Source organism: Misgurnus anguillicaudatus, chromosome 20 (assembly GCF_027580225.2).
Source record: "Misgurnus anguillicaudatus chromosome 20, ASM2758022v2, whole genome shotgun sequence".
Lineage (NCBI taxonomy): Eukaryota > Metazoa > Chordata > Actinopteri > Cypriniformes > Cobitidae > Misgurnus > Misgurnus anguillicaudatus.
The window spans coordinates 19669750-19809316 of record NC_073356.2 but is presented as its reverse complement, the minus strand read 5'-3'; the positions used below and the strand labels follow the sequence as shown (position 1 = coordinate 19809316).

At 37.8% G+C, this 139567-nt stretch overlaps 1 protein-coding gene across 3 annotated transcripts; it reads right to left on the bottom strand.

Annotated features, from left to right (window-relative positions):
* Nucleotides 1-29409: 29409 nt before the first annotated feature.
* phf14 (PHD finger protein 14) lies at nt 29410-123573 on the bottom strand. Of its 3 annotated transcripts, none has more exons than XM_055219605.2 (18): nt 123437-123573; nt 122454-122564; nt 120607-121280; nt 119694-119835; nt 108228-108387; nt 107124-107235; nt 105545-105682; nt 99623-99769; nt 99144-99414; nt 97014-97120; nt 92682-92777; nt 85663-85769; nt 83670-83801; nt 81338-81500; nt 68614-68670; nt 68307-68431; nt 53087-53204; nt 29410-30426 (listed from the first exon to the last, which is right to left on the bottom strand). In XM_055219605.2, coding segments are annotated over exons 1-18 (2736 nt in total). In that variant the 5' UTR covers nt 123438-123573; the 3' UTR covers nt 29410-30351. The 3 variants fall into 3 exon arrangements, 2 of the variants coding, with proteins under 2 accessions (XP_055075580.2, XP_055075581.2); XR_008648159.2 differs by lacking the exon at nt 29410-30426 and adding an exon at nt 67499-67710; XM_055219606.2 differs by lacking the exons at nt 29410-30426; nt 53087-53204 and adding an exon at nt 65835-67710.
* Between the last annotated feature and the right edge of the window lie 15994 nt (nt 123574-139567).

Sequence of the window (139567 nt, the reverse complement as noted above, 5' to 3'; positions counted from 1 at the left end):
GTAACAGAAAATGATAATTGACCAAATGTGCTTTTCCTAAATGGGATTAAAAGATCACCTCGTGTAGTGCTTCTGGTGATCTGACTGCTATTTTTACGTTGGATTATAAATGAATTAAGAGGAGTAGGAGCCTTATTATGCAGAATTTTATAAACCAGACAGATATTTTTGTATTTAATTACATCTTCCCAGCTTAACAGTTTATGGTCATCAAGAATGATACAATGATGTGAACTGTTAGGCTTCTGGGCCAATACTTTAAGAGTTTTTTTATAGAGAATTGCTATTGGCTTTAGTGATAAGCTATTTATTTGTCCCCAGCTTGTCAGACAATATGTCAGATGTGACACAATCATGGCATCCATAAATAATTTAGCAGCATTAAAAGTAAGTGCATTTCTAATATATCTAAAATTTGCTAATGTAAACTTAACCCTATTGCACACTTTCTTAATATGAGGTTTAAAAGAAAGATTAGAATCAATAATAACACCCAAATACTTAAATTGTGGCACAATACTGATGTTTTGACCTGAGATCATTATATTTGACACAATATTACTTTGTCTCTTTGTGAAAAACATTCCCACTGTTTTATTTACATTTAGTTGAAGACACGAACGATTTAGCCAATTAGTAATGTGATCCATAGCTATGGTCAGTTTGGCAGCAGCCAGATGTTCTGTCTTGGCATGCACATATATTACAGTATCGTCCGCATACATTAATGTACTGATATCTGGACAGACTGATGGCAGATCATTAATATATAAACTAAACAAAAGCGGGCCAAGTATCGAACCTTGTGGTACCCCTGTAGATAGATTAAGAACTGATGAACGATAATTATTAATGGAAACGTATTGAGTTCTACCAGTTAAATATGACTCAATCCATTTGATTGCAGAAGGGGAAAAATTAAAAGTAGATAATTTGGCAATAAGTACCTGATGGTTAACTGTGTCAAAAGCTTTACGCAGATCTAAAAACACAGCACCAACAACACCTCCCTTGTCAACCATTGCTCGGACAGTTTCTACAAAGAAACAATTGGCAGTTTCTGCAGAGTGATGGGCCCTGAAGCCAAACTGCATCGGATGAAGAGTAAATGGACTATTATTAAGAAAAGAAACAAGTTGCTCTGATACACATTTTTCAGCAACCTTGGAGACCACAGGTAAAATACTGATTGGGCGGTAATTAGATAAAATTAGAGGGTCATTTGACTTAAATATAGGAGATACAATTGCAGTCTTCCAAATAGTTGGGAATATCCCCTGTGATACTGACTGGTTAACAATATGTGTGATAGGGTAGGCTAGATGTTCATTCAGGGATTTAAGCATTTTAGAATCCATTCCATAAATATCTTTTGCTGTTGAGTTTTTAAAAGAATTAATAATTGCCTGAGTTTTAATTTCAGAAATAGGTTGAATGATAAAAGATGGCTTACTTTTATCTATTTCAACAATATCTCCATTTATTGGAGGAAAATTCACTGCAATTTCATTCACAGAATTAATAAAATATTCATTAAAAGCTATAGCTATTTCAGATGGATCTTGTATCAATTTACCATTCAAATTCAGTTCTACCCGGTTTCTAAGCCTATGGCTAATTCCCATCACATTCTTAATCTGTTCCCAGATCAGCTTTGTATTACCCTTTCCCTCATTAATAATTTTTATAAAAAAGTTAGCTTTAGCTTTTCTAATTACTTTGACTACTTGATTACGTAGTGAGGTGAACCTATACCTATCACTATTTAACTTTGTTTTTAATGATCTTTTTAAAGCAAAATCCCTTTCTTTCATCAGATTAAAAATGTCATTATTAAGCCAGGGGAGTGCATTTGTTTTTTTCTTTCCTTTTACCTTTCTAGTAAACTCCTTAACTAAACTTTGTAGCTTGGTTGCAAACATCTTGCTGACTTCGTCTATATTGATCCCGGTAAGAATATCTGACCATTTAGTCTGCTGTACTGCCCTTTGAAAATTATCCATTTCATTCTTTGGGATCCTAAGTTGCTCCACAGATTTATTAGAATGATGAAAACGCTTTTTTGTAAGTTTTCTTGACAGTAATGTCAGATTATGGTCAGACAGTCCAGTAATAAAATTAAACGTTTTTACAATTCGCTCGGGCTTATTACTGAATATTAAATCTATCTGTGTTTGCGATGATGTGGTTATTCTAGTTGGACCTTCCAACAATTGGGTAAAATCTAGACTGTCTGTGATCTGCTTAAGGGGTTTCCTATTAGTCTTATTTAGCCAATTACAATTTAGATCTCCAAGTAATATTACCTCCGTTTTAAAATCACACGCTTGAAGTAGCTTTTTAAAAGTAATATAAAAATCATTATTATTGGAGGGAGGGCGGTATACAACAATGAGCACAAAGGACATTTCAGATGAGAGCACAATATTCAACCCAATACACTCCAAATCATGATCAAAAGGCCAACATATTTGATGACAGTTAATGTGGTCTTTTATATAAATCATAACCCCTCCCCCTCTTCCCTCAGATCTGTCCCGTCTAAAGATATTATACCCGGGTACATGTAATGCGCCCGATGGAGAGTTGTTATGTAACCACGATTCTGACAGGCCTAAAAAGTCTAAAGTAGAGTTAGTGAGAAGATGATGTATTTGTTCAGACTTTGGGGTGAGGCTACGAATGTTCATATGCCCTCCAAAAAGACCCCTAGGTTTAAGTTGTTGATCCCAGATCAGTCGAGAATGATTGACAGTTTTAAAAAAGTTCAGTTTGCGATGTTTTATCAGGGCAGGATTTATGATGCTTTTAAATGCATTGTGAGCTGTGCCGTGCAGATTTTCACGCTTACCTTGAGCGCAATGACCAGTTACCGTAACATCATTAGGATCAGAAACGTAGGGCAAGGAAATAGATGTTTGCTCCTTAACGGTGATAGCTCCATTGTTGACAGTACACGTGCCAACAGACGGCCAACCCAGGCTTTCGGCGCTCACCAAGCCCGGCGTCTCAGCCCTCTTTAACTGAGGTCTCAGCTGCCCGCCACCGATAGATCCACCTCCCGGTCGATGTCGGATAAGCCCTAGCCCCCGAGAAGCAGGGATTATACTCCCTGCGTTCTTGCAGCTGGCACCACGGGAAGCTGGACCTGGGCACGGGTGCACATCTCCGGACAGCAACAGGTAAAGTATGATAATAATCCCACTGTCATCCTGGCGTTTGCCCCGGACCACATGACCTCGCTTGTATTGGTCCCGGCCGGCCGCAGTGTTTACAAACGCTTGCATTAAAATATGCTTTCCGTAACCGAAATGCTTTATTGGCGTTGTTTTTCTGAAAACGGTTATATCTTGGGTAACTCGCTTTGAGTTTACAGACTCACCCGAATCCGTTAGATTTAAGATAACTCCAAAAACTAAAAGTGCCAGGAGAGCTCCTGACGCACCTGACGCACCTGTCCCGCTTGCTCTCGCCATCTTTTTTGCAAAGTGTAATCCTCATTGCAAACACCTCTCATCTGTATACACAATACTACTGATGTCAATGATTTGTATTACATCCCCAATCCACCTTTAAAGCAAACCAACCAGAATCTTTTAAAGGGGACATTTTACAAGACTTTTTGAAGATGTAAAATAAATCTTTGGTCCCCAGAGTACACATGTGAAGTTCTAGCTCAAAATATCATATAGATAATTTATTATAGCATGTTAAAATTGACACTTTGTAGGTGTGAGCAGGGGCGTCGGACTGGGGTTAAAACCAGTACTGGCCCCAAAGGAAGAGAGGGCCCTTGAAAGTCTGAAATATATTATGGAGTGCAGGCTTGTGCACAATTCAGAATTGAATTGAGAATGACTCCTGAATTCCAATTCAATTCTTGATTTTGAATTGAATTTGAATTGATGTCAAAAACAGGATCTAGAATTAAAAATCGAATTTGAATTAAAGGTAGCAGAATTGCAATTCAATAGAAATTCTAAGAAATTAATATACATATTAAACAGTAAGTAAAGTGTTAAAAATGAAGCTTTCAGTATATGTCAGATATGATTGCATTACATATTCTAAAAATTATATTAGTTTGAATTACTTGTACAGATTACATTAACAGGAAATGTTTTCCCCCAGCAATTAATGTTAAAAACTCTAGTCATAAAAAATAATTAAGTTAGATTTTTTGTAATTGTAATTTTGTGGAACACGATGGAACATGACTTCATTTCCCAGAATGTTTTACTTTAACCAAGTATTTAAAATGGTTTCCAAACAATTTTCCAAAGTAACTTTCCTAACACTGAATGTATGTCAGATTCTTTCTGTTTTGTTTGTGGAATTTCTTTGAATTGCCATGAATTTAATTCCACTTCCTGTCATTCCAATTCCAATTCAAATTCAACTTCCTGTAGGGCGGACTCAATTCAATTCAAATTCCAATTCATGAATTGAATGGAGGCCAATTCTGAAATTCTGAATTGTGCACAAGCCTGATGGAGTGAGGCATGGGGGCCCATCAGGGCTGCCTATGCATAGGGCCCGAGATCTTGTGCAACGCCCCTGAAAAAAATTGCCGTTTTTGGGTATGTCCTTTAAAATGCAAATGAGCTGATCTCTGCACTAAATGGCAGTGTTGTGGTTGGATAGTGCAGATTAAGGGGCGGTATTATCCCCTTCTGACACCACAAGGGGAGCCAAATTATAAATGACCTATTTTTTTCACATGCTTATAGAGAATGGTTTACCAAAACTAAGTTACTGGGTTGATCTTTTTCACATTTTCTAGATTAATAAGTGCATTGCGGACCCAATTATAGCACTTAAAGATGGAAAAAGTCAGATTTCCATTTTATGTCCCCTTTTATGTTTGTATTTAGTTTCACTGGATGTTGACTGCAATACATTTGTTTCTTGTCAATACATGTAAGTGTATTACAATAAGCAGAACAACATAAACTATTACATATAACACAAAGCAAATTATTGTCCAGCAACCAAATTTATTGCTATTGTCTGATTGTGACAGACATCCCATATTCAAAATCGGACGCAGCCATTCAAACAAACAGACAGTCTTGACAGGCTCATAGCTCTCTGAGTTCATGTGTGTCCCATGGGTGTACTGTCAGGCCTGGCTGCACAGATCTCACCGGTTTTGTTACTGTATGCATGTCAGCGCTTGGGATCCTCTGGGAAAGCTCATTGTTTCCCTTCCGTTGCAATCGGTTGCTCTGAATGGTACAATGATCAAGCAAAATAATCAACTGGCCTTTGTTTCAGACAGCCCACTTCAATGGGAGAAAATAAACGTATGGTAATGAAGCCTTATCGTGGGCAATTCAGATGCGAGTGTGATGGGCTTTGCGTGCCAATCAAGAATCGTCCGGCACAAGACTCACCATTGCAATGTGGAGATGACAGCCAGTTGTCAGAGCTCCAATGGATTCTAAAGGTTTGGGTTTCAATGCTTCAACCAACCCCCCAAACACCAGACTGGGGTACTCATTGCTGTATTAATACAAAACATTGCTTGCGTGTAAGGGCACGTCATTGGCAACGCAGTATATTAATCAGCTGAAGGGGGCGCCATTGTGCCACAAATTCAGTCCAAAACTGTGGCTTTGATTGATATCTCTAAAAAGGATTTATTTAAAAATGTTGTTGGCGTATGGGTAACTTGTTAAATGGAGTGAAGTCTGCTGTTACATTATGGAAATGTTTTGAGTATGTTTCCTTTAAAAAAAAAATTATAATCTCAATACATTATTTGTAGCACAAGTCCATAGTACTACAGTATTTAGAAAAAATGCTGTTACTTTCTGAAGCAAAACTATATTCTGCAGTTTTTATTTAAAGTGGTGAAGTCCTAGAATGTCTCTATTGTGTCTGACTATACAAAAGAAGGGTGATGAACTTAAAAAGGACTATGCAAATAAAACAGCAAAAGATAATATATGATTCCAACATTTACATTTATGCATTTGACAGATGCTTTTATTCAAAGTGACATTCAAGCTATATTTTATTAGTATGTGGGAATTGAACCCACAAACCTTGACAATTGTCAATTGCTGTGCTTTGGGCTTTAGCCTAAGCTTAAAACTGCATACATCTGTGACCCTGCCTGTGAAATTCATAATCTAATTGTGAGCTTCAAAGTTTGATTTCAATCACTGACATGACCTTACTTTTCAGAGAATGTTCTTTACAATAAGATGATTGCATGTAAAACAGTGAATCACGCACACACAAAAAAGCCTTGAGCTTGGTTTTAACAGACTGGGTCACATTCAAGAGAAAGCATAAAGCGATACTCCAGCCAATTATCAAAACTACCCCATGATTTACTCACCCTCAAGCAATCCGGGATACACATGTCCATCATCTTTCAGACAAACACATTCAGAGTTATTTTAGTAAATGCCTTGCACTTAGAAAACGGATCAGGAAACAATTTCTGAGTTTAACTCCCCAAAAAGTGCATTCATTCTTCGCAGAGGTAATCCACACGGCTCCAATGGGCAATTAAAGGTCTTCTGCGGGTAATCAATGCGATTTTGTACAAAAAAATCCATATTTCAAACTTTATAAAGAGCCTTGGACTTAGACATCTTGGAAATGTGTTTGTCTGAAAGATGATGGACAAATGTATCTCGATTGCTTGAGTAAATCATGGGGTAATTTTGATATTTGGCTGGAGTATTCCTTTAAAAAGAAGACTTTTACATTTATTAACAAAAATGTCAACTAGTTTAACTAAGTTTTTCGGTAACAGTTTACTTAAAGGGGTGTACTGTGCATAAGACTGACATGACATAATCATGATATAACACCTGTCATGAACAGGAGATGAGGATGTGGAGATTTCTTATGCACATTTATGACATCTGTCATTAAGTGTCATTTGTTCAATTATGTCATGTTTTTGAGATATCTTAGTTATGACAACTTGACATAAACCAATACATCATAACTTGTCATAAATCTGTCATAAACATGACATAGCAGAATAATTATCAAACTTAAGAAACTACCTAACTTCATGGGTTAACATTACATTAAACTGTCATTTAAATGTCATTAAAGGGGACAGAGAATGAAAAACCATTTTTACCTTGTCTTTGTTGAATAATGGTAGTCTACCCACATTCAAAAACATACAAAAAGTGCTAAACATGCTAAACATCTCAGTCTCATAGAAATTCCTCTTTTAGAAATGTCAGCCAGAAAACAGCCCAATCTGAAACACTGATGCTTATGACATCACAGGCATCTAACTGCCCATCCACTTTAAAATAATTGGCTACATTTTTTGAGTGGCAGCAAAGTCAGCCAATCAGTAGTGAGATTGCAAGTTAAGCCAGTAGGGGGAGCCAAATAGGTGCAAAACCTCTTGTTTGAAATCCCCCACCCTAATAGAGCTATCTGAGAGAGGTTTTTAGGAAGCTTCTAAGGCATTACAGACCCAAACAAATTTTTTTTTGTCTACATGTCACATCACAGAACAAGGATAAATACTCCGTTCAACCATTCTATGTCACCTTTAAGTGTTAATACTATGTCAAATAATTTTAAATACCTTAACAAAATGCAACAGACATGTCATTATATTATACTTTATGTATGTGCACAATACATAAAAGATGACAACTAACATAACTTGTTCTTCCTCACACAGAGCGTTCTAAAATTTTCTGAAATATTAGAGGGAAAAAACAAACAAAACATTTAATCAATAATTTAATGTAATTAACTTTGCAGCGATATGGACCCAACACTGCATGGCTTAACCATTATTGTACTGTTTTCATTTAAATTTAGGTGAATTTGTCTCCCAATGAAATAAAACATAATTTTATCAATTTTAATTATTGTTATTATTATTATTGGATGATTGATTTTATTTCTCTAACACCTGGAGGAAATTGAAGAAAAAAAAACTGAAGAATGAACTGAAGAATATTCACGACACTGTTATAAAACTATTTGACAGAGTATTAACACTTATTGACATTATAATGACAAATTATATTTGTACTACTGTAGTTGAGGTCAAGAAAAATATTCATGACGCTGTTATAAAACTTTATGACAGAGTATTAACACTTAATGACATTATAATGACAAATTCAATTTGTATCACTGGTAAAAAAGTGGTCAGTCTTGGTAATGTCAACTTGTCATGACAAGTTATGATGTATTGGTTACCGTCAGGCTGTCATAACAATGTCATCTTTGCATAAAAATGACATAATTGAACCAATATTTAACATACATAAAATCTTCTTCATGTTCATGGCACGTGTCATGTCATGATTATGAAGGTGTTATGTCAGTCTTATGAACACCCCTTCAAGTAAAGTGTTACCAATTTTTTGGAGCGTTGTGGTAGCGTTGCTGGTTTCTGAATTAAATAGCTTTTCAGTAACGAAGCTCTTTTTTTGACAAAGTAGTGCGGTAGCTTTCACACAAGCTACATTTTCCCAAGCATTTCTGAAGTCGTCCTGGATTTGAGAATATTTTTGAATCAATACTGGATGGCGTTTATCCCGTATTTTCAAATTGTGCAGCATTCATTCATGCAAACCATTCCCACCCACATTCTGTAAAGACTCATGCTATTCTATCTCTAATTGGGTAATGCTCACTACATCATCAGTTTATTTAATGCAATCAGGATCAGGTCAGGACCAATCAGGGTCAAAGGGAGGGCGGGTCTCGTTGCTCTGTCTGGAGTCAATTTTAAACGATGGCTGAGGTAGCTCCACCTCCGCAAGTTTCAGAGCTGATATGAAGCTAATGCAAAAGTACAGACAAGATTAAACCAACTGCACTATTTGTCTTCGAGTACAGAGGACCTCGCTGATTTGTCAGATATGCGACAGCGATCACATTATGCATCGGGAGAGCAAAATTCCCGCAATGCTTTTACAGAAATCAGAGCACCGTAACAATTCAAACATCTCCAGAGGTAGATAACAATGTAATAACAGTTTTCTCCTTTACACATCAGTACTTTTCTGTTTGTTTACATTACATTTCAAATGCTATCTATTTGTTAAAAATAATGTTAAATAAATCACATCCCCATGTTTTGATATCTCTTTATAAAGGCTAAGATGTAGTCAGACACATAAGCATTAATTTAATAAGAGTTAATAGAGCATTAATTCTGATTTAATAAAATCTAGAGGCGGTTTGCCATAATAGGTTTAAATGAATCCAGGACTAGGCATTTGATATATTAGATAATGTAAGTAATTTACAAACATATCTCACAAAAATAAATACAATACTGGTGTGCACCTTGACAAAAAACAATGGCACTGATATATGGTAAGATATGTCAATGCAAGGTGTTTTTATATATATATATATATATATATATGCTTTAATTGCCTATAATTACCAAAATGCTACATAGAAACTGAAAAAAAAATTACAGAATAAAACTATTACATTTTTTAAAAAAAGCTTTGATGTAGCAAGCTACTATTGCTGTAGCGCTTGCAACATTTCCCAGGGGGGTAGCTTCATTTAATGTGGAGTAACTGGTAGCTTAGCTAACTACTTTTTCCAAGTAGCTTGCCCAACACTGTATACATGCTTGTCAATGTAAAGTGTGTCCTATAAGAATAGGATGTTATGGATGGTTACCACGGTGTAGTTACTAGCTATGTAGTTGCTAATGTTTTTTTTTTGTCATTTTGGGCTGCAGGTGTAGGCCATTACTAGAAGCTTGCTGACTAGTCTTACTTAAAGCCAAAAGATCCCACCCTCAAATCTCATCACACATCACATTCTGGTCTGTGGATGTGACTGTTTGCTGTAATGTCCACGCTCTGAGGTCCCTCTAATATGATCCCCTTACATGCAGAAGTGTCTCTGGAGTCGTCCAACTAGCTCTACCTGTTTCGGTTAAGAGCACCTCAGTAGAGCCGTCACACTCCTGGTAATTCCTTGATGAATCGGAGCAATTGTGGATTTTACGGCCATTGGAATGAGCTCTGCGCACGAGCGGGACAGGAGGGGGTCAACCAACTACTCATAAACAAGCCTCTCGCTGACAAGTCGGCCAATTCACTCACGCAGCGGCACCATTAACGGCTCTTGTAAAACCATCGGTGACCTTTAAATATATTTTCATGCTGAAGATACGGCCACCATCTGTACAGACGATTATTATAGATGCTACAGGATTCTTTTAAAGAGACTGCCACTTTCTGCTTTATCTCTCGCCGTGAAAAAACTGCACGGTTCCCGCTTTAAGCTTCTGCCATTTTACAAAGAAGGTGAATGTGTTATTAAGATAAAGAGAAAATGTTAGAGTATTTATATGTTGTGTCTCTGTAAAATATATTGTTGTGCAATTTCTCGGATGGGGCATTTAGTTTTATCGGTTTCATTTCTCTGGAACTGGATGCAGGATGGAGGCATAGATCACAATGTGAGAATACATTTGTTATTTTTTCTTTTCTTTTCTATTTGTAACCACACTAAACCATGTCCTCAACTTATATATACTGTACATAAAGAAATAAATAGTGTCTAAATGTTTGGGATTCATGATCTAATTTAAAACTGAAAAAGTTTTAGGATTTTTAAAAGGAAAAATTTTGCTGTAAAGACACTGCAGTATTTATAGTTTAACTAGCTAGATATCAATATTTCTTGTTTAACCTTAAGCATTATGCAGCTTTATTACTGACAACAGCTTCACATCAGTAAGACGATCATTTGGTTTTGATAGTCTTGTGATTAGTCTTGTGTCACGTCATGACAAAACACGCAGTCACGCAGAGACACGAAAGAGCATGCTGCGTCCGAAACTGCCTACTTTCATAGTATACAGTCACCTAAAGGATTATTAGGAACACCTGTTCAATTTCTCATTAATGCAATTATCTTATCAACCAATCACATGACAGTTGCTTCAATGCATTTAGGGGTGTGGTCCTGGTCAAGACAATCTCCTGAACTCCAAACTGAATGTCAGAATAGGAAAGAAAGGTGATTTAAGCAACTTTGAGCATGGCATGGTTGTTGGTGCCAGACGGACCGGTCTGAGTTTTTTCACAATCTGCTCAGTTACTGGGATTTTCACGCACAACTATTTCTAGGGTTTACAAAGAATAGTGTGAAAAGGGAAAAACATCCAGTATGCATCAGTCCTGTGGGTGAAAATGGCTTGTTGATGCTAGAGGTCAGAGGAGAATGGGCAGACTGATTCAAGCTGATAGAAGAGCAACTTGACTGAAATAACCACTCGTTACAACCGAGGTATGCAGCAAAGCATTTGTGAAGCCACAACACGCACAACTTGAGGTGGATGGGCTACAACAGCAGAAGACCCCACTGGGTACCACTCATCTCCACTACAAATAGGAAAAAGAGGCTACAATTTGCACAAGCTCACCAAAATTGGAAGACTGGAAAAATGTTGCCTGGTCTGATGAGTCTCAAGACATTCAGATGGTAGATTCAGAATTTGCTGTGAACCGAATGAGAACATGAATCCATCATGCCTTGTTACCACTGTGAAGGCTGGTGGTGGTGGTGTAAGGGTGTGGGGGATGTTTTCTCGGCACACTTTAGGCCCCTTTGTGCCAATTGGGCATCGTTTAAATGCCACGGCCTACCTGAGCATTGTTTCTGACCATGTCCATCCCTTTATGACCACCATGTACCCATCCTCTGATGGCTACTTCCAGCAGGATAATGCGCCATGTCACAAAGCTCGAAATATTTCAAATTGGTTTGTTGAACATGACAATGAGTTCAGTGTACTAAAATGGCCCCCACAGTCACCAGATCTCAACCCAATAGAGCATCTTTGGTATGTTGTGGAACGCGAGCTTTGTGCCCTGGATGTGCATCCCACAAATCTCCATCAAATGCAAGATGCTATCCTATCAATATGGGCCAACATTTTTAAAGAATGTTTTTAGCACCTTGTTGAATCAATGCCACGTAGAGTTGAGGCAGTTCTGAAGGCGAAAGGGGATCAAACACAGTATTAGTATGGTGTTCATGATAATCAATTAGGTGAGTGTATAGTAGGCGAAAAGCAGTAGGCGATGCGAGTAGTATGTCCGAATTTATAGTATTCCAAAAACAGTAGGCGAAAAGTACATGGATGACCTACTACTTCCGATTAGATTTTGAAGTGTGCATACGACAGACACTTCACTATGATGCCCCGGGACAGAAGTTATCCAATGAAGAAGAGGCGTCGTCATATTAGGAAATGGCAGAAAGCGGCTATGCGGCTGTATTCGCGGTGGTATGACATGACGTGATGACGATGTATGTGGCGGATGAAGTATGTCCGAATCTCATTCATACGATCAGGGTTCATACTATACAGTACTGTTTTAACGGTCAGTAAGTAGGTACTTCCTCTAATTCATACGTACTGTCACAGTTTCGTACTGCGGTTTCAGACGCAGCCACAGTGATCATCTTATGTACTAATGTGGAGCTGATGTGTTACCATTTTATATCTACATGTGTTTACAATCAAAAATGAATGAAGTATTGATTTCTTTTATTCTCGCAAAAATATTATTTTGATTCAGAAGAAATATATTAACCCATAAGAATCACACTAATTCCTTTTCCTTTTCTGGTTTTAAAAAAATCAGGTGCTAGTCAATGCCATTACAAAGTTAGGCAGAGCCATATTATACTGTACCACGGCCCTGTTAAATGCTTTATTGTGATTGGTTGAGAAATGTGGGTATGCCTTATTTTTCAATAAACACACACCTGACCAGTCAAATGTCTTGAAATAAAAACCACAGCAATGTCTTATTAATGTTTGTGGTAACTATAAGCGGAAAAATGGACTTTGATCCTTTGAATTATTTGCATTATTTTCTAATAATTCAATGCCCCGTCATCAATTATTCCAAATGTGTTTGGCTGAAGAAAGGAAGTCATATTCACCTACAGTAAATTATGGGGCAATTATTATTGTCTGGTAATTGTATTTGCCTTAGACTCAAAGTATAATTTGCACTTTAAAAAGTTTTGAATTTAAAAAAGTGGCAAAACATTTTTAACAGTGGCCCCAGAAATTGTGACCTCGTAGATAACGTTGCCATATCCACAGATATTTTATGCAATGGCAGCTGGTGACTGCTCATCCGAGGGGCGCAAATTCAAAATATGTGTTCGGAGTGTCATGTGTGTTGCTTGTGCTTTCAGAATATGCGTTTGTTGCGTCATGTGAACACGTGTTTTTTTCAAAATAAGTGGCTGCTGCACACGCGTCAAAACCGTTTATGATAAAAGAGACGCTCACGTTCACAAAATACACTCCCTTAACAGTAATCTCTAATAACGCATGAGATTTAGGAGTATCTGGCAAACTCGAGCGTCTCTTTTATCATAAGCCCTTTAGACACGTCTGCAGCAGGCACTTGTTTTGACAAGACACGTGATGCACATAGGATAACTCGATGCGCAGAACACATTTTAAAATTACGAACCACACACATGACGGGCTACATACATGTTGTGACAAACTTCGCATCGAGCGCCCTTGAAAAAAGAAGTCACCGGCCACCACTGATTTTGTGAATGTTTATTGTAATACTGAACATAGTTAGACTTTTGGAAAATGAGAAGACGACTGCAGTGGTCTCTCTTCCCCCATAAACGCCAGTGTGGTTTGAGCCATTACCGCATAGCAGGACAGAATCACAGTATCTGAATCACCCTCCGCATTTCTGCTCTCTCTTACATTTTAGCAGAGCCCATAAAGTCAAACACAAAGAGACACAGAAGCAGCACTTCTGTCTCTCCATATCACTAAACTGGCAAATCACAGTGACAGAGGTGGAAAGAAGGCAGGATAAGCCAATTACAGGTGGCTGGCAAACCCACCCGAGAGACGATTGTGGATAAAAAAGCCAACTGTCTCATAGCAATGTCCTTTTTATCTCTGTTTCTCGTTTTATCTTTCTTTCTCATTCGATTGCAAACATCCAATTCATTCAGGATAACAAAATTAGTAAAATGATTCAGATGGAGAGGCTACAATGACATCGGTCCTGTGCCAAAGTTATCCATCAAATCTAGAAGCATTTTGGGGTGTTGTAGGCACTTTTCCCTTCGGCAGCCAATCAGAAAGTCTATTTTTAGCGAGCGCTAACACAGCGGCCCTCTAAGTGGCAGATGGTATTTGGGGGGAGCGGGGTGCATTTTACAGTAAACAGATTCTTTATCCGTGGCAGGTCATGGGGAGCATCAGAACACCACGGCCATTTTAAAATGAAGCGTTCCAGCAAATATAGGCTTGGGGAGTCTTGGGAAACATTTAAAGATCTCACAGCTCACATTATCCACAATTGTAAGCGTAATGCATTTCACCTAGGTGGAACATTTTTGCCAAAGAGCCAATTAGTGATGAATGTAGCCAGAAGCATCATGACTATTCAAAGTGATGTTTGAGCAAAGTGGATTTAAATGCATTTTAATAAAAACAAATCTAGGTTGTTGTAATCTAAGAAGTTTTTTTTTATGAAAATGGCTGCAGTGTAAGCCATAAAAACCCCACCCTCTCCATGTAAACAAACAGGACGTGAACCAAACTTAAAAATCAAATTACACATGAAATATTTTTGTAATGCTTTCTGTTATTTCTTATGATGTTGGAGTACTTTAAAATGTTTTTCTAATAAGTTTGGTTTAAGTTAGTTATCAGCTGATATTAAAAAGGGGTGTGATGACTGGATTTGTATGTTTGTGATTGAGTCTTTAGTCTTGATGCCGTGGCTCCATCTTACGTTCACTACTGCACAGACTTTGGCTACAAATGATGTCATCGGTGCAACATGTCACCGGCCATTTTTGAGAAAGGCTTCATTTCTTTTATACAATGGAAGTCTATGGAGATGTGTTGTACATATTTTTTACCGCCTATGGTTTAAAAGCAGTTTTATTAATTAATTTATTTGGTCACATACTATCTCGCCAAAGACAACAAGTGAACCAGGACCATAAGTGGTTTCAGTTTTACAATCTAGAATAAAACAAAAAAACTATTTCACCATCTCTGTTTGTAATATTTATTATCAGATATGATGTCAACATATACTTTGTCCAACATATTTTATCAAAAAGTGATAAAACAGCTTAATGGGTGGCAAGGAGGAAGATGAGAAGAAACTAATATTGCTTCCTATGCAGCACAGATGCAGAATGCATTAGGTCTGGCATTTGCAACACATTGTGAGCTCAGCAGGATAGCATCTCTGCATAGCACGAGAGCCTCTCAGCTTAAATATAAGCAGCAGAATACAGCAATTTGTAATTTGATGATTTGCATGTTTCAATTGACTAAGATTGTGATTTTGCACAAAATAAATTTGCAATGCAAATCCGGTTTTAAAAATAATTTGAAAATAAACAAATCTGAATTAAAATTATTTCACAAATGTAAAACTTTAAGACTGTCCTCCAGAAAAATCAACCTCATTGGTCGTTTGTGCAAGCACCTTATTACGACGTAAAGTGACGTATTGAGGGATTAGTGTCCTCTAAAGGCAGTAGATTATACAACCTGTTGTTATGTTTTAAGGTTTTTGCCTTATACATCAGATTAGATGCATTTAATTTTATGAATTTGTAAATGTAGAAAAGTTTCATAAACATTTATGGTTTTAAAGATATTTTGGAGCATCTATCCCCACCCTCACCCTTTCCCTAACCAAACCACTTCTCAACCATATAAAACACAACATGCAAGTAAAAGTACAGTCACAGGTATTTATAATAATAATAATAATAATACTAATAATAATAATAATGCATTTTATTTAAGGTGCCTTTCAAACCACTCAAGGTCACCGTACAACAAGAAGCAACAGTAACAATAATATCAGAAGTAACAACAAACAAAAGTATCAATAAAAAAACAAATAAAAAACTACTAGACTTGAGTGTACAAAGTAATCGAGAAAGATAAGCAATTCTAAATAAATGAGTTTTAAGTTTGACTTTGAATTGGTGTAATGAATCTGATATACGGATGTTAGCTGGGAGAGAATTCCATAGACAAGGAGAAACACGGCTAAAGGCCCTATGGCCCATGGTGGTTAGGCGAGCAGAAGCTGTATGAAGAAGACCCAATGAAGAGGAGCGAAGAGTTCGGGAGGGGGTGTGGGGCTGTTAAAGGTCGGAAAGGTAAGGTGGAGCGGGGCTATGAAGAGATTTGTATGTGAGGAGGAGAATTTTAAATTAAATTCGGGATTTGATTGGAAGCCAGTGTAGTTGTTGAAGTGAATGTAATATGTTGAGTAAGTGAGGTCCGGGTTATAATGCAAGCTGCGGAATTCTGAATCAACTGAAGTTTACGAAGAGATTTGTGTGGTAAGCCAAATAATAAAGAATTACTGTAAACAATACGGGATGTTACAAGCGAATGAACAAGAATAGAAGAGTTATGTGAAGTGAGAAATGGCCGGAGACGAGTGATATTGTGGAGATGGAAATAACAAGACCTGGTTATATTATTAATATGCGCTTCAAATGAAAGGGTGCTGTCAAAGATAACCCCCAAGTTCCTAATCTGGTGAGAAGGAGAAATAGAGGAACAGTCAATAGGTAAAGAAAAACTGCTTGACTTGGAGAGAGTAGAATTAGTGCCAATGAGAAGGACTTCAGTCTTACTGCCATTAAGTTTGAGGAAATTTGCAGAAAACCAGACATTTATTTCATGAAGGCAGTTGGTAAGACAGGGAGGGGGAAGGATGGAGTCAGGGTTGGTGGATATATAAAGCTGCGTATCATCAGTGTAACAGTGGAATTTAATTCCGAATTTTGAAAAGATATTGCCGAGTGGGAGAAGGTAAATTAGGAACAATAGGGGTCCTAGGACAGAGCCTTGGGGAACACCACAGCTAACAGGAGAAGGTTGGGAGTTAAATTTTTTCAGTTGTACGAACTGTGTGCGATCAGAAAGGTATGATAAAAACCACGCATAAGGAACACCAGTGATACCAATGTCAGTTAAACGGTTTAAAAGAATACTATGTGAAATTGTGTCGAAAGCTGCACTCACGTCAAGTAAAACAAGAACAGATAATACTATTCTTGCATAAAACAGTATAAAAGTATTACAAACCATTCGCTTTGCAAACCTTCCGAACTGAAGCCATACGATTACTTTATAGACGGTTTCAGCAGTAACAACATAAAAAAGCGGCTTTCGTGGAAAACACGTAACTTCCGGTAAACTCAGCTAAGAATCAACAACAATAAAGTACTTTAAACATAGTTTATTTATAGAACAAGCAAAATAAACAACACGTAGATTACCTATAGGAAACCAAAACATTTGTTATTTTCGACAAGGTATTTGTTCAAGAGTTCAGTTTAGCAACTAGTCAGACCATTAAAAAAACTGAAACCGGAAGTAAAGTTCGGACCAGACGCGTACTGTGTCATCACACGTGTGTCCGATGAAACCGTCCGAAGAACTCTGTGATCAAAACGCACAGTCAGATCTCATTCAAACATAAACCAGCATGACGTAGTCGGTCACAAGAGCCAATAGCGCTTCACATTCTTAGCTAACGTAATGATGCAATCGGTGACGAGACACGCGAGCCAATGCCTTTTCACAATCATAGATGACGTATCATCGCTTCTTCTGGCGGCAGTTTTTGAATCAGTGTACACCAGATCAGATATTTAAAGCAGATTGTCGTCACTTTTGCATCTTTTCTTTAAATAAATCGATTGCTTGACCTCTGTACACTTGGAATATTTAAATACATTTTTAAAAAGTTGTGACTGTTTTGTATGTTGTGTTTATATCATATAACAAATATACAGGTCCGTTATTTGCCATAAATGCCTGTAGTGTAATGTGTAATAAAATACAATTAATCCTGGAGGTTTAAATTGAAAATCTTATCCCAGTACATGTCATCATAGCAAAATTATACCCCAAAATATAATTTTATACCCTAATATATTAAGTTTCACCTGCTACCGGTAGAGGCGCTAATTAAGCAAATGCATCTATTGGTCGTATTTGGTGAAATGGACAAATGACCAAAGCAATCGTATGGGTTGGAGAATAGGTTGAAAACGTTTTACCTCTATACAGTAGTACATATGCCCTGTTTGGCACGGTGACACCGATACCCAGAACATACAGAATAAGGGCTTTTGAGTTAAAGGGGCACTGGCATGAAAATCTGACTTTTTCCATGTTTAAGTGCTATGATTGGGTCCCCAGTGCTTCTATCAACCCAGTAAACCATTTTTGCACACACCTACAAAGTGTCAATTTTAACATGCTATAATAAATTATCTATATGGTATTTCTGGGGACACCAAAGATTTATTTGACATCTTAAAAAAATTATTGTGCCATGGCCCCTTTAATACACCAAGTATTTTATCATTGTGTAGCACAGTTTTTGGAGAAAATGGACTTTGTTATTGTGATAGTCTGATAGGATGGTACGGTTGTTGTATGAGCTACACTGTCAGAAATACATTGCATTTGGAAGATAGGAAGTTATTTAAATGACATGAAGGTGGGTAAATTATGAGAATTTTCAATTTTTGGTGAACTATTCCACAGTTAAGCACACGTTTCGAATAGCCCTCCAAAGGTGAGTTCATATCTGTGCAGTACTATCGAAAAGTAAAAAAAAAATCTTCCTCAATTTCTTCTTCAACAGGATCCTGGTTCGCAATGATATGAGGGTGGGGAAATAATGACAGATAATTTAGAAAATACTTTTTAGTTTTTTTTTTTAGTCCTTGTATCTCCACCCCTAAGAAATAATGACTTGACACATACTGTCCTATAACTGGTGTGTACTGTCATAAGAGCTAATGCATTGGAGCTCAGCAGTCTATAAAGGCAGCATTGAGGACTAGAAGGGGCAAAGGGAGTTATAGGAAACCATGCTGGGTCCATCTAAATTACACAGTCCATAAAACTGTAATAGGGAGACGATCAGTAGCTTATATCAGTAAGACTTCTCAGGGTATTTACCTTTTTATATGGGCGTAAATTTTACAGCAACCAAGGGCAGTGGAAAATGCTTTGACTGAGAACCTTGCAGGAAAGTCAGAAATAGAGCCAGGGTCACAAGCACATCATTTGATATACTGATATACAGAAATGGAAAACAGGAGAGACTTTTTAAAGATGTCAAATAAATCTTTGGTGTCCCCAGAGTACGTATGTGAAGTTCTAGCTCAAAATATCATATAGATTATTTATTATAACATGTTAAAATTGCCACTTTGTAGGTGTGTGCAAAATGCGTCGTTTTTGGGTGTGTCCTTTAATATGCAAATGAGCTGATCTCTGCACTAAATGGCAGAGTTGTGGTTGGATAGTGCAGATTACATGGCAGTATTATCCACTTCTGACATCACAAGGGGAGCCAAATTCCAATGACCTATTTTTTCACATGCTTGCAAAAGCACTGTACCCCTGTTCTTTACACAGTACAATCTAAAAAATGCTGGGTTATTTTCAAACCAGCATTGGATCAAAAAGGGATGAACCTAGCTTTAGGGTTAATGAAAAAATAACCCAGCATTTTTTAGAGTGTATGCTTTAATAGTAATAATTTTAATGAGAAGCTTAGATGCAAAACCCTTTATGTTAAATGCCTCTTGTGATTTTATGTTAACATTAATATTGTATTTTTGAAAAATAGTAGCAATTTAATTTAGGTCTTAGGAACCTCTGCATCAGCAAATGAGATATTTCATGAATTTGTCAATGACCACAAAATTATCAGTACTGGTTATGACCTTGTCAGTGACCTCATTGATTACCTATCTGTGCCTTTTTACAGCACCAATATATTTTATATGCATTCAGTAGGTATATGCAAATATACACCTACCTGATGCATTCTGTGTTATCACTCAAGAGGAAGTCGAACATGCTATTTCCAAGCATTGACATTTTAGTGGGTCCAGGTTCAGGCCAGGCATCTTGATGCAACAAATACCAAAGGAAATTTTCTGGTCAAAGGCGAAACAGCATGTGTCTAAAAGCACATAACATTCCCTTGATGACGCCACCTACAAATAACTAAAGGCAAGAAGAACTGAAATGAGTCGTGCTGATCTTCGACAGCCTGCAGATACTGTGAATATTGGGCTTTCACGATAATTGTTATGATCCAATAAATGCCAATGACTGATCTGTTTCTGCAGAATAAATCTGGTTCAATTTAAAGTTTAGTTTGACTAAGATAGGAAAAATCTCTGTGACTGATATGTAATGTGATCAATCACTTGGTTCTGTTATTGTGCGTTGTTTAGGGGTACGATTTTGTGAAGTGCAGTTGAAAACACCTCAAATTAGATACGCAAAATAACAGACTGGCTTTGAAAAAAATGTATAATTGTATTTTTGCAAACATTTGTGACAGATGTAAAGAAAAACATGCTATAAAACACCTTATAAACCGTTAAATACTGTATCTTTCACTGATTTGATGCTATACTAACATGTAGGCTACTTTGATAAATCAGATGTTTGTTTCTTACTTAAAAGCAGTCATTGCATAAACCTAGTACTTTGTAAATGTGACTTTATTGACTGTGGGAGGATTGTGGAAAGGCTATAATAAAAATATAGTATAGCAACTTTATAAAGTGCATTAAGAAAAGGTAAAGCAGCTGCAGTAGCATTATTCATGGATTTTCTCTCTTTATACGAAGATACAATAATGCCCACTGGATGGTGAAGAGTCACATAGATGAAAGGATCTACATTTAATACACCTATGTAGGCAACAAATAGTTAATGCATTAGCTAACATAAAGTAACAATGAGCAATACTTCCACAGCATTTAGAAGTTCATGCTCATTTCAGCATTTATAACATAAAAAATTGTAATGCAGGTCTCACACAGGATGCGGTGTGCACTGCGCTTGCCGCTGAGTTCAGCCCAACCAAGTGATTTGCGAGTTGAAGTGAGTTTTCAAAACTTTCAGGGGGATTACTATAAATTACTTAAGAAGAAGGAATATGTTGCCCGTCTCCATTTCACGTAACTTAAAGGACAAGTTCGGTATTTTACACTTAAAGCCCTGTTTTCAGATTGTTTATGATGAAATAGAACGGTTTTGACCGAAATTTAGACATATGCTGGCCCGAGAATTTTTAGTCTACATCTTTTGCAGCCTGACCGAACTGCTACTTATTTCGTTACAATGACACTAACATTGTGATTATACTGAGTTAGCGAACGTACATCAACACCTACTATGTTTACAACATTTCATGTATATCACAACATTAAGTCATACAGTAAGACTATCTCTTACCATTTGTACATTAGTTGAATTTCATCCACGACGATACCCATTACGTTTGCTTGAAAAATATCGGAGCCTAGCATGTCCCTCCACTTATTCAGCAGCCACGATTCTGGGGTTCCGAAAATAAGCTCACAACGACTGCTAATTATATCCATCTCGTCGTGCACGCCAAGTTGCATCACCATGATACCCATTTGCCGAATCCCGTAGAAAGGACGGCAAAAACATCTTTCCGATCAACAAATGCCTTGCTCACGTTTCTCTGTTCTTCTTTTAAAATCAATGCTCTGTCGATATCTTTTAGGACAGACTCAATGTCAGAATCCACATACACATTAAAATTCTACAGCGACAGCCATTTCGTTGTAAACAGATTCAAGACTTGAGCTCTTTGGTGACGTGGTTGATTACGTTACTGTTGATCATCTGTCCATCATCATAAAAAGCCCGCCCTGACAATTTGATTGGTCGACCAGCTTTGAGTCTCGCATAGAAGCTCCTCAACGGAGAAACCCCAGACCGATCTTCCCGTCTTTTAAAATGTTGTCGGCGCGGCTAAGATCGGCTGGCACCCAGGCTAGGAGCGTAAACTTGTATTATACAACTCCGGGAATTCCTACACACAGTACAAGCTTTTTTGCCATATTGCTTTTTGTACATGTTTGGATGCTGTGTTTCTATTGGCCGTGCGGGTAATCGTCACAGAGCGCAGCGCAAAAGTTAGACAAATTTTCCGCAGGGGCGCCGTTAGGGGGGGTTCAGAGTATGCCAGGCATATGGGCCCATGAGTACGCTAGGGGGCCCCACCGTCAGCACTTTTCCGTTTTTTTTTTTAATTGTACATGTTTAGTTATTAACACTGTAGTAAAATGTAAAGTAAATTAATATAAAACTACTGTAAATGCCTTTGTGTTAAGTACAATTGAGACACTTTTAAAAAACAGCGTGCAAACATGACCTAGTAGATGCAATTACATATTTGGCGGTTCTGGTGGTTTTTAATTTGATTGTGCGGGTATGGATTTGGGTGGGTAGGCAACATTTTGGTTTGGGATCAGTTTGGTGGGTTTGCTATGCAAAGTTACCACAAATAATCGACAGCACTACAGTTTGCCATTTCAAGGTAAGATCTCACATGCCACTAAAAAGCGTTCATGCTGATCCTCAAACTGTATGTTTTATGAAAAATTAAAAATATTTGTGTTAATACAAAAGGACAGCAAGGGCTTTAGTTAAGGAAATATTAGCATAGCGACCGCTAACAACTATTGCATTTCTAAGACGGACAATAACTTAATAGGCGTAGTTAAAAATATTATTTTCTAAATAAACATGAAATAGGAGAATTGTCTAAGCCATAATTGAGTTAAATTTTAAATCACTAAGAGCTGGATTTAATGTGACAGCGCATCATTTTCAAAGTGAAAGTGATTTATTTTTATTCAGGTTTGCAACGGAGGTTTTGCCCAAAATAGTAAACTTAGTGCAGCTATTATAAACGCTATATCAGATTGTTTTTAACATGTATCCTAATAGAGAATGTCTGTTTTATATTTATGTTTGAGTATTGTTGTGCTTAAATATTGTTGTAATGTTCTTAATTGTTTCAATTTAATTAGATTAGACTGTAATTTTAAACGCCATATATTGTAATGGATTGAAGGCTAATATGACGGTACAAATGGAGTGAGTCATAAGACATCATTTTCGAGTTTAAATTAAGTTTTGTTGGCTTCAAATGTTTGGTTAAAATGAATTTCGTTTAATATAATTTGTCTCTTAATTTTAATCAATGTTTTGTTGATAAGTGTTGTGAATATTAAAGAAAAAGAACATTAAAAAAGAACACCGTGCATCTCATTACGTAACAAATATATACTGCAATATGCTACCAAATGTCAAAACATGCAGTATTATCTTTGTAATGATATAGCTGTTGTTGGATGTGCAAAATCATATTATGAAGTATATCACTTTAATCGCTTTTCAAAAAACAGCCTTCAGTGCACAGAAATTAAATTTGCATGTCCATGTTCATCAGCAGCACATTTGATTGCCGCATGCTTTTGACTTTTAAAAATCAACGTTATATTTAAAACTTTAGCCGATTGTGCTTTTTGCAATTTCTGTGTCACTGTGAAGGGCGTGTGCGGGAGAAGCGCACACTAAAGATCAACGTAATATTAATTTTTTAATACTTTTGCCGGCCGCCCTTTTTGTCATGAGCGGAGGACGGAACACATACCACACACACAGAGAACAGCGACATAAAGATAGTGTTTTTCTGACGAATACAGTCAGTTCCTATAAGAACATTTTTAAATGGACTATGAGATCATCAATATGAACCCTGAAGAATGAACTATTTTAGGCTAAACCTAATTGTACACATTTCGCTTCTAAAACTGCGCAGAAAACTCGACTGCCGCGACTTTCAAAGCGCCGTCCATAGATTTCCATAGGTTCAGAAATGCATCTCCATGCATTATTATTCTTTTAGTGATCTATTTAAAATCAGTTACGTGAATGTTTTCTGCCTTTCCAGATTAAAATGGTAGGCTATTCGTTTTTCGAATAAATTTATTTATTTTTTGCTTCATGGATTTACTTTTAGTTGCAAATGCGACCTGTAAAATTAAATAAACGCACTCAACTGAGTAATTTTATATAGCTACACATTATGGTTTGAAGATCAAACAATCATCTAAGGGAAGGGGCCCAAAATTCTGTCTTGCATACCCCCCTTGAAACTGTTCATTGCGCCCCTGTCCGCTATGCGTCGACGCAACAACAAACCGTCCAGCACAAGCCATTAAAATGAATGCGTTTCATGCAGCGCACCGCGTCCTGTGTGAAAACGTCATAACAAGGAACTAACAATTGTATAGACATGAACTAACATTAATTAATGCAGAAAAACATATATTGTTCATTTTTAATTTATGTAATGCATAATTGCATTATAACCTTTTAAGTGTTACTGATTTTTTATAGTTTAGTTAAACATTTTGAAGACCATTAAACAAAAATGTATTATGTTATTTAGGTTTAATTAATTAATTTGGTTTAAAACTTATTTGAAATTTAAGAAAAACTTTACACTAAACTGTCACGGTTAATCACCGTGATCTGCTTTGGTGTGTTTGTTACTTTGATTGTTGTCACCTGGACATTTCATTAATTATCATCATCATCAACACCTGTTTTAGTCTGTATATATATGCCTGTCTGTTGTCTGAGCTGATGTGTTAGCATTGTCATTGAGTCTAGTGTTTTCATATACGTTCTTGTCTAACTGCCTTCTTGTTTGTTTTATTTGTTTAGTGTTATTTGAAAATAATTATATGTTTTTGGTAACTTGCGTCTGCATCCTCTTACCTGTTCTATGTATCGTGACAAATACAACAGTTACATCTGTTAACATTAGATAACTACATTAGTTAACATGATTTAACAATGAATTAAACAGCCTTTATTCATCTTACTATGTTCATTTCAACAGTTACTAATACATATTTGAAAAAATTTGTTCACTGTATATAATTCAACCTAACACAAATGAACAATAAACAACTGTATAAAATATGCACATTTTAACATTGACCTTTGTTTTTATTGAGGCACACAAAAGGCTTTAGGAATATTTTCAAATCATTCGGGTATGACATGGATAATGAGGAGTTAAGTCTGTGCCACCTTAAATGCATCTAATACACAAAATGATGTTCTCCCTGTGTTAGCGTGAGTTTACTCCGGTTTCCTCCCACAGGCCAAAAACATGCAAGTTAGACAAATTGGAGATGCAAAATTGTCCCTCACCCAACCTGTGTATGGATCAACTTGTCTGAATAAAACTTGTGTATGGATTAACTGGTTCTCACCATGAATATAGCCGTAGATGCAGGAGTGGCATAAAGAAATAAAGGAAGAAGAACAACACACAAAATTGATAATCTGAAAGAGATTCTGAAATTTTGTTTTATATTCAACTTTTATTCAAATTTATATGATGATATAATTTATAAGAAAATAATAGATTAGAAATATGAAGCATTTTATGACTGGTCTCTTCATTGCATATGCAAAAATCGAATACATTTTTAATCAAACTGATTTGAACGCACCCTCAGAATAAAAGGTACAAAAAATGTCACTAGGGCAATACTTTTTTTAAAAGTACACTTGTGTACCTAAAGAGTGTATATGGGTACCTCAAATGTACATATCTGTACCAAAGTGGTACATATTAGGGCCTTTAAAAAAAAAAAAAAAACGTCCCAGTGACAACTTTTGTACCTTTCTTATGAGAATGTAGTAATCATTTTATAAAAAACATTTTCTAACAAGGCAGCAATTACATAATAGCTCAAAAAAAAAAAAAAAACATCCACTGCTGTCATGTCTACTAACTGTCTAATTCCTGACAGATGCTGTAAGATTGAATATAGACCCTCCATAAACCTTAAAGAACAGAAAATCACATTACATATTACACTGTCATCTTTGATACAGTATTTCAGACAGTTTGAAATGAAAGTTATTAACATGTCTAACTGCAGCATGTCAGGAACCCTTTTAAGACCCCCCTTCTCCTAATGACTGCACATGGAACGAGGTGTTGAAAGGTAAAGATTAGCACCCTGTGAGTGTTCCCCTCCAATAGAGTACTCTGTGAGCACATTAAAAGCTGGAAAATGACTATGTCACAGCACTGCACAGTCGAGAAAAGGTCATCCACACAACTCTAAGATACCAAGGTAGTGTTCTTTTTAAGCATTATCCAGAGCAATTAAACCCCGCGGACAAAAGAAGTGAGAGAGACGAAAACATTGTGTTGCTTTATGTCTTAATTTTCTCTGCAAACACAAAGCGATATGGGACAGGACTGGAGGGGTGGCCTGCTGATTCAAAAACTTCCTGTTAGTGAAGAAAATCAGATTTTTGTTTGGTAAATCTGTTTGCTTTTAAATGTTAAATTATTTTGCACAGTATATAGAATCTGCCAGATTTTACTTCACTGCAAGTTGTATGTAACTATAACTATATACTTATACACAGTGTTGGGGAAAGTTACTTTTAAAAGTAATGCATTACAATATTAAGTTACTACCCAAAAAAGTAACTTAATTTTGTTACTTTCATGGAAACTAATAGTTTAACTTTTTTTATTTTAATCAAATTAATTAAACTGAAAAGGGTCTTGCACGACTTTTTTAACTCAAATATTAATGTGTGCATTTATAAAGCAATGCGTTATACATCTCGTTACTTCAGAAAAGTAATATTATTACGTAATGCATTGTGACTTGCAAAGCGTTACGCCCAACACTGCTTATACATACTTAAATAACTATTGTATGATGTGTGTTATAAATAAAATTATGAATATTTTGTCAAGTGTTTTCAAATAAAATGATTTATAATTACAGAAATGTTATTAGCAGGATGCAAGCCTCGGTCTTAATTTTGAATTATCGTCACAAAAACCCACTCAATGTGATAATACTACAATAGGTATCTACAGGACCTTTTCGCACCTGCAGGAGATTTCAGGACAACTTTTTTCGTCCTTTTCCCGTGCGTCTGACATGTTTTTTTTTTGTCTGCACTATAAGACTCTTTATGGATTCCGACAGTATTTCTGAAGGACTTCAAGTGAAAGTATTTGATGAACATATAATTCGTTTCCCATCCTTAAACCAAGGTATATGACTATCCAGCCTGATCTCACGAGAAATCGTACATATTTTACGAGTTGGCTAATTCATATCAACTCACGAAGTTAATCATGCAAAATCGTATGATTCTCATGAAAAGAAAAACTAGGAAACAGAACCCCTAACCCTGCTCCTAACCCCAACGCCACAGGGGTCAAGGCAAATCGTACCAAAACTTACAAATGTGGTTTTCCAAAACATCTGCTGAGCTAAGCTCTCCTGCACCACCTGAATTCACATCTGAGAAGTTTTTGTTATGCAGAGGTTGCAATCAGATTGTGAAAAGGGGCGTGGGTTGGTGGTGGTGGTGGGGTCTTAAACGAGTAGGCCACTCTGACATAAGCACACCCGCTGCCTTTATTACAATCCTAATGACATACTTCGCATGCTGCATGCTGGGAGCTCGACTTCAGGGGGTCCATCTCAAACGGCTGCAGGAACCAGCGATGTGTCATCAATGTGCATCAATCGCCGGCGCAACACGAAATCCTTTCCCTAAAAAAAAGAGAGGAGACGAAAGAAAGAAACAGAGCCCTTCGGATAATGTCTTTCATGGTTCATTGGCCTTACAGGGGTTCCTCCCGCATGGCCCAGAAATGGGCAAATTAATAGTTGCTTTGGAACAAATTGGAATTACACCCCTCGATGCATTAATGTCAGAATGCAGGCCAGATTTCCTGACAGGGTGAGGAGAAGACAAGCATCGGGAGACGATGAGATACTAAGATATAACGGCATTTACAGTCTTTTTCTCACCCCTGTGGTGTGTGAGAACGGTTAAACGACATGTGCGCTGTGAGTAAAGGACACAGCGGAGCTGAATCTAGACAGTGTGTTGTGTTGGTGTGCCCACCGGCAAGCTCTGCTGAAGTCATGAGAATCACATCTACAATGCATCTATCATCCGAGCGATGTCTGTAATGTTTTCATTATCAAATCATTATGCTCGGTAACATTTTAAAACAATGGCTCATTGAGGTCTTTAAAGGGATAGTTCACTCAAAAATGAAAATTCATTTATACTCACCATGGGTCCTTCTCAGTTTCACCGTATAGAAGAGTACATTCTGCTAGTGAAATATCTTGTTTAAATACCGTATTTTTTGGACTATAAGTCGCACTTTTTTCATAGTTTGGCTGGTCCTGCGACTTCTAGTCAGGTGCGACTTGTAAGTCAGTATGAAGTAATTTTGACATATATGAAACCATTACCGTCTACAGCCGCGAGAGTCCGCTATATGCTGCTTCTGTATTTATGTAATTCAATGAATTCAGTGATGTGGAATGACGAGCCTGCGAACTTGATGCGCGATGGCTTGTTCTATTCATTTAGCCTATTCAACCTTCCAGGTATGTTCAGTATGCTATTGGGGTATTCTCGCGAAATTAGATTTATGAGGTGTCATGAAACATTTTGATAAAAAAGTAAATGCAAAGTAAGAGTATCAAAATAAGAAGCATACAGTTACAAACATCTCTTCGTGTACTATTATGCACATGATTTTTAATGGCATCATACAAACCAATTTTTTCACATTTAAGGGGAACATTTTCATTACCGTGTCCATGATTGGATTTGGGTTCTTTGACATGGAAAATTTATAATTAAAAAATCTAAAAAAGAAAAAGCTTCAGTGCATGTTATACTATAAACATTTACAGTAATGAAACATGTGGTATTTGGTGATCATTGGTAAATGTAGAGACAATAATAAGGAATATAAATGTGTCCAATACCTATTTTCTCATCCTCCGCAACAATTTTCAATCATTGTTTAAGCCCTCAAGGAACTAACATTTAAAAAGTTGAAATTTTGTTTGTCATAGTCTCTGACAACTTAGTTTTCATTACCGAAACATGAGTTTGTAAAAGCATATATTTAATGTAATATCATGTTGCGGTAATGCTAATTTTTGATAATGATAATCTAAAAAATTTAAATAATTTTATAGGAAATATTTTAAAAATACTCTAAAAATAATGGTTATAGTAAGTTCAGACTTTATTCTTATATGTGCAAAAAAAAAGGCTTCAAGGGCTTCTTACAAAAATCTAAAGCTGGACACCTTCTTAGTCTGGATTTCGTGAAAATCGCCGTGTTGTGTAAATAACTGATAATGTTAGGTTAACGTACAGACACCTATTCAGCCTGCGGTTCTGTGTGCTATTATTTAGTTGAAAAATTTGCCTTTCCAGATTAAATGTCTGTTCTTCGGCTTGGATTTTAGAAAAAAATGCGTTGTGTAGTCCATTGCAACTTGTATATGTTTTTTTGTCTCATAACACATTTTTGATTGACGCGACTTACACTCTGGAGCGACTTATAGTCCGGAAAATACGGTAGGTACCGTTGTATTTAGCATCAATAACAAAAAAATTCACAAGTAATGTTTATTACGAATGTCATGTTTATAAAGTACCTAAATACACTCTCCTTGAATTGATACAGAGGCGGATGAATTGTTCCAAGTACATCTTCACATTAAAATAATGCTTAAGACACGTAACGGCCTCAACAAAATGGGCGGGTAATAACACCGTCAGTTATAAAGGTGGGGTTGAATTATATCATATTCATATAAAAATGAGATTTGTAACAATAATAAAATAGACTTTGCTCTTACCATCAATAAGTAATGATTTCTCAACATAACAAAAGCCAGCACTTAATGTCAGTTACGCTGTCAGTACAAGTTTGTGAATAATACATGGGTGTTAAAGTAAATCACATGTTTATGTGAGAAGATAGACAACAGTACAGTACAATTTCTGTTTATAAAAATATGACGCGAGCCATTGCATAAAATGAAAAGTTCTGGACAAACAATGCCAGTATGATTTCATAGCACTAAGGATATTCACATTAAGGATGAGCGATGGAAAACGTCAATTAATGTGTGTGTGTGTGGGGAGGGGGGGCTTTGACTGGACACGAATTACAAAACCAAAGAAATCATATAATGAAGGAAAAAACAGGCTCGTATGCAGATCAAGGAACAGATGCGTTTTCAGGTAATCCTGCTGTGTCAGCATCACCACTGAGATCTTTCAATACTGTACACAATTCCCTTGGTTGAGCTCCGAAATCCAGAATTCACAGATGGTCGATTTAAGCATACGCTGAGTCTATACAATTTCCTATTTATTTGTTAAACAGAGATCACAGGGCTGATGGCTTTAGAGGTTAGAGGACAGATTCAGACTGATAAAGCAGTGGCGATGAACGTCTGCATCCTGCTATTCAGCGGTAAATGAGGTGATGTGACTGTTGAGACAAGACTATGTGCGACACGTGAGGTAACGTTGAGAATTATTCAGTATGGGATCTCTTGCTCTGTCAATTCCTCTTTCACATGCTCTGCCTCGACATCTCGTGGCTCTTCCTCCTCCTGTAACATAAAGGGGTATTACTAAATCAAAAGCATATTTCCGGAATATTACACATACCCTCTTAATAGGCTTATAAATGAATCATTTGCATTTATGCATGCGGCAGACGCTTTTATCCAAAGCGACGCATTTGTTCAGTATGTGTGCCAACTGAGCTATATGAACATCTTAAGTCAAGGGCAGAAGTAATGAGCGGAAGTAATGCAAAAATGATATGTTGTGAGAATAATTATATATGTGACCCTGGCTAAAGTCTCAATCTAATTATGAGAGCATCAAAAATTTATTTTAATAATTGATTTTACTTTAATATCAATCTTTGACCTTACTCAGTCAATATTAAAGATATCAAGGTTATAATTTCACAGAATGTTCTTATGGCACATTACGTAGGATGATTTTATATATATGGAGAGTTTCGTTGCAAAACGAGATAACTCCGTTTCAAAAATTTTTGTCAAAACATGTTTATTATTATGTTATCATGTTATTATTTTGTTTTATAAAACGGTTAGTTCCAACCTTGATTCTGATTGGTCAATAGGTGTGCTTTATTCCTGATAAAACACTGCTGTGACCGCTTCACCCAACGGTTCTATTTAATATCACTGCGCCCTTAGCAACACCCTTAGCAACACATAAACATATAATGAGACAAAGTCTGAGAACAGTTTGTTGTTTTTATTTGAGCTTTCATGTTATTGTTCACAGTCAGGGACTATTTTTTCTAGCGGAAGGAATGCTTTTATTGATTTAACTTCATGAAAGTTGCACTAATATTTTTTTTACTTTAATATTGTGTGGCAACCATTTTATAAAAGCGGTAGGGTACTCGAGGCAAGTGCTGTGTCGTGAATAAGTAACGGCTGAAGGGCGTTGTTAGGCACGACGCGAAGCACCATAAGTAAGCCTCTCATACCTTTTTGCTTACTTATGGTGCTACTTAGCTGTATTTTTAAGTTATGAAGGTTTAAATCAAAACAAACCAACTGCAGTTGAATTGATATTGATTGGAATGCACAACCAAAAAACAAGATTTCTGAATGATTAAAAAAAAAAACGAAGTTATCTCGTTTTGCAACTAAACTCTTCATGTACAGTGTTGGGGGTAACGCATTACAAGTAATGTGCATTACGTAATAATATTACTTTTCTGAAGTAACGAGTAAAGTAACGCATTACTTTTTAAATGTACACATTAATATTAAAGTTAATATTAATATTAAAATTAATATTAAAGTAAATATAAAGTTACTTTTTCAAAAAAGTAATGCAAGTTACTTTTTTAGTTTAATTAATTTGATAAAAAAAAATATGTACTGAATTACACTAAACGTAGTCACATTATGCACTCTATGCGTACACGCTTGTGTGGGAACTGTTTGAGTCAGAAACTCAGATGGCAGACCAGTGCTCGACATTTTTGTGATGAAATATGCAATTTCTGAATGCAGAACTTTTCAGTCATAAAAACACCTGCGAGGCCTAAAAGAGATCAAGCCTCAGCCAAGAAAAGTAACGCAAAAGTAACTAAAAAGTAATGTAAGCATTACTTTCCATGAAAAGTAACCAAGTAACGCAATTAGTTACTTTTTTTTGGCCATTTTTGTCTTTATTAACAGTGAATGAGGAGAAGACAAGAAAGAACAGGGAGGAGAGAGGGGTATGGATCGGCAAATGACCACGAGCCAGGAATCGAACTCGGGTCGCCAAAAGTATGAAAGCACCACATGTCGGAGTGTTGCCCACTACACCATCGGCTCCGACACATTAGTTACTTTTTTTGGGAGTAACTTAACATTGCAATGCATTACTTTTAAAAGTAACTTTCCCCAACACTGTATATATGTATTTATTTATATATGTATATACACATATGTAAAATCTCAAGTCCTTGACGGGTTAGAATCATCATATTATTTTTGTAAATAAAAACCTCAAGATGAATATTGTGTTTAAAACAAGTTACTTTTTGCATGGCCACTGCGGAGACTAGAGAGCAAGCATCACGCCAGAGTCACTTACAGAAGCAGCAGATTTAGAGAGGACGACAAACAGGAAATGACGGCCATCTCAGCTTTTAAGTGAGTCTGACAGATGCAATTATCCCCTCCTCCAAAGGTTAATAAACACATCTATGCACGGCAATGTGTGGTGGCAGAGTCCTGACCACACACTACACTCAAAACAGCTGAGGAACACATGATGATTCATGCCTTTATACTTACAAACCACTTCAGGAGCACAAACACACACACATACACCCAGAAATCTCATTAAAGCATCTATTGTTTCTTTATTCAAAGCTCTTCACGGATTTAAAAAAACTAATTGCATTAAAAAGTAATAAATTAGTAGTTACATAGTAATTACACAGTAATAAAGTATGACTGAAACCTTAACATACAGGAAACTTACTTTTTTTAAAGAAGAAATTTTAACTTTAGACTTGCGAAACACAAGCGGCAAATGTTGGTTTCAGCAGCTGTCTCAGCAGTTAATCTGAAGAGACAGCTTTGCCTTATTCAGCAATGTCTCTCCCATATGGGTCTTGTCTCTGTCTGCGGATGACTTTTGATATGCAGCCAGGCCTTTATGAAAAATGAGTTACTTTTTCCTGAACTCTGAATACTTTGCCGGTGCCGGCCTGTGGGGGGATATAAATCTCGCGGTGGGACGACACCTCATGAACCTCGCTGCCGGATCGTCCTATGACACCCACCAAATCTCTCTGACAAGCCAGCCAATTTTCCAATTATTTTTGGTACCATACATTATCATCAGGCCAGTCGGCACTTAAACGGGATGCTAACAATATCTCGTAGGGCCTCGATTGAGCTTTTTCACACTCTCACAGACACACACGGACACAACTTGGAAGTCATTGCGGTCTTGATTAATAGTGTTTATCCCCGAGGACAAGGTGCGGGACATGGTGTGTTATGACCAGAGGACTACTGCATAAACTTAAATCCTGAAGTACCGCTAACATGATGCACTGCAGCTTCACGGAAAGCTTAGTATTATATATAATGCATGACCTTTGGGGTCACAAACCGTATGGGGTATGTTGTCACAATGTGAAAATGGCACAAAGCCATTAATAAAAGCAAACTTCTTAAAATTTCACACATATTCAAATTATTCATTTCAAGTAATGAAAATTGTACAGAAATTATAATTGATAATTGTATACAATTACAACATGTATAACACATCCAACAACCACTGACATTAAAAATAAACACTTATCGCACGGTTTTTTTTTTAAATTAACCCTTAAAATACTTGTTTAGCCAACAGCTATTACTGAAAAAACATATAACATATTAGGGTAATATTTGGTCAGAGAATTTAATAAATATGATTATAATTTAGGATTAGATTTGAAAACAAGTAATTGAACTTGACTCAATCCCTTAGATTCAATTATAGTATAGCCCACTTGACAACAAGCCCCGGTCTCCCGTATCCATTCCCCTGTTTAGCCAAAACGGACTCAACAGGGAATAAAAAAAACAGGATGTCCACAATATGCCAATCCCCAGTCAGATGAAATGCTTTCCTGAAAAAAGGTGATATATATTTGTCAAAATAAGAATAACTCCAAAATCCGAGGTTCCTTTTTATTCTGTAGAGCTCCTATTTCTGGGCCCTCGTTTTGCTGACAGTGTGACATTTGCTTTGTGAGGCGGAGACATCGTGGAGACGCTGGCCCTCTGAGGGCCCGATCACGCTGACAGGCAGCAGCTTTGTGGGATATCTCCATCACTCTCCTCTGGGAAAAGCTGGAGCCTTCATTTCTGCCATTCACTCTCCATGCAGCAGCCAGCCCTCTGGCTACAACTTATACACGTATGATAATGAAATGCCACAATCTTCATTCTAATTGCATTTTAGATTTAAAAGGGCAAAAAAAGCCTTTGCTCAAGCGGAGAGTTTAAGCCAGCAAGGAGGTAAAAAAAGCAAACGCGTGGTCTGGACCCTAGGTGGCAACAAAGGCATGTGGTGTGTTAATGCATTCGAGTCAAAGACCCCTGCCGCCTTACAGCGACACAATCAAGCCCCCCTTTCTTTTCGTCGTGCCACCCACACAACATGCAGCAAACTTTATAAAGTGGGATTAAAATTAAGCTGCGTTAAAAATATATAAAGAATAAAAAATGTATGACGCTGCTTTTAATAAGCTTTAGCATCCTTTATCAAGCTGGCACAGTCGTCAAAGAATTAGCGGGCTAATTAGTATGACGACTTTTTTTATCATGTTTTCTGCTTTCATTGTATTTATTTGTGCATGTCTAAAATGCGCAGGCCGTGACTTTTATGCGTCGGGGGGAACGAAACGGCTTTTCGGTCTCTCCCGCCTGATAGGTGCTGGCGTGGGGCTGCAATCCCACTTGCTCCACGGAAGATGGATTGATGTCCCACAACGATGATGAAAACACGCAGCATGCACGGAAACATGAGCAACATCTACAGAAAATGAAGCGATTTGACTTAAACCAATGGGTGTCTTTAGGCTGTGGAGGGAAGGGGAGGGATGGAAGAGAGAAGGAGCGCGCTATCAGACCCTGGATTATTCATGACCCTGTTATAACCATCTCTCTTAATAGAGATGAAGGAAAAATATGTACTATTCGAAGATGGAAAAAATATGGAAACTTTTTCTTGATAAATAGAGTAAGGTCCAAAAGTTTGAGACTACACTAAAAACATATAAGATTTAAGGACAACTACTAAGAGAAATGTATGATTATGCACTTTGCTATAAATAAGCAATTATATGACATTGACCAAATACTCCTTTTTGTTTCAAATAGAAGAAAGTAAACTTGACCTTTGTGCATGTAATGTTTTTAAAGTATGATGGGATAACATACTGTAGTTTATCAAAGTTTACACACTGCCAGCTACACTAAAAATACTGGCATGTTTTAACCTATGGTTAGGTAAAATGTGACCCTGCCTGTAAAACCCAGCTAAAAGTCATTTTTTAATGATTTATTATTTCCAACAAAAAATCATCTGTGAAAATATAACCTTGATATCTTTAATATTGACGGTGTAAAAGCATGCACTGAAAAAATGCTTTATTCAATTTACTCAATTTTTTTAAGGTAAGTGGTTGCAATAAATTGATTTAAGCTACATTTAAACAATAAAGATTAATAAAGAAAAATAAAAAAAACTTTTGTTTAAATGTAGCTTAAATAAATTGATTGCAACCACTTACCTTAAAAAATTGAGTAAATTGAATGATTCATTTTTTTCAGTGTGTCAGAGATTGATATTAAAATAAAATGATCCTCCAAAAATCATTAGATTATTAGATTAAACTTACAAATTCCTTGTTGCACTTAACTTTTCAATCAATTTGAAATTACAACTAATTTGAACTTGAGTACACTGAAAAAAAGATAAATTAAATTTACTCATTTTTTTAAGGTGAGTGGTCTTAATCAATTTATTTAAGCTACATTTAAACAAAATAAAAAAAAAAATGTTTAAATGTATCTTAAATAAATTGATTGGAACCACTTACCTCAAAAAAATTGAGTAACTGAATGAATCATTTTTTTTAGTGTAGTGAGTAGTTGCTGAAAAATTTATATAGGATAGTTCAAATAACTTAAGCTAATTCAACTCAATTTTATACTTTATAGCAATTCCTTACTAGTCAAGAAAGTTGAAATAAATTGTAAATTCAAGTTAATTAAACTTAAAAATGTAAGTACAACAATAATTTTTTTTACAGGGTCAAACATACAGTATTGACTTTCTTATAGATTAGTTTAAACCAGAGGCTGGTTTGGAACAAATTTTACCCAACCATGGGTTGAAACATCCCAGCATATTTTTAGATTGTAGTGTGCACATACCTGTCAAGCCTCCCGTTTTAGCTGGGATTCTCCCGTATTTTACCATTCTTTACCGCCATCATCCCATTTAAATAATTTTCCATATTTTTTGTCTATCTATAAAAAATTCCACTGGCTGTATTTGATTTTTGCTACATTCACCTTCGGTAAAGCAGGCGGCAGTATATCTGTAACATATGACTCAAACAACACCGCCAATGAAACAACAAGAAAAAAAGCTTTCTTGAACGAGTGTTTAAGAAAAAAGTAAACTATTTCAAGATTTTTTTCTTACCCCATTGGCATTTTTTTCTTGTTTTAAGCACAAATTCACTTAAATTTGATATTTTTTTGTCTAAAAACTATATTTTTTAAGGTAATTTTGCTCATCAAGAAAATATATCTTGATTAAAGGACAAGTTGGGTATTTTACACTTAAAGCCCCAGATTGTTTATGATGAAATGGAACGGTTTTTACTGAAATGTCGACATATGCGGCTGCCCCGAGAATTTTGGGTGATCGTTGTTTCACCTCCCACCTTTACAATGTGTCTATAGGTGCACAGGAACAATCCTTCCTAAAATGCATTAAACTTTCGTTTACAAAGACGTGAAACTCACTGAGTGGTCAGGGGTGTTCACTGATATGCTCACACAAAAATCGCTGCAGAAGATGCTTTCCAACAGGTCTTTTACCGTTCATTGTAAACTAGTGGACCTATTTTTCCAAACGCCTCACACCTATACATTCTTCCGTTGAGAGCTTGAATAACAGACACTCCAGCCCAGTTGGTGGCGATAATCTGCCTTTGCCAATTGCAAGAATACAAAAAAGTCCCGGCGCGGAGTAATACCGTACTTCACAGCACATCTAATACAAGTCAATGGAGTTTGACAAAACTACAATAAAACCTGTTGGAATGCGTCTTTTGCAGCGATTTTTGTGTGAGCATATCAGTGAACACCCCTGACCACTCGGTGAGTTTCACGTCTTTGTAAATGAAAGTTTAATGCAGTTTATGAAGGATTGTTCCTGTGTACCTATAAACCCATTCTAGAGGTGGGAGGCGACACAAGAAACACGCGAAAATTCTCGAGCCAGCACCACACGTCCAAATTTCAGTCAAAACCGTTCTATTTCATCATAAACAATCTGAAAACAGGCCTTTAAGTGTAAAATACCAAACTTGTCCTTTAAGAGTTGTTAGATAGTTCGATCTGAAAACAAGGCAACAATGTAAGAAAGAAATTTTTTGCAATGTACCCATCCATTCCTTTGCAGAGTAATGAAGATGGGGTGTTGATGGGGGGTTCTGGCAATTTCCCTTATTTTCAAATCCCAATGTTGACAGGCATGAGTGTGCATGTTTATGTATCCTAAAGGGGCGGTCACACACTTTTCGTTTCATTGACTTCCATTCATATGCATGCGAATTCATCAGACCAAAAGCACAAGCTCATGCAAAGATATTTCCCTGCGTACCAAAGTGAACTCTGGCCTGTGAATTCCTATAACGTGGAGATATGTGTTTACCAGCAGAAAAATTATACGTCACGGCGTTACCTTTTTCTCAACTAAAAAGCAAAGATGGACGAAGCCAAAAACTTATACATTCGCAGTAAATTCCCACAAACCTTTATACTAAAAATATCACTGTAATAACAAAAGCATTTTTACGAGTGGTCTCAGACTTCTTGATCCGAATGTATACACTGCAAAAAATGATTTAAGAAAAAATTCTTAGTATTTTTGTCTTGTTTTCAGTAAAAATATCTAAAAACAAAACGACCTGAGAAATAAGTCTAGTTTTTAAACCAAAAATATCAAATATAAGTATATTTTTCCTGAATTTAGTGTTTAAGTAAAATGTTTAAGATTTTTTTGCTTACCCCATTGGCAGATTTTTTTGCTTGTTTTATGCACAAAATCACTTAAATTTGATATTTTTGGTCTAAAAACTAGACTTATTTTTTTAGGTCGTTTTGCTCATCAAGAAAAAGCATTTTAATTTAAGAATTTTTAGATATTTTTACTGAAAACAAGACAAAAATATTAAAAAGTTTTTTTCTTGAAAATCATTTTTTGCAGTGTATGAGCGATTCCAGTGTTATGGATGCGACATTTGCAGTTAAAACTTGAAATACAATTCTCAGTGAATGCATTTATTACCAATGCACTAAACCATCTGTTAACCCCTGATGAATATCAGTCTATTTTTCTATTATCAGTCTATTTTTAATTTATTTTCAATTTCATATAGATGAGGGAAATGCATGCGTTATGGAATTCTGGGTAAAATTTGACTTTTTATGGAAAATTTGACATTTGCATGGAATTCCCATACAAATCAGTCTTGAAGAACTGACTCTACAGGAGTAAACTTCAGTATGGTGATCTCCAGGCACATTTCAAAGGTGTATGTTTGTGTACGCGTTTCACTGTAGTGGATGCGCACAGTCGCATTCAGTCATAAACATTCGCTTCATTAGGCAGCTGAGGCTGTGTGTTACACGCTACATTGGATCACCTCTGGCCCCGTCGTCTCGGTCTCTCACCCCCCCATCTCCCAGCGAAACCCAATCACCAGAAAGCACAATTAAATTTCATGACTATGCATATTTGCGCTTCCCATTTTCATTTATTACAAAGGGCATTCATTAATCTACCTTTTTCCCAGAGAATGGATTTTCATTTTAGTGAGGTGTGACAGATATTGAGGTGAACTCACCAAGAGTTGGCTAATTAAATGAGCAGTAAAATGCACAAGCCTGAGATTTTGCCTTTCTTATTTTTTATCCACATCTGATAAAAGCCGGTTTCTGGAAAAGAAGGCGCTTTCTCTCCATTTCCAATTTCGGCTGTTTCAGGTAAAATATTAAATCGCAAATAAATGTAAGTGCTCAAACTCAGTGAGAAAATTGGCTGCCATAAATGGAGGCTCTCAGCAAATGGACGGATAGCAGACGAAAAACTAAACAACATCTACCATAAAAGCAGATGCAATAAAGAGGCCGCTAATAAAGTAGTACTAAAAAACGGACTCACAGCAAAAACAAATGAGGCGCATCTGCGACTAGAGACAGCGCGGTGAGTAATGTTAAGCACGCATGGTGCACCCTGTGCCACACATGCACCTGAATTTTAAGAGTTGGGGGACCTTTAAAATCCGGTAATAATTAAGGAGAGGGAAAACATGAAAACAGTCTAAACCAGTCCATGTGTTTAAAAGCAAGCAAAATTGCTGCTACACATCAGTGGATGACCGATTTGGTTATATTTTATTGTGTGACTTCTTTGAGCACTTTGGGTCGAGGTGAAGCGCACAGACATCTGTGTATATGAGAGAACAGAAAGCACCAAAGCATCGTACAGTGCATTCAATCTATACATTTTCAACAGTGTGTATGTCGTACCTTTGACCTTTGTGTACTGTAGCTAGCACAATGCTCTACCAATTAAGCTACAAATAGCAACACAATGGATTGACAAGGCTTTATTTCTTTAGCTGCCATTTCGGACCTAATAACCCCTACCTATACCAGCACGTACGCGGGTAACTGAGCCGACCAAAGTGCCCTACTGGCAAGGAAATGCTTTTTAAACCAGTCAGGGAAGAATGGAGAGCTCAAGAGGGGACGGACTATGTGTGTGTGGCCTTACTGTTATGAACAGCGTGAAGTTTGCTGATCCCCATTAATGTGATTTATAGCATCGAAGGGTAACGTTCCTCTAAGGCTGCATTGGTTAAAGAGTGCGCAGGTCTGTACGCGTGCATATGGTAGTGTGAGAGAATCGATTTTTGAACAGATTTGTTAGTGTACGTGCAGGTGTGAAGACATTCCCATAGCTGCAACAAACAGCAGATTTTGGGGGCATCCTATCAAATAAAGCAGAATTGAATAATGAGCTGCATGCGTTGTCACACTTTAAAATTCAAAGCAGCACTCAGGTCAGAGGTTTACAGACTATTTTCATGTTCAATGTCATCTTTAAGGAGTGGTATTATGAGGTAATTCCTGGTTCATTTTTAATAATGCATGCGGTGGTGATAGCCTCTCACCCGTCTCACTACGCTATCATTGTGGCCTGGTGGGATGACAATCTCTACTTCACGTCACCTGCTTATTGTTGCTATTTATATTGAGTTACTAATTTTGATGAACTATATATTTAAGGGACAGCACCCCAAAGTTAAACAATTGATTTTTAACATTTTGGAATCCATTCAGCCGATCTCCGGGTCTGGCGCTAGCACTTTTAGCATAGCTTAGCAAAATCCATTGAATCTGATTAGACCATTAGCATCGTGCTAAAAAATGATCAAAGAGTTTCAATAATTTTTCTATTTAAAACTTGACTCTTCTGTAGTGTCACCGATATGTCTAGGAACTATACTCTCAATTTGGCGTAATAATCAAGGACTTCGCTGCCGTGCCATGGCTGCAGTAGGCGCAATGATATTACGCAGTGTCCGAAAATAGTCCTCTTGGTAACTTTCAATAGCAGGGGACTATTTTCAGGCACTTTTTTTTAAAGTGGAGTGTCCCTTCAAAGACAGGATTGTACATCTGTGGTTTGTACAAAGCTACACTATGGGAAATCATCCTACAGTGTATAAATGGCTTATTTTAAGTTGAAATCACCAATGAACAAGGCTGCACTCTTGCTTCAAATGCTGGAGATCTGAAAGACAATGTGGGGAATTTGATAATTTTTATCATAACATAAAGCCTGAAGTGTTAACCGGTCCACGCTGTTACCAGGTTATGCCATAAAGGCACTGTAGGTGAGTTATTAAAAGCCAATAAGTGCTGAGAAAGTGACCGACGGGACAGCTCGAATTTGCCATGCCATCTCCAGGGTCCTGTTTACTCAGTAAATTGGCCACTGAGAGGGCAGGAGATGTCCGGCTTTCCTAGTTAAAGTGATGGACGTGACTCTGCTTCATTGATTTTCCCTATGTCTATACACTTTCTCCTTTCAACCCACCAGCGAGCAAGAATAAATGTAGGTTGACTTCTCTCAGGACCATGCCGGCTTTGTTTGAACCTTCAACTCTGTGTCTATAGCAGTCTACACACAACTACAGTATCTAAAACTGACCTCAGCTTTCAGATGTTCATTTAACAAAATCAGAGCGTTTGAGGAAGGCAGGGATATCTGGAGCAACAAAAATGTACGGTATGTAGAAAATAATGCGTTTTTTAAACCATGCAAACCCATTATATTATACCAAATACACAAAATAAGTCCTAAATTGAGATACTTTTATGTATCTTTGAGGTACAAATAAGCACTCCATACTGTAGGTGCAAAGCTGCACTTTTTGAAAGGGTCCCGCCCCAAATGACATGTGGGGTACATACAGTATTTTGACCATTTTGTCTGACAGTGTGAAGGAGATCTGCTACAAACTTCTATAAGACTTGTAAGACACGTAACTGCTAACGTTTTTGCCCTTGATACTGCCAGGTGGCAATCAAATGCCATCCAGTCGGATGAGTGATGATCTCTATTCTCCCTTACAAATTTTATGCCATGGTAAAGTCGGCAGAGCGGAGACTTCATTAAGTTAATTAGTCAAAGTTAATTAGAGCTGTTTAGCGGGTCGGTCTGTCAAGGCGTTGACTGATGACTGTGCTTGTAAATGTAATCGTCCCCGGTACCCGAGCTTAACAAATCAAATATTAACAACTGCCCCACAAATAATTGCATAGTAGGCTACTTTACAACTTGTCTATAGGACGCTTTGCAAAAAAATCGTAAAAGGTCTCCATAAATTAAAATGGTTTAGAAGTAAACCTCAAGGTCAAAAAGTTACTTGGTTTTTGTGCTCGTAGCCCACTAGCACATCTTGGGGCGATAAAAACTCATTTCTCTGAAGTGTTATATAATTGCTTCAGTAACACTGTATTTGACCCAAAGTCTGGATAGTAAATGAATTAACAACTTACAAATGCTGTCCTTAGGGCATTTTGCATCACCGCCCGAGCAGTGTGCGCCCCGTGGCATTTCAAACAAATCTGCCGGGACGTTTTATCATGAGGGTGAGCCGTGGTGACACACTGGTGTAAATAAAGCTCAAACAAGCCCCTCTCCACCACCTAACAGGCTCTCGAACTAAAGGCCATCCGTATATTATGGCAGGACTGTCATTTTATTACCCGAATCAATTCGGCAGTGCTTTGAGGTGACAGCGGAGGGATGTGGCCTTCGCTGGCCGAGGGTTATCTAACGTGAGCAGGCAGGAAAATACGCAGTGCGCGTAATGAACTCAACTCTAGCTAATAAAGACTTTATTGCTGGGCTACGTATGAACTGATAGTAGCACTGGCCCTGTATGCGTGCACGCTCATAAACGAATGAACATGAGATTTTTCTCTCCGCCCCTTTTTTGGGGTAGGAGGTGGGACGAGAAATGTAATTAAGTGATTTAATAACAAAGACGTCTTGACGCGACAAATCATCCACCAGGAAACAAGTTGAAATTTTTTTATTAATCAAGACCTCAGAAGCAAAAACCCATTTATGCTGACCTTTAAAAAGGCAACGAATGCGAGAATTTCACAGAGAGACAGATAACCACATGGCAAGCTCAAGAGTATCTCGCACCCTCCAATCAACAACCGCGACACCCGTGGATCGGCTTTACGTATAACAGTCTGAAGTATACAGTAAATTGAGAACCTGTCTGTTTTGATTGAGAGGCTGAATAGGAAGATGGATCAAAGAGGTTGAAACCTCACACTTCTGTCTCTCTCCCAGTATCGTTCACATCTAGAAGTCAAGGCTGGAAGGGATAACAAATCGTCTCTTCATTCGCTCGCATCCGAACCGCTACTCATTTACTCCGTGGTGGCAAACCAAAGCTCTGTAATCTTGGCAAGGAGAAAATTTGCAGCTGAAGCTAGATGCATGTTAATATGGAATAAAACAAATCAAGACCAACTAACAGTTAAGAGGTCTGGGCAGCAGACTACTGAACTTAAAGTACTTAAACACAGTGCTCATCACTAAAGTGCTATTTGGTTCCCATAATGGAATCAATTATGTTTCAAATGGCAGCCACAGTCAAAGTCATTGGCACATTTGCCGCAATTGGTCAGATGTGTCTGTATTTACAGCATGATGATTGTTTGCCGATGACGTTGAAATGTAATGTTGCAGCATGAAGAATTTGCACATAATGAAGTGAATCGTACAAAAATGTATGATTATCATAAAAAAACTATGTGAAACCCCACCCCTAACCCCAACATAACACGGGCGAAAGCAAATCATAGAAAATGTATGAATGTGGTCGTACGAATTAATACAAATTAGCCAACTTGTAAAATACATACGAATTTCCACGAGATAGCGTTGTGGTAATCTAGTGCTGATCAAACTAAAGATCCTCGTTTAAATATTCACTCTATCACTAAATGAATATAAATAAATATGTAGAGTAACACAGATCTGCCTTGTGTGCTCTTGTGGCCCACTCAGTATACAGGGTGCTAGAAATGCCAAATTCCTCGGTTACATTTCCAGAGAAAATGTTTTCTGGAAAAAGTATAACATTTTATAAAATAATAATTTCAGATAACTTCTTATATAAAGTAGAGATGCACTGATATATAAGCCAATAATCCGCGTTAGTGGAGAAAGCAATTTTTCACACGTCAGGCTGATACTTAATAAAAAAACAGCTAATAGTCATGGCCGATATATCCTGTCAATTAAAAGGGAAAAGCAAAATGTAATGACTTTGACCTCTGTAAATAGAAAATGTAAAGAAACATTGTTGAATGTTCAATATTAATGATTATTATATGAATGAACAAAATAAAAAAACGTAATCTTCAGAATTTAGTTAAAGAGCACCTATTACATTGCTAAAAAACAACATTACTTTGTGTATTTGGTATAATACAATGTGTTCACGTGGTTTATGGCTAAAAAACACATTGTTCTTGAACAGAACTGTCCCTGATTGGCCAGCTAACCTGTACGATATGATTGGCTTGAATACATCTGAAGTCAACCGGAAATGTTGACGCCCTTATCATGTTTGAAAGATTCGCTCACAGTGCAATGCTAACAGGAGTTAACTTACAGGCTGTGAGTCCAAGCGGGAGGAATTATGATAATGTCGGTCTCGTCTACATCACCAATCCCAGGAAGTAAACTGTTGCCTACAATCCATGTGTTTGTTGTAGTCCAAAAAAAAGAGATTTACGTTGGAAATGATAACTCGCATCATCGTTTACTTTGGGGTGTGTACCTTTTGCATATTGTTAACATGTATTAATACTAGGGCTGCAACGATTAATTGTGCAAATGTACGTTTTCTCAATCAATGAAAATCCCGGCACATCCCAAAGCCAGGGGGCGCTCCCGTGCAGAAACTCCCTTTGTGCCACAGAAGATGTAGCATTACAAACGCTATTCTAGGAAATGTCTACAGGAATATTTATATCACTGTTCTTCAAATAGTTTCAGGTATTTTCATGATAATAAAGAATATTTTGAATGATTTTGTTTAACGAGTGTTGCTTTTTTAAGTGCATGTTATAAACGACTTCGACTTGGTGCTCTTTAATGCAAGTTAACATTTCCCCGCCATTGGCGAGTTATCTTGTCAATTAAGAGAAAACATTTGCATTAGAAAGTGTTCCTAATTAATTTTCATGTTAATTTGCAATACCGCGATTATCCACATATGGTGCACTTACCCATTTTATAAAAAAACTAAAAGCCAAAACGTTATTTACTAATTTTAAACTCTGTGTATGTTTTTATAATCGTTCTGAATCAGATCTCTAACAAAATTCCTTCACAAAAATGAAATTTTTGGCTAAAAATGTGTATTTTTAAAGAAAAAAATATTTAAACATATTTAAAGGCGGAGTCCACGATGTTTGAAAGCCAACGCTGATATTTGAAATCACCCAAACAAACACGCCCCTACCCCAATGGAATCTGGACCTTCTGTTGATAGACCCGCCCCACACATACGCAACCCGGCATTTGATTTGATTTGATTGGCTATAAGTGTGTTTTGGTAGTCGGCCCGTCTCCTTTTCCAAAGCGTTTTTCAAACATCGTGGACTCCGCCTTTAAGAGTTTATAATCAGAGAAAAAATATAGATAGGATGAAACGTTTTTCTCCCAGCTTTGTTTATTTGAAAGCAGAGGGTCTGTTCTTTTATTTGATTTGGTTTATATATTTTAGAAGAAAATTTTCCTGGAAGGAATTTTGTGAAACTTTTGTGAAAATCACAAAAAATGCTGGTCTGCAACTTAAAAAAAAATGGCTGGCGGGGAATGAGTTAACGTAACCACCAAACTATCAGTATCAGCAGATATCAGTCTAAAATAATCAGCTATGGGTAGAGCAAATTTATATAATTGAATCTCTATTATAAAGTATACTTTCGATGCAGTTTAGGATTGCTTTGAATGAAAACACCTGCCAAAACTCAACCCATAAACTAAATGCATAAAAGATTCATGAAAAAGATTAAATACATACAGTCTTGTTCAAAATAATAGCAGTACAATGTGACTAACCAGAATAATCAAGGTTTTTAGTATATTTTTTATTGCTACGTGGCAAACAAGTTACCAGTAGGTTCAGTAGATTCTCAGAAAACAAATGAGACCCAGCATTCATGATATGCACGCTCTTAAGGCTGTGCAATTGGGCAATTAGTTGAATTAGTGGAAGGGGTGTGTTCAAAAAAATAGCAGTGTGGCATTCAATCACTGAGGTCATCAATTTTGTGAAGAAACAGGTGTGAATCAGGTGGCCCCGATTTAAGGATGAAGCCAACACTTGTTGAACATGCATTTGAAAGCTGAGAAAATGGGTCGTTCAAGAATAACAGCGTACTTTGATTAAAAAGTTGATTGGAGAGGGGAAAACCTATAAAGAGGTGCAAAAATGATAGGCTGTTCAGCTAAAATGCCTTAAAATGGAGAGCAAAACCAGAGAGACGTGGAAGAAAACGGAAGACAATCATCAAAATGGATAGAAGAATAACCAGAATGGCAAAGGCTCAGCCAATGATCACCTCCAGGATGATCAAAGACAGTCTGGAGTTACATGTAAGTACTGTGACAGTTAGAAGACGTCTGTGTGAAGCTAATCTATTTTCAAGAATCCCCCGCAAAGTCCCTCTGTTAAAAAAAAGGCATGTGCAGAAGAGGTTACAATTTGCCAAAGAACACATCAACTGGCCTAAAGAGAAATGGAGGAACATTTTGTGGACTGATGAGAGTAAAATTGTTCTTTTTGGGTCCAAGGGCCACAGGCAGTTTGTGAGACGACCCCCAAACTCTGAATTCAAGCCACAGTACACAGTGAAGACAGTGAAGCATGGAGGTGCAAGCATCATGATATGGGCATGTTTCTCCTACTATGGTGTTGGGCCTATTTATCGCATACCAGGGATCATGGATCAGTTTGCATATGTTAAAATACTTGAAGAGGTCATGTTGCCCTATGCCGAAGAGGACATGCCCTTGAAATCTTAGTTTCAACAAGACAATGACCCAAAACACACTAGTAAATGGTCAAAGTCTTGGTTCCAAACCTAAAAAAATAATGTTATGGAGTGGCCAGCCCAATCTCCAGACCTTAATCCAATTGAGAACTTGTGGGGTGATATCAAAAATGCTGTTTCTGAAGCAAAACCAAGAAATGTGAATGAATTGTGGAATGTTGTTAAAGAATCATGGAGTGGAATAACAGCTGAGAGGTGCCACAAGTTGGTTGACTCCATTCAACACAGATGTAAAGCAGTTTTAAAAAACTGTGGTCATACAAATAAATATTAGTTTTGTGATTCACAGGATTGCTAAATCCCAGAAAAAAAATGTTTGTACAAAATAGTTTTGAGTCTGTACAGTCAAAGGTAGACACTGCTATTTTTTTGAACACACCCCTTTCAACTACTTGCCCAATTGCACAGCCTTAAGAGCGTGCATATCATGAATGCTGGGTCTTGTTTGTTTTCTGAGAATCTACTGAACCTACAGGTAACTTGTTTGCCACGTAGCAATAAAAAATATACTAAAAACCTTGATTATTCTGGTTAGTCACATTGTACTGCTATTATTTTGAACAAGACTGTATATGTTGTCTGTGACTATCTTTAGTTTTAAATCTGTGTTGCAATGTTTTATCTGCAACCAGCTTCTGATAGGGTAAAATAAAACCGATGTAAAAAAGTAGAAATTGTTCTGTTTGCATCCTGTTATCACCGCTGTACTGTTTAGTTTTTAAAAGAACATCAAATGATGGCATTAGAAGAAGCGAGAAAATCAAAGGAAGACGGCAGTGAGAATGATAAGACAACAGGTCCTACTAAAATCACACACAGCACATGTTAGAGAAAAAGAGAGATGTGTAGCCTGTATTTTATAGTGAATGTGTGTGCGTGTTTCTGTGATTAAACAGGATTGTGTCTGGTCTCTGAAAGTCCCTGGAGAGAAGCTGGTCTCACGGCTGGCTGTCACTAAACGCATTTTAAAGGCAAAGACTTGTTTAATCCCTGTGGCCCTGGTGCACCTCCCACTGTCTAAAGCTCTTTTCTCCGTCACCACTCGCTTTCCTTCCATTGCTTTTGTTCTGAACAGCAAAGCTCTCATTTTATAGCAGCAGGTTACCGATCTGCAGCTTTTCTTCTACGCCTTTGACTTACAATATCCCTATTTACAAGAGATACACACCACGCACAAAGGAGGTCTTGCTGCCAGAACATAATTCTTCATCAGTCGATTTTATGAGCGAGAGATTAGGCAGTTTTAAATGTATTTGAAACAAATGCGTCCTGCGTCAAAAGACTGTGAGCACTTAAATCTGTGAAACTTTAGAACAGACTAAAATGTCTGTTTAATGAATATTTTAGAAAACATATGTGTCTCAATACTTGATTAATATAAAAGCCTGCAGTATCGCTTAGGGGAGATTGTAATGGAGTTCTCTGTAAAGTTTCACTGAACCATCTCAAACAAGAGAGCTGCCAACTGTATGTAATTTAACAGCATATAAGGATGAATTCATATTAAAATCATTATTAATACTGACTTTTAGACTTACAGCAGCAGGGGATCTTAAGTGAAAGCACGGAGAAACAACCGAGACAGACATTCCTTTTATAGCAAAAGTTTCACTTATTAAATTAAAGTCAAGAGAGTTACCAAGTCTTTCACGCATGAACTAAGATACTGTAGTTCCTGTTGATGTTAACAATAAGCCTAAGATGCAGATACTAAGATCTAGTAACCATCTGGCAGTGTGTTTATGTTTCATTCAATCAAGCTCTCTGCTTTAACCTTTTAATTTTTCCTGAGCAATAATTTCAGTTTCCGCTATGCAGTCAGACCCCCATAATTTTTCATCTTTTATTTTCTCTTCGGCAAACATCAATTAACCTCCATTTTCCATGCTGCTAACGTCTGGCTAGCTGGACTGCCCGTTTAAAGATAAACTGAAAATCAAATGCATTTATTATCTTAATTAGGTTTCCAAGAAGACACATAGTGCCTTTGATTGCTCTGTAATTCAATAAGACACAGAAATTAATGCTTGGGAGAATGCAAATGCACTTGCTATTTCCGAAAGATAATAGTAAAATATCTAACAAGGGGGAAGTTTATATCAACTGTGAGGTGAACTGTGAGTTTTAGGTAAAGTGACTGTGGCAGATTGAGAGGTTTTTAATGCTGAGGGGGCAAAGTTTAATAAGGAAGGTCTCTGGAAAAGAAAACCATCTGAACGAAGCCTTGAATTATTATTTTGCTCACTGCACTTTGCAATGCATTCTGGGGTAGGCCTTGAAATGAAGCGCTTAACGCCACAATGTGTGGATCTCTTGATAGAAATGCAATATAATATATACTAGTCAACACTTGAAGTGGATCAAAAAAGTTCATCAAAGTTGCCCCAAAACAAAAACACGTATTGTGTATTGGTTTTTAAGGCAAATGTATTAATTGTTTTGAGCCACTTCAAATGTTGACCAGTGTACATAACTATATTATTAGTGGTCTTACAAAATGAACTGTATTGTTTTTATTACCGTAGAATGAGACATTTTTATCTACACACACCGCAGGTTTCCTTACATGGATGTCACTGCTATGCTTCTACAGTAGCCCTAAATGGACAAACTGTCCTACAGAGCGCGTTTCATCCCTGTGTTGTCTCAGATGACAACACGTTTGTCCAGTAGCAGCAACAGTAGGTTCTGCATGCGTTTCGAAATTGAGAGATGAGCTGAGGACTGAGATGTTGGATGCAATACGCGATCTCACTGCTATATGCCGCTAAAAACCCACACTGTACCTTTAACTTGATGCAATGCTGTCATTTTTACAAAAATTCGAAGTTAAAGGCAGGATAGGCAGGGATTATCTAAAAAACTTTTTTACAAATTTGTTTAAACTGTCTTTATATAGCAATACATAAGTAAAATGTAAGTACTGAAAAAGAGAATATAAAAATCGAGTGTCTGTAGACCTCTCACCACTGTTTTAAACACAGTTCATTTTTCCATTCACTCCACCCCCTCCCTTCTGGGTTTCTTCTAAAGCCACGCCCCCAAAACCCATTAACACGCCACGCCGACTGCTCTGCTGGAAGAAGCAATCGCCTCAGACGAGCGAAGAGGAAGGAGCGCGGTGCATGTAGTAACATCATGTCACAATCGCATGTAATAATACACCTAACTTTATCACTAGGAATATAAACAAATAGGATGGCTTTTAGTACTCACTATTAAGCCAGTGTTTTGCATGGAAGAGTTTCCGTGATGAAAGCATTGTTGACTCTGATGAGGACTACACTCCAGAGACAATACCGCTACCGCATCGTCAACTCGAGGAAAAGCCACGCGATATTTACTCTCGTTTGATTGCTTCGTTTATTCCTTTGTTTGCCTTCGCTGACTGCATATGCAGGTACTGTGAGTTCTGAATGCACTTTCTCTGACACACTTTTGCTCTTCCTAGAGTGCCTCGTGCACGTTCAAATCAATCGGGTGTGCGCATGTGTGGGCAGATCCCATAGCAACAGGGGTGGTGCCATGGTCGCGAGAGAGAGTGATAGTCGCGTAAGCCCATCATTTGTTTCGTCCCGGATGGAAATAATTAACTGTGTTTAAAACAGCTGTGAGAGGTCCACAGCCAGAGGCGTCATGCCCATTCAAACTAAGGGGGCACGTGCCCCCTTGGTTTTTTTTGAGCCAATGGATTTTGCATCCAACCTCAAAATCAAATAAGCGTCCATTAATCTGTTATTTGACTTTTAATCTATTTAATATGAACACTATTATACATTCTGTGCTGCATCCTTGTCACTTTTCGGAGATTTTCGACGTTTTGATAGTGTTTTGATCATGTTACATTAATTTTATTATGGCGGCAGCTCGTGCTGCAGTCAGCACAGTCGCAGACGTCATTAGCGTCTGGGCGCGCTCACGAGCTCTCTCCTGTTGCTGGCTTGCTGCTGCATTTGGCTATCTGAGGAATTAAAACGTGTTAGAAACGCTCACAACATTTCCAAACCCCAGTACGGTAATGTGCAGTTAACCTCCTCTGTGTAGAAAATGTATGGTTATAAATGTGACCGTCTCAACGTTATATTAGTAGAGATTCATCTTCTTGGCACAAAGCCAAAGTTCGCCAGAGTTCACGCGGACGCGGAATCTCACATGCTCACATATGAGGTAAAATTTAATGCAAAAATCCGTTCCTCTAATAATTTTATCGAAACATATTTTTTAAAATCATTATTGAACATTAAAATCAATCACTTGGCTATAGCTTATGTCATTTTTGTTGTTTATATACTTTATGGATTTAAAATTACATTAATTTTATATGATAATGCAGTTGTTGTGCAAAATGCATTAATGACACAATTAAACAAGCCATTAAGACTTAAATAAATAAAACATGCCGTTTCAGATGTAAATATGATGCAAATGTGTCATTATTCCGATTGAATAGTATTTGATATTAAAGTTAGTCATCACTTTTATTTTGGAGGTTTTTGCATGAAAGCAGGGGTTTTCAGATTGTTAGAAATGTAAGTGCCATGGAAAAGACTGAAAGCTCTATAATATTTCGTTTGATGTCTGTGTATGCACAAATTTCTGTGAGCTGTTGACACTGTGCCCCCTTAAAAAAAATTGGTGCATGACGCCACTGTCTACAGACACTCTAGTTTTATACTCTCTTCATCAGAGTACTTACATTTTAATTATGTGTTTGTATATAAAGACAGTTTAAACAAATTTGTAAAAACATTTTTTAGATAATTTCTGCCTATCCTGCCTTTAAGGCAGGACAAATTAAGTGGCTCCTCCCCTGTTTAAAATAGCCAGTTGCGTTTAGTTTACCTCACAGCCTGGAACCCGATGAAAAGCTTAAGCCCGGTACACACCATTTTTCCCCTTACAACAATCCTAGGTAAATATAAAAAGTCCTAGGTTTCCTGTGGTGCGCGGTGTGTTAAGACCATCTTAATCTGCTCAGAATCATGTCGAAGTCGCTAAAAACGCTAAACGTAAATATTCAACATGTAAAGCCGCTGGCTCTTTGATCGCCCCCTGGTGGCTGGCTGCAGTACAAGTCATAAACCCCCCTTCATGCAAACAAACGGGACTTGACTATAAATAAAAAATTATTTAAACTTCCAATTACAATTTTCATAAAGATGGTTTTGGTCCTTTAAGGTAGTTGTTGTCACGCTAATATAGTTTCAATTGTTCATTTTTGTGATAAGTTTCATTTTAGCAATTAATTTAATGCCATAGAAATGAGGCGTGACGTTATGATTGGTGTGGTTGAATTGGGCGCGCAAGTGTTTGGCCGGAAGTTTGATACCACAGCTCCGACTCTGGCTCCACGGACGATTCCTTCTCTGCATGCCCTGGCTCCAAACCGACGTTTTTACGTAACATGGAAACGCCCATGGTCGGACATTTTTTGCTTAAATTCATTACAATGGAAGGAAGCAACGTCGTGTCGTCCATCTTTTTTTACAGTCTTTGGGAACCTCAAGGACAAGCACACACACGCTGTAGATTGTCACATGGAATAAAACGATACCCAATTAGAAAGCAAGCTGATATAAAAGGAAACATAACAATTACAGTCATGGCGCAGCGGGCACAGTCCAAACTGAGTTGGACATCAGAGATGTAAAAAAGCAGTCCATTGCATTAATGCCATTTTTATGCCGGTTGTTCGCCATGTTTGTTTACTGTGAAGTCACATTTGGCCGCAAGAGACACTGCAAGATCTTCGCAAGATTTTCTGTGTTTTCAGCTGAGGGTTGTTTGTGAAGTTAATCTGTGTGTTGTGCTGTCATGACCACATAGCAGTTCTCCACACACTATAGCCCTAGCTTTAAGTGCAGAATGATAAAAAAGTGCATAAAAATTATTGATCCACCCTGGCAGAAGCGAGAAACTCTATGTTTTAAATGCTTATATCTTTAAAATGATAGCACTTTATAGATATATCCTTAAGGAAAACATATTCCTACAAAAACTTTAACTTTTGAAACAGCCTTTATGTCACGTGTTTGTCTGCGATGCCCTAAAATGCTATTTATGTATGCAGCTCTCTAGGATTCAAAACAGCGCTATTATTTCAAAGCTCAAAAATAGATTTTTATTTCTACTACACTACCACAGTTTAATCCATACATATAATGGAATGGTGGAAGAACATGAGATTATGTCTGTAGTGGAGAGGGAATTCTTGCAGCACTCTCCTGTCAACAAAACTGTTGACTCTCACCTTCGATGAAGAGGTGTCACATTCCTGACAGATCCATCCGTAACCCGTTTGTTTGGGTGACTTTTTCAGGGGAGGGTCCAGACAGCCGAAGTGGTAACATAGCAGACACTCGTCACACCTACATGGAAAAAACAGTCAACGTATTAGTAGCGAGAATACATTCAAATGCAGCTGCAGTGCAATCACGCACACACAAACCTCTTATATTCTGCCAAGAGGCCAGTATGGCCCTAACCAGGCCGGTATGATAGATGGTGACAGAGCCATTTGCTGTCAGGTAACAGATGCTTAATAGATTCAAAACACACGGGCACACAACCTCTCACACGGCCTTGTACAGCCACCATAAAACACGCTGCTCGATTGGTCCTGCTGAAATGAGTTTCAGCTCATCTTGTCGATAAATCTCTATAGGATTTTTATTCCAGAGTCACCGTGTCGAGAAAGAAACCGAAGTAGTGTCTTTAGTTATAGGTCTGCTCAACCACCAATCTCCAGCCATACCCAATTTTACGTAAATTGAAAAAAAAACAGTTATCTCACTTGTTGTCCAAGTGCTGTTTAAAGCACAAATGTAATTTCTTTCTCAGTTTTTGTGATAACCAAATAAAACTATTTCAACTATTGCACGAAAAGTAGTTAGTTCTAAACAAAATAAGTTTGTGCACTTATACAAAAATATTTGACCCTGTCTGTGAAATCAAGGTTAAAGTCCCATAATCTAATAATTAGATTAGAAGCATTAAAGATGGATTCAATGTTTGACAGCAGTCATATTAAAGATATTAAAATTATAATTTCAGAAAATGTTTTATATATATATTAAATATATATTTAAAGGGATAGTTTGGCCAAAAATGATATTAAACCCATGACTTACCCTGAAGCCGTCCGAGATGCATTTTTCAAACAAACACATTTTCAGTTATTTTAGAAAATGTTTTAGATCTTTCAGTTAATAAAATGTAAAGTTACGGGGTCCACTCCTTCAATTTTCAAAAAATGTGCATCCATCCTTCACAAAATAAATCCAAACAGCTCCACAATGATAAACAATGGCCTTCTCAGGGTAATCTGCACCGTTTTGTTGTAGAAATATCCACATTTAAAACTGTAAACGAAAATAACTAGCTTCCGGAAACGCTGCCATCTTAGTTGCGTCCGCATTCAAGATGAGAGTGTACGCAGTGGAACTACTGGAAGCTACATTTTTTAGTTTATAAAGTTTTAAATATGGATATTTCTACAACAACACCGTACGGATTGCCCCGAGTAGACCTTTGTTTATTATCCTGGAGCCGTTTGGATTTCTTTGGGAAGGATATATGCACATTTTTTGGACTTGAAGAAGCTGGACCCCGTAACTTTACTGTTTAGCAGCTGGAAGATACAAGAAATTTTCTAAAATAACTGAAAATGTGTTTGCCTGAAAAATGCATCTCGGACGGCTTCGGGAAGAGTAAATCATGGGTTTAATATCATTTTTGGCCGAACTATCCCTTTAATATTGGCACCTGAACTGGAATGCTAATGTCTAACGTTTAATGCATGAAAATGACAAAAATAACAAATCAGTGTTGTAAACTAAAATTACCAACCACATAAAATGTGCAGAATATAAAACTCACAACATTCATCTTGCTCATCTTGATCCCGAAGGTTAGGCACTTCCTTTCACTGACCATTTTGTTCCAAAGAAAAATTATATTTATTAAAAAAAAAAATTATTTAACAGATTATTGCGAGGAACACAAAATGCATGGAGTTTAGCTCTTATTTAACATTCATAAGGTGCGATTGCTGAAGATCAACATGCCCTTCACCCTGCAGTCCATCTCCTCTCTCCTTCCTGTCCATAATTAACTAATTATGTTGTAATCAATAGAGTAGATTCTGATTTGGCAACGTGAATCAGATAAAGCCGATAAGAGCCGGGGAGGTCAATAGGCTCCATCCCCGTCCTCATCTCCATTACTGGAAGAAGCAGCACGGTGGCCTTATCAGTAAGTCCCCAGAATGGGTGGAGAGAGAGAGGGAAACAGGTGCCACTTTTTGGTGACCAGGTAGATGAGAAAGCCCATCAAGAGAGACTTTAGCAGAGCAGAGGTTTGGATTTTTGTGATGTCAGTGAACCCAGCGCCCCGTGACGTGAAAGCCCTTTTCAAACTCAGCATTTGAAATCCGTGATGTGCCTAATTAAAGAACTTGCTGGGATATGGCTCGGTGCTAATGAGCATAGAGTCGTGTGCTTAAGACACCTGTACACCTTCTGTCAACGTCGAACCGCCACGATGCAGAAATAAGTTAACCCGATCGCGTTAATAAGGTTTTCTGGACAATAATGCTGCTTTTCATTGACACAGTGCAATGAGGGCAAACACAGTCCTGTTTTCTGCCTTATTACTTGAATTTAATAAGGCAAAATATAACTAATGCAAAATTGGTCTGTAGACTGACAGATTTTCAAGAAGTTGACTGAAGATCGAAAGCAATAATGCTGGTCCCGATGTTAAGCTGCTGAACATATACTTTACATTGTTTCTGACCAAGCAACCAGATAAACTTTTGAAGGCTTATGGTAAACACTTCAAGGTGCCTTTGAAGAAAGGGAATGAGTCGACTCTCACCTGTAGTTACCATGCCAACCTATTATTTCCCCTGAGCTAGACAAACTCCAACAGGGCAGTCAAAGAGAAACGCTTCCAAGAATTCCCAACAGATCAAAACTATGAAACCTACTAAGATGTAAAGACTCCATCACTTAGTATAATAAACCGGTGACCATGGCTACTCACAATTTAACCTGCCATTGTGTGCCAGACTGTGGATAAAGATAAGTCTAGAGCACAAGGTGGACAGAAAAATGAGCTCTGGAGTCCTATAACATCTTTAAATGAGATGCATGATGGAAACATGATGGAAAACAACCATTGTGATGTGGTCACAATTATAGCAGAGCTTCAGCTAACTAACTACACCTTACAAATACACATTACTTTGCAAATAAATAAATAAATACATATGTAATGAACTATTTTGTATTTAGCTCCTCTTTACAAATAGATAATTCAGGCTTTGTTTATTTAGCTTGTGCACTCATGCAGTACAAAAAAGCCAATACTGCTATGACATACATAACCATAAGTAAATTAGCATACGACTGTCCATGATAAAGAAAAGCGCTATATAAATGTAACAAATTATTATTATATAAACAACAGATCAGGACTAAGACTAATGTAAAAAATGTTTAAAATCTATAGTGACAAAATATTCTTTAATTACATGGGAGAAACCTTAAAGGGATAGTTCATCAAAAAATGAAAATTCTGTCATCATTTATCCACTCTTATGTGGGGTTCATACCAGACGCGTTTGAGGCGTCAAATTCACATCTACTGCGCATAGTTGGACGCTTGAACATTTTGAGTGTACTCGCTTCATTCACATGAAATTCTAGTCATCGAGACATTCACGCGGAAAGTCGGGTCATGGGAGGTGCTTCTGCGCTCGCTTCCTGTAATCACGTCACTACTAGAGCAAGTTCCTGATTGGTTAATGCGGCGTGTTTTTCCACCAAAGTTCACATTTTTCAACTCGCACATTTCCCATTCATGCGGATGAGGCGGAATTGCGTCTACCGTGCTGCGCTATACGCCTCATTCACGCCGCAAGATCTTCAGACGTGCGTCTTCATGCTGAGTTTACACTAACCGCGTTTCAGGCGCCAAAATCGTGGAAAAGCAAGCATTTGACGCGCGTCAGAGGGAAAATCCGCTTCTTGTGGGAGGGGCAAGTGCTATGCGGTTGTCTGTTTGCAAGATGACTGATGTTGATTGTGCATTTATCGAGAGAGTTACCGGTTTGTATTTGGTAACCTTACTATAAGGGGAAAATAAACGGCGCGGGTCGATAAACGTCACATGGATCAAAAGTGAAATGTGTATTACAACTTACCAGGTTGCCCGATGTCCTCACTGACACTCTTCCAAGCGAGGTCCTTTTTATTCCCGTCTCTATAGAAATAAGAACTTGTGTCGTATAGCACCGGGTGACTGCTCACGGACAATATCAAGCAGTCATTCATGTTGAATGAGTGACTCCGGGCGGGGCTGCCACCACAGCAGCAAGCAAGCTCCTGATTGGTTAACGCGGCGCGAAATTCTGCCAAAGTTAAAATTTTTCAACTTGGGCGTCAGCCGACAATTCTCGTCAAACACAAAATGCACAAAAAGCACCATTCGCGCGTACCGTACACAATGCTCAATTCGCGCCTTTCACGTGAGCTAGACGTGCAAATGAGGCGGAAACGCGTCTTCCGCGCCACGCTAGACAAATCATTTGCGCCACGGGACCTCAAGACGCGCGTCAACGCGTCTTCACATTGACTTAACATTGAAATCACTCGCGCTTCACGCCTCTACCGCGACTGGTGTAAACGCAGCATTATGTTGTTACAAAACTGTATACATACTGTATACATTTCTTTATTCTGATCAACATGAAGATATTTTGAGGAATGTTTGAAACCAAACTGGCACCATTGACCTCCATAGCAGGATAAAGAATACTATGAAAGTCGTTTTGGTTTAAAAAAATATAAAGAAATATATGTACAGGTTTGTAACAACATGAGAGTAAATGATGACAGAATTTTCATTTTTGGTTGAAGTATCACTTTGTTAGCAATCAAATTCGCGTCTACCGTGCATAGTTGGACGCTTGAACATTTTGAGTGTACTCACTTCATTCTCGAGTGAAATTCTAGTTATTGAGACATTCACGCAGAAATTCGCGTCATGGGAGGGGCTTCTGCTGCTTCGCTAGCTCCCTGTAATTATTTCCCTACTAGACCAAGTTCCTGATTGGTTTTCCGCCAAGTTCAAACCGCGCCATTTGCGCAGGTTTGTAACAACATGAGAGTAAATGATGACAGAATTTTCATTTTTGGTTGAAGTATCCCTTTGTTAGCCATCAAATACCTCTATCCATTATGATATTCTAGCGGCACTTATTTCACAAGCTCAATATAAACGGTAGATACTGCTTGTGCCTAGGCATGCAGGGTTCCTGTTTCTAATCCATATATTTATTGTGACAGAGCAATGTGAAAATGGCTCGCCCTCGGCGACAGTCTGTCAACTCGAAGCTGCTTCCATTACATGATCCCCCTCGGAAGACACACAGAGAAAGAGCGCTACAGAAAGATACCCAGCAGTATCCTTACATCCCATTATACCTCGCAATAAAAGCTGTCTTTTACTTGTTAGTGTTATTTAACAAGACTTAATGCACTTCTCTTTCATTATTTTGTACATAAAATAACTGTTAAGTAAGCCCACATGTCAGCTAGCCGCACATGAGATAATATTACAGTATGGGAATGGTGGCTTTCTTTTAATTTCAGTTTAAAGGAAAAACAAGAACTGATAATTACCTCAGGCAAAAGCAAGATGACAAACACAATTACAAATCTAACCACAAATGCTATTTTTTAGCAGACGTGTGGGCAGGTTACAAATACAAATGCACACAAAGACACATGCCAGCAGTGTGAAACACACACACACACATATACAGGGGCTGAGCAGGCATATCTGTGCAAGAAAGGGGAATTTAAATCACCCCACGGTTTCCTTGTGAAAACAAGACAAATGACCAGGAGTATGTGTGTGCTGCGCTAATGAGCACACTGCTATTGTTGCACACAGTTGCCGATTGATTTCATATGAATCTCCCACTCTAGCAAATAAAGAAAGAGTATGAGACTCCCTGGCTTCCTGCGGCGGGAAAGTTTAGGACCTCCGGCAGCCACGGGAGGCTTGCGTTTTATTAGTGGAGTGCGCCCCGATGCGCCATTTGCTTCTTTAATTACTTTGCCTTAATGAACCTTTTGTAACATTTGTTGTGTATCACGGTTTAACATCTTCGAATTAAAACACTGCTCAGTGATGCAGACCCAGGCAGAGAGACAGGCAGATGATTATGCTTAATTGGAATTTAAATTGACAATACCCAATCATCATAGGAGGTTCGACAGGAAGTAACCTTTCAAAATGATTTTTAAATTACTCTCTTTCATGTACAGAAGACTAAAGAGAAAGATGAGAGAGAAAACTAACTAGTACAAATTTGGCCCATTGCTTGTTATATGTAACGATGGCAAATCAAATTGTTTTATGCTAAATCATGCTAGCTGCGTGCTAAATCATCTTAGCATCATGCTAATTTCATGCTAACATCATGTTAAATTAAGTAGGCTGCAGGGTTTCTGTATATGCGTAGATCAGTGGTTCTTAATACCATTCCTTGGGCCCCCCTTCCAGATGTTTTAGATGTCCCCCATATGAAACACCTGAAGGGGGTCGCACACCGGACGAGAAGCGCAACGCCAATCCATGAATCTAACAGAACACATTATTTTATATGAATGTACTCACACCAGTGGTGCCTGGGAATGTCTGTCCGCTGTGGCTCTGGACACTGCTCAAATCCCTTTTGCGCCACTAACATAGTTTAACAATAAATAACATCATATTTGTCCCAAATCGTTAGCGATTGGCTGCTAATGTACAGTTGTGTTCAAAATTATTAAACCCCCCAATGCTGTTAAGGGTTTTAGGGAATTTAGTGTACATTTGTAATTGTATTCAGAATGAAATCCTACAATGACTTCTTAAAGAACCATATGCAACTAAAATGACATCAATTGGTTTTGTAATATAGTAGTAAATGTTTCTTTTGTGAATTCTTCATTGACACAATTATTCAACCCCTTAAAGAACTACCACTCTGAAGAACAGAGGTTCATTGAAGTGTTTTCAATCAGGTATTGAAAACACCTGTGGATGTCAGGGAACAGCAATAAAGCCTAATAAGCACCAATTAGGCAGCTTTAAAATGACTGTGATACTCAACTCCTTCTAAACATTTACTGGTGTGGTTACAAACATGGTGAAGTCAAAAGAATGGTCCAGGAAGACAAGAGAAGAGGTGATTAATCTTCACAGGAAGGGCAATGGCTATAAGAAGATTGCAAAGATGTTAAACATACCAAGAGACACCATAGGAAGCATCATTCGCAAATTCAAGGCAAAGGGCATTGTTGAAACGCTTCCTGATCGTGGCAGAAAAAACATGCTAACTGCGACTGCTGTGCGCTATCTGAAGCGTAGAGTGGAAAAAAGTCCCCGTGTGACTGCTGAGGAACTGAGAAAAGATTTGTCAGATGTGGGTACTGAAGTTTCTGCTCAGACAATACGGCGCACCCTGCGTACTGAAGGCCTCCATGCCAGAACTCCCAGGCGCACCCCCTTGCTGTCTCCAAAGAATAAGAAGAGTCGACTGCAGTATGCCAAAAGTCATGTGGACAAACCACAGAAGTTTTGGGATAGTGTTCTGTGGACTGATGAAACAAAATTAGAACTGTTTGGGCCCATGGATCAACGCTATGTTTGGAGGAGGAAAAACAAGGCCTATGAAGAAAAGAACACCTTGCCTACTGTGAAGCATGGTGGGGGGTCAATCATGCTTTGGGGCTGTTTTGCTTCTGCAGGTACAGGGAAACTTCAGCGTGTGCAAGGTACCATGAATTCTCTTCAGTACCAGGAGATATTGGATGACAATGTGTTGCAGTCCGTCACAAACCTGAGGCTTGGGAGACGTTGGACCTTTCAACAGGACAATGATCCCAAGCATACATCCAAATCCACTGGAACATTTTGAAGTGGCCATCGCAGTCACCAGACTTAAATCCGATTGAGAACCTCTGGTGGGACTTAAAGAAAGCAGTTGCAGTGCGCAAGCCTAAGAATGTGACTGAAGTGGAGGCTTTTGCCCATGATGAATGGGCGAAGATACCCGTAGATCGCTGCAAGACACTTGTGTCAAGCTATGCTTCACGTTTAAAAGCTGTTTTAACTGTAAAAGGATGTTGTACTAAGTACTAAGATTGAATGTCACTTGGGGGTTGAATAAAACTGATAATGATGTGAGCACAGAAAAGACATTTGTGGTTATTTCATTATAAATGTTATGTTATATTTGTCTGACCTACACATGCCTCTTTGATGTAATTGTAAGCAGGATGACTGAATGATCAAAATCAATGTCAAACCGGCCAAAACAATCAATTTCAGTTGGGGTTGAATAATTTTGAACACAACTGTATATTTGCATTTTGAATCACTTGGTAAACTAACAACAACAACAACAACAAAGCAAATACCCAACCACACAGAGGTGCTTTAGATCTTCCACGTCATAAGTTGGCAAGTCACCCCATTCCTCCACGGTTCTTGCAGCACGCAGGCATCGACTTCTATCTGCTCTGCACAGTGCCCTTACAGACCCCGTCACAAAGTCCTTGATGTTATCAAAGCAATTTGGGTCCGCTTTAATCATTGGGAAAATTGAGCTGCTCGTTTCTCTCCACCCCTCCAACTCTCTCCTCCGATCTCGGACGGAATCCAATCACTCATAAGAGTGTCTATTGATTGATGTAATCTTATTGGGATGTGAGGTGAGGGGAAAAACACGATTGATTGCTTTTGTCTGTGACACATGTTGCTCTGGGCTAGCGATGCGTATCTCCTTTCATCTACTGTTTAATCTCTAAGAGGAGTTCTTAGAGACCCCCTGGCAAGCTCGGGCTCCCTCCCCATCGTCTCTCTGGTTTCTCTACGCAGGGTAAAAGCCCGGTGGCTCTGTTGCTTGATCTCTTCTTATCCTTCCACTTAGAACTCTATTTCAGCCCGTCGCTCCTTTAAAAGCCTGAGAAAGTCAGTCGGGTTCAGGGCAGAGGGCCTTCATCTACGCAGTCGTTGATTAGAGAGATAACGCGTGACAGCTCTGTTTAATCAAAAGATGTTTTAATACCACAACGTATGACTCTAGATCCGACTGGATAAAAGTGAAGAGGATAGATTTAAGTAAAACAGGCTCCTGGCTGGTGTGCGTGGAGTTTTACGGATCATTATTGCAGCAATCATCTTGTATTTTAATGAGACACAGACAATCACCAACATCACACGGATTCCTAGAACATTTAAGCCTGAATTTCTTAGGGAGATAGCAAACGGCAAACAGTACAATCACTATTGTGATTTATATCAGTTCTAATTAAATTTATATTGGCTTTTTATGAAGACAGGTCTACACTGATCTCACCAGGCAGATCTCACGAGAATTCGTACATATTTTACGATGTGGCTTATTCGTTTCAATTCAAAGTAAATCATACAAAAAAGTATGATTATTATAAAAAACAATAACGAATCCAACACGGAAGTGACTTAAACTGCGATTTATTGACTGGCCGCTAGAGACAGGTTCCAAAAGTGAGTCAATTTAATACCCCCCCCAAAAAAAAATGTTTACAGCCTGGTGCAAGAAGTGTTCTAGTCTATTTATAGCTGTTTTTGCCATTCATGACAACTGTGAGGGGGTGAATTCTTTGTAACTCATCTGTTTAAAATATTTTAAGCCTTAAAGTCTGCATAATTAAGGGTGTGGACACGTTGAGTGACAGGTGGATTGCTGCTGGTGTCACTATACTATTGAGCTAGGCCGGGGTGTGGTTTTAGCAACCAGGCACCTCAGCTCCACTCACATTCCACCTCTTTGGCCATTTTCGGTTATGTGGAAGGGACGAGCAGTGACGTGCTGCCAAGATGGCGGTGGCCGGCTCAGCCCATTTTGGGATTAAAAAAAGGCTCTTTAGTAACCTATGGGTGACATCACCGACACCTACATCCAATGTTTTATACAGTCTATGCAACAAACAACTTATGGTACATGCTATATCATCTTGGCATTAAACATGTCACAATGTTCTACACTATGACAAGAAGTGTAACCACATAGAAGAGTGATCCAAGTGAAAAAAAGCCCATCTACAAGTATTTATGTCATTCTGGCCACAAAATTTGGCTTGGGTCCTTGGGGTATTGGATTTAACGGAATGGGATCACCTGCCGGAGAAAAAAAATAGTTTGATGGCTTAGCGAAATAACAGCACAGCTCCCCATAACAACCCACACAATTCATTGATGTCTGTGACACAACTAGTGTGGACGATTACTGTCAAAGATTCAGATTTAGGGTATATGGGATGCTCACATGTATGCAATATAGCCTTGGGAACTTATTATGAACACTGTGAGGATGTAATGAAATATCTCCCATGTCATTCAAGCACATAGAACTAGTTGACAAAACAAGTACAAAACAAGGAAACACTGCTATACTTTCGATAAAATATAGCTAAAATAATCTTTCAATGCCAAAATAAAGACAGGATTATTTTGTAAATGTTTGAACATGTAATTAAAGGATGTGATAAGGGATTACACTGCATGGCAATTTTAACTGGCTCTTTTGTGGATTAACGTCCTGTGAGTAAGAGCAATTTTCACAGTGACCTTAAGAAACTCTTCGGTTGTAGAACCTAAATCTCTTGAATAATACTGATAACTATGTTTAATAGCTAGCTATGCTGCTGCACAGAGATGCATAGTAGAGTTTAACATTATATTGAGTTTTAAACCAAAATAATGTTTTAAACTATGTTGTGAAAGATGTTTTAGTTTTGCATTCCTTTTTACCTTCGAGTATGTTAAGTTTTGGCGACTACACACAAAGTCACCAACATCCACAAGGCATTTGAACCATTCAACCTGATGTGTAGTCTTCTCCAAGCAGACCATAAAATAAATGCCTCATTCTTGTGCCGTTGTACCAAAACCATTGTACTACATTTACCTGGATTATGAAACGGTTGGGTATACAGGTGTTGCAAAATGAGATACTGACTTTAGAGACTCTTTAGATCTTTGGCCCCGAGCTCTCACCCATATGGACAGTACAAACACAGCAAATTTATCACTTGGGTCCAGTGCAATTACTTGGGGAGCCACCACGTGACAGGGATCAATAAGGCACAAGGCACTCGGCCATTGACTGCCGACCATGACAAATTGCCCCCGTGGCTTTTTGTGAATCCCTTCTATTGAGAAAGTGGATTATCAGCCTTTGTGAGCCTCCCTATTTTTGATTTACTGTTGAGGTGGGAATGGTATTATTAAGAGGCCTTTGTTTTACAAGGAGGAGCGGGCCCAAATCTAAAGTTGGAGCGGCAGATTAATGCCGTGATAGAGTAACTCCTCTTTATTATCTCATTACCAAACGGCTCACTCATTCATTTACTCTTTCTTACTTAACGGCAGGTGGGGACACCAACTTTCAGCAGTGCTGGCCAGCACTTTCAGACTTTCTCAACGTAGTCAGTAGGGGGCCACAGTGTGTCAACTTCTCTGCAAAATTCCTGCACTTCTATACGGCTGACTGAGGGTCACTTGTGTGGTTTGCCCAAAGCTGGTTGAGGTTAAACCATTTGGGACAGAGCTGATTTCAGATCAGCTGTTAAATGCAAATTTCACAGTTTGATCACAGTGTCCTAGAGTTAGCTCAGCTTTTGGACCCAATCCAGATATAGTCTGCTTTGGCACCGGCATATGCAGTCTACAGTCTTCTACCAAGCTTTTGTTAATTAGTTAGGCACCTCTGGGCTGTGCAAGCCCTCTACCAAATGCATACAGAAGCGCAAAAATGCAGAAACGAAAGGCACGCACATATTTTTTTGTTGGGACATGCTGCAGTAAACTAGGTAGGATAAGACACTGTAGAAGCTGTACCGTAATAGATTTTAGCTGCTTCGCTAGTCTTCCCACACGCTGCAGCCCTAGCTCTTGGATTTTCTCTTTTAATGGTGATGGGGAGTTTGAACATTGGACAAAAGGGGCGAAGTCAGCAAAAACAAAATGCCACCATTAAATCATCTCTGTGGATCCCGTGTCAGGACTGTAATAGGAAAGCCGCTCATCATCGGAAAGGTTACTGCTCTTCCAGAATGTCCTCCTCCCCTTCCATCTATTCCCCGGGTTCAGACAGAAACGTGGGCAGCACTGCTAGTCCCGCAAGACCCCTCGTACCAGACCACTGGACTGAGTATGAGGGATTGGGGTGCTCAGATCTTGGTCATGCCAAGTGATTCCATCTTTGTGGTTTGTGCTAAGAACAATAAGAGGCTCAGAGATTCGGTGGGCCATAGAGATGTAGCTTGTTCTCACCACCGTTGTCGTTGTATAAGCACAAATGCTATTACTAGCAAACACACAGGGCTTTTTGTTATGCTGTTAACTAGATTTCACCATGAAAGCCTCCCCTCCCTCGCTTTGGAGAGCCGGGCTTGGCACAAGCAAAGGGAGCGGGCTGGTGGGGAAGACAGGAAGAGTAAGCGTGTGAGAGCAGATTAGATGAGTTAATGGTGAGAGAGAAGAATGGAGAAAGATGAAAAACAGATTGTCATCTTTTGTCTGTCAGTCAGTAAAATGTGGGCTGATTCAGAGAGAAAATCATGTTAACACATTAATTAAAGGATACAATAAATTATCTTTATGTTAGATACAAGGTTGATAAAAAACATTTTTGAACATACTGGATATGCCAAGGTTAAACAGTCTTTTAAGTGTCCATTCTACTCAGAATCAGCGGCACAGTAGACCAGACTGCACGCCAGTGGTCATAAGTCTGGCTCTGCAAGACTGGGCCCTGGCTGATTCTGGCTGGCAGAACCGGACACTGATGCATCCCTAATGATAAACAAGAGACAACATAGCTGCTGGATTCAAACACCAACCTGCACAACCCATTAACTAGCCTGACTGAGACTCATTCATCAAGATGGCAATAAGGTGAAAAAGTCAAGAGTTTATTAAGGCTTACATGATGCAAACGGCTCCGTCCTAAGACCACACACACCCAAACGATGCATGACAACGAACATACTGCATATTCACAAGAATTAACACTTAAACTCTTACAAATGCAATGCCATAATCTCATCTCAAATCACATTTACACAAACTACTGTATGTAGCAATTTAAAAAAAACCTACATGTCACGTACTGCATGTATGTATATATACATAAAATAAATAAAAGTCATCAAATTCAATCATACATTTAGTTAGAAGTATTCAAGTACAAATTAACTTTGGAACAAAATGGCACCACGGCGTACCCCAGGAACACATACAAAAAAACCTAGAAGAGCTCAATACTTTTGTAAGCTGACATCACACGACTTAGCAATCTAACAAGCTCCATCTAGCAGCATTATCTCCCCAAAGCAGATGCGGTATGTCCCCCAACAAACACTTATACACACAATATGCTGTGAGCTAGGTAAGACAGCAGTAGACAGATAAAACTCTGGCTGAAGATACAGTGGGGTGAAAGGTTAAAGGGCATCTGAAGTTATCCAGAGATAGACAGACATATAAATCCCAAGAAGGAAGTATTGCGTCTGCTGTGGTGCGAGTAAGCAGTTTGAGAGGGCATACGGGGCGAGGCTGTCCCTCGTGGCATGAAGATAGAAACCACGGGATACCTTAGACTGGGAACTTGAGGCTCTGGATGTCAGCTGTCAGCCATCCTGCACTGGAAATAGGCAGCTAGGCTGTCAATAGTGCAATGCATGGCTCTTTAAGGGTATGGGAAGGATGCTCGGTCCTTAGTGGATCTAAATGGTTTCCAGTGTGTTCCAGGATGACTGACATGACAAAACACAATCCATTCCCAAATAATTACAGAGAAATTTAGCATTCTATGACATTATTACAGATTAGTGCCCTACATTCGTATTACTGTAATGCAAAAAATTGTACTAGTGTATTTTGATTTCGTGGTGAAATATGACCAGGATGTTTTTTTTTTGTAAGATTTACCCTATTACAGATACAATGCTACAGAAAGAACTACAATTCAAGTATGCATATTGCCATATTGACCTATATTAGTGTACGAAAACTAGTGAAAACACCAGTTGAAAAAACAATGCTACCCATTCTAATTTCTACAATCTAATAACTTTTAACCATATAATTCACACAGCACAAGCAAAAGACAGCAGAGTCAAGAAATAAAAGCAGTAAGAGTATTAAGAGCATTCCTAAAAAAAGCAAGTAAGACAGGCAACACAAATAACATTCAGAAGCACGGTCAGCAAATATCTTGTGATCAGAGGTTAGTAGTGTATGATGCTGTATAGTCAATGTGAATGAGGAAGTCCAGGAGCCCGCATAAAAACTGGGCAAGATGTAAAGACGCAAGAAGGTGAAAGGTCCAGAATCTGAGATCCGGGTTAATCCACAGAGCAAGAGGACCCAAAACCAGTGTCACTGTTTATGTACTCCAGCAAGAACATTATAATGGCCCTACAGGCAAGCATGTGCCTCCAAACTGGCTAACTTAGTATCCTTACACGCTCAAAATCCACATAAGTGTCCGATGAGGGTTGATCATCCCCCAACGCAATTGGTCCACATATGATTCACAAAATGCGCAGCGGACCATCAATTAACCATGATCAAGTCCATGGCGCGGTCCGCTTTGGGTGGAGGATGGTCGAAGGTGGCGTTCAGAGGTGGCCATCTGCGACTCCTCCTCGACCCCAACGACGCTCTTCAAACGAGTTATTTCCCTTTCCCTCTCTCTCTCCCTGTCTCTCTCTCATCTGTCCTTTTTTAGGGAGGGGGGAAGAGGTGCTGCCCGGCTCTCAAAACCTGTTCAATGCAAAGATAGACAGAGTCAGGGCAACACACCTCATACCACATCCGAGGCCAAATACCAACTCTAGCTAACCTATAAAACATAGCAAATCTCCTACTTTCATGCATCAATGCTTGTCTTGAAATACTTGTAGCTTTCACTTACCCTGACAAGCCACTCCAATTATCCAAATACAACTTTGTGTCAAGTCAGAATTTGTCACTTCTATTAAGTAAGTGTCAATTATTAGGTATATTTTAGTACTAACATAGCAAGGTTGTGCCATTGAGAAGCATGACAAGAGACTAAATATTGGATAATTGATCTGAATCTGTGGCTTATGTTAAAATAATCCAGTTTGAAGAAAGCACAACCTCATAGAGTACCTGCACCAAGTTATGAAGGTAAATCAGAAAGCTCATTACTGCCTCACCAAGTGAGCAAATACATGTGGCAGCCAAATAGAGAGCGCCTCGCACATGCATGGCAGGATCTTTATAATGAAGCTGAACTTTAATCATGAGAAGAATATAACCCTCACCTCCCCCCCAGATCAAACATCGCCTCACGTGCAGATGCTCGGAAACGTGCGGTGCACGAGCTTACCCACCTCACTAGGTTTTCATTGTCGCCCGGGCCCTTGCAGGTGGTGCACTCGGTTCGTGTGTCATCGGCTTTGGTGGGTTTTTTCTGCAGAGTAGACTGCCTCTGTCTTCGCTCCCGCGGCGACGGTTCCTATGGAAACGCAAGCTATTAGAGGCGACTGCCGTGTGTGTTTGAACGAGGCTGGTGAGTGGAGAGGACTGAGACTGCTGTGTAAACATACACAAGCTGTCTTCTTTCATCACGCTCTCTAAATATTAGAGGTAGAAAAGTGAGATAGACAGTCTTAAAGCAGTGTGGGGGCAAAAGCTCACCTCAATCTTTTCTTCCTCACAGATGGACATCCTCTTCCTCTTCTGACCTCTGGTTCTCTAGTTTGGACAAAATGATATTTATTGTATTGCTATACTGCACATCTAACATTTTCAAGGATGAAACAATTTGTAGATTTCTATTTTTATATCCCTGTGGTTTTTGAAATCCAAAAGCCACATAATTAAACTAGTAGTTTGAGGTTTCGAAAATATTAAATTCAATATAATTATCAACGAACAATGTAATACTGAGAAAAGTGTAAATCTACAGAAAAATAACTAATTAATACAGTACTGTGCCAAAGTCTTAGGCCACAATGCCACAATTAGATTTGTTGTTTTTGCAATGTTATAGTGATCATATATAGTCTCTTTAATAGAATACATCCAGAAAATACAGAAAATGTGTATGTAGTATTAAAAACAGTATAAAGATGTAAACTGATGTGTCAAGTTTTTAGGTTAAACTCCACTTCCACTTAAGCAATAGCAGGAAACTCCAGGATCTCTTAAACCTAAATAAAATTAAATCCTAATTTCTAATTTTAAAGTAATTAGTCTTTTTACTTCATTCTGCTAAAAAATGCTCAAGATGTGTTTAGTGCCAAGAGAGGTCACACTAAACACCAACAATGCTTAAAAAAGACATTTAGTCTGGAAAATTTCTTTTTCCTTTTTTGTACATTAAAAAAAAAGATAAAAAAATAAATATGGATGGACATTAAGACACTACAGTAACACAGTACCCATGTTTCCATCACCATGAATTTATGCGCTTTTTGAAGAATCGCATCAACAACGAGTGATGGAAACACCAAATTTTGATTTAAAAAATCCCTTATATAGCTAAAACGTTTTTACGCTTGCTTAAGGTGGTTTTTGACTTATGGGAAAAATAATAAATGCGAATAAACGGAGATGGAAATGCATTGCCAGCGAACATTAAGGCCAATTCAGACTGGTCCAACAATAACCAACTCCAACAAACCCTAACATTCTAAAGCTGCATTCAGACTAGCAGCGACTAGCAGTAGCAGAGCGAAGCAATCTCATTGATTTCAATGGAAGATTGGCGACTTCCGGCGACACGAGCAGCAGTGACCTTGGCAACTTGATGGGGCGTGTCCAGTCGCGCAACAAAGTTGAGAAATGTTTAACTTTATGCAAATTATGAGCGACTTTCGGGAGCGATTATCAATGAGAACGAAGCAGTGGAGTTCACATCATCAGTCTCTCGTCAGTTACTTGAGTGGACGGTCCTCGTTTGTTTATGACAAGCAGATTTAGAAATGCCAATTTTGATAGAGACGAGGGACACACAGCAACAAAATTGCTTATAATGTGAATGTACCATTAAGTCTCATTTACTTTGATCCAACAACAGGGGTTTCACACTGACCTAACAGACGCGTTTGTTGGACCAGTGTGACTTGGCCTTAAAACCCACGGGACTGACTGCAAATGTTTCCGCTGTTGTTGTCTTTACCATATATGGGGCTCGATGTCGTCGCAATGTCCTTGCTGCTACTGCCTGTATCAAAAATGCTGCATTCCTTCTTTTGTGCACAGCATTTAGTTTGGCAATTACAAGCTGCACTGCTAATAAATGTATAACTTGTCCCATCGTCACTACATGCAGTCCTGTCTCCATTTTCCAAGTGTGCCTTGTTTTGTTTACTTTTGGTTAATAGGTTACCAATATCCTGCCATTTGTTCAAACTACTTGATGGAAACGCACATAATAAGCATTTGATTTTCTTCATTTGCAAATTTTGAAAAGATTCACTTCGTGTTTGGATGGAAATCCAGCTAGTGTCTGTAAAGTGACAGAAGCATAATAGCCTATCGTAGAAAACGCAAAATGAAAAAAAAAAAAAAATTAATGTACAATGCGGAATGTCACAAAATTTGGCATATTTTGGTTTCTGTTTAAACCCATAATTCATTAATCGGTAAATAAAATAATATAAATGCACGGAAAAAAAATACTTTTGTGTAATGTTGGACGTTAAGAAAGGTACATCCGTTTCTCATCATACATTGCAAACAATGACAAGCGTTGCCTCATCAGAGTGCAAGCTGGTACAACACAGCAGACAAAAAAAGGTACAATGTACTTTCTTCCTTGGGCGCTCACTTTCGCACAGCTTTGAAAGTATATTTATATTTTTTGTACTTATTTCTAATGTTAAATCATAGATTGTTGACAGACAGTTACATAACTAATATATTTACATTATAATACAGATGCCTGAAAAGTAAAACAAGTTGAGTATAGTCTATGATTAAAAAAAACTAAACATTTGATTGCTTGTCAGTAGCATTCTTGTAGTCACAGACAAAATACATAGGCCTAGATGTAATCTTAAATAACTTAAAGTTTTTAAATTGTATTTGTTTAATGTTTTCAGTTGATAAGATATGCTTTTTAATTACTGAAATTTAATTAAACCATTAAAAGAATCCAGAAAATAAAAATGGAAAACATGGAATTTAAGAATAAATAAAATGGAATTTGAGAAAAAATTAAACTGATTTCATAGGGCCCTAAAAGCCTTACAGTACATCTTAGTACAGAAACATTTCACTAAAAATGGAGCAATGATACTAATATATTTGTCCCCTAACTTTATATTCAATAAAATATATTGTGGCCTAATGGTTAAAGAGGCTGGCTTGTAACATGAAGGTCACCGGTTCAAGTCTCATGGCCGGCAGGTTGCGACTGTCGTGCCCTTGAGCAAGGCACGGTTCTAATTGTTCCCTTAGAATAGAGAAAGTTTATTTTGAATTTATGCAAAAAAGAACATCAAGAAAGAAAATGAAATCAAGTATACAAATCACACAAAACGTTAAATAATAATAATAATTAACAACAATTACCCCTAAAGATTTTTTTTAACTATAGTCAATGTCCTTTGCCTACTTGAAAAGGGGTAAGAAGAAAAAAACGTATTTAATCCCACCCCTTATCCACAAAATCAGCGCAAATATTCAAATACATCTTACTTTGTTATACCTCAAAAAAAAGTACATCAATTATGTTAACAAGGAACAAAAATGTAAAATTGTGTTATGAAAGAATAAATTATTCATTTATAAATTTCTGCAACTCAGGAAAACAACAAGAAAGAAAAAAAAACAAATAAATAATATAGAATTAATGAAGTGATAATAATAACATAATAAAACCAAACAATTATTATCCTCAAAACTTCTAGTTGATTATTCACCACCCACTTCAACCCTATATCTCTTGAAGACCATATCTTTATACCTGAACTTAAACTGATTTATGTTTGGGCATTTTTTTAGTTCTTCATTGAGACTGTATCCTTACTCCAGAACTTGAGATACAAAAACTTTTCCTGGTTTTCCAAATTTCCTCGTTGACCTCCCTTGGCACTGCAGTGATAACTGCCCACTGCTCCGGATATGTATGCGTGCGTTTACTACGTACTGGGTGAGTTAAATGCAGGTCACATTTCGAGTATGGGCTACCATACTTCACCATCATCTCATTCACTTAGTTTTAGAAACATAATGGGGTGTCCACCAGAGTCGTGTTAAAGCTATATTGATATTTTTGATGCATTGCAGTGTGCCACACATGTCCAGTAAAGACAGTGTAAACATTAAATTCACTTTGAACTCCGGGCCTTACATAAAAAGCAAAATAAGATTTACAAATCCACTCAGATAGGTGAATAACATCTGATGTGGTTCAACACGTATGGCAGTAAGCCAAACAGAACAACATTTAACGCTCTCATAAGTAAAGCGAGCAGCTGGTGACCTGCGGCTCAGTGTAACACTTACAGATGTCAAACAGTCGTGCTTCTCTCTAATCCAAATCTCTCATTCAGCCCAGATACCTCTTGTGTGACAGAGGGATTCAATTCTTTTGTTTACAGCCAAGACCACAGCCTCAACCAGTGCGCCTTTTCATCTGTACATCGGGCCATTCTGCAATTGGGTCACCCCTGACTGTTAAATTGGATTTTTGCGTGTGCCATGAACCGAGATCGAGAATCCAAACTCATTCGGCACTGTACGCTCTGCCCGTCAGTTCTTTGTTCACATTTGTCATGTCTACCATCGGCAGATCAACTCTTCATCTCCATCAGCGACCCATCAACAAAAAAACAGCAGCGGCGACGTGCAAATCAAATCAAACGTCTCCACCTTAACGCAAACAGACGCACGACTGGGCCATGGTGGGGTTTTTTATGAAGGCAATAAAAAACGACAACATATTTAAACAGATTGTGAAAACAATTCCATCTGTCGCCTTTGGCTTGCCACCACACAGCAGATGGAACACTTATCATTATAAATGCTAACTGCTTCCACACTGCCAATTGGCACTTAAATGCCTCTGCCACTTCTCCCTTGATGGTAACACCAAACAAAGGCACTCATTTATTTCATTATTCCTTCATTACGGCAGACTCGATTAAGGTAATCTATTAAAGGCAAGATCGGTGAAGAGCTTGCGTCGAGAACCTTGACTTTGTTCTCTGCGTAACGGTAAAGTCCCGTAAACAGGGTGAAAGGCTGACGCAAACAGAAATCTTGACTTGGAACAGCGCAAGCAAGACGATTCGGCTAAACCCAACTTTTTAATTAACTACTCCGTATTGCTGCATCTTAAAAGCACTGAATCAATTATCACAGAATTGGAAAAACTACTGGTGCATACAGAGGAACTGTGTACCCCACTGCGGTAATTCAAAGAGTAATGGCTTACGATTCAGGACAAATATGCGAAATAATAATCAAACTAAGTGTCTAATTGAATACAGTAGTACTGCAATACTGTTGTGCTGGAAAAAGAGTTATAGGACCACCTGATCTAAAGGGTACAAACAGATAGGGGTCAAAAGCATATTTTACATGAGATTTTAATATTTGACAAAATGTCAGTGATGTATGCCCGTAAAAACATGAGGTTAGCGTGATCTTATTTGGTTGCAGAGTTGTTCAAAATGGTTTCAAATGCATTGCTATGCAACTGTGTAGGTGCTAAGTGGTTTTTAGCACTTCTATTGAGTTACTATAGCATTGTTAGATGATTCCTTACCCCTCTACAGCACAGTGTTGCCCTCAGGCAACATACTACCTTTTTAAGCCTCACACCGACACTTTAATTTTTTTATAAAAAAAAAATATACGTATAATATCACCTGACATGTCTCTCCAATGAAATGAGGGGCTGGAGTGGTTGTGACCTTTTGTTTGGGGGTGGAGCCATGCTTTTGGAAGCAAAGCCACATGGGATGCAGTGCCCCCAATTGCCAGGATAAATATCACTTTTTAACATTTTTAAATTTAAATAATTTTACAGAAAAAAATATGTGTATGTGCATCAGTATGTAAAGAAGTATGTTTGATTGTCTGAAGACTTTCTTTGTTTTTATTTTCATACTAAGACCGTGTTTTTTGTTTGTTGCCCCAGGGCAACGTTGTGCTATAAGGGTACTAAAACACCAAGGTTTTTTATCTGATAAGATATGCATTAGAAAGTTTAACTCTAACAAACATCAATCACAAATTATTCCACTTAATCACAAACATGACTAATTAGTTTTATGGGCAACATTGTGCAGTTAGACCACTTTTATTCAGGCAAAATCATCCCAAAATGATGCATAACACACACATAAAAACACGCACACACACACACACACACACACACACACACACACACACACACACACACACACACACACACACACACACACGCACGCACGCACGCACACACAAACACACACACAAACACATGCACACATTTGTTGGTTTATATGTTTATATGTAAATGTGGAAAACATTAACACATGCAGTGTTAGTTACAATTAGTAGTGTTCATGTTTGGCTATAATCATTTGTGATTGATGTTTTTTTTTCTAATGCATATATTCATCATATACAGGGTTCCCACACCTTAGTTAACGTCAAATTCAAGGACCTTTCAAGGACTTTCCAGGTCCAATACCCTCAAATTCAGAGTCTAAATGTGGGGACATATTTCAAGGGAGAACAAGGTTACAGATACATTGTTACAGTTCCCTTTCAAGGGAACTCGCGCTGCGTCACTGCGGTGACACTTTGGGGACGCCTCTAGAGGTAAGTGCGTCTGAATGTGCAGGGCCGGCCCGAGGCATAAGCGAACCAAGCGGCTGCTTAGGGCCCCGCTGGCCACCAGGGGGCCCCCGCCCAAATCGTTTTTTTTTTTTTTATACAATTAAATAACTTAAACAGGTAATATAAATGGATGAATGAATGAATACGAATTTATAAATGAATAATTAAAGACAAGAATACTTTGATTTGCAGACAACTATGTGTCTGCAGTGCTAGTGTTTTAGTCAGGCGCAACATAGACACCTGCGCCACCTGCGCGTCGGCGCTCAAGTGCACGACGTCGTCACTCACTGTAAACAATGATGAGCCATTTGACATGTCACAAAAAAGGATATATCCCTCTGGGGCCGAAAAGAGAACAAAGAAAAGGACCGAGGATGAGAAAAAAAGAGCAAGATAAAGGTATGTTTGCATGATTATATACAGTATGTTTAATTTGTGTTAGTGGTGTGACAGATCGACGTTAATCCGTGACCGACCCACGGTTCGGCTCGCATGCGCTTAAATAGTGAAAGTTTATCATTTGCACGTGTTTCAAAGGCTTGCAAAAGTTGACATTTCAAGTGATTTTAAACAATTTATCCCGCAAAAAGGCGCTAAAGTGAGCAGTATTCTGCATGCCCATGTGGTTTAAATTGTCCAGCCCAGCTCCCTTCAGAGATCAGAACACTAACACTTGATGTTTAAACTTTAGAGAGAGTTACGCTATTTTGTGTCATACTGTAGTCCATTAACATATATTTGAGGAATAGAGCACTGAAAACAACATAACGGTTTTATGCTCCGCCGTCTGTATTTCTGTCTGTGTGAGCGTGCAGCGTATAAGTGCACTTAGTAGGGCACACATGGAGAGACGAACATAAAATCTTTCTGTTCTTGACAGGGCACATACAAACAAAATGATCTCCACAGTACTCTTTTCCAATAAAAACATTTGTTTATGTCTTTGGACGGTTTATGTATAGATTAGGCAGAAACCAGGTCCGTGCTTCTCTTAAAGAGACAGTAACCTTAATTAACCTACTTAAGTCTGTGTCATTAATGTTAATCAAACCTTCCAAGACAAAGAGAAAATCACTTCTGTAGCTCTAAAAAAGAATAATTATATTTAATTCATACAATAAAGTGTTATGATTCATTTGATTTGATTTCTGTACCTAATGCTAATTTTAGCCCTTACTTAATGTGCAACTTTGTTCTTTTTATAAATGTTTGTAAGTAATTTCCTCATTTTTTATTAGTTTTTCCAACCCCTTATTCTGCTGATCCGAAAAATGATCAGATCTGTGCCTCAAAAACCATAATGTGATCCGAACCGTGAGTTTTGTGATCCATCACACCCCTAGCTAGCATTGCTGTATGTGTTGAAGTGAACGTTCCAACATCGGTAACGTTCCAGCTTCATAGGCAAAGCACATGCGCTCTCTGTCTAAGATCTTTGGTAAGAGATGGTATTTGACTTTATGAGAATATATACCAATACCATGTTGGGTAGGGAGATTTCTGTAATGAAAATAGACTTCAATCTTATTTATATGGTGGGTAGTGATGTAACAGTGCTATCCTCATATTTATTTATTTATTGCTTGTTGTGTAAGTAATGAAAAATTAGCTAAATAAACTCATTCTGCTCGATCAACTATGCACTTATCCAATGCTATTTTTTCAGGAACACTGTTGAAGTACTTTGGAGCACAACCAACTCTACCCCCACTTGTTTCATCAAGTGTCAGTGCCTCCACAGCTGATGATGCAGCAGATGACGTTTTTCTTGTTGGCCAATGTTAACATTCCATAGCCTGTTAATATGACATGACACATTGAAGAATAAAGTATTTTATTTAAGTATAGATTTTTTTCATTATTTAACCTCACTGTATTAATTTATAATGTAACATTAGAGCGTGACATTTGTGTCCGCGTGGTGGGAGGGGGGCCCCCAAACACATTCTGCTTAGGGCCCCCAAGAGGCTCAGGCCGGCACTGTGAATGTGTATATCAAATTCAACCAATGGTGAGGCTAAACAACAAAGACAGGGTGACGCAGGTGCCAGGAAGTATATCGCTATCTGAAATATTGCCAAAGACGACGTTACAGGGACGCAGGAAGTATGGCAAGGGAGACGCAGCGTCTCGTTCCCTTCTCAGGGAACAACAGTAACATACGTAACCGAGACGTTTTCAAGTGTCAAACACAACTATGCAAAAAAGCATTTTGGTATGAATCAACATTCGCATACAGAAGATATAAGCATTTAAACTGAACAGTTTAGCACGTGTGCTTAAAAGGCTAGAACTGTATGATATTATCCTACACTACACAGGGAATAATATGGATTTTTTACCAGAAATCTTCTTGCATAAAATACATTCAATGACCTGTATCTATGTATGTATATTTTCAAAAACTTCCCAGGCCCTTGAATTTTTCCTCCCAGATTCACAAACTTTCATGGATGGAAAACCTGCATATAAAAAACCTTGGTGTTTTTATACCATTGTAGCACAATGTTGCCTGAGGCAACAAAGTAAATTCTGAGTCAGGGGTGGTGGGGGGATAAATTGTATGATGGATATTTTATCAGTGACCCCCAAGCTCCCAAAAAGTGAGGTGAAATATTTTTTTCCCCAAAAAATAAAAAGTCATGCCATAGAGGGTTACGGTAACACTTTACTTAAAGGGATAGTTCGGCCAAAAATGATATTAAACCCATGATTTACTCACTCCCAAGCTGTCCGAGACGCATATGTCCATCGTTTTTCAGACAAACACATTTTCAGATATTTTAGAAAATGTTTTAGATCTTTCAGTTAATTAAATGTGAAGTTATGGGGTCCACGTCCTTCAAGTCCAAAAAAATGTGCATCCATCCCTCACAAAACAAATCCAAACGGCTCCAGGATGAAAAACACAGGCCCTCCGAGCAATCCGCGCGGTGTTGTTGTAGAAACACCCATATTCAAAACTTTATAAACGAAAACAACAACCTTCCGGTAGCGCCGCCATCTTAGACTCCTCTGTATTCATGAGAGAGTATTAGCGTAGTGTACGCACTTTTCTTAGTGACGTATGACAAACTCGGAGAGCGTAAAGCTCTGATCTTGAATGCGGACCCGCCTAAAATGGCGGCATTACCGAAAGCTAGCCATTTTGGTTTATAAAGCTTTAAATTTGTACACTTCTACAACAAAACCGCGCGGACTACCCCCAGAAGACCTTTGTTTATCATCGTGGAGCCGTTTTGGATTTATTTTGTGAAGGATAGATGCACATTTTTTGGACTTGAAGGATGTGGACCCCATAACTTCACATTTTAATAACTGAAAGATCTACATCATTTTCTAAAATAACTGAAAATGTGTTCGTCCCTTTAAAGGGGTGTTCATAAGACTGACATGACACATTCATAATCATGACATGAAGGAGATTTTATACACGTTTATGACAACTGACATTAAGTGTCATTCGTTCAATTATCTAATTTTTAATGCAAATATGACATTGTTTGAGATGTCTTTGTTACGACAACTTGACATTACCAAGACAACATAACTGACCACTTTTTACCAGTGATACAAATTGAATTTGTCATTAAAATGTCATTAAATGTCATTAACTCTGTCATAAAGTTTTATAACAGCATTGTGAATATTTTTCTTGACCTCAACTGTGCTACAAATATAATTTGTCATTAAAATGTCATTAAGCGTTAATTCTCTGCCAAATAGTTTTATAACATCATGAATATTCAGTACATCAGTTCATAATGTTTATTTTTAAGTTTCCTCCATGTGTTAATAAAAATAAATAAATAAAACAATCATTCAATAATAATAATAATAATAATAATTATTATTATTATTATTATTACAATTTATAAAATTATATTTTATTGCATTTGGACACCAATTCACCTAAAATTAAATGAAAACAGTACAATAATGGATTAAGCCAAGTTCATTGTCAGTTTTTTTTATGTATTGTGCACATACATAAAGTTAAGTATAATATTTTGACGTGTCTGTTGCATTTTGTTATTTATTTTAATTATTTGACATAGTATTAACACTTAATGACATTTAAAAGACAATTTAATGTAATGTTAACCCATGAAATTAGGTAGTTTCTTAAGTTTGATAATAATTCTGCTATTTTTTTGACAGATTTATGATTTATTAAGTTATGATGTATTGGTTTATGTCAAGTTGTCATAACAAAGACAATTCAAACAATGTCATATATTTTGCATTAAAAATTATATAATTGAACAAATGACACTTAATGACAGTTGTCATAAATGTGCATAAAATCTCCTTCATGTTCATCTCCTTCATGCTCATGTTCTCCTTCAAATCTAGATTAAAAACACATCTGTTTAAATCTGCATTTACTGAATAAGCACTGTGCTGCTTCACACTGACTGCACTTTTACTCCTGTTTTATTCTTTTTAACATTTTAAACTGTTTTTATTAAAATCACATTTATTTTCTTTAATTGTTATTTTAAATTCTCGTGTCTCTTTGTTTTTATTGTGATTTTATCGTGTATCTCTTATTTTTACATTTTCTTTTTTCTCTTTTATATATTGTTTTCTCATTTCTATGTAAAGCACTTTGAATGACCTGTATGAAATGTGTTATACAAATAAACTTGCCTTGCCATGCCTTTGATTCATGTCACGTGTCATGTAATGATTATGAAGGTATCATGTCAGTCTTATGAATACCCCTTCAAGTAAAGTGTTACCTTACTTACTTACCTCAAAGTCCCTGCATGGTCACAGTAAGTGGTCATCATAAGTCTGATAGCTTATAAAAGCACAGCATTAACATGCTAATTCAACAAAAAGAAGATCATTTTTGACCAGTGAGTTACATGCGGGGGTTAATAATAATAATAATAATAATAATAATAATAATAATAATAATAAAAGCATAACCTCCAGTTCCGATCAGCTCTTAAAAGACACAACATCTAATAAAAAAGACTCCACAAAATCTCAGTGTGCGTCAGTCATGAGAGCCATTTCAGTTTAGCAGGAGAGCCAGTACTCAGTAGCACTAGAACAGTGCAGCACTTTGGTTTGCACCGGCTCCTGAACAGAGGGGCGCGGGGGGTCGATTAGCTGGCCGTGATAAATCCGAACACAGCTTTACAAGGGCTTGCCACAACCACACCGGTTGGTTAAGGGCATTAGAGATGCAAAGCAGGGCACTGCCACACTCTGAAGTGCAAGTGAAGATAAATTCTGCATTGAAGGATCTTTCTCTTGCTAAGTTTAGCCGAATCTACAGAGGGGGAGAGAGACAAATAAAAGCCCTTTAATCCAGCCGCTCTCTGCTGAAGCCTTCGCCTCACTTCTGGGCACGCGTCTCAAAGGCTAAAGGGAAAACACATTAACCCTGCCTGGCATACACAATTACACACTCAAACTCAAATCATAAATACAGCACAGAAAAATGACTGCCACACGTCATTCCTTCGCTATTTTTACTTCCGTTTGAGCTATTTTGACAGCCATTAGCCAAGGCGACGTTTGCATTGCTGCAGAGGGCATAAAAACGGTGCATTGCTTTTTAATTCGGCTTAAAATGAGCAAGAAGAGGTTTATCGACAAAGCTTTAAAACAAAAGGTTGAAAAAGACAAAATGAAGGAGGGCTGGAGAGCTTGTCGTTTTTTCCGATAGATATCTTTTGTCTTCCTTAAGGGGATCCGGGCTGCCGGGGCGCTATCTCGAGATCAGAGAATGCTGGACAGTGATAAGTAGAAGCCACGGAGAGCCAGAAAGACAAGCCCTATCTCAAGTCTAAGAAAACAAGCTTTTAAAACACACATACACAGTGTGGCGCACAATGTAGTGGCGCGCGCACACACCAGATTACAAACTTAAATAACTGCTTTGCTCGGAAACCTATTAAACATTAATAATTTAAAGCTGCTATTACATGAAATTTAAAAACAATCCCATAATGCAATGCAACAAGCTCAGAGATAGAATCATATGAGTTCATTAGATCTTAAACCCGTGCTAAAGACAATTTGGCTTTTCCAACACGGTTTTAACGACTCAATTACGGCCATATTACAGCTTCAAGGTGATTTTAAAGTACAACTAAAATAATAGTGATCATTTTTAAATAATGAACAAAGCTAGCTGTTGTGACCTTGCATCTCCTACTGATAACCTTAGATGAAGCTCAAGAGATTAAAGAACAGGTCAATTATCTATTTAAGAGAGGAGCAAGAATCAATTTCAAGTCAATAAATGACTGTTTCGCCTAAGGCAACAGCTAGAGTCAAACCGTGAGATTGAGTACAGTAAGTCAAGCTACAAGCAATATTCCAATGAAATGATACTGATGATATTGGTGGTGCTTGGCCAGAGGATTACAATTGGACTTGAAAGTCAAATGATGATGTAAGGATGACACCTGTATACAAAACGACCTTATTTTTGACGGAAAAACACCGTACCAGCACTTAGAATATAGATAGTTTTTAGAATACTAAATAAAAAGTTTTTGCAACTGTTCATCATATGTAAAGAGGTGATGTTTTATATTATGCTAATACTCACTGTCCCTCTCACTTGAGGCTTTTTGGGCTCTGGGCTCATTTCTTGTGGAATAAATTTGATTGGTCCCTTGATCTGCCTCCTGGACCTTTTAGTTCCATCGGGTAGCGTCTCCATGGCAATGTCCGCTTCGTCACTGCTGGCCTGGTCGCACTCAGAGCACTGCCTGAAAAAGGATGAAAAGCGAGTGAGCGATAAAGGAGTTCTGCTGCTTTCATTTGACCTTATTGATTTCTCAATCGGGAGAAATCTTTGAGATGAGAAAGTGGCTTTTAAGGTCCATGTCAATGTTTTCCATCGGAAGCTGATGTGGTGTATTCGTTCCAACAAAAGGGTTGTTAAATATAACACACAAACAACATATAAAATTGGAAGTGAAGGAATAGCGGGATTCTTTAGTGAAAGCAAAAGCTTTTTGATTATACAGTATTACTGTTTCAGGGTCACGCAGTTGCCAGTAATTAGGTATGAGTCTGCCCCCCGCACAATTTTATCTTTCAAATGCTTTCTAATTTCCATCCCGCAGTGCGGAACGGCATCACGCTTTCTTATTTATGGATTAAATGAATTACTCGAATCAGCAGCAAAAGCATTGGGCTCAGCTTGACAAATAAACAAAACACAGAAACGCTCACGTACGCAAACTGCTGAGCCCCACATAAATTTTCAAAGTGACAGTTAGTATAAACTTATAAAAGTAAACACAGAAAGACTTTTTGAGGTTCTGCAAATGAAGTACTACTCTTAAACCCTATTCACACGACACTTTGGTCCCAGAAAATTTTCCAAAGGTGTCCTGTAAATGTTCTGAGATCGCTCGCGCAAAGAGGACCTAGTAGTAATATTGCCGTAACATACACGGAAAGCATTCTGTTTGAACAAGATGCAGAAACAATGCCGTATGGGGCATGCCGTAGTGAGGATGCGTGTGTCATTGCAACCAGAAGTTATTGTTCAGCTCTTTGACACAGGGATTAAAACGCAGATCAACATTCACGTCGAGAAATGTCAGAAAACTGGACTGAAGCAGAGATCAGAGAGCTAATCACTATTAGCTATAAACCTGAAATCATTCACCAGCATGACAGAACAACGCATTACTTGCTCCTTATGATCATGAACTAAAATGCACGCGTTTGGTTTCTTGAGAAAGAAGTTGTGGATAATTAGCAAACTTCAGACGCTGTGGAAAAATACGTCAAGTGTCTTTACAGGATTTTTACAGTATGTGTGCAGATTCCGTAAAATCATTGGCAGTGTGAATTTACCAAAAATCTAACGATCCCGGAAAAATCCCGAATGCATTTTCTGTGTATTTTACATAATATCTGTGTAAAAGAGCTATTAGAAACTGTGACTGTTTATTTATTTTGTTCATGTGTCTAAAGCCCGGGATACACTGCACGATTTTTGGCTGTCCCAGTCAAAAGATTGCCGTCGCGAAATAATCGTCACGATTTCTGTGATCGTGGCTCTTCATCGGTGATACTATGTCGTACAATGAGAGAGGTTCAAAGACGTCCGTTTTCCCGGTCTTGCGTCCAAAGATAGCCTACGATAGTTTTCTGACAGTGTCAGAAATTCGGCATGATCACCGCACAGTGTGTTTGCTGCTACAACCTGCGCGCTGGTATTTGTTTGCTGGTGACGTTGTGCTAACATGTGACGCAGACGCCGAAGCTTCGGTGTCATCATCGTACAGTCTACATGGCTGTCGTACCCAAGTTTAAACGATCCATGTCGCACAGTGTGATAAGGTTATGATCTTATAGGAGGGCAAAAATCCTGCAGTGTATTCCGGGCTTAAGCCAAGATTTTGAAAAATCTACATTGTCACAGTTTTACAGCTGTGTGCTGACATGTTAAAGACTCATTAAATTAAAATTCTAATTTTGTGATGTCCATGAAGTCCATGTCTACTTATCTATATGTTCCATAAGATGTGTTCATATCTATAGTTTTCACATACATTTAATAGCATTACCTTAAAGCAGACAAACACATTTATTATTGAAATGTGTATTATATATTTTATTGTAAATGTATTTTTTTAATATTACTATTACTATGTATACTAGCAATTTGGTCAAAAAAAAGAAAAGAATGAGATCTACAGAATGAGAGTCACCTTCCTAGAATTCCACCGAGTTAGGGTTAGGGTTAGTGTTAAGTAGAAGATCATGTTCATGAATGTGATGTAAAGTAAGCCCCATTATTTCAAAAACCAATAAATGAATCCCACCTCAACATCTATTTCAACAGAAACACCCAAGGAAAGAACGTGATTGTACATCGTGATTTTATTTTTTGATTTCATCTCCAGTGCTGCTCTTACCAGTAGCTGTTTTTGGTCTTCTTCGGCATGCGTGTGAGAGGAGGGTCCAGGCAGCCTAGGTGGTAGTGCAGCTTACATGTATCACACAGCAGTAAAAGATGCTGGTCCTGGTTTTTCTTACAGATTCCGCAACTGCACAGAACACAAACCATTTATCATTTTCAACAAGCATATTAAAGGGGATAGTTCAGCAAAATATTAAAATAACCCCTTGACTTAATCACCCTCAAGACATCTGAGATACATATGTCCATAATCTTTCAGACAAACACACCTTGTGTTATTTTAGAAAATGTCCCGGCTCCTCAAAGCCCCGCAACGGCCGAAAACCGGGTCCACAACTTTCAAGACTAAAAAGTGCAAACATCCGTCAAAGATGTAATCAAACACGGCTCCAAGGGCTTCCGAGGGTAATCAATGCAATTTTATAACAAAAATATCAATATTTAAAACTTCATAAACAAAAATAAATAGCTTTCGGTAACGACCACATCATGGACTCCACTGAATGCACAAGAGAGAACAGTGTAGTATGCGTACGATATGTAGTGATCTAGTCAGGGTTCCCACACCTTAGTTAACTTCAAGTTCAAGGACCTTTCAAAGACCCACAAATTCAAGGACTAAATGTGGGGACACATTTCAAGTGAGAGCAAGGTTACATCGTGTTACCTTTTAAGATACATTGTTACGGTTCCCTTTCGAAGGAACTCGCACTGCATCGCTGCAGTGACACTTTGGGGAAGCCTCCAGTGGTAAGAATGTGTATATAAAATTTAACCAATGGTGAGGCTTAACGACAAAGACAGGGTGACGTGGGAGCCAGGAAGTATATCGCTATCCGAAATACTGCCAAGACGCCATTTCAGGGACGCAGGAAGTATGGCAAGGGAGACGCAGCGTCTCGTTCCCTTCTCCCCGGGACATTTCATGTGTCAAACACAGCTATGAAAAAAAAAAACATTTTGGTATGAATCAACATTCACATACGGAAGATATAAGCATTTAAAACTAACAGTTTAGCACGTGTGCTTTAAAAGTCTATTTTTTATTTTTTTTATCCTACACTACATAATGTGTAATAATGTGGAATAATGTGGATTTTATTATTTATTTATTTTTTTCAAAAAACTTGCACAAAATAGATTCAAGCACATTCAATGACCTGTGTATATGTATGTTTTTTTCCCCAAAACTTCCCAGGGGCTTGAATTTTTTCCCAGATTCACGAACTTTCAAGGACCCATGGGAACCCTGTCTAGTGGTGTAGTGACATACGGAGAGAGCGGAGGCACAAAGGAGACAGCAAAACCACAACGCCAGTCACAAGTAAAAATTAGTATTTTTAAGGAAAATGGCGGAGGATTTTAATATAAGAAAAGAGGGTATTGAGTCATCCATACTTATCGCTAAAACCACTCACAATGCATGGTTTATTCTCACCATATCTTATGCATGGATGCTATGCATAATGTGCATTGACCGCTACCGGATGCTAGTTATTTTAGTTTATATATACACATATATATATATATATTCTTACAAAACCGCATTGATTACCATCAGAAGGCCTTTATTTATCACCATGGAGCTGTGTGGATGACTTCTGTGAAGAATGGATGCACTTATTTTGCGCTTGAAAGTCATGGACCCTGCTTTTTACTGTTATAAAGCTTGGAAGAGCTAGGACATTTACTAAAATTACTTAAATTGTGGCCATCTGAAAGATGATGAACATATGTATCTCGGATAGCTTGAGGGTGAGTAAATTATGGGGTAATTTTCATGTTTTGCTGAACTATCCCTTTAAATATACATAAATATTATATTGTAAAATTGCACTAAGCACTACAAGTCAATGACCCACTCCACTTGGCACCTGCTATCATCCTGTAGTGTATAGGAACCCTTGAATGTCTGAACACTAGAATAACACAGGTGTTGTGTCTGCTGCTTGGCACCTGCTATCATCATGTATAGGCTTAAAGCTAACCTGTAAAGCACAGCAGGAAGGTTAGACGATTTCCCTGGTGATCCTCCCTCTTTCTTGCTTGGCTTTCTCTCTTTGGGGGCTTTCAGAACGGCAGGAGAGTTCAGTTTCTACAAAGAAAGTAGAGCACAGACACATCATGTTTAAAGAGCAAGTAAAAATGAATTAAATTAGTTATCCGTTTTAATTTTAATTTAAACAAAAGAAAGATAAATGAGCTAGGTCTTCTGGACACCTGCAAGTGGTGACTAAATGAATTCCACTAAGCAATGCAAATAAGCAACAATAAAACAAGTTAAATTAAAAGATAAGACCCCTTATACATACAGTGCATATGTACATTAATAGGATATATTTACTGTTATTGCTATTGAAGCAGTGAGGAAGAGGAGTTTGGGAAGAGGACAGCAACTACAGAAGAAAAAGTTTCTTGATTTTCTGTCTATACGTTTAAGCTGCATCTTTTCTGTCTGGGTTAATTAGAAAAATTATCTCGTAGGAGCCGGTCACACAGCAACACAGACCAGCTTCCCTCCAGAGCCTCTCTAATCTGGGCGCTCTCAGTTCAGTGTGCCCGTGATGACGGTCCCTTTCCACCGCACCACAGGGATTAGAGCGGGGCAGAGTGGGGAATGAGGAGGTGCCAGGCTCCAAACCTTGCAAACTCAGGGGGACTGTACAATTCACAACATTTCAGTGGATTTATTTTTTTTTTAGAGAAGAAAGGTGTTTGCCTAAGAACACAAAAAAGCCTGAGAAAAACAGACGAACAGGCGGCTGGCCATCTGCTGAGGGAACCAGACAGACTTTATCGTCTCGCGTAGATTGTGGAGATCCCAGTGGTACACTAGAAGGGGTCACAAAACTGATGCAATTTCCAAAGGGATCGCATTGCCTGGGAGGTCCACAATGTTTCGTTTTATGCACATAACAATGTCCGCATGATAACCTGAGGTAAATACAAAAAAGCTAATGTGATGAAAGCTTAAAGCGTAACTAAAACCCCGGTCAGAGCCTGACTCCACCCACTGACAATATTTGAAAAATGCAAGAAAATGGGCAGATCCCAACGGAGATAGAAGGGACGAACTAAGCTCGTACCAAGTGTGTGGTGAGATCGTAACAAGGGCGTGGTGAGCTTGAACCTGCTTACGTCACGAGTCATTTTTTGGACCCAACATCCAATAGGAAAATTCAACTGCAGTAGCCACCGTTCATCCTGAAGAGGGCAGCACTCAGACGTTTTAACACCATATATTGCAGTATTGAAACACTATATATCCAAATGTCAAAAAAGTTACTAAAATCAATGAACAGCACTAATAAAGCATCATTCTTACAGATCATTAACTAAAAAAAGTTGGTTTAGGGTTTAGTTACTCTTTAACAAATATTAGAGAAGAAAACCTAGTGAAGACTCGGTAACAAGTCATGCTTGTTCACATTATGTCCGATGTGACTAAAGAACAAAAGTAAAAATACTCACAATGTGTGTCAGAAGAATTCAGTTTCATTCGATTTGTGTACTGAATGAGAAACAATAAGTCACAGAAATCACAAAAATGTTGTTTTAAGGCCGTATGAAATTGGGGGTTTGAATGGCCCGTTATGAAACCTAATGTTTGTAATAATGAAACTTTAATCGGCTTAGTGAAGCACATCCAAAGCTCTGAAAACTGGAGCATGCCAATGCAAGTAAATGACACAAAGTATAAAATATTCACAAACACCATTTGTACCAAACTTATTTAAGTTGTCTAACGTCCATATTTTGCTTCGAACACAAGTTAAGAAATTTAAATAAATAGTTAGCATCTAAATAAGACAATAAAAAAAACAACCTGCTGCTAGCCCAATATAGGAATGTAAGTTTTTCACACCACCAAATTTGTACCTGATGTCAAAAGCCTTTATGTTTGCGAAGGAGATAAAATCCCTGCACTAGCAAAAATACTTTTTATTATTGCACCCCATTTCAAAGTGCTCTGGTGAGACTTATTCCTCGCTGAGGGTGGCACGAAAAACGAGAGCCTGTCTCTCGAGAACATCAATAATTTGAGGGTTATGAGCAGACGCCAATGACTGATAGGGAATGAAAATGTAGTAGATAGATGACACAAAAGAGCAGGGCGCCTTGACTGATGTTGCTACTTAAGCAGCGCACGTTTTCTAATTATGTGATTTATGACCATCATTGTAGATTCACTGGCTCTCTCTTTTCCAGACCACTCTGCTTTCCCTGCATCCTTCTACCTGCTCGCTCCATTATTGCGGCATTTATCTGGCGAGAGGACGTTTTAAAAGATCCTTTTAATTAACCGTCTTACACACTCTCACATCGGGTAACCGGCTACTCAACGCAAATTAAGTTTTAAGCAGTTGCACATTTGTGCATACAAATGGTTGTCTGTTCTGTGGTATCACGAGTCGATGAAAGGTGCAAGATAACGTGTGCGGTAGTGCTGACTGATGCTTTGTTTTAGGTCACCACCTAGATGTCCCATCTTCATGTCTTTAATTTCACTCCTCCTGTGTGCACCATAGAGATTAACAAGGTGACAAAATACAGTTGACTGGTGATATCTCCTAAGTGACAACCTCACTCTCTGCAAGCCAATTGTGGCCTTGTAGCCTATCTGAAGGTATATCACCTGTCCTATTGGCACTACACTAATCCGCATCTCTAAGTAGCTATATGTATGCGTATTAAACAATGTACATTTTAACAGCTGAACTTTGACAACCGTTCGAAACATTTATTAAAAACCCTTACAATGCTGTTCACTGTTGCCGTTACCAATGGCATTTTGGTTTTGGCGCATATCCTGCTAAATGGCATTCTAGGTACAGACTGTTAGACAAAAAGAGAGATCTACAGAACATTTCAGACCTTCACATTTTCACACTCATTAAGTGACCGTCACCCATGGTGACGCACCTTGGTGATGTGGTTGCCATAGTGAGCAAGGGAGAGTTTGGTGGCTTTTTAGTTGTTAGAGTCGAGGCTGAGTGCATGGCCAATGACAGGTCAATCAGTTAGCGCAAATGAAAGAATTTCGCAAACAGGAGGCCCATTACAGTGAAGAGAATTACCTCGACGCCGTCTACCCTGTGGGGTGCTGCCTACAATCTAGATTTCTTTCAATCACAGCTCATTACCCGGGTGAAAAAAAATTCAGGATGAAGATTTCTGTTCTCTTTAAACTCTTTCGCTATGAAGTCAAAAAAAGATTCTACGGAAAGAAACTGTGTACCGAACCACAAACATGAACAGTTAAGATGTGTTTATTACTTTAAAGAGTTAATTCAAATCACTTCACAGTTTATTACTGTAAATTAGATGTTAATAAGCTGTAATGGAAAATGATTAAATTAATTTATTACATGGATCATTGGAATGCTTGATTCTGATGGGCCAGTCACAACATCTGCAGGTTTGTTATTACCAGATAACAACACTCAAAACAACACACAGTAACTGGTTTTATCTGCAAATAATTAATAACGCAAGCAGGGATACTGCAAATAACTAATTTGGGTAAAAATATGTTTTCTATAACAAGAAAGTGACAAAATGAAAACCACAATTTTCTGTTACAAACTTACACATAGCATCTTTAGCTTATAATAACATAAAAAATTCAAATCCATAATTTTCAATTAAAAAGTTTGTTTTCCAAAATGCTATAAATCTATTGAATCAATATATAAATGTGCAATAGGGCTTATTCGCAAACACCGGAAGTCGTTAACCGCGGCCATCTTGTTGACATGACATCTGTCCTGCGCCTAGCCGCATGTAGATTTGAGGCGAGGGGAGCAGTAGCCTAATGGCTTCATCTCGTCTGTATTAAGAGAAGATGAGCTTGATTATTGTGGAACCATATCAAATAGACCCAATAGCCTTAAGTAAAGATCCGTCCTTATTGCTAGCCGTAACTTATCCGGATATTTATAACTATATCGTTCATACAGTATCCGCATTCATCATACAAGCACTGAAGGGCCGTTCACATTATAACGATAACTATAACGATAACTATATCATCGTCCACATCACGGCACTCGCGCAAATCACTTGCCTTTAATATTGCTTGTAATAAAAACGTTTGCAGATGTCCTCAACACGCTGCGTTTCGCGTAACTCTAAACAGTGAATCTAGTTTGTGTAATCTCTTACCTTTTGGCACAACAGTTAGTTAATGTAATAGATTAAAAAACATTACGTAGTCAATTTTCACAGCAACTGCAGGTAATCTAATGTTATAGACCTCAGCATGCTTCACTGTCATTTTAAGTGCTCGTGCACTTGAAGTTCAAATAGATTTTAATGCTATCAATGGTTTATCCTTCATCAGGTGGGAAAAATCGCTCAGAAAGTGATCCCAATGATGTCATTCATTGTATCTGTATCGTTATAGTTTTGGTGTGAGCTCCGCTATTCTGTTTAACATAAAACGATTTTCAAAACTATATTTTTTATAGTTATCATTATAATGTGAACGGCCCTTATTCCCTACCTAGTATCAATGCCAGACCTATTATTATGTTCGTTATTAATACTAATTTAATAACAGGCTCAATTTATGGCAGCTTATTTGAAAGAGCAGTTTCAGCCACTGCTTACAGCTAACCATATGTGATCAAATTATGGGGACAGACTTGGCTGTGAGGCATATATCCCTAACGTTACCTGTGGTAAAATGATGTGGACAGACTTTGCTGTTGGGAGTCTTTCCTTCGCTGGTTCAACTCCTCTGTCTCCTTCCTTTCAATGTTTTCTGACAGTCGGATCGCATAAAAACTAATTCCGGGGTTCTTTTTGCTGTTGTTAGAACATCCGTGTATTACACCACACACCATCGCGCTTTAAAAAAATTAAACCGATAATACCATGCATAATACCCACGCTGCCTCGCTTGTCAATTGACAGACTGACAGTTCTATGTCAACAATATGGCCGCCGCGAACATTGATGTCGTAGATCGAATAACCCCTATTATCTTTGCCATGTTATATTCATATAGTTGACTAGTGATATACACTGATTTAAAAGAATAAACATTAATTTCACTTCGTCATATTAATAGCACTGTCATTGCTGCTGTCATCCTTGGGACGTCGGCGCTGAACTTTTTTTTGACAGCGATCAGTAGTGTTGTAGTCAAGACCACCTAAACCAAGACCAAGTCATGACCAAGACAGGCCGAGGTCGAGACAAGATCAAGACTTTAAAGGGTCGAGACCAAGTCAAGACCAAGACTAGTGCAAGTCACTGCATTAAAACACTCATGACAAAATGTGGAGTATGATTAGGCACTTCTTTTTTGTTTGCGTGCGTGTATGCCATCAGAGAAGTTGATAAAACAATCAAATGCATTGCATATATGTGGGAATTTATCTTTGTCTATAAGCAAATAAAAGTGAACAAACACTAAAGAGCTGAAATCAACTTAACCATTTATTCTGAACTGTCTTTCCATGGCTTGCCATCCACTTAACACAATGCAGGTGTTTTTAGTAATAAAAGTAGAAAAATTGTCATTGGGAGAAATTTAAACAATGCTTAAACAATGCCAACATAATATGTCAAATATGAATAAATAATAAAATTGTATAAACTGATTAACTGTATAAAATTAATGATAAAAAATAAATTTGTGATGTGCCTTCAGTTGTGGTCTTGAACGGTCTTGAAATAAAATTCATAGTCCTCTAAAAAGTGGTCTTGAGACTGAGACCGGTCTCGAGAACTACAACACTAGCGATCAGCTATAAAAAAAGATTTTGGTCCTGCTCGATTTTCGTAGATTTCGAGTAAAATAATGGAAAGTTTTTCATAAAACCCCCTGGGGTCAATGTGTTAGCACAAGAGAAGTTGATGCTGTCGTGTGAGAACAAGCAACGCTGGCATTCACCCAAGTGCCTCTCACGTAAATTTTTCGATTTTGATGGCTTACGTTTCTTCCCCGCCACAGAAAATCACCACAGGTTTATCCATGCCATCAAAATTATTATTTTGTTTTTGTTTGTTTGTTGATCATGAAGTACAAAGTAGATGAGGAAAACTAGGATTTTGTGTGTATTCAATGCGCCGCCGTTATTGTTTACAATGTGTGGAATGGTGCGCTGTGATTGGTTAGTGGATTTATTGCATTCTAAAGAGAAGGAGGACTGGCGTTTGTCACGGTTTGGAAAAAAGGGAGAAAAGATGACAGAATAACACGGCGGATATACTGATTTTGGTGGTAACTATTTTTTTGTAATGGTGTTTATTCCCTTTTGGAACCAATCTCTTCATATATGACATTATATTGACAAATGATTAGCCAAATAGTGTGTTTGTGACATTGGAACGTCTTGTCTTATCTTAAAACCGAAAGTAAAAGGTTTGTATTCGTTAAAAATGAATCAATATTACTTTAATTATGAGGTAAATATCCATGTAATAAGCGGGATAATGTACAGGCAGCAGGTTGTTATCGTGAAATAATACACATAATTTCTGCGATTAAAAATAAATTAATCACCCCTTTCACACAAATTATTCATGGAAACTCATTCATTCAGAAATCATCATGCTTATGATGCCATGATCATGTCTGCATCTCAATGCCTTTTCGGTACTTTCCAACTTGATCTGCCCTGATGAACAATACCATAAATGACGCAGCAGTTTCTCATCAAAAGGTTAACAATTGCTAACAAAATTTATTTGCATAAATGAACTCTGTTTAACTTTATAGGTCAATTTTAAATTCTAGCTGGCCTTCAGGGACAAACAAAATACTTTGAAAGAAAAAAGCAACCTCTTTAAAGCATATCAACACGATTTGTACACTTAAATGAAGTGCATGGTTTGTTTCAGAGATTGTTTCAGGGAGGTCTGGAAATTCACTGAAGCTGTGACAGATAGATGAGGCGTACAACTGGATCAAGGATAGGATGAGGTTGGGGGAGAGAGAGGCGAAATGAAGATGGACAGTGGATAGCAAAATGAGGCAGTTGAAGGTAAGCCGTACCTGTCCAAGAATCCCTCCCATCGTGCTCCATATGGCCTGGCCCTCGGTCCTCATCTGGCCATTGACATTCTGCAGGTCCTCCAGAGACTCACACAGCTGTGTCAGATAAAACCGCAGCAAGGCGGGAGATAAGACAAGGACAAGCTAGGCTGTTCTGTCTATTACTGCACACACAAACAGAAGTTGAACACACGCATAGGTGTACACAAACCAAAATGATTTTAGTTAAACAATAAATTACATACTAAAGAAAAACAGATTCAGAGTGTGAGCAAAGTGTTGAAAATACACTGTTGACATTACAGTCCCTTTTTCTGCCGCTCTCTCTCTTACACGTACACATCACTGTGGCATTTCTCCACGTAAGGGCCACTCTCAGCTCCAGACAGTAGATAAGCGTCAGGCAGCGTTTGATAAAGACGATGATGAGAGGAAAAAGTGCAGAGGTGATGTTATTATGGGTGTGTGAAACGAAACTACAGAGAGCGGCCTCTTATCTCTACTGTCTGTGAAGATGAGGCTCCATGTGAGGTGCTTCAGCTAACATTTAAAACTGGCTTCTCTCTCTCCACACACACCACATTATAACTGTTTATATGATAACACAATAACAATGCAATTTGTCACAATAATTCGATTATAAACACAAACAGTGGTCAAAAAATGTCTTTGGGCACACATTTATGTAGTTTACCAACTTTAATATATTACAATAACATTAATGATGCTTGAACTTTTCTCAGAACTAACTTTGTAATGAACTCAAGAATGAATAAACTTATCTGGTCTTAAAGAGACACTCCACTTTTTTTGAAAATACGCTAATTTTCCAGCTCCCATAGAACTGAACATTTGATTTTTACCATTTTGGAATCCATTCAGCTGGATCTGGTGCTACCACTTTTAGCATAGCTTAGCATAATCTATTGAATCTGATTAGACTATTAGCACTGCGCTTAAAATAACCTAAGAGTTTGGATATTTTTCCTATTTAACACTTGACTCTTCTGTAGTTACATCGTGTACTAAGACCAACAGAAAATTAAAAGTTGCGGTTTTCTAGGCAGATATGGCTGGGACTATACTTTCATTTTGGCATTATAATCAAGGACTTTGCTGCTGTAACATGGCTGCAGCAGTTGTAGTGATATTACGCACTACCCGAAAATAGTCCCCTGCCATTGAAAGTTGCTTAGGGGACTATTTTCGGCTGCTGCATTATATCATTGTGCCTCCTGCAGGCATATCTGCCTAGAAAATCGCAACCTTTAATTTTCCGTTGGTTTTAGTACACAATGTAACTACAGATGAGTCAAGTTTTACATAGGAAAAAAGCTAAACTCTTTGGTTATTTTTTAGCGTGATGCTAATGGTCTATTATAAAACGGCTCGTTCTGGTTCTTCATTCTGATTGGTTGAAACGCGTTCTAAGCCGTGATAAAATACCCCGATAAACCCATGGTTCAGACCGCATCACAAGTATCATTGCGCCACTGTTGCTGCGTACTGATTTATGAAAATAAACACCACAGTCTTTAATCATTTTTTAATTTTTCTACATTTGCACAATTATGGCGATATCCAGATAAATGTCAATAAATAAAACATTTCGTCAATAAAGAGAAAACATTCTCTGAAGTTTTTTTTTGTCTTATTGATATTTCCGCTATTATCCACAAGATGGCAATCTTACCCAACTTAAACACTGAGGCATTCACTCGACACAACAGCGTTGTGGTGGATTTAGCGTGTGTTTTGATCAGGCTCTGAATCTGATCTCTTACAAAGTTATTCACAAAAATGGAATTATCTCCGCATTCAGCTGAAAATTTGAGAGGTGATAACTGATAAGACAACAAATGAAGGTAGGATGAAACGTTTTTTGATGTTGTTGGAAAGCGGATGGACTGTTCTTTCATTTGATATTTTATTTTTATTATGTTTATTTAAAGAAGATAATTTTTCTGTAAGACATTCAACTAAAACTGGGTGGCAACTTAAAAAAACGCTGACGGGGAAAAAGTTAAGCATGCTTCCAAGCATATTTGATCATCACTTCAACAGTTGCACGATATAAATGTTAATGTATAAATTAGATGAATGTTGATTTATAAAAATAAACACCACAGTCTTAAATCATATTTTCATTGTGTCTTTGCTGCATCTCTGTTGGTTGAGAACTGCGCTCTGTTTCAGTCACACTTGATTCTGAGGAACTACTTTGTTTGGCGGAAGAGTATTTATACTAATATAATTACAACTTATTTGTGTTTTATTTTATAAAACCCCGCTAACGTTATGCATATGAAGTAACCGTTTTATAAACGCAATGAACCCCTCGAAGCGTTGGGTTGCCGGTGCATTTTGTAACAGCTAAGGGGGTTTAGGCAGTCCGCTTCGCGTCGTGCCTAACAACGCCCCTTAGCTGTTATAAAATGCACTGGTAACCCACTGCTTCTTGGGGTTTATTGCTTTAATCAGATTCAATGGATTATGCTAAGCTATGCTAAAAGTGGTAGCGCCAGACCCGGAGATCAGCTAAATGGATTCCAAAACGGTGTCTCTTTTAGGTCGTTTTTAGAAGATGTGTGATTCATAGGCAACTTGGCAGACAAAGCTCACCTGGAATTATTATGAGAGTTATGACTTTTACAAAGTGGTTCTTTGCGTTTTCCTTAAATTATTATCTTGTAAATTATGCTGTGTACCTGCCACCTGTATTATTTTGTTACCAATGCAATAACAATTATACATTATGGGGTGGTTTCCCAGACAGGGATTAGACTAGTCCTAAACTAAAATAAATATAAAAGATGTCCAAACTGAAAACAACTAGTACTGACATCTTAAAATACATCAGTGCCCTTTGTTTTGCCTCAAAAGGCCTAGTCCTGTCTTAAACTAATCCCTGTTCCAGGAAATCACCACTATGTAGTTTAAGATTTTTACATACACATTTTTTACATTTAGAAGGTCTGTTTCCAAACTACTGCACACCAATGAACAACAATCTAGCACACTTTTAGACTTTTAGATAAGCAGTGAACTTTTCACCGATGCTGATTTTCTCTGCGTCTCTTTCCAAGGCCGTTATTGTGTAAATGCATGTTGAGTGATGTAATTAACAACACACACTCCATTAATAACGCTCAATACATGTGGCGCATAAAGACTGGATGCCACATTAATTTCTGCAGTTTCCTCTATTCGCTTTCATTCGATTCCTTACTTAGGAAACCAAATTTACTTCAAGAGATTGTGTATAGGAAGAATATAATAGAAAGTGAATACAGAAAGCAGAACTAAAATGCTAGTCTATGTATTAGATTTCATTTTAAATCATTCAATTAGTTTATGACTACACAAACTTTTAAAACATGCAACAAGCGAACTGAGTTTGGTTGTTTTAGGGGCAGTTCATATTTAGCATCTGAATCTAAGTGGAAAACGCCACCGTGCTGCTTTCCTCCTTCTTTCCAACGCGCTTGGGTGGTTGCGCTCCTGTATCGTGTGCCTTGTGCCTCCATGCATTGTTTTAAAATTGAAGTTCGTTCAAAGTTTAATTGACATAATGTAAATGGTGAAGCTGACTGGTTGGTTCTTGTAACAGTACCTGCGGTGCGGACACGGCATTCTGAAAAGTTGACATTTTTTGTCGCTGCTATCACTCTCTATTTTAGCGCGTTTGCAGTGCATCTCCATTGAAAATTACGATTTTGCGTGCGCAAAAAGTGCGAAATGTGAACCGCCCCTTACATGTCAATCAGATGGTTCTTGTCTAATCGGATTAGAATACAGCTAGAATCAGTGTTGTTAATTCAATCAGTATGTCAAACTCATCAAACTGTACAAACGAAATATGGCGGCAAATTGCAAACATTGGTTCTTTCATGTTTTGCGACTAAACAACATTTGACCACTGTTTTTACAGTGCATACATAAGCTGATCAATATTTTCATGAGTAAACTGAGGCTTACACTATTTTTTGGTCATTATTCAAAGTAATATCACAAATATATATGTTAATTTCTGATTTTTTTTGCTACTTTTGTCTTTTTTTATTACCAATAATAAGCTTTTTATACAGGATGTTTTTTTTCTCTCTGCGGTCGGTCTGGCATATAGCAGATTTCACAGTTGTATAGTAAATGTAAAGAATAAAGCATAATTGGTGTTATTTAGTAGCTTTTCCAAACACTCAAGCGTGCTGTTATTTCTTTGTGTACGTGCTTCTGCTTGAGCACCAGTGGCAAAAACAAATCTGCTTTGGACGAGTCCTAATGTACAAAACAGATGCTTTGAAAAGCCTAGAGTGTTGTGGGTAGACAAACCTTATTGTACTCCATGTGCAACTTTTCCTGCTCGCTCTCCAGCTTGTCTTTAAGGTTCTTCTGCTCCACGATGTTGTCCTGGATCTGAATCATCCTCATGTTCCGCTCTGAATACCAACAGACATGAACAAATCGATACAGAGATTGGTATCTAGTACAGAAAAGGTATATCAATGGAAGATTGAGGGAGAAAGTTAGAATAAAAACAGGAGCGCGTTGGGAAAAAAAGAAAAGAGAAAGTGCACTGATAGAGAGTAGGCCTCCTGCAGGAACCTAATGGAGTGTGTGCCCAAGGTTACTCCACACATCTGCTCTTAGCATCACTCATCTGGAGGGCAAGTGCCTAGCTGCAAGGCTACAGAATGGGATGCATGTCTTGCACTCGCTCTCTGATACTGTGGTTAGATTCAAGCGTGTCAGGGACAGTAACCTGCAAATGCTACAAATGTATCACTGCGTGTTTTTTCATTCAAATGAAAACGGCAAAATATTTTTAGAAGCTAGGTCAAAATGCAATGTTAAGGTGTGTAATTTCTACAAATGTCATTAAACAGCAGAGCAAAAATAACGAATTAAGATTGTGCCGATAGACGATAATCAGACGTCTATCGACGATAGTCAGACATATGACCAAGAGCAGCCCTTCATGACGTAGTTGTCATGTTTGTCCATTATAGTTTTAAATTATTGTTTTACATTAACGTGCGCATTGCGTGCTTTTCCTTGCACTAGAGAGGTGGTTAGGCACGCAACAGTTTAAAACCAGTGTTGTTCCCACACCCTGGCACGCAGGACATTTTAGAACACCTGGGCATCAATGATGCATTCGGATTAATGGCATCAGGTTTAAGAAGGTTGTGGCAGCGACAGTGTTGCCCGCTTCCCTTATGGGGCATGCCCACCAAACGCAAGATCAACGATTTGCGCGAGTAGTCAATGCAAAGACGCTATCAGAAGCATCCTCGCGCGGTGCGATGCGAATGACGCAAATTTTGCAATATGATTGCCGCAAAAACACGCGCTATTTGCCTTAAACGCACCTTTGCGCAAGTTAAAAATATTCAACTAAAGCAAAAAATTCACATGACACAAAGTTAAATCTTGCAAGTAAGCTAGAGTGAGCAAAGCGATGCTACGCGTTTGGTGTGTACGTAGCATTAGAGTAAATCAGCTTCAGTTTTTTGTCCACCAATCCAGTGGCTTGAAAATATCACCTTCCTCAGGACGGTGTTCTAAAACTATTATGTTTACATACAAATTAATTGGTAAAGGCCTGTTTATATATTATTAACACTACATCGTGTGTGTGTGTTTGTGCTCTGTTTATATATTTATTAGTAAACATCATAATTTAGAACAAACAGGAAGAAAACATAGACTAAGATAGAAGGTAAAAAATAGTAATAGAAAACGAAAAAAATATGAAAACTTTAATAAATGGTAATATTATTGATATTGTGAACCCATTCAAATCTTTAATCTTTCTAAATAAATTATAAACGTAACGTGATAAAAACACTACAAGAGACACATAGAGGGAACAGACTTCGATAGAACACCGGATATCTTCTCTAATTATTTTCTATTCAAATTATTAAAAGATTTTTAGATGATTTCATCACTCCAGTCTGTCCGGTTGAAGGCTTATTGCAACCATAAACACCTACGTTTATCTTCAAATGGTGTCTTCGACGACGGTATACTATATAAAAATGAAGGTCATCTATTTTGGCATTCCTATTCTGAGACTCAACAGCACAACAACACATTTTCTAGTGAGTTATATTGTTCGCTTTCACTCGTGTCTCATTCATTTCCACAGTTTTTCTGCCACCACATTGCGCGCGTGACATAACTGTGACGTTGACTCGCAAAAGGTCTATTGGCTTCGCCAGAGATCGGAAGGTTGCCCCTCGATCAAAGCTGTGAACGAACTGACAAACCGACAGAACATCTATGGCAACTGAAAGTAACTTAAGGTGACAGCAGATATAATTTTGGATTGTAAAATGGAAAGCTCTGTGTTACAAACAAGCCTAAACCATAAAGCAGTGTTTTAATCTGCTCATATGGTGAAAAACATGGACTTTGTTTTTTGGAAAGCTCAGACGTTTTTTCAGAAACTCATACCCAGGTAGTAGTTAACAAAATCTGCAGTGAGGGCGGGCTGTTTGTGTTTACGACGGCCATCCAGGCTTGCGCTGGTATCTGACGTGTCCACAGGGAAGATGTCTGTGCTGATACCCATGAGCTCTGCTTTACGCATCAGCTTACGAATGGCTGAAGCACTAGAGGTGAGTGCCCGGGGAAGCTTCTCTCGGGGCACCCATGCCTGAGGTCTAGTATTTCGGGACAGCTCTGCCTTTGCTCTGTACTGCTGGAGCCGGGTGGTGATTCGAGCCTACGAAACAGGAAATCATAAACAACCAAAAAGTAAAGATAAACACTATATACTATTATGTGTTATTTGTGCATCTAGTACTATGCATGTTACATCTCTGAATTTTAGCTACAACTTTATTGTAACTATTAGACTAGACTAGAGTCACAAAATAAGAACAGGAAATCAGCTTTCGGGACAAAAAAAACAAACTTCTGATGGTTCTGACCTGAGCTTCAGGCGTGAGTTGCTTCTCTCTCTCCTGCAAGGACACTTTGCAGTAGGACTGCAGGGCCAGATAGTTCTTCCTTTTCCATTTCCTATCAAAACGGTCAGCGTGTTGTTTGCAGTAGGCAAAAAATGGATCTGCAATGTCCTGTGGATAAAAAAGACAAGACACTAAAATAAGACACAGACACCCAACAGACCCCTGTTTCATGATAAAACACAAAAAGATAAAACCTTTAAAGTCATCAAATCATCACTTGTCATCAACAATGCTAAACAGAACTACACATGTAGTTGACAGATGAGGCATGGTGTAGTGGTTAAATCTCAGGGATGGTTGCTGGAAGATTGCTGGCTCAATCCCCATAAGGAGTGAGCCATGATAGGTCATCACCATTGTGCCCTTGAGTAAGACACTCAATCTCAGGTTGCTCTGGAGAGACAGAGCCTATTATTACATTATGTCACTTTTAAAGCCGCTTCCCACCAAAATCACATTTTCACCTCAAATGCGCAGTGTCACGAAAACACAAAGATAATAATATGTTGAAATTAGGGATGCTCATATCAGTTAATTTTCCCGACCAACAACCGTAGCTTCTAAACCGAACATTAACCGGTAACTTATAAGATTTTAATATGAAATTGTCATTCAGTAAAAATACAGTTGACGATTGTCTGTGAACTAGTAAAAACAAAAGATTTAATTTGAACGTGCAAACAGCAGCGACAGATCAACAACAGAACCAGGATTCATACATTATCAGATATTCACGCAACATTACCTTATTAAAAAGCCAAAATCAGTCCAGAGGATTAATATCCAAAAAGGGCAGATTGTCTCCGTTTCATCTACCACAGTGGTCATTTCTAAAGCAGGATGCTTTTCAGAAAGTTTTGCTTTTGCGTCGTCTTTCTCCGTTTGTGCAAAAAGAGAGAAGTTTATGGACAGGGTCAGAGACCATCAGCGAACGTCTGTCCGGATGTGCGCGAGACGGACCGCGTCATCTTGCACGGACACGCGCGCGTCTCCGTTCAGATTCCAAACACACATACAAACGAATTTTTAATACAAATGATTACTTTATCAGGGCAGCAATAATTTGTGCATTTTTTTTTATTTTAACTGATAATGTTAATCGGTCATAAATTCTTACCTTTGGTTAACGGTTAAACGGTCAATGTGAGCATCCCTAGTTGAAATTTGTATCTAGTTTGCACTGCATCCAAGACAACACCTTAGTGTATCAGTAAAATCACTGTAAAGCATGCCCTCTTATGGCTTATTGCTTTTGTCTTCTCTTTAAATTAAAAACTTTATTTAATAAACAATGCTTTTAAACATGTTAAAACAAATACAGATATCTGCTTTGCAACTACTAAGTATTATAAAATAATCTGGTATAAAATGAGGTATATAAGATGATGGAAAACAAATAAACCTAGCTTTGGAGCAGGACATATTTTAATCTAATGTTTAAGCCTTTAAGAACACAATCTCTTGGTGATTTGATTTAGGTATTCAAGACTTCTCCATCTTCTCAAATACCTCATTATTGTACCCGCATCACATTTGCTCCAGATTCAATTCTGTGTGCTTGCGCACCCTCACACCTGATAATTCTAATGTATGATTTGGTTAAAGGGGAGATTGAGGTATCTTCTGAAATACAGGCTCACATCTTCTGGCCGGTGTGATAATGACGCCCTGCGCTCGAGTTTTATGGCCCATCGGTGTCTGTGCATTTTCCGATAGCTGTGACAAATAGTTGTCCACAAAACCCTTGCGACAATTCCCCTCCCTTTTTAAAGGACAAGTTACATTTTGTAGAGAACGCCGGAGCAAACGAAGTTGGAAAAAGGCGTTTTTTCCAGGAATAGAAGGGAACTGCCAGTCTGCCTTTCTCAGAAACAGCCTTCTACAGAATTTATATAAACAACCTATATAAACAACGTGATGCTATAACTGCAGTTTTACAGACATTGGCAGCAAGTTTCTCCTCCAAGCGTACATTTTCCCATCACAAGCATACGTTTTCACCCCTCCCTCCGGGGCAGATGGAAGCACGGCCATTTTCTGTCATCCGCAGAATCGTTTAGGCTTAAGGTGTCTCGCTGGATGCTATCAGCCCACTCACCTGTTGATATGAGGCCTTTTGCACAGCTGACTGGATTAAGTGGATTGCGGTGAGTAGGCACTTTCGCCAGTGTTTATCTGCACTGAACGACACCATCATATGGTTCTCCAATATGGACTGCATATTTGAGCCGTGAGGCTGATGGCCTGTGACCACGGCCTGGGCTGGGAATTTGTTCGACTGGCTGACCTGGTGCTCAGAGCCTTCGCTCTTACTCTCTTTCAGCTGTTCTGTGTATCTGTTCGATAAACTCATGGATTTGAAATTAAAATGTACATGTCCAGAGGTACACAGGGACACAGCAAACATGTTGGTATGGTTACATAATTTTTTTAACTTGGGTATCAATTTAAGACCGAAGTATTGGTAATGAATCAATATAAACTACAACCAATACCAATCTAACTGGACCCACTTGACTGTACGAATGTTTTTTTGTTCAATTGTCAAAATTAAACTTAAGATTACACTTTTAAACCCCATTCACACAGCACTTTGGTTACAGCAAATTTCCGTAAAATTTGCAGAGAGGCTTCTACACTGTAAAAAAAAATCCGTAGAAATTACAGTGTTACTTGCAGCTGGTTGCCGGTAACTTACCATAGATTTAAATGTATGTTATTTACTGGCAACATTTTGTTCAAAGTTAAATGAACGTTAAACATTTACAAGTCCTCGTCTTTACAGAGCAAAACTAAAATAACAGCGTCATGCAAAGCATTCTGGGAAACAAAATCTGAAGCAAAAAACAGAAAAAGATTGATGATGATTTCTGGTTCCCATGAGGCTGTTATTGTATAGTTTTATTCTGTAAATATAAAGACTTGTCAATATTTAAAATTTATTTAACTCTGAACAAACTCTTGCCAAATTTAAATCTACGGTAAGTTACCGGCAACCAGCTGCAAGTAACACTGTAATTTCTAATTTTTTTTACAATGTGCGTGAAAACAAACATAAATGCTCGGATTGTTCCCGTTAAGAGGACCTAGTAACATTGCCGTAACATTCACTGAATGCATCCTGTGTGAACAAGAGGCAGAAACAATGTTGTAAGGTGCGTGCCATAGTGGGGACGCGTGTGTAATCGCAACAAGAAGTTATGGTTTAGCTCTTTGACACCAGGATTTAAATGCAGATGCAACTTTCACATCGAGAAATGTCGGCAAACTGGACTGAAGCACAGATCAGAGAACACGTCACTATCTGTGCTAAAGCTGAGGACATGACAGAACTCGGTCCTTATGATCTTGTCAAAAAACAAAAATGTACACTTAATTTAATATTTTAAACTTTACAAACTACAGATGCTGTGGAAAAAACCTACCAAGTGCAGAACTTTAAATACGTCAAGTGTCTTTACGGTATGTGTGTGAATGTAAGCACAGATTCCGGAAAATCATTGGCAGCGTGAACAGGCCCGAAGTCGGGATGACATAACTAGGGGGGCATTTTTCAAAAGCGAACTGCGAAGATAAATCAGACTTTATTTATGAAACTTAACCAGGATTGATATTCCGATATTCCTAAACTTGTGTAAGTTCCATTTAAGAAACAAATGTTTAAAACCTCACAGGATGAAACATCAGGGAAATGCCACCTAGGTCCTGAATTCCACTGCACATTTCTGTAGGCTTGTTTTTATTTGCGCGCTGAAGCCATTCGCATGAGATTAGCTAGTTGCAGTCATAGGATAAATTCAGTTATACACATTATCAGCCAAATCGTTATATCCAGGGGTGCACATAACATTTTTGTCCTGGTTCTCAAAGGAGCACCTGGAGATGCTGCCTAAGTACTCACACTATTCAAAGCACCGACATCCTACATGCTGTCATCATTGACGAAAATTAACAATGGTTTTATTGGTGACATAACTAGGAGGGCATTTGTAATAATTATCTTACCAATGATGCACGGAGCAATCCCCCCAATTCTAGCAGTACGCAAAAGCGCCTTTTAGAGCAGTGTCTGGTGCGCATTTTTTATTTTAATTGCGCATGCACACCTGCGCACCAGTTATGTGCACCCCTGGTAATATCAAAGTATATGACTGAATTTATCTCTCCAATAATGCTTTAAAGGGGGAGTCCATGATGTTTGAAAGCCAATGTTGATATTTGAAATCACCTAAACAAACACGCCCCTACCCCAATAGAATCTGGACCTTCTGTTGATAGACCCGCCCCACACATACGCAACCCGGCAAGTATGTCGGTTAGTAGACACGCTCCTTACTGCTGATTGGCTATAAGTGTGTTTTGGTAGTCGGCCCGTCTCCTTTTCCAAAGCGTTTTTCAAACATCGTGGACTCTGCCTTTAATTTACGTCTGTTAAGACAACAAATTCTCTCTGGGGGGATATGCCCCCCTTTGCCCCCCATGGCGCCAGGCCTGAGTGTGAATGAACCAAAAATCAAACGATCCTGGAAAATTCCCGGACGCATTTTCCGTAATCTCTGTGTAAAAAGGGATTTACTAAACATAACACTCTGTGACTACCTTCGTGAAATATCACTGACATAATAACTATAATACAGGCTAACTCAGAAAAGGAGATGATGACAAACTCAAAGCAGCTTAAGTGCTGTTTTAATAAAACCACACCACTCACATAGTCAGCTAAGACAGACCCATGGGAAAACAAACACATCACAAACTGCTTTTTATTACTAAAGGCCAGGACAATATGATATTGCTTTATTTGACATTATTAGCAAATACACACAACTGTTTTGAAACAGTTCACAATTTTTCGTTTTTTTCACATTTGAGAATAATAGTAAACTCGTCAAAACTCGTCTTGAATAAAAGCACACAAAATAAATTAAAACTTATATATTTTAGCATCTTTAAAGTAGCCACCCTTTGCCTATAATTTATAAAATCATACTCTTGGCATTTTATCAAGCAATGGGGCTTGATGTTTTACCCCGAGATGCTTTTTAAACAATATTGAATACATTTTGAACTGTTATGGGCTCATTCTAGCTACTTTTTCTTAGTTATATCTTAATTATAATTTTTTTATTTACTAATGAAAAAAATATATGGACACAATTATATATTATATTATATTATATTATATTATATTATATTATATTATATTATATTATATTATATTATATTATATTATATTATATTATATTATATATAAATTATACTCTTCAAGTAATTTCAAACATTTAAACATACCTCCGATAAAAATATTTTTAATATCATAAATAAAATATCTGTCAAGTATATTCCAATGTTTACTGTAGTGTATATTTAATTTATATTTGTTTATATTTATATTTATAAATGCCTGTTCATTGATCTGAGAGAAATCCCCTTACAAACTACTTGATGTAGAAATGTAACATTTGGGATGAGCATCAATGAATGCCATTCTTGATGATATATAACATTTGAAAATTGTTTACAGTGGTTGGACAGAAATGCTTAACATAATGAAGTGTCACTGAACTTGCTTTAAAGTAACAAGGAGCTAAAATATACCTCAAATACTAGTGATAGGGTCAATATTTGGATTTTTAATCAATCGGTCAGTTCATAAAGAAAAAACACTCAAATGTAAAGACAAAGTCTGACATACTTTTAAAATGACATGAAGTTACGTGGAATCAGATTCACAATACATATGTCATATTGCTTTCTTATTATCTGTATAAAAAAAATTGACCCTATCAAATACCTAATATATATCAAATAATCAGTATCTTTACAAAAAACATAATATATCTGGGGTTAATCTATTTAACACGAAAACTGCATATCACTGACCTCTTCTGCAGCAGCCTCGGAGAGCAGCCCTTCCCGCTGCGCACACGTCACGTGGAAGAATGAGCGGCACATTCCTGCATCACAGCTGATGCAGACACCCGTACGAGCAAACCGCCCGTCCTCGCACAGACTGCACTCCTGCAAACCATAAACCCAAGGCCGTTATCACACTTCGGTACAAGTGAATGGTAGAAAACTGTAACCACACTCATCTAACATAAAAAACAACCCTACATTCAGATTGTTTGACTTTTATATTAAAGAACATTATGGTTTCATTTGCCCTAAGTCTAACTGTGCATTTTACAATATTTTGAAACAACACAAAAAAGCTTGACATGCTGACCTCAGTTTTTATTCTTGTCTTACTAATGACTTTCAGATTATTTCTATTCCCAAAGTCAAGCGAGGTAAACCAAACGTTGAAATAATATTACTAAAAATATATTAGTAAATGCTAAAATTGAACTACATGAACTAAGATCAATAACTGCTATTGAAGTATTGTTAGTTCATGTAAGCTAATGTTAATGATAAAGCTCATGTTAAAAATACAATCAAATGGTCCAGGAGTGTGAATGCCATTTAAAAAAGTTAACTTTTAATGGACGGAACCAGACTGGCTGACCCGTACACGCTGACTAAACGGATGGATTATGTGACGGGATTACCTCCAGTTAAAGTTAATGGCCTAATATTCGCACCCATCCCATAGAGAAACCGAGTGTGTATATTAAAGAGAAATTGAGGGGCTATAAATCATTAGATGTCTTTACCTATGTGCTGGATTGGCGCGGACATGATACAAACTGTGTTTTATTGCGTTTAACCACAGCTGTTGTCGTTTTGCCTGGCAGTGGCAGCAGGTATGCCATAAAATTTAAAACTGGAGCCTGTACTAATACAACATCATGACATTTGCGTTCCTTTTGTAGGCGACTCTATGCTGATTTGTATTAGCCGCCTCCAGTTTTCCCTTTGTTTTGCCTCCAGCTTGCTCTGTGATGCAATCGTGACGTAGGCTCTAAAAGGGTCTATAGTTCTATATTTAAGATAAGCTGGACAACAGGCTCTAAAAGCCTATTTGACTTTCTCCAATTACTGGAGTTCAAAATTAAAATAATAATAGCCTTTCTCCAAGAGTAATTTCTTTTCACATGTACAGCACAAACCATTACAGAAAGCTTTTCAAGTGCTTCTAAAGTAATTTGCTCCCTAGTAAAAGGAACCTCTTCTGACTTACTGACACATAAAAAAATGTCAGATAGAGTAAATGTCAAAATGTCTACAGTCGACAGAATTCCTAGGCGGAAAGCGAAAGATGTCTTTTGCTCAAAGTGAGTGAAGAACATCATGTCATTTATCAGAAAGCAGATTTTAATTGTTTTTAAATAACACATAAAAACCATTAAAAGCGTGATTATGCCATGCAGTCAATATAAATATATTTTAATAAATATTAAAAGTTATATAAGGGTGACACCCTGTTCCTGGAGTAAGTGAACATTTATTCTTCACTTAAATTATATGCTTGTTTATTACTTAACTGTTAGTTACAGTTATAAGTGTTGTCACTTGCCTTGGCTCCGTACTTTGAGTAGTTCATCTCCGTGAGCGTTACTGGCCGCAGTTTGTCGATATCCCCAAATGCGACCCCGGGAACGTAAAGGGCACAGACCACGTGCACCCACCTTTAACGGAAAAGTAGTAAAGTTAAATATTCATGTCACACCTTGGCCTGCTTTTCACAACTATACGTGTTGCAGAACAGAACTTGTGATTGGACTGAAGTTCATTCAGAGGACATGGTTAACCACTTGAACTGCTAAAACCTAACCACCATACTCCAAAGATTTCTTTGGACCATTTCTAAAGTAAAGAAATCCTTAATAGAGGGTTCAAATATGCTCTAACTTGACCATTTCGTGTGTCAAAATTTCAAATGCAGACTTTGGGAAGAAGAATCCAAAGTCCAATATAAAGATATCCATCTACGGTGAGCGCAGTCTCCACACTTTAATTTGCTGTGTTTTTCATGCTCTAGTGAAGTAGTAAATTTGGGTGCAGGCGGGCTGAGGAGCACTATCACTGATAACGTGGCTTGAGTCTTCACGCTTCATGTGCCTCTCTCTCTCTCTCTCTCTCTCTCTCTCTCTCTCTTTCTCTCTCAGTCCTATCCTTCGCTTCTTAACCTACCCAACATTTTTCCTCTTCTTCGCTGATTCTTGGGCCATCCTGCACATACCTGTCCCTCATTTCATATGTTTCCATGTCTTGCAGATGCATAGCATCTTCCCAGCACCTCTATGTAGAATGCATTTATAAAAAGTTTAATTATACAATAACAGAAATGAAGTGATGGATAATGCATTAACTTCATCACAGGTTTGACAGAGTAGCACCCCTCCCAAGATGAAAGTAGGCTTTGGCCTATTTCTGTAGCTCAATTGGTAGCAGAAAGGTTGTGGGTTTGATTCCCAAAGGAACACAAAAACTAATAAAAAGTATAGCTTGAAGGCACAAAGTTGTTTTGGATAAAATCATCTGGCAAATGTAAATGCCATGTAAAACTGTAAGGAAGCAATTTGCACATTAAAAGGTTTGACAAGGATGGCTGATGCTTTAATGAATCTGCTAATGATGATAAAATGTGATTTCAGACCAAGTGCCGGATGAAACGCACCTCCCTGCGTCAGTCTCCTTGAAGATTCCGTCCTGACTTGGGCAGAGTTCACAACTGGGCGTGATGCCGTTCTTGCAAGCATCACAGAACCACGGTTCTGTTGAGTTCTCAGAAGTCGAGCTCATGATAGAGTCACTTTCGCCATCAACACCATAGCAACCTACGAAAAAATTTGAAATAACAAAAAATGTGTTATGTTATTTTTTCTAAGGCAGGTTCGGGTGTTGTGAAGGTTTTATTGCTATGCACAAATTTGAACACAAAACAATCAAATGATAGGATAACAATGCAGTTTATACAATGTAGCCTATCCACTTCCATCAGACTCATGCACATGCAAATGTTTTTTCTGCGTAAAGAATTTGGAGGCAGGCGTCTTTTGATAACAATGATTCGTTTGAACTGATTCGTTTTAATTAACGGTTTAAACGATTCATTCACCAAACGAATCAATCAGTGAATCATTCAGGGATCAGTGAGTGAAGTGAGTGAGGACTTAACAATGCAAATTATTGTAAAAACTTTTGACAAGTTACAAGTTAACATTTAGTTCATTCTCTACAAAATCATTTAGTTTTGATTGGCGTGAGGTATAAAAGCAATAATAAAAGCTTTAGCTGCTAGTTTAACTCAATTTGGCTATAAAATAGTTTAAAAAGGAGAGGAGAGGAAATAATATTTCGTATAAAGGCATCATATGATAAATGAATATCATTATTTAACACTATCTTTATTAGATCAAGCAAAGAATTAGGATCTTAACAGAACTGTTTATTAAATTAAAGGTACCAAAGAATACAATGAAATAATATGTTAAATTGTTCTTTGATATTTACATAGAAGGTATGTAACTTTATTAAGAGCAAAAGTTATCTAGAAACATTTTTACATGTCCATTTACAACCCTAGGATTTGTCCTTTGAAAGAATTGTCTATTTTTGCCCTATTTGGAAAGGTCATGAATAATAATCTTGAGCTCTGCTCTGATTGCTCTGCTCTGAGGCTCATGCCAGTAGCTCACATTAGTAAACAGACCTTATATGTTTAAGCCTGTATCAGACAAATATACAGATTTTGAGGAACAACTAATTGTTTGCAGATTGTTAATGAACGTTTCTGAGTGGTACGTTAACTGTAAAGTCAATAGTAGAACTTTAGCCTAAATGCTAGCATAAAGCATTAATTAATATGTAATGCTAAATTAGCAGTCACAACTTCATTTTTAGCATTTGAACAACTCTGTAATTGATTTAATGTTGAGGCGTACATTTCGACTGTGACGTCACAGTCCGTGTTATGTTGAGATGCCTGTTTTCCAGCATTCTTTTGTATGCACAAGGTTTACATAAAAATGAGGAAACAAACGCATTCAAGGCTCATGATATGCCATTACCATGTACAGAGCTCTTATGCAGGGTTCACACCAGATGCGGTAGAGGCGGCAAGCGCGAGTGATTTACATGTTAAGTCAATGCAAAGACGCGATAAGGCATCCTGCGGCGTGGTGCTGGGCGAATGGCACGGAACACATAGAAGGCACGCCCCGTTCCACGCAAATTGAGCTTTGCGGCATGAAACGCGCGAGTTGAAAAATCTGAACTTCTCTACAGATTTCCGCGCTGCTTTAACCAATCAGGACCTTGCAGTAGTAGTAACGTGATTACAGGAAGCGAGCAGAGTCTCAGCGGAGTCGCAGAAGCCCCTCCCATGACGCAAAATTCCGTGTGAATGTCTCAAATGACTAGAATTTCACGCACGAATGAAGCGGGTAAACTCAAATGTTCAAGCGTCCAACTACGTGTGAATAGCGCGTTTTTACCGCCTCTACAGCGGCTTGTGTACATGCACCATTATTAGTTATCTATGCCAAGTTAAACTGATTTTTCACCTTTAACTAATAAAGGTTGTAAAAGGAGTTTGTCAAGAGTGGAGGAAAGAAAGACAGCAAGATAAACAGATGATGTCTATGACCGTGTATAACTCTAACTGTAAAGGAAAAGCTTAACTTATAATTATTTGCTTTTATGTTATATAACTTTGCTGTTTACAATAAAGGAACACATTAGCTGTTATGTTGTATTAAATGTATGTTTTATGAAATAAAATAAATTGTCATTTTCTTTCTTCAGCCACGGTACACATGCATGTGTGCATTAGGATAGCACCACCTCCACCTCATTTCGAGCCAGGACAATCATTGCTAAACCTTTTTTCCCCACAAAGCTAATAATAAGACCACTGGATCAAATGGTAGCATCACAAGTCAAAGATGAAAGCACCGGGCCAGTGAAAGCATTTTAATGCTGTCCCCTTAATTTCCTCAGGTTGCCAAGACAATTACCACGTTGATCAGGTTACCATGACGCCTATTACGCTCGGAAAACGTGCTCCGTGCCACCAATAAGGGTGGCAATCACTTTCTTCTCACCACTGAGATAACTTTCCTGTTCCTCATACAACAAACCAGCCTCCGGGCAATTGAGAGCAAGAGAGAGAGAGCGAGAAGAGCAAAAACAAGTTCAGGTCCTTTGCATACTACAAAAGATCCAAACAGTGAAGTGTGCAGAGAATGCTTAAGCATCACTTCAGAGCACAACCAAACATCTCAATTCATTGTGAAAAACATGGTGTGCTATTGTAGATTGTTCAAATTCTTATGAGGAAGAAAACATTAAAGGTTGTTATATGAAAAACAGTAAAATTGTGTGCAGATATGAAATGCTTTTGTAATGGCTGCATAAGCAGATGTTACCCTGTGTAAAGTTTCTCTGTATCCCAATCATAAAAGTAGTAAAAACACTGTTAAATAAAGTGATACATTATCATGGGTTAACTCTGTAACTTAATTGGAGAGAAAACACTGGTTCCAAGACTCTAACTATAACTTTAGTGCCACTACATGGCCCAATCTGACTGTTAAACATATTACGGCAATACTAGCTGAATTTTCAACCAATGGTTCAGGACTCCCAACGATCAATCTGATGGTTTAACAGACTTAGCGCTGAAGCGTCAAGCAAATCTCAGATGTTGCTTTTGAACTTAGATACAAACTGGACCTGCTAAGCCACGGGGTGCTGGGTAATATGAGTTAAGCTGGAAAAAAGTGATGACTAGGAAAGCTTTATAATCCCAGAGGGCAAGATTATTCTTGACAGACTCGGCAGTTAAACAGCAACCTGGGAAAGGTTGTTGACAAAATCAAGAGGAAACTATTTTTAATGGGTTTTAATGGGGGAAGATTTAGAATAGATTGATGGAGTTGACATACGAAGTAGGTGTGCATATGTAATCGGATATGCAATGAACAAATGACAAGGTAGACTGTATGTATTGACTGTCCTCTCCAACAAACTAATTGTCCTGTGTTTACTATTAATCTTAAAAAGTTTTGACTAAAGCCGACTTAATAATTTATTTTCAGGCACACGACAAAACGAAGACCGTTTTTTAATATTAAATCAGCAATGGCTATTAGTAATGCATGTCAGGCATAGCAGACATCTGATGAAAAAAACAAACAACTATATTAACAAAAATTAAATTATTTAAAGGAACAGTATGTAAAAATGTATATCAATTAATCATAAAATGGCCCTGATATTTCACTAGACATTAAGAAATCATTTTCATTTCAAATACTTATATCATTCACAACAGTGGTCTGGCCAGGATATTGTCATTTAAAAAGTGAAGTTCCAGCCCTCAACTGATGTTTACGTTGCCATTTTGTGTATTCCACCAGTTGTGTGATTGCAGTACCAGTTTTAACCACAATCCTACATACTGTTAATTTACCTTGATGATTAATGATTATTAATATTTGATGATGATCAAACTATTAGTCAACGTGTATACATGTGGTTCATTCAAACGTATTCCATTCGTAATATTTATAACCCAAAACAAATAAGATTTATTCAATAGCAAAAAAATGTCAGCAAGAAGACCACAGCAAGGTTAATTAAATGAGAAAGAAAGAAAGTAGAAAAAAAATTAAGTAAGAGCTATGGATGACAACTGCATTGATGTAAAGTAGCAGAACTGATTTGCAGCGAAATGAAAAAAGCTTTTGAAAACCAGCACTCTCTCTTTAAAAAAAATAAATAATAATAATAATAATAATTTTCATACCAGCAATGCATGGAATAAATCATTTCCTCAATAAAAGGGCGAGTGAAAAGAAATACAATGAAACAAAAAAAGAACGAGCTTGATAACATTTTAATTTTATACCCGTGTAATACTGTGAAGTTGGTTTTGTTTGGGCAGGAAATAAGGGTGATTCAGTAACTGTTGTATTTTCAGCATGGTACCTTTTTTAAGAACGAAGGCTCCAATTTGCCTAATAAATTATTTTAATTCAAGAGTGTTTTAATTGTATTGTTGCAAAAAGGTCAAAAGTGTTTTCACTCCCCTGGCACGGAGCTATCAAACACATTACATGCGTCCTTTGTGCTTATACATTATTCAATTTCTTCTGTAAGAAAACAATATAATTGTGGCCATTTTTGTTCAATTGTTTCATTTATAACTACACCAACTATCTAACATAGGTGGCATTGTGCTGGCTAGCACCACCCATAGTCTCACTGGTCCTATTAGGCATACATCTAATGCAAATAACTTCTATGAACATCACATCACAAGGCAGTTTATTTTACTTAGCATAGACCAACAATCTGTTTTCACATCAGAACTGATTAAAATAAAGAGTAACCCCCATGGAGCAACAATGGTATACAAGCCTTGTCCAAAGCACAGTGGCCACTGTGTTCCTATAGCAGCCTTACCTATCATCAAATCAGCAACTTTTACATTAGATACACACATCCCTCTACATTATGCCATGACTAAAATTGCACAAATAGGTTCACACCGTGCCTTATTTTGACCAACAGCCATGTACTTCTACAGAGGGTGTTATCTTTTCAAGTACTAAAAGTGATCATTTTAGCAGCTTGATACATCTGAGGCTTGCCCACTATATACCCAGTTAAATGCATCATGCTTCATTTTGATTGGGTTCAATCTTCCTTAAAGGCAAAAACAAACTTAGCAAAAAAGCAAGAAAGCAGTGCTTGTAGGTTAAAAGTTAGAAGATCAGATAGACCAACATAAAATAAGTTTTTAACCTTGAGCTATTCATATTTGGTATATTTTGGGTTAAAGTTTTCTTACACTCATTTAAAGAGCACCTATGGTCCAATACACGTTTTTACATTTCCTTTGGTGTGTACATGTGTATTTGTAAAAGGAACAAATCCCATAGTAAATGATGACGCAAGTTATTGTCTCCAATGTAAATCTATTTTCTTGGACTACAACAAACACACGGATTGTAGGCAACAGTTTACTTCCTGGGATTGGTGATGTAGACAAGACCGACATTATCATAATTCCTCCTGCTTTGTAAATGGTATTCAGGCCAATCACAACGTACAGATTATCTGGCCAATCAGGGACACAGTGCTTTTCACATCAATGAGTTTTATAGAAAATCAGTGTGTTTTAGAAAGACAGGGAAATCTGGAGCTACAAAAATGTACGGTATGTGTAAAATAATGTGTTTCTTTTTTTTACCATAAACCACACGAACACATTATATTATACCAAATACACAAAATAATGTTGGTTTTAGCAATGAAATAGGTGCCCTTTAAAGAGTAACTAAACCCTAAACCAACTTTTTTTAGTTAAAGATCTGTAAGAATGATGCTTTATTAGCGCTGTTCATTCATTTTAGTAAGTTTTTTGACATTTGTATATAAAGTGTTTCAATACTACAATATATGGTGTAAAAACGTCTGAGTGCTGCCCTCTTCAGGTTGAACGGTGGCCACTGCAGTTGAATTTTCCTATTGGATGTTGGGTCCAAAAAGTAACTCGTGACGTGAGCAGATTCAAGCTCACCACGCCCTTGTTACGATCTCACTACACACTTAAGTTCGTCCCCTATCTCCGTTGGGATCTGCCCACTTTTCTTGCATTTTTCAAATATTGCCAGTGGGTGGAGTCAGGCTCTGACCAGGGGTTTAGTTACGCTTTAAAGATAATTACAGTGACAATTCTTCACTAAGTAATGTGAAGCATAAAAAAGTGAAATTTGCCCAAAATCTAAATTTAACATTGACGACGAATTGCAATTTACATTTTAAATAGCACTTTTAAACCTCTAATAAGCTAATTTTAATAACCAAGCCAAAACGTGAATTTTAAAAGTTGTGAGACACTAAAAAGTTACTCAAGACAACTAACTGAGACAAAGCAGAAGACAACATAAAAAAATTCTCTATGGACCAAATTTTACAAAAAAGCTATTTAAGCAAGTAACCAACTTAAATGAATTGCACATGTTTGGGGAAATAATTAACTTTACGGTCCAGAACTCATTAGGGTCTTACTGAAATCAATACCAGCAGCATGGTAATTGGTGTTCCAATGAGTGCAAAGCCATTACTGAACGATGTGATGCCTTTTATTGGGGTAGGGTTTTAATAAACTCACTTCATTGGATGACAGCGGCGACCATTACAACACAGCCAGTAAAATTCCTCTTTTTGTTTTAATGAACTACTAAAACACATAAAAACAACAAACACGTCGGCGGGAGACAAAAGGATTCATAATTAGTATGAATAGCTTTCCGGACCAAATCAAGTATATTGGTCGTGTTTATTTTAACACTTCTTGGTTAATCTTGGATAATGAGGAACATGCAAATTGAGTGTGCGAGAACCAAAAAGTAAAGTGTGTGCGAGAGAGTTTGAACCCAGATAGAAAATGTGTTTTAGACGTTCTTCTGCACTCGTCTCTGATAGAGTCTTTCCCTTTAGAGTTCGAGCGAGGCCATATGCGAGGTCAAAGCCTCCGCAGACTGCCGAGCTTTAGAGTCAAGCTGTGAGACACTTGTGTGCATCTAAGGATGACAGCTTGTCTTTTATCTCCAGTACTGCTCTCGTGGCCCCTTTGCTCCATTACTTTATCATTCCATTGTTTCTGGCTCACTCCCAAGAACATTTTCACATCTTGCTGCATATAGTGGCGTTATCCAAATATTGCAATGTTAAGCAAAATTGCCACTTGAACTTTTTCTCTGTAAATAGCAAGATTAAAATCTAAATCCCTTGTTTCTATGGCCACAGCTTGAATCGTGACATCCCACTTTTAACTAAAGTAACCTGCAGAAACCACTTTTTTCAATGCTTTTAAAGCTTTAAAACTTCGCAGTCTGACCTAAAATAGCTAAAGAAACAATGAATCATAGCTCAAGGAAAGCAGACTACCAGGTCATCATAGGCCTTATTATTGCCTTTGTGATAAGCGGACAACAGAAATTTGTCTAAAGGTCACCTTTTCAAACTAGCACACCAATTTCTAGTGAGTGTTTGTGACAGTCGGCAGTGAGGGCCAGCCCACCTTTTGGACCAATCAAGCTTACTCCCACTGGGACAAGCGGTACCATGAAACAGCTGGGACTAGCAGGTGGCATGCGACTTGTCTAGGTCAAAAAATTTGCTTTGAAACAGCTGTCTTAGTCCTTGGACAATGCTCTGGCTTTCACAAATCTGATGTTTCCAATAGAAAAATGTTTTAATTGGGATTTTAGTTCAATTTACACTCTTGTGATTCAATTTGTTACCCAATTGAATTAATAAGTGTAAACCATTGGTTCTTTAGTTTCAGATTTTACATTGGCCACCAACCCAAAAGTTTCCCATACACTGATTTAATTGTGGCGGCCCGCCACAGAATGAAGACTTGCCGCCACAAACAGATTTTTCATGATTACCATTTACATTTTTACTTTACTTTACTTTACATAGCATAACATAACATAACAGATAATATGTAAAAATAGCATTCAGTTGTGCTAAAATACAATGTAATGTGACAGTCAGGTCAGAGAATAGAAAAAAAGATTTACAAAGTAGAACAAACGCCAACACGAAGTGATGACGTCACACATATGCTAAGTAGTGTGTGACATCATCAGCGCCACATAAGTCCAGTGGAAAACACAGAAAATTAGGGATGTAACGATTAAATCGCATTTCCCATTAAAAATGCCTGTCTGAAATCGATTCTGAATCGCAAGGCTGCGATTCTTTGTTTCATGCACAGCTTGTGCGTGTACTACGGCATTTGTCCTTATCAATCTAAAATCATTATGAGTCGGAGTCGTTTATAACGTGCATTTAAAAAAGCAACACTCGTTAAACAAAATCATTCAAAATATTCCTTATTATCATGAAAATACCTGAAATAATTTGAAGAACAGCGATATAAATATTCCTGTAGACATTTCCTGGAATAGTGTTTGTAATGATACTACTTCTGTGGCACAAAGGGAGTTTTTGCATGAGAGCGTCCCCTGGCGTTCGAATGTGCCGGGATTTCATCGTAATTCATTTAAATTCATTCATTGAGAAAACGCTCATTTGCACGATTAATCGTAACAGCCCTACGGAAAATGTATTTAAAATCAGCATAAGCCAACCATTAGGCATAAATTATAAACAAGTCATTCAATTGTGGTTTATAAATGAATTGTGGTCAACTTAAGCATGGTTATCCTGTATTTAATGTAGCTTGAATGATATATTTCTTAACTTTGAAAAGATTTGTTAAGGGTATTTGAAAATAAAGAAATCACAACTGTGCATTTTACATTTGGCATTTGTTAAAAACCACTGCTAAAATACTGCAAAACAGCTAAATAAAATTGCAGCACCATCAAAAACAAAACAGAGGAATTAGTCAATTTATAACTTTTAGGGGCGGTTTCCCGGACCAGGATTAGCTTAATCCAGGACTAGGCCTTAGTTTAATTAGGAAATATAACTAGTTTTAACAAACATGCCTTACTAAAAACATTACCTGTGTGCATTTTGAGGTAAAACAAAGTGCACTGTTGTATTTTAAGATATGTCAGTGCAAGTTGTTTTCAGTTTGGAGAGCTCTTTAACGTGGTTAAGTCTAGGACTAGTCTAATCCCTGTCCGGGAAACCACCCCTTAGGGTTAGTTTACCGGAAAAGGTTTTGATTAATTAATATATTAGACATTTAAGTAGTTTTTACAAATATACCTTACAAAATTACTGATGTGCATTTTGGGACAAAACAATGGCATTGATATATGTTACGATATGTCAGTGCAAGATGTTTTTAAATTCAGGCAGCTCAAACTGGCATTTTAGTCTGGGACTAGGACATGCCCTGTCTGTATTGTATTAGTCGATTTAACTTTGCTCCCCACAAAACCCTGTCTACTCAACATAAGAAAAAAATGCCCTGAGTATGTCTACGCTGGAGGTGTCTGAGGTCTACTAACATGGACCAACTGGTTCTAAGATCTATGTATGGTTGATGAGCTTAGCAACAGCAAAATCTATAAAATACCGTATCACTAATGTGGCATATTTCCTTCTGCACCTATTCAAAGCAGGAACGCTTGAAAAAGAGGAAAAGCCTTCAAGGAGCTCCTAAAGCAATGCTGTCTTAATACTACATTTTGACTACCTCTTTAGATCATTGTTTTTAGTTGACCCCCACAGAAGAAAGCAAGAATCTGTATGAATCAAAAAGCGTGAGAATAAACAATGCAACGTGGCTTTTGGTATGTTAATGAACTCTTGGGTGTATCACCGTTGTGCTTTGATTAAGTGGTGCTGTGATGGACCAGCTTGTTTTTGTGAGCTGGAACTAGAAGAGAAAGAGTAGGCAGCGCTCCATGAGCTGGATCAGTCACGGCTGTTGTATGGGTCTATCCAAGATGGCAAGGTTCAAAATAAATTAATTGCCTATCTTTAATCTCAGACTCAAACTAACACTCTCAGTTTGGGAATGCAGATGATTAGATTTAGAAATCACCAATGACAAAAGGCTTCAGGCCTTAAAGATGTGTATGTAATGGAAAGAAATGTTTATCCATCTCTTCCTGCTCTGCTTTTTAAATTGGTAACAAGAAATAACGTTTATTCTCATATAATCATCAATATTTGTCTTGAGAAACATAAAAAATATTATTTTAATATTGTGCATTCATAAAATGCAGTTTAAGTTAATCACAAAAGTAGCCTGATCAATTGTCAAATCTCCAAATATTCATGTGAAGCATCACCTGGAGATTTTTTCTTTGCAAAATTCAACCATTTAAAATCTGTTGCACTGGTTAAAGATCTTTTGTGAGATGTATCAAGCTTTGAATTTTGTTATCAGATCAGCTAGTGTGTGCAACATCTGCTGAAGACTGCAGTACATATTAATACTTAATGTATGCTACAGTATAGTGCGCTTAATGCATATATTCTTAGTTTGCCCCCTTTTAACCAACAGTCACTGTTGTGCGCTGCGATGAAGGGACGTAAAGGCATGTACTGTGAAGATGTAATTAACTTGATGAAATTAACTGATAAAATCTGTTGAGCAAGCAGGTAACTAAATAGTCATTTAGCAGACACTTTTATCCAAAGTGACTTGCTCTTATTACAGGAACAATCCCCTCGAGAAAACCAGTGTCATTTGCCCTGCTCAAGGGCACAGCAGTGTTTTTTTAATCCTTATAGCCACGAAGCAGCGTCCTGATTTAAAGCCCCAACTAGCTTCTGCTATTACAAAACACCACATTAAACTAAATGAAAATAAGTTTTACTATCTGTTGCTAATGCTGCTTATGTATGATGTTATTCAGAGTGTCACATTGACATTTATGCATTTGGCTGAAACTTTTAACCAATGTGATATATTCACAAACATTGAATGCTAGCAAGACGATTAAAAAATATTTATAATATATTTAAAAACGTATCGTCCAGCCCTATTATACACAAAAGTAAATAAATAACCTCTGATGCAAAAAAGAAGAGTTCTCGTTTGTACGCACAGAAGTACCTGTGAGGCTTCTGCAAATCAGCTGAACATCAGCACAAAAACAAGCGGTAAATAAATAATTAAAGAAAGAAATCAGTAAGTAATTGAAAATTAGTGGTGACACATCGATCCAGCCTGCTTGGCTGCCGTTAAGCGGGCCTGTCTGAATGAGACGCCCGCCGCTAAGAGACGGTTTAAAAAGTAATTGATTTTTGTTTCCAACGAGTCGCAGTCGCAAAGAGCTAATAATGTGGGATGATGAAGATCACTCTCCTTTCAGTATCTATTCTTCTCACTCTGTCTTGACAACACAATCCTGTGTAAGAACAGGCATCGAGTGACATTTTAAAACAAACTCGGGAAGAATGGAAATATTGTCTGAGCTTTTACTCTAATCTCAAAGGAAATACCCGCTTAATCTGTCAAAGGTGCAAAGTGATAGAGAGACGTTTTGTGAAATTTTATGATGGCCTTGTGCTAGGATCGGAGCAACTAAATTTATATTAAAATGCGTTCTAAAATTTTTGTACAAACATTTGAGGTCAATATTTGAGCCGAGTCCTGGGTGGCTGGCGATCGAGTTTGGGATTTTACCTTCATGCACGGTCACGCCACAGTTGTCACACTGGATGATCTCATCCGCATCCTCGCTGTTGTCTCCAAGACACACGCAGCAGATAAGGATATGCTCCATCCTCTGGGAGCTCCATGTCTGGGGCCGCTCCAGCAAAAAGTCCTGAGGAAGCAGGGAATAACTTAGCAACCAAACTCTATTTGAAGGTTTTTTGCTGATCTCAAACTAGTGTCTTCTACTAAAAAGCAAACTAGGTTTCAGTTCATGACAAAAGTCTCCACAAAAGAGCTCCAGCTTTAATTCCATCTATCAGATTAGAAGATTAGCCAATCCCACAAACTGAATTTCTCAGATAAACCAATTGTCTTTTGTATAAGCAATCTGATGGTGTGTAAGCCAATGACTTTTCTGCCTGATAATGCACTGTATTTATACAGTATGTGCACAATATAATACATATGAGAATTGTGATTGCAATAAAACAGACGATGATCAGGGCAGATTATATCCTGGCAAGGGGCAGAAAACCATATCAAAGCTCATACTATGTGATTATTTTGAACTGGGTAACAATGAAAACAGAATTGCAGTTTTCACAACGTAAGAATTAGAAATAAATATAAGTGAAATATAAGTGATTTTGTATCTGTGCATCCCTAGTTGCTATATTTATAATACCTGAATGATAAAAAAAAAATTCACCATCCTTTACAATTACCACTGTGCTGTTAACCTTGTTTGCTACAGGGAGGTTATCTCAGCTCTTAGTGGCGTTCAAGTTTCTCTAGTTAAGAAAAGTCTTATAAAGTCAAATGACTTTGTTTTTGTAATGACCTGATATAATTAAATAATACACAAGAAGATAAAGCAATTAACTTTTGCAGGCCAGCTTAATAAGAGATGTTTGTGATACAGTATCAGAGGAGATCTTACTTCGTTGCCCTTCCCATGAGATGTGCTGTGACTGTCATTGGTCTCCTCTTCATCGAACACACCTGTGTTCTTGCCTGCTTTCCTCTTTGGCTTCTTCCCTTCCTGTTCACTATCACTGCTACTGGTCTCATTTTGATCATCGTCATCGTCGTCGTCATCATCATCGTCATCATCATCCTCGTTGTCCTCTTCATTGCTACCCCCACCCTCCTCAGCCTCACTTCCTCCTTTCTCCTTGCCAGATGTCTTGCCTTTCTTTTTTCCTGCAGTAGGCCTCCAGTCATTGTCATCCTCGCTGTCATAATCGTCCATTACGTTCAGATGCTCCATCGTGGTGAAGTCAAGCATGGGTCGGTTCCGCCGTAGGTTCCATTTTTTAGGCTCCGTCAGGCCTTCTTCTGCAGTACCACTCCCGTTTGGTTCCGTGTCGGAGGCTTTTTCTCCTTTCTTGCGATTCTTAGAGGTTCCTACTGCTTCTTTGCTGCTGGTCTCCTCTGAGAAAGATTTTTCTTTGGGTTTCTCCTCCTCTTCGGTGTCTTCGGCCAAATCTTTGGCCTCATCTTCATCTATGCCCTCCTCATTAGCTGAGCCGATGGCATCTGAGTCGCTCTCAGAGCCCGCAGCGCTCTCCTTTGAACCCTCTTCGTCACTTCCATTCCCAGTGCCATCTGAACCTAATCGCAAACAAATGTGAGATAAGAGAAACAAATTTCCAGCATAAAGGGTCCTTTTTACATGTTTTTCGCTTGTATTGTGTAAAATATAAAACATTTGATATGATGCAAAATATGTGAAAAAAAAAATGAATGGTTATTTTTGGTTAAGTTCTAAAGTCCAAGACAAAATATTTTTTTTTTCCTTACACATACACAAATTGGTTATGATTACCTTTGTAAACCTTTGTGCAACTGTAATACAACCTGTGGCAATGATTTATTAAATTCAATATCTGAATAATGTCACATTGTGCATTAAGGTTCAGATCAGAAAGTTCAACATACAAAACAACTTTAAGACCCAAAGGCGTCAAAGTGTTAGTATTTCATTATCAGGTGGCAAACATTTCTGCACTTTTGTTGACAGAGGCTTGATGGGATAGCTTTGGGTTAACCTCCAGCCTGTCAGGTGATATAAAAACATTGCCTATGTGACTCTAGTGTCAGCAACACGTTGCATGAGGTCTTATCAAGCCGGGCAACGGTGACACGAATAGTGATGAAAGTCTCATCTCTACCTCAGCAGCTGCTTCCAAGATAGGTGAGAAAACACAAGCAGGGAACAGGTCTAAAACAACCCTCTTTAATGAAAATTTGAACAGTATAAATCAGTTATGTTTTTATATTTTAAAAAGGACATTTCATGAAAATCTAACTTTTTCCATGTTTAAGTGCTATAATTGGGTCCCAAGTGCTTCTATCAACCTATTCTATTCTGTCTCCCCTTGTGATGTCAGAAGGGGATAATACCACCGCTTAATCTGCACTTTCCAACCACAACACTGTAATTTAGTGCAGAGATCAGCTCATTTGCATTTAAAAGGATACACCCAAACAGCACATTTTTGCTCACACCTACAAAGTGGCAATTTTAACATGTTATAATAAATTATCTATATGCTATTTTGAGCTAGAACGTCACATACTTACTCTGGAGACACCAAAGATTTATTTTACATCTTTAAAAAGTCTTGTGAAATGTCCACTTTCATTTTTTTTTTACTTTTTGTCCATGTTATAACAGATCCATCATGCAAGGCATCATATATCAATTTGAGTACACTAAGAACTTAGATCTATTTGATAATCTATATAAGATAAAGTTATTATGAGATAAATTAAAAAGATTACCTGATGCATCCCCTACTTCAAAATCACTGTCGTCTGAACTATCATAATCCAGAGCATCCAGCAAAGAGGCAGCCAAAGGCTTCACTTGTCGCCGTTTCGACCCACGATCCACTGGAGACAAAGTTGATAAATAATTTTGTTATCCAATCCAAACATGAAAAGCAGCAACCAGATTAGACAGCATGCCATTAAAATGTTCATGTAGCTCAATAGTAAATCATTGCATAAGCAGCACAAAAGGTTGTGTGTTCAATTTTAGGGAACACTTATAAATAATATAATGTATACCTTGTAATGCACTGAAAGTCGCTTTGGATCAAAACGTCTGCCAAATGCATAAATGTAAAATAGACAGAGAAAATTGCAAAGCACGAATGCACATTATTATCCATTTATTATTTTGCAATCGATGTAGATTGCTTTTAAATACACATAGATTTACAAGTGCAAAGGGATTATTAGAAATAAATTGAATGTTTTGTAATTGAAGCCAGGCTGTGGCTTTGTTTTAAGATTTGGTGAGCTGTCATCCTAGACAGCACAGACTTTAGTACTAAGCATGCGTTATATATCAGTTCAGATTACACACACAACTCAGCTCCTCAAAATACTGCAAATGCTTATGATGAACAAAACGCTGTTTATTTATGCACCTGAATACATTTAAATAAAACCCCTGTATTTATAGCTGGCTAAAGAAGCTAGTTTATGAAAGAAGAAACGTGGTGAGATTAATTCGGATATAACGTGGATAATGTATAACGCAAATGATATTTTGTTATATCATATTCTTGTGGAGCTGAAGGATGGACAGAACAACACCACATCAGTTAGCCAGCAAGCTAAAGCAGCATTAGCATTTTGCTATCTTATCCTGTTTAAGATGCCATTTTACACAACGGGCTTTCAATTCTAAAGATAAATCAGTTGTGCTATTTTATTTCTTTGTCAATATGTATTATATAACGATAAGAGTTACTCACTTTATGGGATTTTTGCGTGTGGATAGCTTGGACAAAGGTACAACGAACGCCTCCTCAGTTCATGTTCTGCGTATTACGTCATCGCTATTGCGTATTACGTAAACACATTTTGCTGACGTTCGCCGCACGGAAACCATAGCAACCCCTGCATCACTTTGAGCAGTCAGTCACAGCTCACAGTTTGTGGCTGTTTCTCAATATGCGTTCTTCAGCGATCTTGCGTCCTCGTGTCCTCGCTCTACGTCATCATTAACGGTCGAAGTTCATTCCAATTCTCAAGAACGCAAGGACAGAGGACGCGCGAAAATATCCGGATGTGTTCTTGATATCGAGGATGCATCGAGTGCAGACTTGCTGAAATCGCTTTACGCCCCAGAAGTCATTGCGGCAAAACTTCTGAGTTCGTTCTTCCAAGGTCGCCTGGCAAGACCGATCTCCACGAGGACGCAAGTCCGTTCTTTGCGTTCTTGGAATTGAGAAACAGCCCATGTTTTGGACTGCCGTGATACGAAAATGTAATGGTGTGAAGTTTACATAACCTTTTTTTTAATTATGATAAAAGCTTGGTAAATGAGACATACAATATGAATCTTGTGATGCTTTTGGTTAAGTTTAAAATCTATCGATGTAAATTTGTTGTGCTTAAAGTAAATACAGAAAATAACACTTTCCAATAAGGTTCATTTGTTAACATTAGTTAATGTATTAACTAACATGAATAAACCATGAGCAATACATTTGTTACAGTATTTATTAATCTTTGTTAATGTTACTTAATAGAAATAAAGCTTTTAATTGTTTGTTCGTGTTATTGAGTTAACTAATGTTAACAAGATTTTAATAAAGTATTAGTAATTGTTGAAATTAACATTAACCAAGATTAATAAATGCTGTATATGTGTATTAGTTCATGTTAATTAATGTAGTTAATTAATGTTAACCAATGAACCTTATCGTAAAGTGTTACCAAATACACTCAAAAAAATTATTCAAGCCCTTCTTAGAAATGACATATTAAAATTGTTTTCAATACATTTAAAATACCTCATTAAGAGCAATAAGTGTATATATTTAATTAGTCTAACACAAAATGAATATGTACTATAATTTATTGATTTCTTTTTAATTGCGTTAACACAATTAGTTTGAGTTTGGGTTCGGGAAAAATAATTTCCCAGCATGCTTTGCATGCAACTGCTTTTGGAGAGTAATTTCTGGATTAATTGATTAACATAAAGCACTGTAGTCTAAAAACTTTATTAGTCCCTTACAATAACGTTACACACTAAGGATCTAACTTAAAAAAAATTAACAGAATATATAAAGAAGCATTTCTATATTACAAAAATATTAAATTAAAGGGGATATTTCATGAAAATCTGACTTTTCCATATTTTAATGCTATATTTGTGTCCCCAGCATCTATCAACCTAGAAAATGTGAAAAAGATCAACCCAGTAACTTAGTTTTGGTAGCATTCTCTGTAAGCATGTAAAAAAATAGGTCATTAAAATTCGGCTCCCTTGTGATGTCAGAGGGGGAAAATACCGCCCCTTAATCTGCACTATTCAACCACAGCACTGCCGAGAGAGAGAGAGGGGGGGGGGGTGAGAGAAAGAAAGAGAGAGAGGAAAAAATAATTGACAGCACAAGTTTGCATTTCATCAGCTCATTTGCATTTTAAAGGACACACTCAAAAACAGCAATTTTTTTGCTTACATCTACATAGTGCCAATTTTAACATGCTATAATAAATTATCTATATGGTATTTGGAGCCAGAACTTCACATACGTACTCTGGGGACACCAAAGATTTATTTTACATATTTAAAAAATCTTGTGAAATGTCCCCTTTAAAGCACAGTTTTTCTTAGTAGGCCTATTACTGTAATACACTCTCTTAATAAGAACCTCTACTGTCACATACTTTATTTCACAGTCATGTTAGGGTTTACATTTTGTAGATATAAGTTTCTTTGATGCCTGTTCGTATGTGATTTTTGGTTTATAATTTAATTTTAGACTACTTCCACAAGAAAACTGTTTGCCATTCAAATGTTTCATTCTGTATTCACTAAAAAAGTAAAATGTGTTTTTTTTTCACTTTATTGCAAGTGCTTGTATTTACTTTTACATGACATTGTTTTATTCTGCAGACACTAAACTTGTGACCTTGGTGTTGCAATGCTCTACCAGTTGATCTCTGTAAGCCATGTGTTTACAATACTGGTTTTTATTTTATTAAATAGATACTTTTTTAACTAAAGAATCTTTCTGTCTCCCCTAGCTCTGACTGATACTGTAGATTTTATCCAGAGGCAAAGCTTGTGAGACATATGGAAGCGTAAGCATATGTTTGATTTGATTATTGCTTTGTTTTCTTCTTACTGTCATTACTTACAACTCCCTAAGATTCTTCAATGCACACTAGCTGTTCATGTTTTTTACAGTTAGTCCCTATACCATTAAGCAACTCCTCTCTATCTATGACTGAAATATGTTCATGCTTGCAGCTTTAAACAAAAGTCCAGTGCTTATCTGTTTCGTTCAATTTATTAGAAATAAATGTAATACATTTTAATTGTTTTTAAAATGTTATGTCTGTCTTATATCCTAGTTTCATAATTTTAGCGCATAATTTATTTAAAACAAAATAACACAGCTAGAACAAATAAGCTATTTAACTAGTCAGTGGAATCAATCCCAATAAACTCTTTTAAGTACAAACATGAATTTCAGCATAACAAGAACAATGTTATGAGAATAGGAAATCTCACTCGACAATTTTGGCTTGTTTTGAGAGCGTCTCTTGTTTCTATTGTCCTCCGTTGACTTTGCCAGTTTAGCAAACAGGAGACGATTAAAATAAATGAGCCTAGATTGATCCCGATACACAGCAAGGGGAAGACTGATGGGTAAAGGCACACGCAAGGGATGATTACGACTGTCCTTGCCGATGACAAATGGCACTGTATTGTGCTGGAAAGCCACAGTTTTTTATCCCTTGGCATCAAAACACTTGGAATATCATCGTCACCATCCCTGTCACTATTCTATTGCCAGCATTCTCCATTGTGGATGACATTTGATATTGCCAATGGATGAAATAAAAGAGGAATGCTGAGGGGAATATAATTGAGCAGCAGCACATTTCTGTGAGTGTGTCTGAGGCAGCATTTATTTAAATGCCATATTTTGGGTTGATTGGTATTTTATTATAATGCAAGGTTACAGCATTTTCCCTTTATTTCAGTATGCACAGAGTATAGGTATTATTAGTTGTTAACTGAGTAATTGGTCCAGCCATATCACTTCCAAACCATAGAAAATTCAGAACTGGGACCTTGGTACATGAGAATGATATCACTTGACAAATGCAGTTCCCTATCCCGTGTCCACAGGAAATTTGGCGACATATTGTATATCCAAGACCCTGCCCCGTCCTACTGTAAAAAAATACATTTTTTATGTCTTTATCCTTATAGTACAAACCTTACACTGCAGTCTTACAATATACTGTAGTCTTATTCAGTAACTAATATAAACATCTACTCGTGCAGATATTCGTGTAAATAGTGATGAAGCTAAAGGCTGTGAATTGAGAGATCCTGCTCAAGCATACATGAGTCACATAGGGATCTTGAGAAACTGTCCTCCTGCAGATATCTGTCAGCTTGATGAGCCAAAAGACAGAAGCAATCACATTAAGAACAAGAAAAACACAAGGTTTAGGAAATATAAACATTACTATAAAGACATACTGTACCACACCAGCTTTAAAACCTCATTTGAAGAGGAGTAATTGCATCGGCTATTATTTATGAACCCCGAAGTATGTTACGGAATGCTCGCATTGATCAACTGCCTGCACCAGTTTAATGTTTTGCATTTAAATTGAAATATTTATTCATTCATATGGTGTAAATCATACCACGTCGGCTACCGTTTATCTTTGCTGAGGTTTCCATTGCTTTTCCTTGCGATCTCTTTCACCGGAGCGTGTGGCTGAAATTGAGTGAATTTGATTACAAACACGTTGCTCCTGTTTGGAGATGTTATCTTACTGCTATCTTAATGTGAACCCTCCATGTGCAGGCTAAACTTATTTCATAATTTCATCTTTTTTTTGGAAATTATTATTTACTCTTATACCACGGGGTTGGTGAATGCTTTATTCTTATTGGTTGAGAAATGTTCCACAGGTGTAGATTATTTTTCAATAAATGCACACCAAACCTGTCAAATGTCTTAAAATAACCACCAGAATGGATATAAGCGGAATAATTGACTCCGGTCTTTTTAATTATTTGAAAGTACACCCGCGGTGTAACCACCTGTAAACACCTTGGGTGTAAATTATTTTCAAATTATGAATGTGTAACAAAATTACTCTAGCTGTTGAAGGTATTAGCATCCATTAGAGTTTATCCATCAAAATATATAAATATATGTCATGTTTGCAACGCCTGTGGTCAGTCATTGAAAAAAACAGATATCTCTAAAATCATATGATCAGATTACACAACATATTTCTGACCAACAATTAAACCTAACATCGACTGTAACTTTTATTTCTTAAGCTTAAAGCAACACTATGTAGTTTCCACGTAAAAATGACTTACAGCTTCCCCATGTGGTTGAAAAGCGCAACAGTGCCTGGTATCAGATACTCTTCTGCAGGCAGGGGGAGGGGCAGGCTGTGTTTCCTACCCTCCACCGCCACTTTCAGAGTGTGCTTGTAGCAGCTAGGAGGCTGCTCAGGTTGCAGCAACAGTACAATTTGTCCAGTTAAAAGTTGTTCTATCACTGAAATTATTTTAGAGACATTATTTAAAGGTAAAAAAACCACATAGTGTTGCTTTAAATTGTGCTAAAACACCTTTATTCAAAATCGTTTCAGCTACTGTGCATGCGCAAAAGTTGGCAAGTAGAGCCCTCCCACAGTAAATCATTAGTCTTTATCTAGCTGTTGATGATTGGTTCATTTAACTGGAAGGCGGGACTTCTATCACCAAAGCGGCCATACTTTCATTGTCCCCTATTCAAAGGCCCTGTCCCAAATGGCGCACTTCACGTGGACTTTTGGTCTTGTGGCCTTAAATTGCGCATTCTCGAGTCTGTATGGTGTCCCATCTGTCATTTTTATTCTCTGAGGTCTGCTCATCAGCGCCCCCTTTGCACCCTTGATGCGATCTTCGGCAGGCTTTGCGCACTTTACCAACCCAGAAAATCTTGCGAAAGAGCAATCAGACCAATCGGAAGACGGAAGGGAGGAGTTCACACTAATGGGCAACTTCTCTTCCTATTTCCGGCATGACGCTCGAGTCAGGGGTCCCTAAGGTCTGCACTACATGATGTCATCAAAGTGCGGACTCTGAGGACGTTCATAAGTCCGGAGTGTGGTATTTGGGACAGGGCCAAAGTAATATCAGTGCTCAATGGCCCTGTCCCAAATGGCACACTCCGGTATGTGGATTCATCAGAGTCCACACTTTGATGACATCATGTGGTGCAGATCTTGGGGACCCTTTGACGCGAGTCCACGAAGGCGCACCAGAGTCATATTTTGGGACAGACTCAAGCTTCACGCGGGAAATAGGAGGAGAAGTTGCCCATCATTATGAACTCCTCCCATTCGCCGTCTGATTGCTCTTTTGCAAGGACTTCTAGGTTGGTAAAGTGCATGAAGCCTCCAGCAGTGCAGGCTTTGCCAAAGACCGCATCAAGGGTGCAAAGGGGACACTGATGAGCACACTTCGGAGTGTAAAAATGAAGATGGGACACCCAATGGACTCATAGACTTAGCGAGCACACGCAATTTAAGGCCACGAGACCGAAAGTCCACATGAAGTGCGCCATTTGGGCTAGGCCAATCTTGTTATATCCAATAACTTCGTTTACAAACCATGTTTTGCAGATTTTTGGTATTTGGGGAAGGACATTCCCCTTTTAGAAAGCATTTGATTGGATATTTTGTCTTCTCCAACCTGAGTCATCACTATTTCCTGAGGATACTATTGAATATGACTACACTGTTATCCAGAAAAATAAAAACATTGTGTTTGTTCCATAGCCTGCGCCCAAATTAGTAAACATGCAGTATTCTTTGCCATTATAAAAGCATGCAGGATAATTGTTTGACCCAATGACTCCCATGCGATGGTGCTAATTTTCAGAGCTCTTTTATCTAACACCTTCTGCTAATTGGCAGTCAGCCTGTGACTCCTCTTTGCATCCGTTTGCAACTACCAGCAGTTGCTTCAAAGTTCAACTCCTGCTTCGTGTGGATTCTGTTGTTGTCCAAAAGGAACAGTGAAAAACGTTCCTCAGGACACAGCATAATGTTTGACTTAGAGGCCATGGTAGTTTTGATGAGGTTAATAGCATAGGTCCTCCTGCCCATCTTCTGCTGCCGTACAGATGAAAGGATGGCCACACGTCCATGTAACACTTTGTCCAGAGCCTCGGGCTAGTTCTTTTAAACATGCATTCTCAACCGTCTGCCCGACATTTCCATATGAGCTGATATTCGCTTTAATCAGCTGCCTCCCCTGCCTATTTCACTCTGCTATTCTTTGAATTAGATACACTATGTTTCCTCTTTGAAGTTAAATTTGTATTTCATTTTTGTACCCTCAATGATCGTTTTCCCTTTATTTCGTTTTTTTACATGAAAATGCAAAACCCTCATCTTTACTGAGGTTTTGATGGAATTTGAGGATTCATGTCAGAAACACCGGTCTTCAAAATGTCTGACGAGAAGCCAGTAAGACATTTTTATCATTCCCTAGTTTCCAATCTGTGTTTTTGGTGGACAGCCAAATACAATGGTAAATGGGGTCCAAATGGTTTGTAATTGGATCACTCAAACCAATACTCTCAATAAAGGCATGTGATAAAACGGCATTTCAGATTTCTATGTGAACTCAACACTTGTGATGGGATCACTCAAGACGGATCTCCCTTCTACTTTCACCTGCTGTATCACACACAGACGCCTCTTTTTCTCACCGTTCCATTAGTATGGTTTCATCTGATCCACTCATGGTCAATCACAAAGAAATCCATAAAGAAATCACCTCACAGTGCCCTTTCCTGAACTAGCATGCCTTGCGCATAGCCTTCAACCTTGCTACTTGTATGCTTTGATGTTTCAATCATATTCAGCCAACGTGGCCACTTGGATGATCAACAGAAAGACTGGAAAGCATCTGTCTGACAACTTTCAATTTCCCTTAAAAATGCGTCACTATTTATAAAAGTTCTGGCCACTCTCTCCTTGGTGCAGTAGACAGAGCTTCCATTTCCCTGATGGATTGGCTGTCATATTCCGACAGTGCAGTGCTTCTTTTAGTTTATAGACGTCTCTGTGCTCCTGACGCCACAGTGTGCGCCATCGTTTTTCTCTCTTATCGTCCTGCTGCTTTGCTCGGCTCCAACACATAAACACAAACAAGCAGCTAGGGAGGAATATCATTACATTTTTTTCTGCTCTGAAACTTTCTCCTTATTGCTAGTCACTAACTAAGCAGCGCAAATGGAATTACTTTTCCCTGATTAAATCTCATTTCATTCAGCTTTGTTTCGTGGGATGTTTCTTGGGAAGTTAATGTGTGTTTATTTTATTTTTATTTTTTTGGGAGGACAACAGGTGTTTTTTGACGCAGTTATTGAATTGATTCAGTTTGGTATTATAGCTGTTTTTCCTGTTTCGTGTGATTCTTACTGAGACAGACTGTAACCACTGTGCAAATGTTTAACACACACACAGAATCCTAGCTGTCCGTATGAAGTTTTTGTACAGCAAAATTATATGATCAATAAACTGAAATTTCATTCATAGAAATGCAATGACCTTTTTTTTACAGTTATGTAAGATAATGTTAGCTCCAAGTTGTAAGGTTTATAGCAGATCTGCAATAAGTTGGGTCAAATATGGACATTTTTTAGTTTCATTTTCACTCTAAAAACAAACGGTGCTATATAGCACCAAAAGTGGTTCTTTGCTCATAATCATAGAAGAACCGTTTTTAGTGCCATATAGCACCGGTGAAGCACCGGTGAAGCACCGGTGAAGCACCATATAGTGCTATGTAGAACCAAATGTGGTGCTATAGTGGTGCTATATGGCAGTGTTTCCCAACCCTGGTCCTCGGGCACCCCCTCCCAGAAAGTTTTAGATGTCTCCTTATTTAACACACCTGATTCGACTCATCAGCCTCCTTCCAAAATGGTAAACATGTGTCCCTAACAAGCTGATGAGTTAAATCAGGTGTGTTAAATAAGGAGACATCTAAAACTTTCTGGGAGGGGGTGCCCGAGGACCAGGGTTGGGAAACACTGCTATATGGCACCTATATGGTTCTACACAGGTGCTTCACCGGTGCTATATGGCACTAAAATGGTTCTTCTGTGTTTACGATTCAAATCAACAGTTTTGGTGCTATATAGCACCGTTTGTTTTTTTAGAGTGTACCTTACAGTTGGGTTTGTCTATATTTAGTAAAGTTATTTTAGTTATTAAGTTATTTAAAGAGCACCAATGGTCCGATTAATGATTTTACATTTCCTTTGGTGTGTTAGTGTGTATGTTAACAATATGCAAAATTTACATACCCAAAATAAACGATGACGCAAGTTATCATCTCCAACATAAATCTCTTTTCTTGGACTAAACACACGGATTGTAGGCAACAGTTTACTTCCTGCGATTGGTGATGTAGTAAAGACCGACATTATCATAATTCCTCTCGCTTTGGACTCACAGCCTGTAAGTTAACTCCCATTAGCATTGCATTGTGAGCGAATCTTTCAAACATGGTAAGGAGCGTCACATTTTCGGCTGATGTCAGAGGTATTCAGGCCAATCACAACGTACAGATTCGCTGGCCAATCAGGGACACAGAGCTTTTCAAATCCATGCGTTTCAGGAAGAGAGTAAAATCTGATGTGTTTTTAACCATAAACCACGCAAACACATTGTATTTTAACAAATACACAAAATAAAAATTTTTTGCTATGAAATAGGTGCTCTTTAAAAAAACAGAGAATGAGTTAACTATGAGATAACTTGTGCAAGTGTACTTTACTTGTACTGTACTGCACAAAGGCTGGGTTGTCTCAACCCATGGTAGGGTATAATATGGCTCCAACTTACAGGCTTAAATTAATGTATGCTTGGATGTTTTAACCCAAAATTCAACTTGGGTTAACAGCTGTGACCCCACAGTTGGGTCACATATGGACATTTCAACATAAACTCGTGGCAGTACTTTACGTTCAATTCTTAATTTATTCATTTTAGTACAATCTGCTTTCACATTGGGGTTAAAGTTGAGGTTTTAGGATATTTCACATCATACAAATTCACATGAAACCGCCAACATGTAAAAAAGATAGATATGCAGTAGACCTCTAAGATCAGGTTGGAAATTTAAACCAACTATTGGGTTTGCCCATATTTTACTCAACAACTTTGCATTTTTTAAAAGCGGACACATGCGCTGAGAGGTACAGCATCAAATATTGATTGTTCGGCTCCTTCAAACACGTCTTAGTCTGTTTATCTGTTTATTAATGTTTATCTGTGTGCATGTTGGTGCAGTAAACTACTTTACTTGTGTGTCCGCATGTAAGCGCACGTATGTGACCTGGTGGACATTGTCTTCCTGGTGAATCTCGTCCCTCCTGCAGGCCTCTATGTGAGAGTGAGCTTATCAGTGTCGACCAGAGTCTCCCACATTCCCAGCTACCTCCGTTGCCTGAGAGGAAAATAAATTGCACCCATGCAGTTAATAAGAATGAGAAATATTGAGTGAGACCCACACAACCATTACAAAGAGTAAGAGAGGGCGGGAGAGAGAGAAAGAGGGAGAGAGAGGGAGATGTTTTGAAATGTCTGAGATAAACTTAAGTGTTCGCAAACAATGTTTTCGGTCCGTGAAACGAAACATCTTTCCATGCCGTCATTTCCTTTTATGGTCGTAATGAACAATAAGACGCAGTTTCTCCAAGCCACTAAACTACATACACACATACTAACCAACCTCCCCCTTCGCCCACCAAAACAAACACTTATTTCCATCACATTATGCCGGAAGTGTCATGGGTGCATATTGAATTCCCTTCACCGATGTGACTGTGTCTATGACAGGTAATTACACATTGAATGCTCTTTTTGTTCATTCGTTTCCTGGAAATGGAAATCCATCTTTGCATGGTGAGACAGTGTCAAGAAATTTCATTTGGTATTTACGAGTTCAAGCGTTACATGCGCTATCAGAGCCAGGAAAACCCGAAACCATCTTTCACTGATTTATAGTAAAATTGTGTGAAATTACCATAGGTTAGCATTTTATTTATGGCTATAAGCACTACATTATGCATAGTGCGCTCAAACTATAAACAGCCAAATGGTTATGTTCGGATCAGTCGACTTTGTTTGTTTGTTTGTTTTGAGATTGTATGTATTTCTCTGCACACTGTATGTAAAGTATGGTTGTTTGGTAATAAATTACATATATCGCATTTTCTCCCACGAGGGCAATGATCTTACCACAAGGGTGTGTGTGTGTGTGTGTGTGTGTGTGTGTGTGTGTATGTGTGCGTGTGTGCATGTGTGTGCATGCGTGCGTGTGTGTGTTCACAACTTGCATTGCCTGTTTAGTACTCACTTGGATGGGTTAAATGCAGAGGTCACATTTTGAGTATACCATACTTGACAAAAGATGTCATACTTTTATTAATTTTGTGACACTGTCCAGCTCAAAAATTTCACTAAATAAAAAGTTGATCTAAGTACATCTAAGACTAAAAACGACAGTTAAATAAAGTTTGAATGAAGTCACTAAGTTGGTTGGGCTAAACTTGCAGCGTTTAAAACAAACCCTGACCAAAATGCTTCAGGAAAATCAATTCAGTTCTGCCTAGCGAGCACTGTAATTAAACCAGCTGCTTAAAAATCATTGCCTAAACTTGATCATGCTGCACTTACTAATAAATTCATTACACATCACAATTCAAATGAAATAAGTATATTTGAATGCTTGTTTGTGCTTCCTGTGTTTCATTCAGTGGATTCAGCAGTAGTATGGATTGACTCAATGTGTTGGATTAGGATTGGTTATTAATTTAATATATGTCTTTAATTTAATATACATGACCCAAACATCTATTTTCGCACACAGCTGCCAGGTAAGTCAGCATGGATCAGCTACATCAGGGATGGGCAACTGGCTGCCCGAGGGCCGCACACGGCCCGGGGTAAATTCTAATACGGCCCGGTGGACCATACTACACTCCCAAACAGGAGGGGGTCCTCACAGTAAGCATGGTCCCGTGTTTGGGCTTATGTGAAGAAGAGGTCTTCACGGAGTCTGAAAACCCAAGGTCCGAACCAAGACCTGATCAGGTTCGGGTCTAAAAGTTTCATGCATGTCTCGGACACGGGTCTGGTACAATAATCCGGTCTCGAGTTATTTAAAATGAATGTGTTTTTGCCGAACGAACCCGATAAGCCCTGAACTCTCGCATGTGTGTGTCAATGTCCTTTTCAAACCTCTCCTCTGTTTGCAAGAGCGCTTGCGACATTGTGTGGCTGGCGATAGGTTAATTTTCGTTCAGACAGACATGTCAGATATTTTTAAATGTACATTTTTGGGGTTACCTTGGTGTCATCGTCATATAAACAAATGGAGCAGCTCGCCAAATTTGTTGCGAGGCCACCGGGGCTGCAGACTGCACACATGTCAGTTTACATTCGGGTCAAGTCGGGTTAAAACCAATGCCACGGGTTTGGGTGACGGGTCGTTCTCGGGCCAGAATTGCTCTCAGATTTGAAAGGTAAAATACATTGTTATTAACATTTTTTATATATATTTTATTTTGAATTTATGTGTTATTTATTTCAAATAATTTTGTTCTCTAAGGGCGGGATGAGAAACTCCTCTATACTAATTTAAAAGTGCCTTGCTTGTTACAGATGTTAAAGCAATGCAGTTAAGAAGTTTTATCTGAAATGCTTGTCCACTAAAAAAATAAAGTTATGATTTAGAATTAGCATAATTGCTAAGTTTTATAGTTACAATCTTTAAAGACATGTTAATTGTACATTGTGGTTTCTTAATAAAGGAAATTAAGAATGATGTAAATAGTGCGTGTGGTTCTGGCCCCCTTGGTATAAAGGAGAAAAATGCTGGCCCTCTGCATTATCAAAGTTGCCCATCCCTGAGCTACATGGTGAAAATGTATTTACTGTGCATTGATGTCCAAAAGCCTGGGACCACAAAAACGGGGATTTAAAGAAACAGTATGTAGGATTGTGGCCAAAACTGGTACTGCAATCTCACAACTAGTGGCCAATACACAACATGACAACATAACCATCAGTTGAGGGCTGCAAATCCATTTTTTTAATGACAATTTCCTGGCCAGACCACTGTTGTCAGTGATATGAAAATGATTTCTTAATGTCGGTTGACATATCAGGGCCATTTTATGATTAATTGATATAACTTTCTTACATACTGTTCCTTTAAATCTAACTTAATGGGGCGGTTTTCCGGACAGGGATTAGACTAGTCTTTATAGACTATTTTTACATAAAATAAGAGCTTTCCAAACTGACAACAACTTGCACTAACATATCTTAAAATGCATCAGGGCCCACAAGTAATGTTTTTAGTAAGGCATGTTTGTTAAAGGGGCCATGAATTTGTCGATTTTATACGGTTGTCTGAGGTTCACCTATGATGTTCGCATGGTTTTTACATTCAAAAACAGCAAGAGCAATAAGTAATAGGCTATTTTGTAACATGGATTAGTGGCTCTCTGGAAAAATGGTTCGTTTGAAGGGGCGGGCCGCATTGAAGACCTGGATGTAAGCCCACTGCTATGATTGTATAGCTTCATTCCTCATCATTACATGTGGGGAAATGTTTTAAAAACATTAATTTGTAAAAATAGCAGCCGAACACAAATATGTTTGAGCCACAAAAAGATTCTGGGTGCTAAAGATTATACACATAAATGGCAATACGTATAGCAAAGTAGAAACAAAACTTTAAACTTGACGTGACTTTATTACCGTATACAACACAGCAAGCACGCATCAGAATCTAAACTGCGGCTGATAAATTCTTATCACTAACTTTGCATATTTCTATTGTGCTTGTGAGGTTGCTCTTACATACACGTAACGTTACATACCACAGTTATATGATAAAAAACCTTTGTTGGGTGTTTGACCTTTCAAACGCAATTTGCCTAAATTACCGTATACAACACAGTAAGCGGGCATCAGAATCTAAATTGCTGCTGGTAAGTCCTTCCTTATCACTAACTTTGTATATTTCTATCGTTATATTACAGTCGTATTGTTAAGTGTTGCAGCTTTATTAATCGTTTAATGTTTTTAGTAAATTAAACAGTCAAATATACATGTTTAGACACTTATGTTATAACAGGACATATCAAGCGATCTCTTACTAAGCAATAATAAAACGTAGTAACTTAAATCAAGTAAAATGTTTTACTTATTGTGTATACTGTTGTGTCATTCCGGCCAGATGCAATATTAGTGGTGATTTTAATCACAGTCTCTCTGCAAATCCAGGACCGACTTGTGGGTTCTTTACAAATGAATCCATGGTACACAAAGTAAACAAACACTCTCCACGCAAGCTGGAACTTCTTTATAAACAAACTTTAACCACGCATTCCTAATGTTATGTTCCGAGCCTCCATTATACAGTGTCTGTGTTCTTCCCATAGACGGTTCTTTGACAACCGAGCACTCCATTGGGTACTCATAACAGATCACTGGTCAACATAAAAGTCTCTCAGGAAAAATGTATTTAAAAGTCATTTTGGTTACATTTGGCAATCTTTAAAGTAGGGCTGCACGATAAATCGCATGTGTTTGTCACGCGCATCTCATCAGTAATGCCGGTTCCTTGATTAGTATTATCGCCATCAGCTGTTTTCAGTTGGAGTAGCTTTAACTACACAGAGCCAGAGTTCACTGACAATCGGGGCAATTTCGCCTTAATTATTGCGGACGTATCGCCTGCGATATGTATGCAATATGGCCCAGCTTGTCAGTGAACTACGGCTCTGTGCAGTTAATGTCGCGCCATCTGAAAGCAGCTGATGGTGATTTAATACTAATCAAGGAACCGGCATTACTGACGTTTTATCGATTTATCGTGCAGCCCTACTTTAAAGACATGTTTACTGATAGTTGAGACACTGCATGGTTTGCTTTAACCCTGGCCCACATGTGTGTCACGCGAAGCTGTGGGCGGGGCTACAAAATTGGTCATTGTATTTGAGTTTGGAGAGGTGTTTCAATTCTACTCTGACGTCATATTTCGGCACATTCCTGAATAGACTATTTTTCTGGCTTGGTGCCAAAAACTGTTATATTTCAGTAGCACGGACGTTTTCAGTTTTTAAAACTTGCAGGATGTTCATTTAAGTATGATGACCTCTTATATAACAAATTATCAAGTTAAAATTGATTTTGTTTGATTCACCGTTCCTTTAAAACTATAACTATAGTCTATAATATCTACCTAATATTCAAACAAATAGATATTTAAAAAAATACATACAGTTAATAACAAGAAATAGGCTATGTGACTAGATTTTTATCAACTACAGTACCAACTATGGTTATCAACTATGTTAACTCCTTTAAGTCAAATTTACTATGCATCATTGAAGAAACACATAAAGGCAATGTCACCTGTGAGGAAATCATATCCAGCTTTTAAGATAAACCAGTCAAATCCGTCCAAAACATTTTGCATATGTTCGCATACTGATGCAGTCTTCTACAAAACCTGATTCATTTATGCACTAAAATATTCACTTCTACTGCTCCTGTTTCTGTTCAATAAATGTCACAGCAAACATGATATACACTGTACCTCACAGGAAACCATACATGAAATATAACTCACATCACACAACTTGTCCTGCATTCATCAGATGCCCGCAGATCGCTGTGTGGCTCCAGTCAACGTGTGTTGTGAAATGTTTATATTCATTTCCTCATGATTATGTCAATTTGATGGTAGTGATTACCCCCTTTACACACACACTCACACGCATACACACACACACACTAGGGCCGCTCATTGCAGAGAACATCATAAACAATTTACACGCCATTAGCTTTGTTTTGATCATATTTGTTTGACAAAGTGTCTAGCTGCGTGGCAGGCAGGCCTGTTATTTGCCATATCACGAGGAGCACAGGGAAGGCAGCCTGTTGGGGTATGAGGCATTAGGTTGCGTGATTAATTAGCATTCATCCATCTCCTAAAAATTCATATGTGCTTCATTTGTGTGGTGTTTACATTTTTAGTGGGAGTGAATGTGCACGTCTCTTTGTTGGTACCATTCATCCTGAATGTCAAAAACAAAAAGTGTTTATAACTACATGCATTAAGTTTTTACACTGTTTTGTGTGTCTTGATGTTTTGTGTGGGTCGTGTCTTGATGTGCAAAGTAAAATCCTGCAGGTTTTATCAGTTTAAGATTACAGATTGCCTGCAGAGGGCACTGTACATTAGAGCAATGGTGACTGCTATAAACTACTTGCCAAAAGCACACAAAACCACAAAGAATAGTCCATTCTTTGCTTTTCTATGCCACCAAAGCTTATGACAAAATACTGATACAGATCAGATAAAACTGATGGGTGGATAATTTTGGATGTTCATATTTTTCCATTTATGTTATGCAGTTGGCAGATGCTTTTATTTAAAGTGATTCACAATACATGTGCACACTTATTTGTTGAGAATCAAGCCTATAACCTCTCCACTGCCAGTACAATGCTCTACCAATTAAACTACATTAATACATCCTCTTATAATAGGTAAATATGCAGAAAGAGCCATAAGTGTTTGCCAACCTGTTTTTATAAAATAATATTTATTTACAGTGCAGTGATGTTAATTATACACTTCATATTTAATATAAAGAGCAAATAAAGGCATGTTAGCTATTATTCAATACACAGTTATATCTCCTGTACCTTAAAAAAAGCTTGCAGATATTACCCAATGCTATCTCAAGGCAATATTTTAGAGAGAAAGGAAAATAGGAGTTTTGGGAAAGCTC

Bases quoted from the DNA above. Each gene is read 5' to 3' on its own strand.
- phf14 (XM_055219605.2), bottom strand. The intron at 108,388-119,693 runs GTAAAATCCCAA...ATTTTTTCGTAG, and splicing joins TGGCGTGACCGTGCATGAAG to GTTGCTATGGTGTTGATGGC. The intron at 83,802-85,662 runs GTTAGCTTTAAG...TGTTCTGTGCAG, and splicing joins CTTCCTGCTGTGCTTTACAG to TTGCGGAATCTGTAAGAAAA.